This window comes from Opisthocomus hoazin, chromosome 9, assembly GCF_030867145.1.
Source record: "Opisthocomus hoazin isolate bOpiHoa1 chromosome 9, bOpiHoa1.hap1, whole genome shotgun sequence".
In the NCBI taxonomy this organism is placed as follows: Eukaryota; Metazoa; Chordata; class Aves; order Opisthocomiformes; family Opisthocomidae; genus Opisthocomus; species Opisthocomus hoazin.
The window spans coordinates 19,723,373-19,827,667 of record NC_134422.1 but is presented as its reverse complement, the minus strand read 5'-3'; the positions used below and the strand labels follow the sequence as shown (position 1 = coordinate 19,827,667).

Here is a 104,295-nt window from a genome sequence, read left to right as displayed (position 1 = left end):
TCCCCCCCCCAAAAAAAAAGTAGGATAAACAAGTGACAAAGTTAAATATTCAAAATAGAATTTCCTCCCCACTGTTTATTTAAGTTAGATATTTAGGACCGAGCTTATCAAGCCAACTGATAGGCATCCTGCACATGGCATAGCACCTAGCACCGGCTCTCTGCATGTGCTGAATCATGGCGACTGATTTTACGTGAACCAGAGGTATGTTCACATATTAAAATGCAGGAACAAACCTTTCATTATGACAGTCTCTTAAAGAGAAAGTTGTTAATACACAAAGATGAAAATGAATTGACCAATTACGGAATGACCTTAGAAGAAAATCTGCCGTTACCGTACTTGAGCTAGCACAGTACAAGTAAATATCTCTAAAAGAAAAAGCAAAGTCTTCTATGACAGAAACCAATTTGATATGGAAATGGGTCAACAGTTGCTTAAGATGTAGCACAGTTTTGATTTGATCTGCTATATTTGGACTCTGTATGAGGCGCTTCCAGTAGCATCGGTATTGCTTATACATGAGACTTTTGCATAATCACTGTATGAAGCATTAGATTTCTTCAAACCGAGAATGATCTTCAAAACGACTATACATATCTATGTTAATAATGTGGATACAACAGTATTTGCTGAAGAAAAAGAACAACTGTTGTCTAAAACAATTAGGATTCATGATGCATTGCTTGGCAGACTATTGTTCAAAAGCCCACGCAGTCCTTACCCAAGAGAAGCCCAAACGCATCCACAGGCACCAATTTGTGCACAGTACGGAGCTCAGAATACACGCTGGTCAAACAAGGAAAAATGTAAAAGTAATTGCACGCACATTTATTTTACAGATGAAATACTGTATTGGTAGCAAACTGGGTTTTATATTGCTGCTTTTCAGACATGATCGCAGTTCGAGTTATACTTGTCTTCAGAAAACAACCAGATTCCATTTTAAGACACTTCTTTCAAGGATATTGTATAACCTTGTACTTCCACACACCTCAGTTGTTAGCTTTCCAGTCTACCCTGTTATTCCTAGGCAGTCTCTAGTAATCCCTGTATCACCACAGGGATTAAGCTAATTGCACTCCTGGAAACTATGAAAGATCATTTCACAGTGCTTACCACCACTTTAGGGAACATTCACCAGCCAGCAGTGAATTCTCCCTCTTTTTACTTGCTTGGCCTCTGCTCACATATGCTGCTCATACAACTCCATTGGTTCTTCTTTGCCCTTGCTTTCTTGATGTCTGACCTTGGGAAGAACACAGGTATGTGATATTTTCCTTTAAGTAGGCAACAATTAATATAAGCATTCACATGCTAAAAGCCAAGTGCAGGCATCAAAGATCAGCTGTTGACTCCTGCAGAGGGATCATACAAATGACCTTGGTCACGGATGAGGTCCTGGTAGCCCTCACAGCCTAGAGCCATGATTAGCTGCTGGACACGGGCAACCTTAAAAAACAAAAGTTGTAAGGACCATTTTCAATCGATCTCTGTATGCTGTTTGGCACTGAAAGAGGATATGTTTAGATTATATTAGCATAGGTCATAACATCAACATATTATCTCTGCAGAGACATAAGCAAGTTATTGTAGCCACAGTAAGCCATAGGTCTGCTGAAATCTACGGAAGTGGGAACGCTATGTCTTCGCACAGAAAACAACATGCACCAGGCTATTTGTGATTAATAACAATGATTCTAAAGCCACCATGAATTATAAGTACAGGGGTTACTAACCTTTACAGAGTCCACATGAACATCCATTGCATTCCACTCTCCATTCTGTGTCTTAAAGGTGATATTCTGAGAATAAAAGTCTCTACAATACAGATCTCTACAAGGGTATAGACCATTCAGTCGAAGCATATTTTAACCTAATAATTCCTATAGCATACTGCAATTACTAAACTAACTGCTATTAGTGAAAGCCAAACTCCTAATTCCTGTGTCTGGCTCTGTAACAGATGCCATACATAATGTTTAACAAGTAGTTCATGTCTCTTGACACCATTTTACCACTTGTAAAATAAGAATGCTTTGAGATCGATGAATGGTAGGCGTTATAGAAGTAGAAAGCATTGACTATTATTTGTTGTATTATTATTATTTAGTGTAACATACGGATGCAAAATTCTGGCTTGTTTGACCAGGAAGACAGCCCTATATGTTTAAAATTAAATTAGCATAGAAAAAAAATTAAGCAAACAGACTATCTCAAATAGGAAATGAAATAAACAGTATGGAGCTCTTTAAATACATAACAAGTAATCAGCGAAAGGGCTGTGAACGGAACCTGAGTGGGAAGCTTGTGACCAGTGTGAGGCTGATATTGCTGGAAGCCTGAATGAAAGTTAAAAGGCTCCATGACTAGGCCAGACTATACAGGCAATTAGAAGCGCTGAATGTTGCCAAGGCATCAGGCCAACAAGAATTACAACTCAACAAACTGAATGAAGGAGAGTGGGGGAAGAAAAATAAAAAAAAGAAAAAGGGGGGAAAAAAAAGAAAAAGGCTTTAATTAAATATTTGAGATCTCACAAGGGATGGGGAAAGTGCCAGGTAACTGGAAGATGGTTAACTAAACAGAGGGGGTCTGTTCGCTCATTAATGCGTGGGGGAATTTACAAGTGTAACTTCTACTACCATTAATTGGAGCTACAGTAAATGAGTGATGGCAGTGTGTACTGGTGGGGAAAGGCTCGTGATACCTAGACTGGTCTTACCTACTAAGGGTTTATGGAAAATTTTATAGGGTGATTTTCGGATCTGAATGAAAAGGTCACTAAGATGGAACTTGTTGAAATAAAAGTTTGTACTACTTTAAATGCAGGATGATCCCAGAATAAAGCAATCTTTTCCTAAGAATTTTTCTTAGCAGCATTTTTTTTCATAATTGTGCAACATTTACTTTTCTCTACCCTGCACCTCAGAAATCCCAAAATAACCCAGTGGGACATGCATCGGATTCAAAGTGGATAAAGTAACTCCATTTCTGCAGTTAGTTGTCAGAAAGGTCACCAGTTGGGATGATCTGATTATGCCTGTGCTGAAATGAGACAGGGAAAGGAAGCCAGCAGGTCACTCACCCGCAGAGAAACAGTAGGAAAGAGGAGAACAGCAGTACTTGTGAAAGGACCTAACACTGGTGGGGGTAGGGGAAGAACTGCAAGTGTACTCTGTCATTGGACCCAGTTAGAAATCCTGTAGACATAATTACTTCAGAAGAGCATATATACATTTTTATGCAGCTCAAAATTTCATGGTTTTCACAACATCTATCACACATCAAATTTTAAATGCATTTTAGTTATAACATACCATTTTCCTATCCACCGTTCCTCCATTAAGTCTAAAGTTTGCTTCAAAACAAAATGTTAAGCTTCATTGTTTCCATACCACTACAGTGAAGCCAGAAATTATTTACAGACTAAAAAGAGAATTGTATTTTTTCAGCCACGTCAGAGAAATTTTGGAATAGGTAAAATATGCTGTATTTTCACAGCCCATGAATACAAACCAGAAATAAGAGCTTGAGTAACTCTTTCAGGTACACAAAACGGAGAAGCAAGGGACAGGAGGCTTTTGTCGGAGTCTCATGTTGGCAATTTTACCAATAGTTCTAAATGAAAAGGAGAAACCACTGGAGTTTCAGAGCATGGCATTAAAAAAAAAAAAAAACAAAATTCAGCATCTGTTCTCCACATGACTATATATCTTGGGATGGTTTAGAATAAGGAATCTAATTAAAAAAAAAAAAAAAGAAAACAAAGAAATAACACAAAAACAGCAAAAAAGGCTCATGAAGAAAAAGGCTCTAAGTATATAAGCCTTCACAGGCTTGAGGCCACCTAGGATCTTTTTAAAACTCAAACTGCCCTCAGATGTTCAAGAAATTGGTCTTTCAAGTGAACCATGTCTATACAAGCACATTTTGAAAGACTTTGTATTCTCAGCTTCTACTAATGCTTTACCAGAAAGGTAGCCAGGTAGGCACCTCAATAAGCCGAATGTTTTTGAAACTTGTAGACCGATTTTGATTTGGACTCTTCTTTCATGACAAGAATAATACAATATACATTAAAGAGTAAAGGAGAGCAGTAGCTCAATAAATAAAAATTATGACTACAACTAACAGTAAATGAGAGAGATATCCATTGAAGTATTTAATGTTCTTGAAGACAGATAAATTCATATCCTCATCACAAGATTACCTTATAAAAAGTAGCTGCTAAGAGTGACTTGCTTTCTTCCCTTGCCTACCCTCAATAAAATATGCACCTCTGTAAAGGACAAAACAGATTCGCATCTACAGTTGCTACAAAAGAGAGTTTATTTCACAAGTATATCCTTTATAGCCTTAACAGAATCAAATATTAGACAAGAATCAATTCAGCCATTATTTTTATATAGAACTTAAATGCTGACACGATAGCTAAAGTCAATATTACTAGCCAAATCTGTTAAATTTCTCAAGATTAAGAGGGGAAAAAATGGAGAATTTTCACATTAAGGTGGTGGGCTATATTGTAGCTTAATTTATAATTTCCAGGCGTATAAGGCAAGCATAGACGGACCATATGTCTTTTCTTGGCCTTTAAATGCTCCTATTTTCCACTAGACTTGCCTTTTTCTCCATCTATTGGCAGCCATACCATTTGCTATTCAGGTGATTGGCTGTAATGAGCCAACTCCTGTTTCCGTATGAATAACCACTTTTTTCCCCCAATTACTTAAGCTGCCAGCAAGTCACTGGTGTCATGTTCTTCGATGCAAATCTGACTGTCAATAGAGAACAGTACTACATAAAGAGAGAATTTTTGACGACACCCTTAGCTTCATATTTTTTGTAAATGCTATTCAGTTTAGCTTCCAGGGAACATGGGGAGGGCGGCAATGGTCCACAGTAAGAATTACGAATATCTTTAATTGGCTTTGTGCTCCACATGCCCTTGTAATCAGCCATCCCATATGGTAGTCTGAAATAAATTTATCAATCTCCATTTATGTATTTGTGACACTTTAAAGAGTCCATTTTAGTCAATATCAAAATCTATAAAAATGTCACATTTAGTTTTAAATTTTTATTTTAAAAGTTAGAACACTGAATACATAGTTTGATATTTACAATTTTTGGAAATAAGCAGACACACAGAAAAGCGCGGGGGGAAGCTTCTGAGGCCAATGAGCACAGTTATTAACAATATGAGAACTAAATATATCATTTTAACTCTCTTTTTTGAAAGGTCATTTTTTATTAATCTTTCTTAAATGGGCTTGGATATTCTTCACTTAAAGGGAAACAGCTTACATTTTGCAGGCCAAGAGACCTTCTTCTTGGAATCTACAAGGATAAGGTGTGATCATGGGGTGAGGGACAGATTCCTTCCAGGTGTTGGCACTCCTGATTGCAAGCACCATGTTTGACATTAAATAGCTACAGAATAAAACTATATTCCACCAAAAAATTGCTATATTAAAATTCTAATACAAAACAATAAAAGCAACACTACCCAGTATGCAAGGCGTAGTCTATTAACTACCTACCTTCCACCTGAATCATTTCAGGAAGCCTCCCCAGATCTCCACCAAATCAATTTTCTAAGTGTTCCCCTTTTTTTCCAGGTGATTCCAGGTAAACACCATTCTAAGCCTCCGAGTAACTTCTTGAACATGTGCTTCTGCAATGTAGATACCAGCAGCCAATCTAAAGAGAAAGACATCTTCAGTGTGTATGAAAAACTGCTACTGGTGCTGCAACACTAAGATTCAGTTCTGCGTGTTCCCAGGTGCTCTCCGTTGGGACTTTACCTCTGAACTAGCTAGCTTCTGTGAGAAGATCTTTTCTAACAGCAGATGTCCTAAACAACTACTGCTCTTTCGCTGAAAGAGTTTCTGGGTTGGGTTTTTTATCATTAAAAACAAAATAATAAATTACTGTTTACGTAAGGTTGACAGCACTTTCCACAGAGCAAAGAAAAAACAAGGAGCCAGCAAAGGGAAGACAGGTGAAAAGCAAAATCATTTCTTTCACAGTCTGCTAAGAGTTTTATCATCTTTGATTGTGCTGATTTACAAACAGGGAAGGTGCTGTCTAGTCTCTATAAGGGAAAAAGAGGAGAAAATATCTGCTAAACCTGAAATTCATTAGTGAAATGCATTTAATATCTAAATGAAACAAAACAGTAATGTTAAATGCAGTGTGCTTCTTTATATTGCAAAAAGTACCTTTTTTTTTTAAGTTTAAAGTTGCTATTTAATGACAACCTGTTTTTATTGTTATTACTGGGCTAAAATCTGTTTTTAGATGCACACATAAAATCAGAGCAGCTCGGATTACTCAAGATCAGTACTGGATTTGACTCTGTACTCAGCAAGGTTTTCTCCCCACATGCTGAAATAGCACATAAACAAAAATAAATGAATGATGCAATTCATTAGCTTTGATACAGGAGTTACCTAGAATTTGTACAAATAATTTTATACAGTTTTCTGCACCAATGCATTTTAAAAGGTGCTCTGAGAACATTGTACATTATAAAGGCTGTGCTCAAGCAAAATTGGCTGCCACAAACTGTAGAGGAGCATTGCTGAGCGGGTACCAGGTCAAAGGCATTTAGACCCTGGAAGGAGCACACAGATGCCTGACTGGATTTCCAAAAATCAAGGTAGCTGCCTGCTCACTAGCTGCCTAAATGCTCTCAAATCTCTTCAGAAATACTAATGGACGAATAGAAGGCACAGGCTAGCTGGAGCCCACATTTGAAATCTGCTCTCAAACCTCACTTGCAGATTGGCCAGATGGTAATTATTGTGGAGGTGTTCTCCAGGCAGACTCGCTTTCAGGGCAGGGTTTTTTAAATTTTATTGGGGTTGGGGGAGGAGGAAAGGAAGTCTTTTTTTTTTCCGCTAGTTAAGATTAGTAACAGCTAGGAAAGGGTGAATAAAAGCTGAGCTACAACAAAATATTCTGTAGTTTGTTATATTTAAGAAAGTGCTTGCAATTTAATCCAGAGAGACCAATAAACAGAAGACTAAAATAAAAAGGCAGAAGGCTGCAGTGTCAAAGTGCTGTTAAAGTACATGAGAAAAGCAACCCACTTGGGGTTCATTGTAACACTTCTAATAATGAGCTTCCCGTATTTAGACACAAGAGATAGCAAATTCAAACCCCCTGGAAAGGATACAATACAGTTATACAACAACATAGCAAACTGTATTTGTTTTGTTATTACTACCTATGCACCCTATGGTTTCTTTAGGGAAGATGATATGATATCTTTATACTGGGTGTGTAAAATAATCTGAAATCTCTCTTTGACACCACCAACGTACCCAAATCCTTCCAAAATAGTGAAAGACCTCCAACTTGATGCTGAGCTTGATCTTAAGCATCACTAAAAAAATAATATGTTTTGTTACTGCATTTCTCTCTGAGAGGTTTTCAAAATCCTTCCAGTCAATACATCAGATAGGATACATATTGTCGGGGATAAGTTGTTAAAGTGAATTTGAAATGTGCTTCTCAAAATATCGTTTACACATTTACCAGATGGTAAAATAAACATGTAAATTGTTATCGAGTATACACCAACTTTATACTACAATTTTACCCACTGTAGAAATGGTGTAAAAATGTTGAATACAGTGTTACTTGTTCATTTAATAGTTTATTAACATTTTAAATACATTTGGAGAATAGGTTTACTTTCAAAGAAAAAAAATTACTTACAAATGCATCATTTTAAGCCATTGATCAGACCAAATTAAGCTAGTTGCTTCTTCATTTATCATTTGCCTTATCAATAATACGATTAGCATAATTATAGTTGGTTTGTAAGTATTTGCATATGCATAGACGTTACGCATGTTTAATGGAATGCACTTTAAAAGATAAATTTAAGTTGAACAAAGTGCTAAAAAAGTAATTCTAAGAAGTATGGTTACCAACATCTTAGTTAAACTACCTGCTATTGGACCAACAAGTCACTTTGCCACTGGAATTTACGCTCTCATGAGCCACCATAAACATTCAGCAATCTGAAGACATGAATACTTTATGCATGACGAAATAGAGGGTGGGCACTAACAAATCCCCGTATCCAAAGAAGACCCTAATGAATGCTCTATTTAGCAATATGCAGGAATTAAAATCTTCCGGCTCAGAGAGTAACCCTTGCCCTACTCTAAAATGGAAGGACCCATACATGTAATCACTCGTTAATGATCCTGGTAGAAGACACGAGATGAAAGATTTTGATGGAAGACTGTTGCTTGTCCTACCTATGACTGGTCTCTGCTTTTGCCATCTTATTTCTAGCAGAGCAGCACATCAATTACACTGTGCCATAGGATTTTCTTTCCTGCCTTTCAGATTATTTCAGCTCCTTATTTAAAAAAGAATTTAATTATTTTGCTGTCTTAGATTTAGAAACTTTCCTCATGTGTGGAGACATATATTCACTCAGCATATTTTATTTTTAGTCTTATGCACCCAGCATACTCTGAACTAATTTCTCCTTAGAAACGAGCGTATCAACTAGCCTTCAAAATATGCACGGACTTTTTTGGTCAATTCACAGTAGGGTCTTGGATTCTCATCTAAGTTTTGTCGGAATTTTTTTTTTTTCAGAGGCTTTTCACAGCATCTAAATTCAACATCAGGCCAGCCATTAAGCTCCTGTTTACTATTACATTGTGGCTTTGCTATCATAACAAGTTGGCAGTAAGGTGTTACCACATAGATACAAATAACACATATTCCTCAGAGTCAACTTCAGAGGTAAGTTAACTTCATTAGTGAATTCTGGAGGAGCTTGCATATCCAAGAAATACCCTGCATTAGTCAGAGCCACAATACAAAAAAATCCTAACCAAAATTATCTTTAAAGAATGTCCGCCCCTACACAGGGAGCTAGCACAAAAGTAATAGATAATAAGCTTCAACAAACCCGTCTGGTTTCTCTGCCTCAGACTATGGAAGCTTGTGGTTTAAGATTTAGAAGTCCTGCTGAATAACAAAGTGTCAAAAGCTGCTCCACGCTGGGTGCTTGATCAGGGCTCCAGCGGGATCTTCTAGGAAAAGATGAAAAACAAACCAATTTGCATTTGAGTACTTCTAAAATACCACTTGGAATCTGCTGCTTTACCGACCTACCTTTTGGATTACTCTCTGCAGCTGAAGCATTTTGCAGAAAGACACAGAAATATTTGATGATATTGAAGAGACTGTAATAATAAGGTTTTTGTATGGGAATACATAATAAAACAACTTAATGATATACCCCCAAAATCTCTGGAAAGGGCTGGTTTAGAAATCATTAGGCAGAAACACAAGTTCAAACTTAAAGAAATAACCTAAGACAGGGGGAATATTGATTGCTGTATGTAGACAGGAGGTGTCCAATAGCACACCTATAATTACCAATACACCTCTAGAGATGAATCAAGAAAAACTTGGGGAAGCTTAGAAGTCTGACTACCAAAATCCCTAGTGCATTCAAGTCGTGTGTTGGCTTTGGTGTGCAAACACTTACTGTAGCCTGAAACGCTAAACACGAGGGGGAACTGATGAAGAAAGCATTGTCTTCTGCGCCTGAGCCACGGAGCACCAAGCACCTCTGCCAACTAACTTCGAAGCAGAGCCTGAGCCAAAGCTTCTATAAATGCAGGGTGAGCACTGGAAACTTGTAGCATATGCTGCTATTTACGTAACTAATTGTAGCATGCACAGTCAAAAAACAGCCTCTAGCTTTAGCATATACGTGAAAAATAATTGATTTTATTATGTACAGAAAATTAGAAACTGTCAGAAACAAAGTCACTAGTAACAGCCGTGAGGAAGAATTTAGAAAATGCATCTCCTAGGCTGCAGAGGCTAGTCTTCACACCGTTGTGTGGTTTACAGCTAGAATATAAATCTAGACAACATTCAATGACAGCTGATACCCTATCCAAGCTTTCGGTAAAACTGGCATACACACGCCATAGTCTGATGGTGGAGACGCTCAAGAAAAATCTTCCCAGCCCTGTCAGACGATCTGTGGTTTGTCACTGTAGACACTGTAATACAAGATGAAACTTTGCAAAGGATATTGTGAATATCATAATAATAATACACTATTACACACAAAAAAAAAATTAAGCAAAATGTAATGGTGTGGAATAAAACCACTAGCTGACTTGCTCCTTAATCTCTCACAAAAAACAGGACACCAAGATGTGGAAAAATACAGAAGATGGACTAAACTTGCATTATAATGGCTATATTACTGTGAAAAAAAAAAACTAAAATACATAAAAATCAAGATTTCTCAAGAAAACAGCATGTTTGTGTAACTGAGAAAAAAATGCTTATTGATTCTAGAATATTCTCCTATTATTCAGAAATAACATTATTTGAGACAACATTTAATCTTACAGATTAAATCTATATTGGCTAGATATGACATACTTATTCTTGCAATTACAGAATAGATTAGAATTTGTTAAAAGTTTATTTTTATAAAAGAATAAATTTTAAGCATGTTATTTTAAGCAGGTTATTTGAAGATATCCTCTGGCCAGGACTCTTTTGGAAAATGGTGTTAAAATTGGAAAAAAAAAAACAACAAACATTAAGAGCTATAAAGAATTAAGCCTAGATCAGCAGAGGCCCCATAAGTTGTAATGCAACACCCACAAAACTAGAAGTTCACCTGTTACATGCTACTTAAGAAAAATCTCAGGAACAGACACCCTGGTTATACAACTAGAAATGCTAAAAATATTTACGTAGTAGATTCTTATAAAATGTGTCATGTTACATGTTTTGTGTGAGTTAAACCCTTTACAATAACAAGAAACTGTATGTAAAGGTAAATTTTAAAGTTTGGGTCCAAAAGAGAGCAGCCTTCCATGAATCTCGTCCTCTTCACTAATCCTGAGCAGGACTCTGCATGTTTAAGCATCCTCCACAGAAGGAGTTAAAGGAGAAAGCGTTAGTCTCCGCGCTCAAGCTCTACACAGAACAAGCCACGGAGGAGCCAGTGAAGTGTCCCTCCAGCAGGAAAAAGGATGGAGGAGAGCAAGGCAGAGGCTGGAGCTCATGGGAATCTTTGGAGATCTACCAGGGGAAGGAGACCAGAGGCTACTTGCAGACTACTGGTGTATTTGAACCAGCTTGGAGCTCTGCTGCTTCATCACCCAGGAATACAGCAACACATGCATCATCCTAAACAGCTCCCTGAGGGCAGGTTTTGGGTTATAGACGAGCACATCTCACACCTACCTGCCTATGACAGGGCTCACCAGCTTCCTGCTGTCCTGCCCTTGCACCCACCAGCCTGGCAGCCTCTCCCGTGTGATAGCACCAGCACCATCCAAGGGACTTCAGAGAGCTGAACTGACAGAGAACCAACCCTCATCAAAAGGGCTGGGTTCACAGAACTACACTTAGAATCTCCTACATCCTTTATCCTGGTGCAGCTGTAGATATCAAAATAAATTCAAAATTACACATAATTACTGTTTAGCGCAGTGCGTATTTAGCACAGGCAGTGCCCTTGTCCCTCTGTAGACGGGAACTGTGACCACAGAACCACATTTCATTACCAAGGGGGAAAAAAGCACCCCAAACCCCGCAACAGGTAACACTGCTACAGCAAAACACTTAGACTCTGACCCTGCAAAGACTTACGTGCCCGTATATCCCAAACTTCATGCTGTCACAGGGCAATTATTTGCGTTGTTTCTCCGGTTATAATGTATTTGGAAAATAAGCATGTACTGCTAATACACTGCCATGGGGTCTGGCCTTTTAGGTTACCTCTGTCTAAATGGCATACAGGGAAATATATCCTGAAGCAATCTTACCTCCACATGTTGTTACAGTAAATTTTTATGTTAATTTTTAAAGGCCCATTTTCCATTTCTGTTGTTACACTTTATATTACTTTTGTTTATGTCTACTTTTACAAATAAATCAGTTTGAAATTAAAAAAAACGGTTTTAAAATCATTTTAAAAGCATTTATATCAATGATCAGAGAGAAGTTAAAAGTGAACGCTATATGGAAACACAACTGAAACACTGAAATGTTTAAAAATACGATACTGAATGCGAACATCAGACAGGCTCTATTGTATTTAACAAAAAGAAAAAAAGAGCTATGCTAGAGAAGACTGCAAGGAATGTCAAAAAGATTTGGCTGGTACAAAATTTCAGACACACATAAGAAGGACTGAAAATTTCTGATTAATTACCTTCCATTCAATTTCTGAATATTTCTTTTATATGAAAGAAATACAGTTGGCCTACACATTGGCCCTAAAACTGGACAAGTTCTTATATAACATCCACCAAGCAAAGTGGTTTTGATTCAACTTATGAAGACAATTAGGGCATCAAAATCAACCTTGACAATAAGCAGAAACAAAGCTTTGATAATTCTTATAAACAGAGAGAAATAAAAATCTAAGTACAGTAAGATATCAGTTGATGTTTTTATAATTATTTTAACACAGGAGAAACAAAGATGTATACCAAATTAATAGTTGACCCTATTAATTCCATCAAACAGCACCTGCTTTGGATAGTTATCTAAACCGCAAGAGGAAACAATCAGATGACACAAATCAGTATTGAACCCCCGAAGCCAATGAGACGACACAACTGTACATCGGTTGAGGTTTTAATCCACACTATTCTGACTCCAACTCTGCAACAAACACCAGTCCTCAACGAGTATCTGAAACAACTGCTCGATAATGCGCCCAGGAATAAAACTGTAATAAGTGTGGAAATCATTTAGAACCGCAAGCACTGGAGATTTTTCAGCGAGATTTTTGTCATTTCTCTACACGGTCTACTAACCCACTGGGAGACTTTCGCAGAACGCCCCTACCCCTCCGCACTTCTGCACAGTGGTTTCCACAGAAAATTCAGGAACTGTCAACAGAAAGCAAAATCTTCTACCTCTTATTCAGTACCTTGTATTCAACTCCAGTGAAATGCTCCCTTCACCTAACACAAGAGTAAACTGAGCAACGGGAAGGGAGCGTACATCAAGCTTAAAGTAACACCAATCTACAAAGCCGTCGTGCTTTAGCAGCACAGGGGTAAGGTGGTGGCGACGCGGGGAGGGTGGAATCACTTGAAGGATTTGCTGAACGGGGATGTAGCATGGGGAGCCGTTATTCCTCTGTCATTGCACCACAGAGCTGATTTACTAAAATCTGGGCACCGATCGCAGAGCAACAAGCAAGAGGGGAGGTGCTGCCGCCAGGCCCTCGGGTGGGATTCCCAGGGGGTACGGGGTGAGCCCTGACGTTCCCTGGGGCCCGAGAGCACCCACTACATTTCCTTGGTGTCTCCTGCAGGAGGTCTATGGAAGATGGAGATGTGATAGCCTAGTTGTAGCCGACACCCGATAAATAATTTGTCCCCTTCAGCAACCATCTCCACAAAGAAAAACAAGCGGTAACCGGGGTGTTGATCAATCACCAAAAGCATTTGTTAGCTTACATTTATGATTTCAGTTTTATTCTTGGTGAGTGCGTGTCTCCCTCTAAACTAGGGCACTTTTCAGCAACCTAAAATTTCTCTCAACTCAAAATACTGGTGCTGCTCTCTCAACCTTCAGTCCCAGACCAATATTATCTGCTTCTTGGATAAAAAAAAACAGCCAGCGTGTATCTAAATACAATTCAAGGAAGAAGCCTACCTAAAAAAAATGAATTCCATAGCACGGCCTGTTGAAATTCAGATGTGACTTTTAGAAAGTTTAAATTATGTGTCAGTGCTGTCACTAAAAAAAATAAAAAAAATTAAAAAAATTATCCAAACAAGCCAAAAAAAATATATATTTCAAATGATTGAAGTGGGAGCTTGTGTGATGTGCTTTGGTAACTCATCAATGCAGTGTTTCTACTATATTAAAAAATCAAATCATTCAGTGTATTCTAAATCAGTCAGTCACTTCAAGGTACGCAACTATCACAATTATTGAAAAAGGCCTTGATCCTGAAAACATGTATGTCTGTGAATTTTTAGACAAGTGAATAGTCTTTGTAGGACTGACTTCTTACTTTACGTTGTTCACACATATGAACTTGCATGCACGATCAGAGATGAAGGCAGGCATACACATTTACAAGCTATCAACATTTTACCTAAAATGTCGCTTAAAACAGATTCAAAGTCATTACCAGCTGTTTCTTATTTAAAGATTAAGAAATAGGTGGTTGTTGATATCATTGTAATAGTACGGTTTTACACCGAAGTAAGGTACCTGAAGTTTTCATTCATTCTGCCTTCAGTTTAAAAAAAAACCCAAACATTTAAATTGACCTAAAAAGTCGACTTCAGACAAACAAGATCATTCGCACTTCTATCAGCCCCTTCATGTTAGAAACACCACAACTATGAGAAACTGCAGTGATAGTACGAACAAAACATCACAGATTTTATTGTGTAATATATTTTAGAAGGCCGAAAGTTACATCTAATCAGCAACGGCAGTCTTGGATCTTTATGAATTAATTATGATTATACATCTATAAGAAGGAAAATATTACATATGCTCAAAAATTCTAGAGACTTACATATATATAGACACACATTTCAACCAATATACATTTTTTCAGATATACTTATTTGAACAAACGGACAGCTTTCAAGTGACCGTGCTCTGAAATAAGCGGTGCTTTTGTTTGTGCATTCCCAGATTAATATGCATTCTGCTTAATGTGGGAAATGTCATCACGAAGCTGTGTGGCTCTCTAGACCTACCACAAATACATTACATCTATTTAGCTGGGAAGAACAGGGTACGGAACACAAACAGTCTGCTGCCTTCCGTCTACTTATCACTCCGCTATTTCAATTTTTTTCTTTGCCTTTGCCCTTGTGTCTCAGCAACGACACATTCCCCACTGGAGACCAGATTCGTGACAAGTTTTGATACTTACAATGAAAACTTGTGTCCGTTCTGCACAGAAACAGTACCTGGAAAGCACGCTTTCATGCAAAATCCTTTTTCTGCTTTTCCCAACACACACAAAATCTTTTTTTGGCATCACAGTGATTTTAAAATTGTCCTGTGTAATTTAAATAAGATTTCCAAAAACAGTAACCTTTTACAGGGATAAATCAGAGCATTTCCAGTTGACAAAGTAATTTGCGAGGGACACACAAAGCACCTGAAAACACAGACTGCAAAGAAAACCATTTTAACTATAGCAACAGCACTCACTGCATAACATTAGAAGGAAAATTATGCAATTAGGTCTCTTATCAGACTTATGAAAATTCAGATTTATACCAGTTGGGGTGGGGTTGGGGGGGAAATCATTGTTCACCGCATGTCCCTCGAGCACTACCTAGGGGAGGGGAGTGATGACCAGACAGCGAAAATTAAGAAGAACGTGTCCCACCTTACGCCTATTCTGCCAATCTGTCGTGGTTGTTCTTCTAGCTCCGTAGTTTTACAAGATTTTTTTTTTTTTTTTTTTTTTTTGCTGACAAGTAATACAAGACAGATTCTTGCCTTCTTAGGATCTTGCAATCTAGTTTAGACACAGCACGTCAAGTGGTGATGAAAGAAGGTTAGGGTGGGTTTGAAAAGACGAGGATTCCAACAGTAAACGATGCGGAGACATCAGTTTGGTAACGTACACATGTTTTGCATGATTCATTGGACCAAAATGGCCAAAGGAACTTAAAAAGCTGTCAAAGGCATCTTTACCTCTGACCTACCTAGTCATCCATCTGCTTCCTCATGCTGCCAATCAAAACCCTACCATTCTTATCGCTATTCTATTACACACATTTTCCACAACCATTTCTCCCCCAGCTCTTAAAAAATATCTTAGCAAACATTTCAATCAGTCATTAAAAACCTTGTTAAAATATGCAATGTGTCATCAAATATGCACAGCGCGCTCGTGCAAAATCTGCAGAGCGCAAATCACTGCATTGCATTTGATGTAGTATTAATGTGAAACGTCGCGGAAAGTATTACCACTTCGAATTAGTTTCCACGGATCATCTCCGTGGGAGCTTGATTTTGTGTCGCATCAAACGGAGCAAAGAAAGGGCGATTGAATGGATTGTTTTACACACTAATTAAATTCCAAGCCCGTTCACTGGGCTGGGACGGCAGCACGGATCACACCTCAGATAGAATCCACGCCGTCAGCTGCAGGTCGAACAACCCCAGCCACAGGGCTTTGCTTCGACGCCGCCCAGCGCGCTGCTAGCCCCCGTTACCGTTCGCACCCACCGGGCCGGAGCCGGCGCGCCCGACCCCTGGGGAGCGCGGCCGTTTCCCCGCGCCGGCCAACACGTCGAGCGGACCGGCGGGCGCGCCTCCGCCGGCGGCAAACCGGGACGCCGTCACGGCGACAAAGAGACCTACCGACGGGGAACCAGCCTTCCCGACCGCTGCAGCCCTCGCCGCTCCCCGTCTCTCGCAGGAGTAGTCACGGAATCGCAACGCCCCGCCGAAAGAGTCGGGGAACCGCGCACGGCAGAGGATTCTGCTCACACCCGTCACGCGTCACGCCTTTACCCCAGACCCGCCGGGGAACCCCCACCGAATCAAACCCCGCAAAACCCGTTCCCCCCCTGCGCCCCGCCGGCACGGTCTGGGCCCTCCGCCCGCCCGGGGGGCAGCGCGGCGGGGCAGGAGCGGGGGGACGGGCGGTGTTTGCCGTCGGGAGGACCGGACACAGTTAGCGGTGCGGGGCCTCGCTCGCCCGGGCACGGGGAGGGCTGCGGGGCGGCTCCTCACCGCGCCGCTGAGGGGGCAGCTGCCCGCCGACGCGGCCCCCCCCCCCCCCGCAGCCGCCGGGCCCTGCTCGGGCCGAGCCCCCAGCACCTCAGGTGAGGGAGGAGGGGGGGGGGGGGGGGGGGGGACACGCAGCCGGACTGCGCAGGGCCCCTCCGGCCACACCGCGACGGGACAGAGGGGAGCCCCCGCGGCGGCCGAGGAATCCCGAACAAAACCGGCCTCAGCCCGATCACGCAGGTGCCGCGGCAGGGCCAGGCCGGGCGCCTTGCGGAGCGCCGAGATGGCGGAAGGCCGACGGGGCGGGCAGCGCTGCGCCCCTCACCACCGCTCCGCCACCACCGGCGGCCCCACCGGACCGGGATCATCACAAACCCCTCAAACCCGACGGGGTTCCCGCTCCCTGCCTCTCCGGCCGAGAAGCCCCGCGCCCCGGCGGGCCGTGTCCGCGCCCTCCCCTCCGCTCGACCCCCGCCCCGAGCACGGCGAGGGGCCCGGCCCGGGACGGGAGGGGGGGGCGAGCGGGCGGCAGCCGCTCCCCCGCCGCCTCCCCCCGCTTCGGGCTTGGAGAATGGCTAAAGGGCTCCCCGACACGACCGTTAACGTTTTGCCAGGTTTATTTTACTTGTTATACACAGACGATACAAACGGGCAAAAACCGGAACATTTCTCCATGGAGCATGTACTGGTATAAATTATTCAGTTCCACAGACGTAACAGAACAAATATAAAAATCACAACATTCGATTTACAGAAGAGTCAAAAATATACACACGTTTATGACCCTGAATTTCTATTAGGAAATTTCCCCGTCGAGTTTAATCTAGACTGAATATTTAGCCTGATGCATATTTCAGTTTGTAAATTTTTTTTTCTTCTTTTTTTTTCCCATATAAAAATGTGTTAATTGTATAGATTTGCTACTCAAAATTCGAAGACTTACTATTCTGCTTCGCCGGGGGGGAGACCTGGAGGGATATTAGTTCTCCTTCATTAACGTTCTCCGTCATTAACGCAACAAGAGGTTGGCGGGACAGCTCACTCTTACTCTCGCTGTGCATTTCATTCCCCAGGAAGCCAGATCTCGGTTAGCTACTTTATGAAAAAGTCAATTCCAAAACTAAATGCAGTAAAATATACAACTCACAATTCATCTTCACTGGACTACACTATGGTTACCAACAATTCAGTCGTCTATATCTTTTTTTTTTTGTTGTTAGATTATTCATTACAAAGATTTACAGCAATATAAAGTAAAAGGGGGGAAACTGCAAAGAAATTTGAAAAGAGTTTGTCAGCATATTTGGCACCTGCGGGGACCGGTAATGGATTTGGCACTTGGGGGCAGGGGGGAGGGGGAGAGGAATACCACAAAAATAATGTAATATTGCTGATGTCGAGCTACTCCTTTTAAAGAAAAATACAGAGGCAGTTAATTTTGCTTTCGGAAGGCGTCGTGCTACTTTAATCGACTTTCCTACGGGCCGTATTTTCTGTCCTTTTGCAGGGGAAGCTCAGCTGCTCCTCAGCTGCGTCAGCCCAGGGCACAGCGTGATGATTTCACGCGAGGAACCGCAGAGCGAGCGAGAACCCCACTGCTGGCTGCCGCGGTGCGGGAGGCTTTGCGTTACCAGCGGCGGGCAGAAAGAGTGCTCACCTGGGGAGGGGGAGAAGGGAGCAAGGGCGGGGGGGGGGGGGGGGGTAAAGAAATTTAAACAGGAACTAAGTTTTGTGACTTCACAATGAAAACAAAACCAAAAAAAAAATTGCCAACAACTGAGAGAGAAACGGAACCAAAGAGGAGTAATCGGTTTCGGTAAATGAAATAGTATGTACAGGCATTTCACAGGGTCTGCCCCCCCCCCCGCCCCGTTCCCGCTGTCCCCCCGCAACCGCCCGTGGCCGAGGCGGGAAACGCTGCGGGGTGTGCGGAGCTCCGAGCATCCGACGGGTCGGCGGGTGTCGGCGCGGCGGTGCCCCCCGCGCCCCCGGGCCGGGGAGCGGGGCGGGGGGCGGCTCTGCCCGGCTGGCTGCGGGCCGGGGGCGCGGAGGGGGGCAGCGGGGGGGCGGGGGTCGGTGCGCGAAGGCGGAGGAGTTATTGTGCAAAAGGGCGGCGGGGCCGGGCGGGCCGCGCCTAGCTGTGCGAGTAGAAGCCGTAGTAGCCGATGTCCTTGGCGCAGGTCTTTTCGCAGTCCCGCTGGGCGAGCACCTCGCTCTTGAGGGGCGAGGAGCTCTCGGACACCGGCGTGTCCGAGGGGGAGATCCGCCTCCGCTTGGCCTGCTCGTAAATCCCAGAGTCGGCGGAGTCGATGGACTTAATGGACGACGGCGTCTCGATCCAGCTGGAGTCGGACAAATCCTTGGGCTTGGAGTCCTCGGCGCCCGGCAAGGGGGACCGCTCGGGGGCCAGGCTCTCCGCCTCCTCCCCCAGGTAGGGGTTGCCGGCCGCCATCCTCGCCGCCGCCGCCGCCGCGCTGTTGGGCCAGCAGGAGAGCACGGAGCCCGACTTGCTGCAGTACTGCGGGGGGCTGCGGGCCCCCCAGCCCGACGGGTCGGCGTAGTAGCCCAGCGGCCGCCCGGCGCAGCCCGCCGCCTGCAGCGGCAGCGCCTTGACGCCGGCGGCCGCGTAGGAGAGCAGCGTGGCCGCGTTGCCGGCGAAGTCGGTGGCCGTGTCGTAGGCGGAGGCGGCGAAGTCGAGGCGGTTGTTGGCGGGGGCGACGAACCAGCGCTGCGGCGAGGGGGCCCCCGGGTCCTCGGCTTGCTGTGGGGAGAGCAGCCCGTTGGTGTGGGGCACGCTGCGGTCGGCGCCGGGCCCCGGGCCGGCTCCTGCCCCTGGGTGGAAGCGGGACTTGGCGTAGTTACTCACGAACTGGTCCTGGAGGAAGGAGCCGGCCATGGCGTAGCGGGCCCCGGGCACGATCTGCGAGCGGGGCGAGTCGTTGGGGGACGGCGTCAGCCGGTCCATGTCGCAGCCCGTGTAGATCCTGCCCGAGAGAAGGGGAGAGAGAGAGCTGGGTGCCCGGCGCCTTGCTCGGCGCCTGCCTGGCCTCAGCACTCAGGGACGGGACGGGGCGGCCGCCCCAGCGCCCTCCTGCCCGGGGCCCTGCGCTCCTCTCCGGCCTCGGCCTCCGGCGCCGAGGGCCTTAACGGGGGGAGGAGGAGGAGGAGGAGGACGGGGGGAGCGAGGCGCGGAGAGCAGAACTTTCGGGCCGAGACGGCTCTCTCCCGGCGGCCCGACGGCAAGGCAGGGACCGGTCCCGCCATACGCGCAGCCGGCAACCTGGCCGCTGGCCGCCAGCAGCGTGAGTGGCAGGCTACGGAACGGTATCGGCTGTTTAACACTTATTATTGGGAGTCGCAGGCGAACCATCAACATTTTACTGGGTTTAAATTAGCTAATCTTTAAACACCTACTGTAGGGAACGGGAAACCAGACACATCCAGTGTTCCCCGCGTGGCCTATATATAATTCTCCCATGCTGGGCTGCAATTTGCGATTATAAAAACTTTAATGGATTAATAACTACTATCTGTATTTAATTCAGGCTAAAACTGTGCTTTAATTAACCCTCCACGCCTCCTGGAATTTCTCCTCCAAAATAAACTTGGCCCTTAAACAAATTCAACGTGCTAGACAACATCGAAGCTTCCCCCTCCCCCCGTCTCCTTTCAAGTGACGCCCTAGAAAGTTGTGGGGTTTTTTCCTATTAAAAAGGGAAAAGCACTCGCGGCTGGGGGCGAAGGCCAGGCAGCCTTCCCGCAGGCCGCGCTCTTTGCCGGCAGAGCCCCCGGGAGCGGGCACCCCCGCACCACCCGCCGCTGCCGGGCCCGGGCCGCGCTCGCACTCCCCCGGGCCCCGGCGCCGCTCGCGCTCCCGGACGGATCCCCCGGACGGAGCCCCCAGTGCCGGAGGACGCTGAGCCGCTCTCCGAGCCGGACGGCGGTCGGAACTCCGGGGGCTTCGACTCCACCCGGGAGGGAGAGGGGAAAGAAAAGGAAAGAGGAAAAAAAAAAAAATGTATCCGACGCCAGAAAAGAGCGAAACGAGATGAAGACGTTTCCCTCCGGACAGCGGCTCCGCGGAGCCCGGGGCTGTTCGCACCCGGCGGGTTGGGGGGGGCCGAGCCCGGGTTGCCGGGGGGGCTTCGCTCGGCGTCCGTGCGCGCAGGCGGGAGCGAGCTCGGGACGGGGGGTCCCGGCACCGGTAGAGGGGAGACCGCGGCGGAGTGGGGCGGGCTGCGGGGCCCGGGTTGTGGGGACGGCCCCTCCGGGGCGGCTGGCGGTGCCCCCCCCGCAGGGCTCCAGAGCAGCCCGGTGTTGCGGAGTGGAGAGGAGCTGCCCCTCCCGCCCCCCCCCCCCCGACGGGTGCGTGCGGCCGGCAGCAGGGCGATGAAAGCCCGGGTCACTTACGTGTCGTAATTGTCTCGGAAGCCTTTTGCGAAAGGGTTGTGGTCTATCTTCAGCTGCGTGATCTGGGGAGAGAGAGAGGGGTGGGAGCGCACGCTGTCAAAGCCTGGAAAACGCACCCTGCCGCGGCCAGCGCGTTTTGAGGAGGATCGGGCTCTGCTCTGGGCCATCAAATTGCCTTCAAAACGTGAGAAATCAAGCTTCGGCATGCTTGTAGGTATCACAGTCTAATTTTAAGATTTACCCTATCGCAACAGGTACGACATAATTTAATATTTAACCCCCTGTTTTAAGGGTGTCAGTATTCCTACTGCATGGGCTTAATTACATTTAAATCATTTAAATCCAGAAACGAGGCAAAACGCACCGCAGAACGGTAGCTGAGAGTTTGCATTTGCATCGAGCAAAACAATTAAAGCAGGCACGCAGACCGCGCATACCCCGCTGGAAAAAGGGGGGCCCCGGTCTGCAGCGACGCCAGACCCCCCCGCACCGCAGCCAGGCGTTAGCGGGCTGTTAATCCGAGGAGTTTGCCCCGTCACCCCCCCAACCCCCCTCAGCGCAATCAATGCGGTCGTTAATTGATCTTTGCGGACTTCAAGCTTAAGCCAGCAGCTAACCGGGCTGTGGCCGAGCTGGGGGCGAACACGGCGGTGGCCGGCGGGGTCTCCGCAGGCGCGGGGCGGGGGGAGATGGAGAGCCGGGGGGGGGGGAGATGGAGAGCCGGGGGGGGGGGGGGGGGAAAGCACGCAACGGCCGGGCCGGCCCCGGCGGGTAGACCGCGAGCGGGAGGGAGCGGGGAGCTCTTTACATCGGTGTTTTGGTAGGCGGTGACGGCGATGAACTGGGTCTCGGGGAAGGTGAAAGTCTGCACTCTGCCCGGCTGGTTGGTGTCCTCCGTCCCGTCCTCGTTCACCTCCACCACATGCAAGCGGGGCTGGTACTTGTGGAGGGACTGCAAAACCACCATCTGTGAGGCAGAGGAAGAGGAGGGAGGGGGCCGCGGGAAGAGGAGGAAATTAGAGCGGGGAGGACGGGGAGAGCGATGCCCGCGGGCGGCGAGACGCGGTGACACCCCCCCCCCGCCGCCGCCTCCCCGGGACCCCCACCCCAGGACCCCCCGGTCACCCCGGGCAGCGGTGCCAGCCTGGGCAACGCGCTCGGGATCGGCGAGGCCGGCGGCAAAATAAACGAAAGGGCTTTTTCCCATCGCCGCCCTTTTATATTCACCTAACGACAAGGTCTCAAAAAAAAAAAAAAAAAAAAAAATATATATATATATATACACGCCCTTTCGGAAGCGGCAGGGTTCTGCCTAAAGCAATAAAAATCAGCCTGGCAGAGCGTCCGCGTTCCCCCCACTGACCTGCCCGTTGTTGTTTGATGCTCCTTTATTGTTTGTAAGTTTTAGTTTCCCAAAGGAGATCTCCTGGCGCATCCAGTGGGCCCCCGTGTTGGGGGAGTCGGGGTGCATGTACACCCGGTTTCCTAAGCAAAAACAACAAAAAACCACAACCACATCACGGTTCTCGCGTCTGCACCGGTTCTGCCGCTGCAGCGGCACACAAGGTGGAAGGACCCCGTTAAACTTGGCGGTATTTTACTGCTGAAACCACCTTCGTTTTAACGGAGAAGGATTAATCAAGCGTTTTCCGAACACCTTTTACTTTCTCCTCCACCCTTCCGTTTTTGTGGTTTCTTTTTTTTGTGCGTGTGTGTGTTTCCCCAAAAGCATCGTTGGCCCTTTCTCGTTTAAGAAGTCGCCAGAGCCCGTCCACAAAGGCTTTAATTAATCATTCTCACCTACATATGTGTCGGGAAAAGTGATAATTGGAGGAACTTGCCTTGTACATTGGTGTCCGCCTTGCCGCAAGGAACCCATTTGCCTCCCTGAAATCTCCAGTGGTTGGGATCCGCCAAAATGACATCCACAAAAATATTGTAGTGAGCCGTGGGGTCGAGACCAGAAATGTTAAAACTTAGGAAAGGGAACATGCGCCTATAAAAAAGGAAAGGAAGAAGAAAAAGGAAAAGGAAGGGAAGCAGGCGAGCGAGCCGGCGGCAGCGGCGGGCAGAGGCGGAGGAGCCGGCAGCCCCGCTGCGCTGCGTCCTCACGGCTCCCGGCAGCGGCCGGGAGAGAAAAATCCAACGCGGCTCCCTCCCCGCAACGCCGAGCTCCCCGCGGGGAAGGGCTGAGGGCGGCGGGGCGGCGGGCAGGGCTGCCCCGGCGGGGACCGGCACCGGCACCAGGAGCGGGCGGCTCCCCCGGGGCGGCGGCGGCGGATCCCGCGGCGGCTCAGCCCCGACACCCGGCTGTGGGGTCCGCGCCGTGCCTTACCTGCCCTGCTTGGTGATGATCATCTCCGTCTGGTGCCGGTGGAATTTGAGCCAGAGGGGCCTGTTGCAGAGGTAGACCTGAGCCTTGCCGGGAACGAGCCCCGGCTGGGTGGAGGAGAACTGGTAGAAAGGTGCCCCTTGGTAGGAATGGCCGTACTGCTGGGGGTAAGGGTAGCCCGCCGCCGGGTAGCCTTGCGGAGAGGAGTTGGACAGGAGGCTGTTGTAAGCTCCGTTGGTGATGACCGGGTGGTGAGCCATGTAGCGGCTGGGGCTGGCGATGGAGAAGGCTGGGTGAGCAGGTCCGTGCTGTCCGGGGTAAGGGAACATGGTACTGGGAGCAGAGGCAGCAGACTGGGGCTGGCTGGACTGAGAGAGCAGATAGCGATCTGCAGCAGATCCATCGAAACTGTGACGAAGCTCGGAGACCCCGTCCAAGACGGGAGAGAGTTTATTTCTCTGGACGTCCCCTGGTGTGTCCTTGGAGTCAGGAAAATTGTCTGTATCTGACTGATTCGTCATCCCCCTGGTAATTTTTTTCAAAGGTGAACTTCTCTCCAGGTTGTCAGTGGTCGAGATAATGGGATGATCATGCAAGGCAAGCTCAGATCCGCCTGCATGTGGGTAACTGCTGCTCACATTGAGAAATTTCTTGGAGAGCATGATAGAGGGAGAAAGACAATGCTCCAGCTGCATAGCTCTAGCACCACAGTAATAACCCTTCAGTCCCTGGATCTGGAAGGGCTCCTTGGTATCAGAAGCTAGACATCCTGGGACCCTCGCTAGGCAGAAAGCACTTCATCCACCAAATGCTTCCCAAACGTTTGATTTACTTTTTTTTTTTTTTTCCCCTTCCCCCCCCCCCCCCCCCCCTTCCCTGGGAGAAGAGATTGGCCAATTGACACTATGCAGCAATCAGGAAAGACTCACTTTTGATCTTGCTGCTTGTGGAGAGGATGAAACGGCTTCTGCCATTGGTTAACCGCTGACAGTAATTTAATTAGATAGACATTAATTAGGATAATCACCTGGCTCCTGGTCGCGACGATCATGGCAAATTGAAGGAGATGATTTTATTGTGAGATAGAAGGAAGGGGAAGGGGGAAGGGAAGAGTGTGTTTGCTGTAAGAGCTCATTATTATGTGACCTTTCCGGCATTTTTTTTTAATTTATTTTTTTAAATTTTTTTTACTACGGCTGGAAAAGCAATGGAACCCCCCGCGTCCCCCCAAACGCAGCGCGCGGGACCCCGCCTTCGGGCGGAGACCGGGGTTGGGGGCCGCGGGGACCGGCCGCTGCCCCTGGCTCCCGCCAGCGGCCCCCCCGCCCCTGCCCATCCGTGCCTGCTTGGGGGGGGGGGGGGGGGGACGGACAGCGGCCGCGCATCGCCTCTTCTAAGTTCTGAAATAATCATCAGCCGCGCAGCCCAAGCGCCCTGATGTATCCGCCGGGAGGGTCGCGGTTTGTTCTGTCAATAAATGTCTCATCCCGGGGCCCATCAGCAGCGCGGCGCGGAAGGGACCCCCCGGGTTCCTCCCTGCCGCCGCGACCCGGTCCCGGGCAGCGGAGCGGTCTCTCGGCGCGGGGGCGGTCGCCTCGCCCCGCCGCTCGGCCGGCACCGGGGGAGCCCGCACCTTCCGCCCGGGGCCGAGCGGCCCCCGGAGACCCCCCGTAGCGGGAGGGACCGGCCGGCGGGTCCGCGGGAGCCCCCGAGAGCGGGGGAGCGCCTGCCGCTGCCCCGCTCCGCTCTCCGCCTCCCTCCCTGGGCAAGCCGGGCGGTCTCTGGGAGCACCGGGACGTTCTGCCCGCCGAGCAGCTCCCCGCCTTCGCCTTCCTCCGCCGGTTTCCCCGCGGCGGCTGGGCCCTCGGGCGCTCCCCGGGTGCCGCCGGCCGCGCCCCGCGCTGCCCGCCACGGCGGCCCGGGGCACCGCCACCGGCCCAGCGCCCCGACACCCGCAGCCGGGCCCAAACTTCGCAAACTCGAACCCGGAGCAGACCAGAACCGAGGACGACTCTCAGAATGCGTTATTTCAACGCTCTCGACTCCCAGGGCCATTTATTTTCTGCTGCTTAACCGTGAGCAAGCTCCGTTCTCTGGCGTTTCACGGAAGCCCGCACGCACTCGCTCTCTGCAAGGAAAATTATTCCAATACAATAATTTACGAAGCAAAAAGCAAGCAGTTCAGCGTTCTACTTGCAGGCGGGTGGTACAGCGCATGCAACTTTCCATACCACACCTTCTCCTCAGTGCTAAGAAAACAGTTTTATTAATACCAGTTCTAAGTTTTGTTTCCGACACTGGTTTCACCAGTGCGCTCACCGTTCCCTTCCTTTCCCTGCTTGACGCCGACGGCAAGGTAAGGGACTTATAGAGGCAGGAGATAAACCCTGGGAAACGCTGCCCTGAATTACGGAGCTACACCCATATCGATGCCGAGCTGCAGTGAATTCAGCGGTATGCTGCCAATCACGCAGAAGTGCTAATATATGCCAAAAATCCTCAGCGCACAACTCCTAAACTGGTATAATAGGGGGACAGGCAATGGCAGGTGGTGTTACAGAATCGTCACACAGAGAAGGAGCGAGGTTCGCTAATACAAAATGCCCGTCCTTCGTGCTGACAGGTGACGAGGGGTCAAGCTGCTAATGAAGGTCTGCTCCATGGCGGCTGGAGGCTCAGAAGGTGGCTGCTTGGAAACCTCTTTCTTTCTCCAAGATGGTACACGGGCTGCTGCGTTTCAGGTTACCGTGTGCACCCGCTCTTCCAAATCCTCTGCGCAGCTCCTAAACCACTGACAAAAACGAGGAAAGATGCCCTGAAAACCAGCCTTTCGATTATTCATGAAACCTCTAAGTAAACGGGAAACTGTGCCTCCACGTCAAGCCGCAGTGCATAGAAAGCAGGGTGCCACAGCACAAGCTCATGCTACAGGAGATCTCCATCTCCAGCAGACTCCCTTCGGCTACCCTCTGCAAGACGTATGTTTGTCAAAATTAATTTGGAATACACAAGACGCACTGGTTTGTCTCCCTGCTTTACAGTGGCCCTTCACGCAGGTACACGCTGCAGCACGGCAATAGCTTCCCTCCCTCTCTGCAGTGCCATGTCACCCACGACCTGCCAAAGCGTGCCCGTCTCGTGGTGTGATGCCCGCGTGCGAGCAGGCAGCGGCCAGAGGCAGAGCCCCGCCGGCAGACCAGCCCCGGGCAGCTCCCGCCCCATTCCATCCCATCCCATCCCATCCCACCCCACCCCGGGGCGCAGTGCATCGGACAAGGGCAAGGCCCAAATACAGCCCTCCTTGGTGACATGCAGGTTTTTGGAGCAAAGCTCCAGAAAGCACTTCCATGTAGCTCTACGTGGTTTGGTAACGTCTCCGTTTTCCCAGCCTGATATTCTGCTGCCTACTGTGGGGGCAGAGGGAAGGCCATAAGGAGGGCAGCTGCAAAAATCTGCATGTTTCCCTCTGAAGTGAGTGGATGCTAAATATACTTGGAGAGAGAGTTACTCTAAAACAGCAAATTAAAAGGCCTAAATAAGAAATTCCAAACAAAAGAAAAACCTTTGAATGGTAATGAATAAGTAAATAGAAAATTACTGGGCACAAAGTGGAAAATAAGACAATTTTATGGGCTATTTCCTTACTATGCCAGTAAGAAGTCAAATAAATTAAAAAAAATAGTCTTCAACACAAAAAGATGTGTCTAGTTTTAAAATATTTGCCTGCCACAATTGTTGCCATTTATCAAAAAACAAACCAGTAAACAAAATACTGTGACACGGAAAGAGAACACTTCTGCCCAGACAAAAGAACCAACTTGGCCTAAGTACCATCCCATACTTAAAAAATAGACAAACGAAAACCCGAACCAGCCACCCACCCACAACCCAAAGTCACTCCCCCCAAACCGAGTTACTTGGCTCTGTCTACTTAAAAGCAAGCAGCCGACCCACCGGCCTTCCTGGGAGCGTTTCCCTCTCTAGTCAGTGGAAAGGGCTTTAAATGTAGTATTCCAGTTGGGACTCTTTCCATATATTTATATACATGGACATCTCGTGTATGTTCTCTTTCGCAGCAGGGAGGGTTCATATAACCTAGAACAGCCTCTGTCACTTTAATTTTTATTCTCAGAATAGTGCTATTTATGACACCGCTTGTAAGAGTTGTGTGATTCAGTTATCGGCACAACTGAATTAATTTCCTTAGGGTCAATTGTCTTCTGTGGATATTAGGGTTTAAAGAATATTGAAAGGGAGCTGGCAGGGGAATTTTCAGCATTTTGGTTTTCGTACATCCTCAGAATTCAGCGCTGCTACTTTTTTTTTTATATAAATCTCAATGAGAGTATCTGGTAATCAACAGGAGCCAAATTTCATGAGAGAATTTTTGCTGTCCTTGCAGTTTTACAGTGGGTAGAAATCAACCTTTACCAACACTTTTCTTACACTGTTAATTCCCGCAGTCCTTTCTCAAAAAAGGCCTTCCAGAACTGAAGACAGGTTTGTAAATGTATTTTTATTATGTTGCAACAATCAAAATATATATGTACTACTGATTTTCCCCAAAAAATATTAAATGAAAATGTAATACATTTTTTCCCACATTGTGTTCTTGAATGCTGTGGAATCTGTAAAGACCCTGACATAAAGAAACCGAAGCAACTGCACAATTAGAGACTGAAAGGTGTTAACAGTGCTGCACTTACATTACAAACGAAGTCAGATGTCTCTGTTTAACCAAATATAGCCTCAACAGTCTCTGTTTTGTGAGTATTAGAAACAATAAACAAATATACACAGAAAGCATCACAAACAGTAAATTGGTTATTTAAATACAACTGTATCCAACATAGCAGCTAAACACTGGACAATGTTTGAGGTCATCAGCACATCCACATGCTCTTCTAAATGACGTTTGGGGTCCTGAAATACAAAGCATGCCATGAGAGAAACGACTGAAACATATCTCTGAAGGATTTCATTTACTTCAGGTCTATTTCAGATGACTGTCAGTTAAGGAACACATGCCAGCAATGCTCCTAAATTTTCCATTCTAACAAGACCTAGCAAACGACCGAATTTCCATGAGTAAGATTTTATTAGTCCATACTATCAATCAGAGAAGTTGAGGATAGGTTTAGGAAGTTAATTTCTATCCAGCATCTGAAGAGTAACCATGACAGCTGTGAGTTCTAAGGCCAACACACAATATGTGGAATTTACTATGTGTCTCACTGAGGCCAATATTTTAATCTTGGTTCTGGTACACTGCAATTTGTTTTCAGATCTCTGTACAAATGTGTGTTCTAATCCTGTAAAGACTCAAACATGATCTAACACAGTCTTTGAATAGTTGTGTTGACTGCAAGAAAATTAGCATATTTATACCCATAAAAAAATAAAGAAAAAATGCACAACGCTATGTTCAAATGTTCTGAAAAACTGAATGTTAAGCCTGAGCAGTGTTCTGAAAATACACATCCCCACACACTATTACTCAATTGATGTGGGCATTTGTGGGCATCTGCATAGAACAATAAAATTATTTCTAGTTGAAAATCACACTCGTGCACTTCTTCAGTTTAAGAATTGAGATTAAGCAATTAATCTCCAAATACTGCAAAATTATCAGGCACATTTAAAGAACATCTCTAAGCTTTATTGTAGTATTATTGTAGCATTCCTGTGTGTAAAGACATTAGAATATGGAAGACAATAATGTGTGGGAATGTTAACTTTTTTAAAAAAGAATTATTGTCAAAATCTAATGAACCAATGTAAGTTTACATAAAAGTGTACTAGAAAACCTGTCTCAGCTGTCCTTCTTAAATAACTAATTTTCAAAGATCACACAGTTCTCCAATATTCTCTGCCCTCCTAGCAAATTATGCACCCTAATAACATAATAGCCCTCTTGTGAGCAGCTGTTTGCTTACAAAGCTTTTTATATAAGTTTCACGAAAAAACACACATGGAAATTACTTAACCATTTTGTAATCTAAAGTTAATAACTTTATCAGGAAAAAAATTATTTTTTAAGAACTGTATAGAATCATAGAATAGGTGAAAAAAGATCTTTTCATATATGTGTAACGATTTAAACAACTAGTGAAGCTCAAGTTCTGCTTGAGATGACATCATAACCCTTAAAATACAACCCTTCTTACATGTTTTGTTTTATATATTTATGTATGTGTAGGTGTGCATAAACTCTATTGTTCTGAATGCTACAGAAATACATGAGTGACTGAACAATAGTGCAGATGTGTTATGACATAGCTGCTAGAAGCTGACACACAAGAGCAATCCAGAATCCTTTAAATTCTTCTACTGCTACTAGCAATAAAATAAATACTGGTTCTTTAAAGACAGACTGGATATTTTCAAAGCTATGTCTTGTTTCCGTTGCCCTTCTTGAATTTGAACACAACTTCTTACAAAATTGTTTCGCTCTCGTCTTGCTCACCAAAGCATGTTTCCTCCACCTTTATGTCAAAATCAGATGTAGAAACAGTTTTCTGTTGAGTCTTTCTATAAAGACATTATATTCTGACATTGCAAAGGGGCTGCACGAATTGAGTGGGTGTTTTCAGTTTCAGCTACGGTCCTAAACTGTTTTCCTTCAACAGCAATACAAAGCAATGCAGCTTACTTGCATACGTGTGTACCGGAGCAAAGCACTGACAGCGCGTTCACGAGCTGAGGATAAGGGTGAGCTGGCTCTTTAGCCGTGATAATGTATAAACAACACCCCCATCTTTTTTCAATTATTACTATTTTTCAAAAGTCTCCACAGTTTTGGCCTCTCTGACACAGACCTGGATATCTCTGCGCCTCTTCTTAGAAAGAAGTTGAAAAACAAAAACAAAAGAGAAGAAGAAAAAGCTACCAGATCTCCACACTGCTCCTCAGCATGTAATACAAACGCATGTAGAACACGACTGGCAGATATTCTGCCGATTACCTATAGTCAAAAGCCTTGTTCCTTATGCAACAAACTTCAATAAAAATAAATTAATTATTTGGAGTGTTGAGAATATCTTGCATGTAGAACTAAAATCACCTACGCATATGTACAAAAATTAATATTTAGAATGAACGAAGCGTATCATTCCACATCACTAATTCATCACACCTCACCTGCTTGCCAACATTTTTTATTGCCAGCTGTTCAGGTGTCATCTTATCTTCTTCTTCAACAGCCTGTGAAAGAAACACAGAAAAAGGTCAGTGTTTCAGATTTCATTTACTTCTTCCCCAAGCCACAAGATACTCAATGTGTAATTGTCTCTCTCAGAGGAAAAAAAAAAGGGGTGGGGGGAAGGGGGGAAAAAAAAAAAAAATCAAACAGCAACACATTTCAGAAAGTCAAAAGGAAAGGTACTGAAAGGTACTTCAGCTTTTCAGCAGACGTCTTTTTAATTACTGAATGTTAGTGCAAAAGATCAAGGCAAATACTCATGAATGGTTTTATTGTCAGATACTCACAAACTGGTTTTAAGCAAAATATCTTAAATGAGCAGTTGCAATAGTTAAAGATAGTTAAATTAGTAAAGCAGAATCAAAAAGAACATTACCTACATTGTTGCAACTACTGGAAGTTTGATCTCAAATTTTTATACTGTTCAAGTCACTTATCTTCATACATTTTTTTTTAATGTTCTGTTGCCTTCAAACACAGTGTCTTTATAAAGTAAATCCACTAACTTAACTAGTGAATGTAATATTGAATTTGGTTTTTACGACCTTAAGAAGTTAAAAAAATAGCACTCGTCAAAAATGACTGACATGCTTACTACTCAGAGTGCTTGCTGAGATCTAGTATTTATAAAAAACATTTCTAAGCGTAAGTGCCAGTATTAAAACAGTACAAATAACTGTGATACCTCTTTCTTACAACACCAAAATAATATAGAAGTGATACATATTTGATTAATAAGCAACACAGTCTCCACAAGGCTGTTAAAGCCCCACTTGTGCCTAATTTAACCAAATCCCAAGAAACTCTTTGCTGAAAACAGATTATACAAATCAAATAACCACCAAGGTCCAAAAGAGTTCCTGCAACAACTGTTTTGTTCTTATAGTCTAGTCTTTTACAAGTCATTCTGAACAAAGCTCGTGATAGTCAGCTTCTTACTTCTGAAATGAAGTAATAAATTTCTTCCCTTCATAAACATAGCTAAAGTTCTACTGTCATTACAGGATACAAATACCTTGTTATAGTTCTTAGCTAATTCTAACATCTCCTTCACTACTGTTTCATTGAGTTTGCAATGTTCACTGTAGTCCTGAAGCGTCAAACCTTCCATCCAACTCTTCTTATGCAAATTTAGCAACATCTGCAAAAAAAACCCTCTTTAGAGCATTTATCATAAAATATATTCATAATACTGTGAAGCTCTCTGACAGAAAAACAATTTACAATAGTAAGAATGTAATAAAAAAATTATTGCTCTTACAACGTCTGAATACAGGCAATACGATCTAGAGCAGACAACAGATTTTTGCGTAAGTTTTTACATGATCAAACTGCTTGAACCCGAAATGTGACAACAAGGCATGGAAACCAGGGTCACATTTACTTTGCAGGAACGCTTAGGTTTTTGTTTTGTAATTTTTAATTTTTGCTGTAGGTTGAGAATGCACAATTGCACAGTGCAGGAGCTAACAGAAAGGTGAATATTTTAGCTGCAAATAAGGAATGGTTGAAGCTTCTGGCCTCTGACAAGCTGAAAAATATTTTAATGCTTGGATTAAATTTATGAAGTAGTTACTTAGGCTTCACTGATTTTCCTGAACTGTATGCAAGCAGCTGCCACAGTTGTGATGAAGTGAACTTCAAAAGCAATTAGAACATGACTTTTGTGTGTTTGTCCTCCTACAAAGTAAACAGCCCTAAAACCAACATGATAAAGTGATGCAGAGTTTCAATGGTGATAAACATGGGGACTATTAGAAACACCTGAAATGTTTTACTTGACACTCTGATGTTGTTCTTGAAAAAGTGAAGGAATAGCTACAAAGGCAAATTCCTGATTTTCATCAATAGAGAAACCATATTTTGTGGATGTTCTGCACACTCGAGGACTGTAGAGAGGACCCTTTCAGCAAACAGTTTCAGCCTGCCTTCTATTTGTGAACACTTACTAAAGACACCTTTGAGAAGCCGTAAGCCCTGTAATTACTGTCACCTGAATAAAAGCGCTTGTTTCATCCCATGTACAGCTTCCAAAGAAACCTGGCTTTGGTACATATGAACTGAGTTGAAAGTTTGTGTCATCGTTTGTATTATCAAGATCTTCATTACTGACAGAAGGAGTTGTAGGTAAACTGCATATGGACAGTGTAGCTAGGCTATGTGGATTTTAAAATTATGGTTTGGTGTGATGGGCTCCTCACGAAGCATGTACTCTTCTTATTACTGATGGAGATAACAGATCACCACCACCACGAGGAGGGGTGAGATATGTATGAACCTGCCTCATGAAAGATGTGTGGAGATAGCTGTTGCCTCGTAAGATTAAAGTTTCCCTAACTCGGTCAAGATTATTTTTCCTACTTGCAAAGGTAATAACTTACATATGTACAGCCATTAAAGAAAATACACACTTCAAATTTCAGAAAAGACTGGACTGGCCACACTGCTGTATCTGATCGGAAACAATAACCTTCGGAAGCTTCACAGACATTTCCTGAGAGCGCTCATTTTGTTGAATCAGTTATTCATTTTGGTAACAGTGAGGTCTTAAAAGTCTGATACCATCCTAAAAAGGCTTGTGCATTGCACAAATTCTTTTCAACTCCCTGATTTGCATGCATATTCTTCCATTATTCAAAACTGGATTTTTTTTTTTTTACTTCTAGCCCTCTAAAAGTCAAAATTACGTGAGAAAACTATTCTGACCATTTCATCACAAACTCCAACCCCGAGATCAACTTATAACCCTAACAAGGCCAGGAACATACTTAGGCATAACTGAAGACAGAACCTGGCTTTTCAATAATTAACTTCTGTAGACAAACAAACTTTTCTCTGTGTATTTTCCTGGTTGAGACTGTCAAGCTAGATTTTACTTGTAACTGAGGCAGTCTGACACAAAAGTAACTACTTGTCAGTAACTGAAGAATATTTTGTGTGTCAGTGCAGGACACTGCTACCTCCTGATATCCCGTCCAGTCTTGGGGAGCTCCAATCGCACCAACTGGAAGCACATCCTATCAAAGTGATTACAGCAAATAAAAACCTGAGATTCCTTGATTATACAATTCCATTTTGGAAAATATGGTCTTCTAGCTTCAGGAATTCCAGCCCGTGAAAACCTAAGGCAGCTAGTATGTCTTTCAGCTTCATCACTGAAAGTTTGAAACTTTGCGCAAACTTGTTAAGTGCAGAGAACAGCATGAAGACTTTCCATAAAGCATGTGGACAAAAAAGTTGTCAAATTATTTATATGAATATTAGAATAGTGTTTTGGAAGGTTTCATCATCACGACTACACATCTAAGTGCTTTCTGGAAGAGAAGCCACCTACTCCAGGAGAGTTAAAACAACTACTGAAACTATCAGCAGTTGAAATCAGAATATTGCCACAAATCTTAAATAGTTTGCATAGTGTTCTTTGTCCTCTGAATAAAAGCTAAAACAGTTACCTTCTGTTCTAGTTCATTCTTCCTGTAGTTGATGGTAATAGAATAGTAATGTCTGTTTAGTCCATGAATTAGTGCCTGTAAAATTCAGGGAAAAGTTTGCATTAAAGTTACCCACCACTGAAACAAAGAAATATTAGAAGGGAAGAGTTCATTTAAATTCAGCCATCTTCAAACATCACTTGAAAGAAAAGCCACAAAGAAACAAATACACAGAGACTATGAGTAGGTATCAAGTAAATATACCTGTGCCTATTTCTCTTTCAGTGTTCGTTAACTGACAGTTATACTTGCCATTTCTAAACCACGGATTTTTTCACACAGTAACAACTATCACAAGAAAAAGTGGTAACTATCTGTAAGCATTTGACCGATACATATGCACAAACATATTTCTCTCAAATCCTTCCTCTATCAATAAATTTGGTTATCACTTCTATTAAAATATAAGGCACTCTCTGTTACAATCAAAAATAATGTTGGCTATCTATTTATTTTTGACCACTGCCAACGTTCCCAAGTTCATTCTCTAAGATACAATACAAAGCTGAAGCAGTGATTAAACACATCAGGTATTAGTTAGACTATGTGCATCAAATCAACATTGGATATTAAAGCTAATTTTCTTATTCAACCCTAAATGAAAAAAAGCCTTTCTCATTATAATTATACCCTTTGCAAATTTGTCCTTGAACTTGTACATAACAATCTGATCAACTGAGATTAGGTTAAGTGACACCTATATGCACGTATCTTCTACTTTGCTCATGTGCACTACATGAGGGTTGGTTTTTTTTTTTTTACATTTATGACTTAAGGGTTAGTTGGATTAATATTTGGGCGGTTTAAGAAAATTCTGTAAGTCCTCATCACAACTAAAATTATCTATTTTTCAAGCAAAATTTTACATACAAAGTATACATTTACAAATGAGATAAAATCATACATAAAATATGCAGAATTAGTGGTAAATATTTCTTATATTTCAATCATTCCACCTATTTATGTTTAAATATATTCTTTAGAGCTATACAGAATGAATGTGTATTTGCATCTTACGCAACTTAATATTGCGACATTCCAAAATTATCAGTATGAAAGCTGAAAATGTTCTCATCCCTACATTTTAAACAGATTTCTTTTGCAAACACATCTACAAAGACACAAACCTACTTGAATGGTTACATTTATGCGAACCAGCAGTTACAGATAACCATTACGTGTGCCAGTTATTATAGTTAAAACTGTAAAATACGGGGTTTATTATCAATATAGTAATTTATGGCTGAAACTATCAGCAGCAAGCAGATTTCACTGCCATTATCTTATCCTACTCAAAATGACTGCATATGAGATTTTGGGGTTTGTGTTTAAACTCCATTGTAGACAATTAGGGAGCTTGCTAAAGCTCCTAAAAATTGACAAACATCTTTGCCTTCCCCCTCTATCCTCTCCCTTTCCTCTCCCCTTCCGAAATCACTTGTAAAGACTTGACAAACGTAAAAGGTAAACAAATGTTCCACTTCCAACCTGAACAGTAAGTAGTTGTAGTGTGTTCTTTGTGTATTTTGTTTCAAATGGAAACCATCATTCCAACAAGCCTTACAAATCAGATGCACAAAGAGTAAGTAAAAAAGCTGTTGATAACGGAACTCAAGAACCACCATGAAAAAAGGAATGAAGTCAAGCACATATTCTTATTCCCGAGATTTTAAAGAATGTCTTCAAATCACTGCTTCTAGCCCAGCTGAAAACAATATTAAGTTCGCTGCTGACCTCAACTGAGTCAGAATTTTATTCACAACCTTAGAATAAAAGCAAAACAACACTGCAAGAGCCTTTGCAGTTTTAAGAACAGAGTATCATTTTAAACTATGATTTTTAGCTTAGCAGTGACATTTGCAACAGCTCACTGTCAACTTGCAAAAACAACACCACAAACAAAAAATACCCACTCTAACAACAGAAACCCAAAACTCCCATGGCCAAAATACGCCATACTGTAGTGACAGCAATCTTAAAATAACGAAGTTGAACAATACTACAGGGTTTTACAAGGGAGGTAATTACACACGGTCCAGAAAAGCCCAGTTAGAAAAGCCCTGAAACACGCAAGCATGGGCTTGCCTATACCCAATCAAGCGCATTTGCTGCCTATTTCATGCTCATTATAGTTCGCAGTTTTCACCAATTCAAAAATCAGAAGTAAAACACAACAACCTCCTGAAGCATACACTCTTTAATTGTCTGTTTCTTTTGGCTAACGTTTTTATAATTAGTAAAGGGTTTCAATGCATTAGTAATAAAAAAACAACTGATCTTTTGAAAGAGGGGTATGGCAATCTAGCAGCTCCCGAAGGACGGTTCTCTTACAGCACAAGTTTAGCCCTTATTTCAGTTCTACTATGGACTAATGTGCAGTCTTTTTATTGGATGTTTACTTTCACTGTTCAAGCAACGGATCAAAAGAGCAGGAATTAGGCTTCAAGGTTGAAATACACGTGACTTTTAGAATGCATGCTAAGGGAAAAAAGTTTTCTGGAGAGAAAAAAGGAAAAAAACATCGAGGCAGAAGAGTAACACAGATAAAAGCATTAATCACTCCAGAGGATACTTGTTTCAGGACAGAAGTTATTTCTCAAAAAAAAGGTTTGCTTCGTTGAAGACAAACATTTTTGTCTTACTGGTGAAAGTCAACTTCAGAAATCAAACTTTCAATATTTAAGTTTTCCAAATGCTTGCAAAGAAATATAAGACAACATACTCAAAATAAACATTAAAAGCCGATCAAACATACTGTCTATCCATTGAATCTCCTACTCCACCATTTTTTCAGCAAATTACTGCATTATATACAAACCAGAAATTAAATTAAGACATAATACAAGGTTAAATCTAGATTACATATTAAGCAAGGACCTACGTAAGCATACAGTAGAAAGACAAGATTATTAATGAAGACGGAACTTTCTCCATAATTTGTTCAGAATAACGTATCTTTAGGAAAGCTGAGATGTTAATAAGCAGCAGTTTTTAAACTGCAGTATTGAAAACGGTACCTATCTTGCATCACACGGTACGACAGCAATTGTCACTTTAAAGTTTGCATTTCCACAAGTCTGTACTTTCACCTTTGCAGTACATACTTATACATGTAGTCACACTTCAGAAGCTAATCTAGGCCTCAATTTTAAACCCTTCACATATATAACTCCACTGATAAATCACATCAATTATAAATGCATGCAGAAAAATGCTATAGAGAGAACAATAAACAATGCGTAGCTTACTGTTTTTAGGTACCTTTCCCCAAAACTGCTGAATAAATCTTGCAATTTACAGGACTATCAACACTGGGTTTACCTGGATAGATGGCTTGTTTAAGTGACCCAGATTTGAAGTTGTTTGTCTTGGTTCATGTCCCAAGACCATCATATTAGCATTGATCAATCTGAAGGCATCAATAACAACCTGTAAAAACAAGAGTCAAGTCAATTCTTTTTAGAAAATGCAACTAATAGTGCCAAGCAACAGTGGACAAGGCACAATCAACTCTCATCAGTTTTTGGCCTTTATCCAGAAAATCATTTAATTATAATATTAATAAAAAAGAGCCTCCTGCTGGCTATGCTATCAGCACACTACACTACCTTGTATTGTAAGGTGACACCAATTACTACCTTTTCTATGGAGCTGTTTTATACACACGATACCACCATATAACATTGAATTTTTATGTACGCTTACTCTAAGCTTCAAAGGTACGCATATGTTTGTCACCTAAATCTTATCCAATCAAAGTGAATGACAGAGAGAGACTAAAACTGAAAGTGAGCACAAGCTAAGGGACCGAGCCTAAAGCCCAGTCCTGTCACATCAATTATACTACCACAATACTTGAAATGACAACAAAATTATAGCCAGCAAGGAACTTGCCCCATGTATTCCCTTCTAGTCAGATGCTTTTTGCTTCTTGTGACTACGAAAGGGTCTATAAACTGTCTGATGGATTAAAAAGTCCTTGTCAGTGTCATGCTCAGGAGTAAAAAACAGAGTAAAAGAAAACCAAGGTCATTTATATTTAAAGGTACACGGTAGGTAGTATTCAGTGCTGTTTCACTGCAAATAAAGTAAAACCGTCACTGATTTTTATTTTGACCTGTGCTGAATTTGTCTATGAAAATCTTTGGAAATCGGATTTCATGGCCCTATATAAGAAAACCCACATGCCTACCCAACATCTGCGTGAGGTGAAACAGAACTGAGAACATACCAGCTATACACCAAAACCCAGCCTTACTGGGTACTTGCCACTACGGATTCATAACTGCAAGATAAGGCCTCCCATTTAGGCCCCAGTCTTCTAACCGGACCAGCGCATGCACAGCCTCATACACTCACAGAAACAGCACCAGGCATACTTCGCAGGCATCTTGTCTGCGTATGTTTGAAGAGTTATTCTGGTTCATTAAACTAAATAATTTAAATCTCCTTTTAACAGCTTTTCTATAATTTTTATCCTCATCCTCTCCATCCTATGTGTTGGACAACAACAGATACATTTATATGGCTGGTTTGGTATTTTGAGCAATGATACCGGTACCAAATCTTTTGTGTCGAACAAACTCTGTCACTGAAAGCCTACAGGGAAAGCAACATCGAGTTTCCCACATTGTTCTAGCATTTTCCCCTCCATTTACACAAATATTAGTAACTAGATACACACAAAATTTACTAGGAGTACAATACAAATATTGAGGTCATTCATGTGGAAATAAAATTAATTGGCAAGTATTTATTAAAAAAAATCTCAAACTGTAAACTGAAAAAGCCTAATAACTTATCACCTGTTGTATTTACTTTTGAGACCCAACTATTTCAGTGACCCAGTGCCACTAAGGGCTATTGCCTAGACTCTCAGCTGACTGCCCAGAGCCATCTGCATACGTCTTGTCTTAAAACTGCATGCAGAAAATGTACCAAAAAAAAAAAATCTTCTTATTAAAAATACTAGGTTGTGGCCCAATTAAAGTGAGTTAACAGTGACAATCTTTTCTGAACAACAATAAAACCAAAACACAATTCAGATTCAATATACAGCAGAAGCATGCCATCTGATACTAATGCTACAAAAAAAGAATTCCATTTAAAATACTTAATTCTCAAAAAGATCTGAAACAGTTTCTAGATATCTATACAGTCTTTGTGGTAACATACAAAATAATTGTATTTTTCCCCTTTTTTATCACTATCAGATTTTTCTCTCTCTCAAAATACTTGTGACAAGCTTTTGTATATCTGTGTTCCTTTTTAACTAGATGCTCTAATTTACGAACACCTGGAAATGCCCAACCATAACAAACAGGCAGTATAAACTAAAAAGCCAAGCAACGCAAACAAATTCCACACCACAATGCAAACAAATTCCACACCACGGGTTCTCCAGAGACTAGCTAGCTAAAGGGAAAAAAATCCCCAAACAAGTAAAAAATTACCCTGAGGAGCAAGAAACATGAACTTCGCTGTACACTATAATCACATGGAGCTGCTTTATAACTTACTAACGGCCGTGCTTCTAGATCTGAGTTCAAGTGAGATTTTCCCACATCAACTTCACTAGACGACGTTGCGCTTACCCAAGAATGAATGGCACTGTCCAGCATGTATTTGTTTTGGGACTTGAGTCACGTAAAATAAAAACAAAACCCAAAATAAAAAACTGATTAAACTTGGCTTTGATAACAAATTCAACATTCCAGCTGGTGTTCTCAACGTTGTTTAGATAAATTTCACGCTAAAATATGAGAACTAGCTGCTATAATATTTCTGAGTGATACTGAGTGTTACTCTAGCATCTTAATTCTGACCAGAAATAATTTTCATCATGTTTCAGGTACTACCTACGTGGGAGAGGGCTGCCTGCTCTATCTGAAAGAAATGCAAGTATTTCCTAAGTAAAACAAATATAAATCTAACAGAAAGTGGTATGAAATATTAAAATCACAAATATTAAGCTTTAAAAAGGGCTAAAATTGCAATTTCTGCAGTCTCAGAGGGGTACAAAACATACACGTGTGAATGATCTTTCTCGTCTCAGTTGCACTGTGACAACCAATGGTAACTAAATACTTTAACTACACTAAGATTAAAGGAATTTGCTGCTATCACTATAGCAACCATCTTAAAGAAACTAACATGCTCAACAACCTGGAAGCTAAATTTAGACCTAATACGCAATAAAAACATAAACACAATAGTCTTACATATTCATTTCTATGAATTGTAATTGCTTTTTTCACAGTGAGCACAAATCAGTCCCTCCTTTAGAGGATTATATAAAAATAAATAGACTCATTAATGTCCAGTGTACTAACGAGCAATGGGTGAAGCAGGTGTTAATGATGCCACAGTAAGATTCAAGAAAAAAGCCCCAGCGAGCACTTGGAGGTGTGTACAAGCTGAAGTCTCCTCTCTACATTTGTGTATTTTGAAGTACAGCATGATGCAGTCAGAGAACAGCAACATGGTCACCCCGTATTCTACGATGGAAACTTCAGTCACAGTATTTTGAACAAAGAACCTCTGAGGATTAATTAAAAGCAGCACAAAAACCCACTCTGTTATTTCGATTTTGAAGAAGTCCGTATTTGTCATACAAAAATTTTAAGCTTTCATTGTACCTAAAATTACCTAACGCAGCATGCACTGTTTTAGTAAAAACTAGTTTCCAAGCTTCATGCTAAATTCCCTTCCTGTAAAGACATAAAAAAGTTAAACAAAAGTCTACGCCATTGGGCCGATTTCTAGAAATATGAAGGTAGAACTATTTTTTTTTTATGCACTTCCATAGTGCAACTCTTTCACCACTCTGACCATTTAATTTTTCCTAGTACAAGCGTCTTCAGACTTTTCAGAGGTCATTTCAACAGCAGACAGCTTATAACAAAACCATTAGCAGTTTGGCTAGCTTAAGGAAACCTCTTACTTTCCTTTTTTGTTTATTATCACTGCATGAATCTGCAGCATATGAGAGTTTATAATTTCTCAGGCTTGTTAAATTCATGTTAAAGGTCTGTTTTCTTGTTGAATAAATTTTGTTCATATAATGCTGCGTATTTCATATACTGAGTCTTTAATAGCACCTTTGGTCTATGCGCAACTCACAGATCAAAACAGAGGACTAAAATAGGGGTTGATGATGCTATTTACATGTGTGATTCCTGCTGTCTTCTTGTTAGTAGCTTTAATATAATAGAAGACCTTGTCTGTTTTGTAATTAACACATCTTTACTGGAGAGATATTTGGAAGTGATTGCTGTGAATATACTGGTTAGTAAAATAAACACAATCACACACCACTTTCTGTTATCAGACAAATTTGTGAATTGTACACATTATACTCCAGATCAACAAACTGTGATATAACAGCCAAGTAGAAGACACATTTATATAACCCTTTATTTTTCTGAAAATATGTATTCAATCTGACCTTGCAAATATAATTAGCTTGTGGGATGTGTGGATTGCAGTACCATGGATGCTTTACTAATTGCAGCTCTTGGAAATAGATACTAAATATTTGGAAGCTGCCAATACAAAATAAAAACTGCATCTTTTTGTACATCTGTCTTAGATTCAAAAAGCATAATAATCTAAAAAACAATAACTATACGGGATTTTTTAAGCAATTCCCCGGGGTCAACAACCCACAGTACAGCCCACATAATGTATTTTTACAAACAAAATTTACAATTATATTCAGTGTACTTAATAAATTTGAGGATAGCTATAATTAATATGATTTATAGTTATTCACAATCTAAGACAAGTGCTGGACTCTTCAGTTGCTAACTAGATAAAAATCTGGCCATTTATAGTCTGCATATAGTTATTAAAAATAATGGCTTGATAAAAATTTAGGGTGCTTAGTAGCCAGACTTATTTTAGCTTCTTCTGAGACTGCGAATGCCATATATATATTACCACTTTTTCTAAAATAGTCTCCCTAACAATAGTCTCCCTAACTTTGTGGGGCTTTTTTTTTTTTTTTAAATTAAGGTAATTTCAAGAGTACTTTACATATGTGATTCTATTAAATTCCCTCCAACATCAAATCTACAAACAATATTGAACGAAACAGTCCTGTTTGCAAGACTCAATATATTTTAATGGTAAAGTTTAGTTTGAAATAAGTAAGCCTTTTTTGTTTAAATTAAAAAAAATTCTGACATCAGTTTTCTTTTTCCAGTGAAGAATCTATCATATACGGTGACTATCTTTAAAAATGTATTGTGTCCTTGGAATTCAAGAAGTGATGTATTGTTTAGGCCATATGTTTATGAACAAACATACCCGTGCGTAAAGAGAGCCCTGCAAAGGATACAACGTGGTTATGCCAGGTGTGGAAAAAGAAGTAATGTCCCATCTAAAATCTCTTTTATCACCTGCAACTGACCTGTTATCAACTGCTTAGTTTGTTTCTAGATTCTTTAAAAATGAAATGGAACATGTGACCTGAGAAGTGCAGCTCGGGTTTATGACCATTTCGTTATTTATGCTGCCATGCACTGTTAGACAACTACAAGTGAAGAACATCTTCTGTCCCCTGTAAGCCCACAGCATAAAAAATTCAAAGAAATCTTACTTTTTATGCCATTTCCAATGAAAAGCACTAAGAACTGAAACTGACTCATGCCAAATGCATATCACTGAAATGCTGTGATTGTGAGTTTGAAGTTTGCAACATGGAAATTATTTATAAAATGTCAATTTTAGCTCTGGAAAATAGATTCCTAGGAGTATGTGCATTTTCCTTCTCTATCCTTAGAGAATTGCTTACTTGTGGTCAAATCTACAGCACAACTTGAACATTCATACTGGGAGGGGAGAGAACTACAGTATAATACATTTATCTTGACAAGTGAGGGCATGCATCCATAACTCCCAAGTAGCAAAGCCACAAGTTTTAAAGCTATATGCCTTAATGAAGAGAAATGGACTATTCTACATCCACCAAAGCAAAAGGAAATTAAACATTTAATACTTTTCAACAAAACATCTTCTTTGGAACTTTTTTTGTTTTAAAGAAGGGCATGAACTAAAGTAACCTATGTAAATAGTTTAGTAGGTAAACATACATCACTTAATTAAATCACAGCAAGTCCACAGGACGTTGCATAACAGCTTTTAGAACACCACTATTGGTATTAACAGTGTTGGCATCCCATTAAAAAAATTAGTAAGTAATATGTGCAAAATATGTTATTCTGAATATGTGCAAGTACGAGAAAAAAATTCTAGCTTTCAAACAAAATACTAATGAAATAGTGGTACACTGGCAGTAATAAAACAGTTCAATACTTTGGAGTTTATGCCTAGGTTCAGAAAAAACACATCCTGAACTAAAACACCGAGTGGCCTACACTATAGTGCAGATGCAATTCATCTCTTACAAATGTGATTCTTCAGGAAAAAGAGCACCAATCTTTATTGAGTCAACAGCAATCAAATCCAGCACAAATGTATCTGCTTCCTTATTCTCCAAATCAAGCTCTCCTGAAACTCAGTTCTTGCTGAAACAAAATTATGATGCTTCTGTCTCTGATACGCAGGTTACTGCACCAAATACTCTGTTCAGTCAATGGTAAGAAATACCACAGTACTGTAAGAGCATCTAAATGCACTAGACATTGCACAAAATGTACAGAAATGTACCCTTGAAATCTCAACCAAAATCACACATTGTAAAGTTATCTTCTCTATATTAGAATTCTTCCCTTTATCATAAAAAAGTGTTATCAAGTCCAGTTCTAATCATGAAAGGTGTTCCAGGTATAAAAGATTCTGGCATAAAATTGTAGGTATCACACATTTTAAAACACATTTTATTGTAAAATATTATCTGCATAATAATTCACAATAAACAGACATGCCCCCAAAGCAGTAGTGACAATATAGTGAACTTACTGGTTTGTTTAGTTGTTTTTAATTCATACTTTTGAGCTGTACCCTAATGACCGTTGAACTCACTTGTGTCTAGGGAAGATTTATTAAGGTAAAAGTTGTTAAGACTAACATACGAAGTGAGGAGGGGGACTTGGGTATGTAAAGAAAATCTTGTTAGGTGGCTCCATTCTACTTAAAGTTCTCACAGTCTCAATTCTTCATGGGCTATTTTAAATTTCAAATCTCAGGCATTACAACTAGTCTCTCCACACATATCATTTTAAGGATTGCTTTTGTGCTGCCTTCTTCAAACACAGTCACCATCTCCTCCAATCCTGTTGTTAATTCAAACAAACAAGGCAAAAGGACAAATTTAAAGGGAAAATAATAGTACTCTGGTAAGGAAGTCTGAAAACATATAATCTTTCAGAAAACTAGTGTAAGACTTACGCTCAGCTGAAGAAAATTCTTGAGGCTAGATGGTAATTCCAACATTCAGAAGAGTAATTGTTAAATCTCTGTTTGCTTTTGGTTTCACTCTTTTAGACTATCAAGTAATTACCAAGTTATAAAACCATTCACATACATACTTGTCTTGGTAAGTTGGGAGGATTTGCAACACAAAAACCACCTCAGAAAAGGAGTTCAGCTGCCTTTCCTCACGTATGTCACCAAGCTGAGACAGTGTAGTGTATATAAAACTTAATCTAAACTGGAACACAAAAGTAGCAGAAGAGATCAAAACTATTTGCAAATCGCTGCTCTTACGGTCAGCACTCAACAAAATGACCATCTCTTACTCTCAAGAGTAATCAGGTATTATCAAAACCATATTGCTTGTATTACACACAGGTTGTCACCTAGATTTAGAAGTACCAATGGACAAAAAAAGAGGAAGAGAAGCATTCTGTGGAAGAGTTTGCCAGAACAGGTCCTTCAGCAAAAGCTCTGTTCAACCACACGATCTACTGGTTTCATGGTGGCATTTTATCCTACGCCTACACAAATTGTCAAAATGGACAAAAAAGGACAAAATCCCATTAGCACAGTAAGAATTAAAACTATGCTAGAATACTACAAAATTTCAAAGTATAGTATTTGAGCCACCATGCTTTTACGATAGGCACAGAATGCTTTATTATTCTAAACAGAAATCTGAATATTTAAATATACTCTTTTTGTCTGTTAATAGCTCAAAAGGACTTTGAGACCTTCATCTTACTCAAGATGACCTTGGCTTTGGACAGACACAACTTTTCTATGGACCTCCAGCAGTAACTCAGCTAAGCTCTCTTCTCCTCAGCTCTTCATTTGTACAAGGAGGATAAAACCAGCATCCTTCTCCAGATAATAGCTATATTAGGACAAACAATACTCTTTTTTAAAAAAAAGGAGAAGAAACCGTGCAGTAGAACTGTCCCTCTTTGGGACTTCTAGAAGCATGGTAAGAATAATTTTTTTTTCACACTATAAAAATGTGTAAAAGAACAAATGATAAAGTTCATCACATTTGTTATTCCTTTTAGAACAAAATTCTAAAGATCACATAAATTGAACAAAAGACAGCAATTTACGACTTCCACTGAAAAGAAACTGCTTAAACAAAATGGTTTTAGACTACAGCTCACATTCTGGCTACTCTTTGAAGAATCAAACCTTCAAATTCCAGAAGAGGTTACTCAGACCACAGAACAATGATTTTCATTGATGTATGTGGCAGGAGACAGTAGTAATAAACTGAAATGGGGAGCTGCTGACTGTACACAAGGGGAAAAAAATCTGCAAGAATAATAAACTATTGGAACAGGTAATCCCATTAGGCTGTTGCATATCAAGATTCCAGTGGACAAAACTCTAAGCGAGCTGTTCTGGACTCAATGTTGACACTGTACTCTGCACAAAGTTGGACTAGATGATCTCCTGAGGTCATTTACAACTGGAATTATTTTGATTTACCTGGATACCCAAACGTTCATATTTTTTTCTCCTTGCACCCTCTGACTAAGATTAAGATAAGGATAAAATACCATAGCAAAAACCTCTTTTATGAAAGTGTTGGGATATGGTTTAAGCACAAGAGGTTTAAGCATAGCATATTTGTTTTTATCTGTCAGGAGGAGATCAACATGCAAAGTAGAATTTATAAAAAGTTATCGCAAACACAAGTCTTTTCCTCAGTTAAAAAAAAAAAAAAAAAAAAGATTTTTGCCATAAACCAACAGATCTTCCCACAAATACTTCTGACAGTGCCTTGCTAGGAAAAATTATGGTATAACGGACATTAAATTTTGTTGTATGAATAAGAGATTTTGCTGCATATCCTACTAAACACCACAAGTGCCAAACTTCTCAGATGTACAAAATGGACTTCTGACAATTTTGGATATTTTAGTGATCCTTATGCCAGCAATTACTAATCAAGGGAAACCAATGAACTGCCTCAGAAAAACAAAACATTTAAAATGATAAATTTTTAATAAAAAAGATCTAAAGTTTAAGTTTAAAACAGTTCAATAAAGAAACCACCACTTTTTTATGTATTTAACATACGAGTGCAATACAGTAAGTCAATGCTTGTGGAGTTAAAGATACTATGTCACAGTGGGTTTCGTGTAGTTATATTTTCCTTAAGAGGTGAGGAACAGCTGCTACGTTAAGGTCCAAAAAAAATTTATTTTTAACATTTGGCAAAGGTATATAGTTCTCTATACAGACATCTCAAAATGTATGTTGGAAATAAATATGAAATGTCAATATTTAGCTTTATTCCAGATCTTTAATGAAATTACTGCTTCTGTGGAATATTCTAAATATGTACTACAACTTGCATTGCACAGACTGGAAAACTGGAGGGGGTAAAAGAAAGGCTTATTAGTAAGTACAAGATGAAGCAACAGCTAGCCAGGTTGCCCCAATGGCCATATTGCAGCATGCTTACTTTGACTTCATTCATAGAATTTTGTTATTTCTAAAAAAAAAACAAACCACAAAAGAAAAGCCCAGTCACAAAGCTTTTTCTCTACGGGTTCTGATAACACTGACCTTCAGTTAAAACTCACTGATCTGTTGTGAGTTTATTTTACAGACAGTTTGAATATTATTAGCCTAAAAACTGCAATATATGGTACACAGTCATGAAAAAGTATACCACGTTTGCAAGAACATGTATGTAAATTAATTAAGATCAGTATTTAGAATTACTTGTCCTTCACGTGTTCTACTACATTTATGTAGTAACATCCCAGTCCTAAAATGATCATTAAAGCAGTTGGCACTTAATCCGCAGATCTATATGAGGGGTTTAGTTTTACATAAGGATTTTATATGACTTTTTATTTTTGCTTGGACATAAAATGACTTTTCTTTTTTAAAAAACCTGATGAGAATTATATGTATTCTTACCTTTAAATTGCAGTCATACGCCCCTGTCCTACTAGGTGTTTGGAACACGTGTATCCAGATGAGGACAGCTTAACAAGTTTTTGCTTTCTACCAGTGACAGGGCAAACTGCTTTTTAATGCTTTAGCTAGTCAAGGTGAACCTGAAGCTCCTCATCAGAATTCATTTCAACTTCCTGACACATGAAAATAACCTCTGCCCTGGTTATTCTTCACTAGCACAACCATGAGTGCTTCACTGACTAGAAGCCACAGCAATTTATATGGGCATGGACCTGCCCTGAGGCAGGTTTAAAATTAGCTAATGTGTTATTTTGGACTTTGTTTTTAAATACATCTAATCTCAGTCAAAACACACCATATTAAAATCTTCTATGCCACATGTTCACTACATTTTTTTGCCAGACAGTTATGCTAGTAAAAGGTATAATGAGTAATGATCTTGGACTCACATAGCTACAGACGCGAGCAAAAGCCCACCAGTACAGTGGCTACTGCACCAGCAAAATTACCTCTGCAAGCAGTTCTTTTGCTGGCGCTGAGAAAAAGCAGGTACTTCCCTGTGAAACGGGCTTAGCTTGAGCTGTTTAAGAGACGAAGCGGCACTGGACGCCACACTAAGGCAGCTATGCACATGAAACAGTCAAACCTGCCCTGAGAAATCCCCTTGAGCTCTAATGTATCTGTTCCTCTCTCAGCCCATCTAAAATCAAAATACATCTTAATATAAGTGAACTTGCCAAGCGGGATCATAAAAGCCATACACATTTCATAGCCCAAGCTTACCCCCAGAATCAAGAAATTAATTAGAAGCGGTATTCATAATTTGGGGGATTCTTTCTATTTCTCAGCTTTTAAGGATGCACTTACCAGAAACATGACAGATGTAAACTTTTTTTTAATGTGAAACCTGAGAATGTAATTTAATCTGACTGTAGCAGCTAGACATGTATGAAAAACAAACATTATAAGACTTCCAGTGATCTCCAGTACTGGCAGCAATGCCATTAAGAGCAGCTGTAATTGAGAAATGTTTAGATGGACAAAAATTCCAGCAATGTTTAGAAGGACAAAAATCTGTTCACATTCAAAATAAATATGCTAAAGAATATTCTTCTGAAGAGAACAGACACCCTCAAATGTGACATCTGTGTCAAGCAACAGTGGCAAAAAAATATTAAAAAAAATAAAAAACATTTAGTGAGCAAGGGTGGTATAACAGTAGTGTGACTTGCTGGGAGGCTTTTTGCCTTAATGGATTTAATAGCTAGGTCTAAATGACTTATAAATATAGTCCCAAAAATTATATTTTGACAAAATAAAATGAATCCTATTTCGACATTTCTATTGGAGTGGAAAAACAAGCAAAAGCAGAAGGAAAAAGTTCTAGAAAAAGTAAGTCAGGAGTAATTAAATATTCTACTGCATTTTCTTTTTCTCCACAAAAACTACCTAAATATTCTTCTACTTTTCATGCAGTTTAAAAGGAAGCAAAATTGATTCAGATGCTTCAGATAGCTTCCAAACAAGCCCAAACTATTAATTTTTCAATTGCCTGTTACATAAACAAATTTGCTATAAAAATTGGAATGAAAAAACCCAACTGAAAATACAACTGTAGCTTTAGAATATTGTATTATGAAATTAAGGGAACTCTTAGAGGAATTGTTTGGTAGCGTTAATATGATCTGTCTCATAGGAAATACGATACTACAGCTCTACAGAAGACAAACACTTACTTTTTAAATATTTATAAATTTACATTAATATCATCCATGTATACCATGACGCATTTCAATAATTATTCTACAATACAATGGGAGTGCATGCTCAAACAAAACACCTCAGCAGTATTTTAAAGCAGTAAACCACCTAGCCAATTTCTGTACGTTCTGTAGTTTTTCTAATCCACTCTCCCTGTGGTTGAGCAAAATCGAATTGCCTCTCACATTTGCAGACAGCTCTGTGAAGGTGATAATAGAGCTGCTCCCTGCTGTCATGAGGCAGGAAATAGGAAAATGGCATATGGGGCTAGAAAGAAATAAAAAGAGAACTAAACAAGAACAAAAGAGATTTCAACAAAGGACAACTATAACCCAGTATGCTTTGCAAGTTAATCTCTTTTCATAATCATTTAACATATTTAATCATTTATCTGCACACTTATGAAAAACTCAAATGCTTGACACCAAGTCTTCTGTAAAGTTTTATTGCCCAAACCATTTGGAATAGAAATGATACTAAAAGCAATCATATGCAACGCCTAGAAATCAATGCCTTCTTAGTTAGTACCCATGTTAAGGGGCTGAACCAGTTCCAATCTGTTAGTAATTGATCTTAGATTTTGTGGCTAAAATGTAATATCTGAAACAATGTATACTTGGATTATTAGTTGCAAACATGTTGAGTGACACCTGAATAACAAAATGTTAAACGAGGATTATGAGTGGTTACGTGTGCTGACAACATCAAAGACTTCCAGCCTGTTTAAGGACTACTGATGTAAGATGCTGAATAAACTAAAAATTATCTTTTCCTTTACAATAAGAATTTTTTTATTTTTTATTTTTTAATGCAGAACTGGCCTCCAAAAATCAAGAACTTACACGTATTTGCATTGCTTCTATATTAAATCTTACCAAAGTACCTTATTTAAAAAAAAAAAAAAAAAAAAAAAGCAAGCCTACTATACCTTTCCTTTTACACTCTGAATGGGATCCACCACCACAGCAACAGCTCTTTCTGATAAGGCTTCAAAGCTCTGCTGAGTATTGATATCTACACCAGACAACCAACAGCCAAAGCCAGGGTGACTATGATACCAACCAACTACCATCTCAGGTCTGAAACAAAGAGGACATCGAGAGTCTTAAAAATAAAAACATGTAACACAAGAAGAAATAGTAATATATCAGTGCATAAACTAGGATGAGCTGTGAAAAAAAGCCACCATTAGAAATACTTAAATGACTACCACAGTATGGTGAAAACACGGACACGAATAAATGCGACAAAAGAGGGCTATCATTAAGGGATGCACATTAGCAGTGGTAGATCATGCTTTCAGTCTTTCACCCTGTTACCACACCTTCCCTGAACCAGTTTTTACCCTTTCAGCACTTGAGTAAATACCTACTCTTTAACTCCTTGGTGTCGATGGTTGAATTTTCACTGCAGAAAGTCCATTTCAGACATGGACAACGGGAACCAACGGTGGGAAAGGATTAAATATCAATTAAACCAGCAGTAGAACTAGGAACTCAGTCAAAAAGCAATTTGCACTATTCTGTTCAGCTGCTGAGCCTTTTGCTAACATTAATTTTGAAGTTTTTCCCACAGTAAAAGAATTTGAGCAAGCAGACGACAACTGTTGAGAGGTAGGAGTGAAAGAAAAATTTGTTTAAATACTAGGATCTGTCACAAAATTATTTTGCCTTGCTTTTCATTAAAACTGCTCATAAATAAGCTACAACTTTGTAATTTTTTAATATTCATTAAAAGAAATTAAAAAACCCAGAATCTTTTAAGCAGGTACAGTCTAGTAACTGCCTATACTAAACTGCGCAGCATTCTAATCTTTCTGTGCAATACTCAAAGCTGTAGGTCTGACACGAGTGACAATCTCCTGACAACTGCAACGCACGAGGTGGAGTGAATTACAAGCTATGCTACTCACCGGATTTCTGGGCCAATTATTTCCTTTTAAATGTTATTAATAGCCCCTAGATCACTAGCTTTGCAGAAGACGAGTTGTTTCTTCCAAAAAGCATGCAGGGAGCACTTGTTACTGGCAGCCTCCCTCAGGGTGACTTACCTTCCCGTCTGTTTCAGCATATCCAACATTTTTGCTTGAAATACAGGATCAACTGCCTCCACACTGACACCCTGATGTAGTAGACAGACAAAAATCATAGTAGTTCTACATAAACCAATATTATCTTTTAACTTGTTACTTTCCACAAACAAAAATTTAAACACCATTCATAAGCATCTGTGTAAAAGGACAACCTGACTACTTTAGAACTACTTGATAGAACACCCTTAAATGTAAAATATAATTTTTGTAAATGTATTTCCATGTGATTTTTAAAATGCTGAAAGAAGACTTTTAATTGCTATTTAAGTCATCTCTACTACAAGTAAACACGATTAAATAGGCATAGGAATTCATCTTTTCCTCCTCTTTTTGTTCTGCAAACTCTGGCCTGTTGTTTCTCACAAGTTCAGCTCTTCAGGTTTTATTCAGTATCACACACTGGCTTTTTGCAGATTCTACTTATACTATATGCATGCATAGAATAAACTCACAACAAAAGAATTTTAAAATTTCACTGATGTGCAGCTCGGAGCTACAAAGGGATCTGTTTCTTTTAAGAACAATATTTCATTCAAATTACACAAAAAAAGCATCATAAATTCCAATTATGCCCATTGGCTCATCATCTCCTTAAAATATCTCCTCATAACATAAATGTTCTTACTCAAAACTAAAATACATCTTTTTTTTCACATCACAAAAATATAATTTAAGAGACATGTCACTAAGGTTTGTCAAAGAGAGCAAGTTTGAAGTATATCTATAGCACAATCACAATTAAGGGTATGATACGCTTCTAATCAAACCTTTTATATTTTGAATCCTTCCCCTGGCTCAGAGTGTATGAGTTCTTAAAGTTACAAGATTTATAAATCTTATAAGTGGTATTATACCAATGTAATTATAGATATGTGAAGATATAACATTTCCATATACTGATATACACACTTGTGTACTAGCCTTCGCTAAAAAATAACAAAAATAAATCTGTTTTAACTTTTTTTTTTTTATTGAAACCCTTACATCCATTAGAACTATTCAAATTATACCTAGCAGGTTATACCTTGAGATTGCAAAAATGAGATAAAGCAGGAATGGCTTTTAAATAATATTTACCATAAGGAAAAAACAAGCACGCAAACAAAACTATCAGGGTCTAGCTGCGAAGAACTCACCGTTCCGGACTGTGGCATTGCAAAAACATCAATCACTCTCACAGTGTAATCATCAACAAATTCCCCGAGCATCAGACCCATAACTTCCATAGGGACACCAGCACGACCATGCTTCAGCATCTGGAATGTAGACCAAATGACACTGTATGTTTAACAGGAGATTCAAGTTTGACTTGGGATAGTTCTTTCAGCCTTTGTTGATCTACAGATAATTTGCAACTTGTAGCACTTTTGGAAACTGTAAGGAACTACAAAACAGTAAAAGTGAAGCCAACAGAAAATAATTAATTAAAATAAGTTTCTTACTCAGTGTTCCAAACAGTATCAATTTACTGTAAAAACTAGTCTGACCAGCACCTAAAGAGCACAAGTCCATAAACTTTGGACAGGTGCCAGGTGCTCTATCTCCAGCACCACACACAGACACAGTGCACACAGAACACTTACTTTCAGCAGTGCAAGGGAAGAGATATAAACCTGTTCCGCTGTATCGACGGCAGGAGCATCTGTTGGCGGCCCCTGTGAAAAGAATAAAGAATTATTTTCTCCATCATTGTTATTCTACAGTTTCTACACATTTCATGTTGTTTTCCGTATTACAAAACTTACAGGAAAAATGCATATGTAACTCTGTGTATTAGACACAGTCCTTACAAACAAAACAAAAAAAAGCAACCTCAAACCCCAAACACTTCTTTACAGCACCTTCCTTCACTAACCTGTTTTGTAATACAAGTCACCTTGCCATCATCGCTTGCCTCCCCCCACCCCAAAACAATACCAATCTAAAGAGCAACCTTACCACAATCAGTCAAATAAAAAAATGCCAAGTATTGCACTGGGTACAAACCTGTTACAAGACATACAGGCTAAGAGTCAGACAAGTTTCCATTAGTCAGCCTTGCCGCAACGCTAACCTTCGTCAGCTGTAAAATACGGCCAGTTCTCCAATTAACTATGTGTTTCTTACAGTGGTGTGAATGTAAATGCTGCTGGGCTAGCATGATTAACTGGCACCAACACAAACAGCAATTTCCCTTTGCTTCATCAGCTTTCAGCTAAAGAGGACTTGCAGATAAAGGCTATGGGAGTACTTTGCAGATACACTGGTACAGTGAGAGAAAAAACGGACCTCCGATCCCTAGGTGGAAAAGCTGTGAACAAAATACTTTGCTCTTTGTGTTATGAGTAGTTATTCAAAAATTAGCACAACTGTCCCAGGTGTGAATGATTGGTTGAAACAGGTTCTGTGTACTGTTGAAAATGGAAAACACAGGAGGCGGCAGTTTAAACGTCCCTTTCTTGAGGAGCTCCATATCAGCATACCTCATTACAGCCAATTAACAGTACCTTCATTACTTTATTACCAAATTGCATACAACAAATTTCCACTGAAAAGACAAAAGGTTACTTCTGCACTCAGTGATGTAAACTCAGAAGGGCAAAGCAACTATGGATTACAGTAAAAAGAAAATACTCCGCATTAACTTAAAGGAGTAAAAAAATGGCGCCTTTACACAAACATTTTGTAGATTTAGAACTCTGATTCCAGTTACAAGCAAAATTGGGCAAAAAAGAAAAAATATTAATAGATTCTTGATAGAAAAATTCAGTACAACATACATCCACATGACATTCAACAGAAGACACAGCGACTGACACAAGCCATCACCTCCTGAAGATAAAACCAGGAACTTAAGTAATCAGCGTATTCATTCTGTATAGTGATTGTCCTTTCTGCATACGTTTACACACAGACAAAAACATCACCTAGTCTTCAGAACGCGTTGAAGACAGTAAGAAAATTCAGTTTGGTTTTTTTTTCCCCAGTGTCAATGAATTCCTTCTCTACTAGCTCCAGATTCAATCCTTATATTTTGAATCCCATCTTTGTATTTTGAAACTCACATACATGCATTGATTTGTGGTCAACACAACTGCTTCCAACACCTTCAAACCTTTATTTTCAACTTTGATACTGCTGACCATCACCTCTTGATATTTGCTCTCCCTCATTTCTTACTACTCATTGCTAATTCTTCTGTCACTTTGGCCTCTCCACCAGCAATGTTTCAGCAGATTTCTTTTCACCTTCTATAATATTCTCATCAAATGTCCATTTTTAATCATTTCCACCTCTTCACCAAGTAGTTCCCTGACTAGTCATAGCCCAACAGTGAGATGCTCCAATGGACAAGTGTTCCTCTAGCACCTACAATGAAAAACTCTATGAGCAGGTCTTCAGAACATATCACAGAACCAGATGCACCAGGCACCGGAATCACTCATTTTAAATTTACTACAACTGAATTGTTTGATTGACAAAGCTTCAAATGCCCAATCGTTTTCTGATCCTGTTACTATAGTTTGTTCACCACAAACATGAAGTTTACTGTCTTAACTGTATATCTCCTGCTTTAAGTCTATTCTAAATGATTTTCTTTTCACTTAGAAGTCTTAATACTTTGGAAAATACAAAGACTCATATTTCCACTTAATCACTACTAAGAATAAAACACAGATGAGTTGGATTTTTTTAAGAAAAACTTATTAGTTTGATAACAACTCCTTTCTTCATACATAAAGCACTCTTCCAATTTTCTACAGTTCTAGACCTGAGAGGTCTGAAGCGAGGATAAAGGTACAAACACAGTAACCTTCTGCTTTAGGAAGAACCCTAACATCCATGCTGTGATTGCCGTACATCTTCTACCTTTGTTTCAGATTCTGTTTAATGTTTCACTGTAAGCAAGCATCCCATTACACCACTAAATACTCTTTATTTTAAAGAGCAGCATTAAAAAAAATCTCCCCCAAACCAGCATAAGTAGTTCTGTGATTTCTGGAAGGCTAATGTTGATGTTTGATTGAGATCAGCTTCTCAAAAATCAGGAGCTTGAACTGAAGTTTATTCCACAGACTACGGCTCTTGAATAGGCTCTCCTATACGGAATCTCTGACGTCTGTTAAGATGGCAGATCACGCCAACACCCTTCCTGGTGCCGAGGCATTAATCACATCTCTGTCCCCTGTGTAGACACCTGTGTTCACAACTTGTGAGGAGTTTAATTATTCTTCATAACTTTTCCCATTTTAAAATCTATGTAAAATCAGTCAGTAGATTCAACCCATCAGGAGGGGATAAACATTATTACATTTTGTTTCTGTAACAAGGTAACTAAGTTACCTTTGGTTTAAGCAAAGGAAGGAACTCAAGCAGGGTGTTACCCTACCGTACTCACTGCTAATATTTCCTTCTTTTATTATTCCTATACTCCTTGGAGCTTTCAAAAGCTTGTTTACCTTGGTGATGGTCCAAAGAGGGAATATTTAATATTACACTTTATCAATCCTTTAGGCATTCTATGAGATAAACCAGTTTCTGTTACAGTTCTCCTGCTAGCATCCATAGCCAACAATTCATTTTCAGCATAGGAAACGTTGCTAATTCATAAAGGAGTGCTTCATCAGTGTAAATCAACTTGCTTGGCAACTTTTTATCTTTTTTTTTTTTTTAAGCCATAGTATCCCCGTGAATGATTTTGGACACTCACTGTGAGTTAAAATATATAAATGTAAATGACTATACTAAGCATTAGGAGACATTAAACGCAAACTTCACTGTTTCACTTTAAGCACATGACTGAGATAGAAAAAAATATTAAAGCTTAGCTTCCACTCCCACCATGCAGGTCGACCAATTTACCTGAACTCTTAAAAATTAACTAATGGTAGTTAATACAATGCAAATATAACGTGTTTATTAATTCTCGGGCTCATTATAAAATACAGCACATACTAAGTATTTCCTTGCTCACAGACGCTTCTTTGGTGAAGACGTCACTATCTCCTTTAGATCTGCTCTGTTCTCCTTATAGCTTATAATTACTAGCTAAATTACAAGAAAATGAAACAACTCATCGCACTGTACCAATTATGTGTATTAATTTTTCATGTTAATACTCCTACCTTTGTTTTGAATATACATTAGAATGAACTGCTCAAAAGAGTTCTGAAGTGATTCTGATGTACCAATTCAGGAATTTTGAGGAGGAAAGGATCCATATGTCAAAACCTGCCCAGAATCTACCTTTATAACAGACTTCACATTATTTTTCTACTGAAGATAAACTGGCATATAAAATACTACAGGCCCACACTTATCTTCCTACAGAAAACCATAAACTCAAAGTTCATCAAATTCTTCACCTAAAACTTTAAGAATTTAGCAAATAAAATCAACAGAGTAGATCTTGGGTGCTCCAAGTAGCTTACTTGGGTTTAGACAATGCCATTTGAAAAAACAGACATTTGGAAACTGGAACCAATTTATTTCCATCTCTGACAACCACTTTCTTTTCCACAAATGGCTAATAATCTAACATAGCCTTGGAGTGACAGCCACAGCTTCTGCGTGCTAGTTACACAGTATGTGGGAACTAGCTACGGGTTACATGTTCTGAGGTTTCTTTGGCCTGTTTCTGCTAGTCCTCCACAGAAGTTTATGCATTTCTTTCATGAAGCAAAGAGGAAGACTTTATTAGCTCATCTCTACATGGAGGCAAAGTATTTTATGCTGACCCTCCACAGCATGTGCTATTATCACTGTTCATAAACTCCACTGCCTGCCAACTTTAACAAAGGAGCACCATTCTTATGAAGCAGAGTACCAAATTAAATAAACTGGTGTTAGAAACCCAAACAAGAAAGCATTTGTATCTGCCATGCAAAAGATCTGCTGGTATTTTTGGTTACATTATGGTATTCAAAGAAGGTCAGACAGCTCTCCCACTGCATAAAGTTTTGCAAGACTGGTGCAAAACAGCAAATACTGCCTTCATTCTGCCTGCCACAGCTTTATTGAATAATTTCTTGGGGAACTGGAGAATGAAATGGGATCCAGAAACTGCAAGGAATATTGAACCTTCTTTTTCCGAAGCATTCCTGCATAAGCTGGGTACAGTAATTACTACAACCCAAAAACTGTTCTAAAAAATACTGTTATTGGACTACTTCCTGAAAAAGGATGTTTCTTCTGAATCATCTATACATGCTGCCAGTCAGTGAAATGAACTGCCTGATGACCAGCCATCTCATAACACCCAACCAAATTCTGGTTTTGTTTTTGTTTAGAATGGCAGAATCCCAATTTCAATAATAATGGATAAAATTAAGTTACCACTAATAAAACGCATTTTATTTTTTCTTATTTTTTTTCCAGTCAGACTTGTAATAGAAAAAAAATCACATCCAAGTTATGAACAGAAGATTATATTGTCATATTAAATTATGCACAATATTTTTGTTTCAAACAGTTAAAGAGATGATCCAATACAAAAAGCAGCCCTTTACTTGGGCAGTCCTTGTTGACGAAGTGTTAAAGGCATTTGCCATTCTAACAGGATAAAAACTAATGCCTTGAAGTGTTATCTACTCAGGCCTTTTAGCAAATTTGTTAACACTTTTAGGTATATTACTCCACCTTTCTCTTAGTGTGAACTGGTATCAATTATTTAGCCAATTTTATTATGTTATTAAAATACCTGCTGATTAAATGTGAACTGAAGTGTCATCTTAGAGCACTGCTCTTTATTTGTACTATTTTACATTTATTCAAATAAGTATAGAAAGTGGATTCTGTTAATTACACGAGAAACAGAAATATTCCACACATGGAGACACTTTCTATTGTTTAAACGGATCTTAGGCACTGCTCTGGTGTCATGCTAATAGCACAAAAGATGTTTTTGAAATACATCATAGCTGTTTCAACAGAGAAACTCAGTTTTGCAGGGGCAATTGTAATAAAAAAAGGCAATGAACTAAAGTGCCGCAGAGCAAATATTAGCTTTATTGCATCTAACAACATATTTCAATGTAAAATACAAAAACTGCTACAATCATTACTACTTTGTTTTATTTTGCAATTGGAACAATTTAAACTTGAGCGTAGGACACACAAGCGAACACTGACTGCTATAGTGTTTATTTCTTTCCCAGTAAGGTAAGAAAGAACCTTTTAATAGTTTAATTTTGCGAGTATTAAACAACTAGTGTGAAAAACAAGCTGCATGTAAACTATTTCTACTGCCTCTGCTTCAATGACTAGCTGAGGCAACCTGTTATAGGAGGTGTTAATTGGCAATAGGAGTACAAGTCAGAAGCATGTTCCCCATCGTCCTAACCCAGCAAGGCTAGGTCATTAAAGTGGAAATGAATTCTTTCATGCCGACTTAACCCTTTCAGTACATATTTTCAGCTGTTACATCTAAAGACAATTGAGAAAGATCAACTAAAAAAAACAAGAGAAAAAAACCTCACATTACTTTTGTATTATGAAAAGTATTCAACCCCCCACCTTTTCTTCACTCCCCTTCTCTACCTCCTCCAAAACAAGCGTTTCAGTTAATCATGACATTTATTACGTAGGTAAGGGGAGAGAACAGCAACTGGGGTATAAAAGCAATGACAACCAACGTCAAATAATAATTCATCATATGAAAGGATGTATGGAAAGATCAGGCACTTAAAACTACCATTTTGCGGAAGCAAATCCAATGGTGGGCGTATAGCTTGGTATGAGGGCAAAAAAAACATTACAGAATACTACCTGCAGAGAGGACACAAATTCAAGCAAGCATGCAGACAAGGCAGAGATATTGATGATAATAAAAAGACCATAAAAGTTCACCAGAGCACCACTGCTCTTCTCTACTTACCCTCTGTCAGTGAGCGGTATAACCTGATGATATATTGACATAAAGAATAAAAGATTTCTTAGATCAGCATAGTGCTTTTTACACATTGCTAAGCCTGAAAATCTAAACAAAACTGTGACGGTAGAGCAATTTTTCCCGTACTAAGACAATATGCTTGCAGAAAATACCAACTGGTATTCCATCCGTGGAAGTGGCGCAGGAAGTAAGCCATGTTCCCGATCCCAATGGTTCTAGCAACACTATCATGCCAAGTACCAGAGGCCACATACTGCATTTTCCGCAGTACAGGAACTTAACATGATCAATCATGACAGAAAACGATCCAGTTCATAAACAAATTGAAAAAAATCACAGAGTTTGTAAAAATGGAAAAATATATTACTTTGCATTGTGAATCACACCAATTAGTAGCAATCAGAAGTTTTATTGCAGTTTTCAAGCTAGTACACACACAATTTTACAGTTAGTTTCACATCAACAGGATTATATTTTGAAGTTAGCATTATGTCTAAACAGTTTGTATGTTTAGGCCCATTTTTATACCAATTATAATCAAGCATACATAACAGACCACAAAATACCATAAGTCTTAACAAACAGTCTAGATTTCTGAAAGGATCACATTGTCTTGTTACACCATATGTCAGATGAAATAAAAATTGTAGTAATCTGTTTAGTCTCATCGACTCCAAAATGGAGTAGGGATACTAGGAAATATTATGGCATCAATTGCTACTTTAAATTAAAAATATCTGCAAAAAAAAACCCTTAACAGGCTAGATTAAAAACAACCTGCCTCAGTATGTTTTACAAAATCCTGCCTCCTAAAAAAAATTTATCCAGGTTCACATTTACAACAGTACTCCACAAACAGCAATATAGATGGACTTGAAATATATGTTTCCCATCTCCCCTCCTCTTCAAAAAACAAAATTACACAACATAGAACTTGGTATAGCTTTAAGCAGTTGGTTAAACGGGTTGGGACCACCACTTTGCAAACATCTCTTCAGTGCAGAGCCAAAACTTCACTACTTACCTTTTCTATTTGTTTTTTTTGTTTCTGTTGTTTTGTTGGGGGATTTTTTTTGTGGGTGTTTTTTTTTTTTCTTTTCAATTAAGCAGAACATCAAATAAAAACAATCTCTAGTTCACTGGGACACTCCAAAGATAAGCTGGCCAGAATTTTAGTCAAAAGAAAAAAAAAAAAAAGGAAGCCGAAGTTTAGCTCCTGTTTCTATCCCATACAATCCATCTTTTGGTATTCTCTCTTGTACTACTTACAGTTTCATGGAAGAGCTATAGTAATCCAGCAACATGGGCACACGCAGGATTTCCCATATGCCTGTAGAATGCAGTGTGTTTTGCTCATGTAATTGCCCCAAATTGTCAAAATTCTAGAAGGTCTTTTACAAAAAACAGCACCCCTGTTTTCTAATACTACCACTGAAAAGATTCTCAAAGACTGAGGCTTAAAGCTTACTAAGTAAAAATATTTACCAGTATTTGGCATCAAATGATGCTGGCTGAAGTTATTTTGAGGTCAAATAAGCTGAATTTTACTACAATGTACTTTACAGAAAGTCATTCTACTTAGTCTATTTTTTATTAGAAATAAATATTTATTACCCAATATTAACACGTATTCATGATATAAAGTTATTTACATATATCTCCTTGATGCAGTTTGCAATAGTCAGACTTTCTGTAATGTTCCCAACACAACCACTGCATGCAATGGCTGCTCAAGTGTAATTTTTCCTGGTTCTAGAGTTTCCTCTCTTTACCCTATACAATCTACAAATTAATTGAGACATGCAAAAAAAGCACAGGAAGGTATGCTGCACCACTGCAGTTAATATTCCTTATTACCAAGCATAAGGACAATTTGGACTAGGTGGCCTTTAAAGGTCCCTTCCAACCCAAACCATTCTATGATTCTATAGCAACGTTCAGGTTAGCACAAAGCCATAAGGTCAGGGACGCAAAACAAATCCTCAGTAACACTGTGCACGTTTTTGGAAAGAACTACTATTTTTCACAACCTCAAGCTATTGGGAAAAAGAAAATCCATGGAAGACAAAGGTCAGTTTCACTCCAGAATAAACCAGGACTGTTATCTATTCCTGTTACCATTATAGAAGGTATTGGGATCTAGAAATGAGAGCCTCAAGGCAGATAACGAGCCAGCATTTGTAGGTTTTGTCTGCCTCCAGAAGTCTTGTTCCAATGCGATTTTTAATTACCTTATTCTAGACACAGTTCTGCCAAGAAGGCAAGACAGCCCTCAGCGGGTGCTGTCTGAGGTCACCCTAAAGTACACTTTGTGCAGCTGTTAAGAGGGATTTAGTCAATACATAAAAGAATGCACTGGGTTCTATAGGCCTACAGGCTCTCTCTTGTGGGGAGGTGGTCTTCTGGACACAAGCAGGTGAACTGGGAGACTCTGTGGCAATATGGAGGAACGTTAGCTGTTTCTAACACTTTAAAAACAAAAATAAAAAATAAAACACATACCACTCAATACAAGAACAACACTTCGAACTTCCACGAAAAACTGAAGAGGACTCTTCCACCCCATTGGAAGGAAACAGAAGCCCTTCTTCAAAGGTGCTGCATAGCACTCTTGCAACCTAATATTCAACAGCACGGGATTTCAGAAAGAAGAAACAATTTCTAAGACAAACAAATTAAATCTACCACTGCAAGGGGGTTGTTTCCTGCTTACAGAAAGGAACATTACAAGTGAACAGGTGTAATGCAAAAGGCACAAAGACGTCTGCTCTTGTTTAGTCTTTTTCCCCGTTCTTTCTCATTATGGCTACATTCATGTCCAAGCTCCTTTGTCTCTTCTGGGGAAAGCTGGCTGGACTACACTGGCAATTAAACTGAGGAGAGACAAGCTAATTGCCTTATTATTAGAAATAAGGAAGTTTAAGATCTGAGGCCAAGAAGAGGCAGCTAAAAAAGGTCTCCAGAGTTTACAAGAAAACAGTAGATCAGAGGATACTGATAATGCTCAGGCACAACCCACTAGCTTTGTTAGTTCTAGTTTTATGTTTGTTTATGATTAATATGTAAGGTATGACTGTAGTGCAGCCCATCATGCTTTAAGACAGCTTTTATAACACAAAGTATGCACTGTGTTGCAAATACAATCATATGACTGTTCCTAAACAAATTCTAATATGTTTCTCTCTCCCTCTCCCATTAGCACTTTTGGACATAAATCATGTTACAATCACTCAACTGTGTTTCAAATGTAGGACAAACTACACCCAACCTTTAGCAATCCCCAACAACTTTCAAATAAGTCTGTGCTACCCATGGAGCTATCATCACCTCCAGTGTAAGCAGACACAGGCCACATCAGTATCCTAAATTTGACATGAAACTTTTGGTTGAGCAGCCCTGTATTAAAACACTCACCAATGCAGTAAAATACTCATCCCAGCCAACAAAAGTAAAACAGCATAGTTTACTATATTTAAGGAGTAAAAAACCCACCTTACAACAAAATCATATATTTTTGATATATAAACTGACACTGAGACTTTCTACTAGAGATAACATAGGCAACTGATTAAGTCTCTTGAACTTTTCACAGGAGTTGATGTTGGATATTTTTAATGGATGAAAAATGTTTGTCACTGAGAAAAGTTTTCTACTCTTTAAATGGGTTAATAGCTTCTGGGGAAAGAAGTAAACCAGAATAACCCAATCAAATTGTACACCATCTCATCTACTAGGAGCTATACTGGAATTCTAGAAATACTAACATTCTCAGTACTTGAGAGCTTCCCTGGAAAACGTCTCAGAAGCAATGGCACAGAAATAATGCACAGTTTTAAGAGCTATAGCTCAGATTTATTCCCCTGGCAGAGCATTCTCAAAAGGAGTATCTGAAGCTTCAAACACGTGTGAGAAGCAGACGATGGTGTTTCACCGCAATTCAAACCACATAAAGCACATACGTCCAGGAGACACAGGAAGGAGAGAGTCATGCAGGTGCAACAGATACCAAAACACTCAACAGCTTTCCAAAGGATAAAGCACTTCATTACATTAAAGACAACACATATGCACGTTCAAATCAAAACCTAACCTGTTTCAAGAACCAAAATAACCAAACCAATTTTCAGTAAGGTGTTAAGGTGTTGAGTTTTTCTTTCTGGTTGGGGTTTAGGGGTTTTTTTTGGGGGGAAGGGATAGGGGTGGTGGTGTTTGGGTTTGCTTTGGTTATGAGTTTTGGTGTTGTTGGGGGGGACGACACTGATTTGGTTTGGTTTTTTTTACATGATGTAGATTAGCCACGTCTTTTACTTTGAGACACATCAGCTTCATGAAATAACTCAAGGAAACTTGCATTTAGTTGTTAATTGGGAATTATCTACACTGAGACCAACCCCTTCTTTGCCTGCCAGATCACCAACTCTTCTTCTGCAGCCCCATAGAATACTGAGCCAGTAGTGCTCTAACAACCATCCTGGCAAGATCAGCAGATGAAACAGAACTTTAGATCAGTGGCAGGTCTCCCAAGTTCCCACAGTGCCACAGATTTACTAAATGGGATCAGCATGTTCTAAAAAACCATGATAATGTGAGGGAAAAAGGTTCCACAGCATCAAGCAGTGCAATGCTTGAAACCTCATAATCAAAGTGACAGTTTTCAAGTGCCATTTACAATGCCCTAATCTGGAAACATCCCAGCTAACCCATCTGATCAACTATTTCACAGATGGAAGCACTTGATGGCTAATTGGCAAGTCCATTATTCAAACAAAATAGCTATCTGCACTTCTATTTTCTATATTCCAAGTCAAGGTGTAAACACTCCTTATAAGACAGGTCACTTCTCTGTCTCTCCCTCCCTTCCCATTTGGATTTTTTCCGCTCCCCTCTGCCACCAAATATGTTAATTCAGAAATACACAATCAGTTTGATTTTCCATTTATTGCACTAGAACAGCTGTTTGCACCAACAGAGCAATGTAAATGAGTATTTTCAAAATTCCACCAAATAATGAAAAATTATCTCCACAGCATTTAAAAAAAGTATCATTAATTATTTCACTGCTTCCTATCACATATGGATTCAGAAAAATAGACAAGATGTGTTAGCATGGACAAGAACTTGTATAGCTTGGATTATTGTTCTGAAAGTGTTTGGGAGAGAGAGCTCTGCTAAAAATGCACTTAATTTGCTCACACTCTTAAAACAGTAGGATTGCCTAATAGAGGCATATGTGGAACTGATTTCACTAGCAAACAATAGTTCAGCGTAAAAAATGAAGAGGAGTGTTGCTCCAAATCCCTGCCTACTATGTAAGTAGAATGCTTTTACGTACCCCACAAAGCCTGTTAATTTGTCTGCAGCAAATGTGCAACATAAAGTGAAGTATTAGATCACTTGTGAAATTCTGTGGTAGGCAGTATTCTAGCAGGATGAACAGGGATAGTCGGTAAAGAATAAACCAGGAAAGGGAATATAACAACTAAAAAAAAGCCAACACCACTAGGGGCAGGAGGAAGAAGAGAGAACACTATACAAGAGAAGTAAAATAAGCATATTGCCAAAATCCGAACTCCCATGAACTACAGAAGGGAAATTAAAGTAATAAGCATTTTGTTTGGGACATCACAACACCTTCAAACTTTAACCGTTTCCCTACATCTTTAAAAAGCTTCAATCACTCCTTCTTATATCATGAGAGCAGAAAGTGAAATGCCTACAATATCAGCCATGTGAGACAAACAATTCCTGCATGACGCAGTGTTGCAAAGGTACCATTATTTATGGTATCAAGTTCAAAACTAAACACAGGTACCTTCCCATACAAAGAACACAAAGTTAAGGACCAAGTTCACCACCAGAAAATACCGCGGATGGCTCACGTGATGCCAAAAACTATCAGATTCTCTTCCATCCTCTCTTGTCCACCTGCTGCGCCATGAAGACAGTCCTTCATCTATCTAAAAGAGAGGAAACGGCTCAAAATTTCTAAGCCACAAGTCACTGGAGGGAAAGTTTAAATATCGCTTTAAGATCACTTCCTTTAAGATTTGTTTATCAGCCATATGAAGACAGGCTTAGGGTCGATGGAACTTCGCACCAACCACCTCTGGACATTTCAGCATGGAAGGCCAATCAGCCACTCAATAGCATGCTGAAGGATCATGTAGTAGGAAAAGAGAAGAATCACAAATTCACTGAAGGAAGTTTTCAAGTAGAATACAAGATGCCAAAGACTTGGAAAGAAGGCTATAAAAACATGAATCCAAAGAGCACTTGGGATAACACATTTGAGTTTGGAAATTAAGAAAAACAAACAAACCCACATAAGATAATTATCAGAAGACGTGGTTTTACCAAGGGGAAAGAGACAAGCAACTGCTGTCAAAGAAGCTAAGGCAAGTCAATGAGAAGGAATTCCTTGGCAGAGATTAAATAGGAACTGTGCTGATCAAACATTTGCTGTTACTTGAACATTAGTTACAAAGCAAATCAAACGGACTGTTAGCAGACCTTATGTGATGCAGTCCTCTTGCTAAGCAAACCCCTAGCTACAAGAAAAAAAAAATCCCCAAGTTGTGTTATAAAATTACTTTGAAAATGCTTCTTTTTCTATAAGACTATGCACACAGATGATTCTTATGTTAGCAAGAATGACTCACTCAAATGTTTTTACTATGTTCAACCTTACAAGCAAAACCTCCAAAGACAGAACTGTACAAAGCTTTTTGTTTTTAAAACACTCTAGTGCAAAAAAATGGTAATAACTTTGTTTACTTTCTAGCAGAACAAAGTATGTCCAAGAAATACCCAACTTCTCTGTTCCACCTCAAAGCCATCTGATTCACCCTGCATCATGTCCCAGTCTCAGTTATCAATATTCAGCACCGAAGTGATCTTTGAAAGCCCACCAAAACACCGTATTTTAAGGACATAAAATTATTCTTTTTGAAAAGCCTTCCTGCTGATTCAATAAACCAAAAGACTACAAAAGTAGTCAAGATATCCAATGCAAGCAGCAACTTGCATAAAGAGCAATTTAGTTATCCACTTTTTTAATCCAACACATACTCATCAATTCATTTAAGAGACAATTCCATATTTAAACAAACACAGAGCAGCTTTGCAGGCCAAAGCTGCCAGAGGAGTTCAGCGAGCTTCTTCTGAATGTTATGTTCTATTGTCTGCCACAATTTTCTAGCAAGCTTTAAGTTAAAACTGAGAAATTCAGAAAACAGCAGAGAGTTAACTGTAAATATGAAAAACAGCTTTGCTATGTGTCAAGTTCAGAGAGGACTAAGAAGTGAAAGCTTGAGTGATTAGACTGCGCAGATGTTAAAAAAATGAAGAGTCATGAAGCAGGCTGGCAGCTCAGAGGAACAAGAGAAATAACTGTTCAAGAAAGTGAAACTAAAAATAACTGAGGGCTGCTTGAAGATTCACTAAGAGCGTGAATAGAATTTTAGACGTAAAACCGGGAAAAAAATATGCACCAAAAGTTACAGCTTATTTGGCAAAACACCTAGAGGCTGTAAATCAACTTAGAATATTTCACCCAGTGCTTCAGTACCAAACCACTCCTCTCCTAGTTATATCGGACACAAACACACCACACACAACCAAAACCAGCTGTGGGTTCAGCTATTTCAGTCATCCCAGAAGCAAACTCGCACAGACATCACGAAGCCCAAGATAAACGGAATCTATTCCTCCAGAAGAACAAGAGTCTGGATTCTCAATTTAGAACAGAGCCCCAGGGGCAGATGAGGAAAGCAGCGAAAGGCCAGCTGCTGCGGCCAGCCAAGACTACGAAGGGGATTACACTAGATCCCTTTCCTTAAGGAAGTAATTTTTCCTACCCTCAGACTAAGAAGTTACTAATTATTTTTTTTTCTTTTATCCACAGTAGTCAGCACAATGTAATAAGATCGGCTTGGTTATAGTTTTGAAGACTGATGGCCACACTAGTTGGCCAAGTTAAAAAGCACTAGGACTTGCTCTAGCAGTAGGAAAAGCCATACAATGTGTGTAGGTCTCCCACTGGAACAGGACAGCTGCCAGGGAGGCCTTTTTGCTGTGGAGTTAGAGAAGTGAGGACAACAGCGAACAAGTGAAGATACAATAAAACACACACATAGGTGGCTACAACTACCTGCAAGTGATAAATTCAACTCAAACTAGCTCCTGAAACTTACATATACTTTAGTGTCTTATAACGCCCATCACAATGTGATCCAAGGAGTGAAAGATATCATTTATGAAGGAGCACGTGGGTGTACTCAGCCATTTAGAACTATCTCCACGTTCTGAAAATCTGTATCACTGGAAATTTATTTAATTTTATTCTGTGTTTCCAATGCTTTTCAATCCAAACTTTAAAATGTTCAGACACCAAATTAAAGGTTTATAAACATTCTGCAAAACTCAGTGCCAACACAAGAGTTCACATTGACAAACCCCCCCCGTCAGACGTTAACAATGATTTGCATACACTTCTATAGCATCTCTAGATTCACAGACTACTACTATGATCTCTGTTTTTTTGATGCTGTTTTAAAAGATAATAAAAGCAATAGTCCAGAATTGATTAATATTAAAGAGAAAATACCGACAAGCTATATACTAACCTGTCCCAGCCCAGGCATACCTCCTCCAAGTCGCAGAAGTCTATCCATATTTCTAGAAAAACGGAAACAAAGGAAAAATGTTCCCAAGCTCTTAAGTGTTTACTGAATTGTTATCTATATAATTCACCTTCAGTCACTCAGTATGTCAAAAATATTGGTGGTAATTACAACACAACATCAGACTTCCTGTTAATTAACACCACATATTAATTCAAGAAGCTGTCTTCCATGCTAATTAACAGACCTTGTTTTATTGCTTTGGTTTTGGGTTATCCCCATTTTTGAAGATGAGCACTCTTATGAAACTTTTCAAAACTTTCCTATCATTCAATTAACTGGAGGATTTTTGTTTCTTAAGAACAGCACCTACCACCAGGAAGCACCTAAAACTTCTTAGCTATACAATCAAGTTTACTCCAATTTGTTCAGAAAGCATCAATAAAAATGTGAAAGTAAGGATTTTAGCATCCTCATTAGTAAGTTCTGCACTAATTAACTTACAGCTTGTCAGTTATCATCAAAACTACATGTGAAAGACACTGAGCAGATTATGGATCTCTGAATTAGCATCAAAAGCTTTTTTTTTTAAATGAACTCATTATACTAAAAGAAATACTGTAAAGTAAACATTTAATGTGTAGTTAGAACACTAGTGACAGTACAGTCATTTAATACGTTTCCAGTGCTGCATGTGCCATTGCTCTAGCACAAGATTATTCCAATCAATACAACTAACTCATTACTTCTAAAAAAAGAAAAAAAAAAAAAAAAAGCGCTTTTCTATCTTGCAACTTTCAAAGGAGTGATCTCCAGGAATAAGAATTGTTAAACTGTTGTTAAGCTGCCCAACTAAAAAAATTACACCGAAGATGTTTATTTCTCTGAAGTTTATTCACTTTCTATTGTTGAAAAGCAATCTATTTTTCAATTGTGGATATCTAAGTAAGGGTTCTGTCCCAGCTGTAACAGACCTTTATCTTGCTTACTTGGCTTTTTCAACTTCTTAGCTTTATACAACAAAAACTCAGTGATAAAATAAACAAAAACTACTGAACATTAAACAGCTGCTTTCAGCAAATCAAGCCATTTACAAGGCTTACAGAAATTGGTAAATTTTACTGGCTTATTTTATTTGTGAAACAGAAGATACAAAGCAAAGCATCAGAAACTCTGATCTTAATTGCACAAGTTTTAATACAACAAAGCCTGTTCAGGTGATATAGGAGCAATTGAGAACAGCAAGTAATGATATTCCCAAAATACATTAATCATCTAAATGGATGTTACATTACACATACGAGAATTACAAACCTAATGTCAACACACTGTATTAAAAATACTGATTCAAGAACCTTCTCTTAAAATGAATTACGCAAAAGAACTTTGAACTTATGAAAAATAAAAATGCTTTGTGTATTAAAAATAAAAAAGTCTTTATGTTGAAGATGAGTATCATCTTGTTACTCCTGAAATTTGCTAAGACAGATACATAAACTGGCTAGATACTAACAGGCTTTACTTCAGTTTAAGTTTAAAACAAATATTTCAAGCTTCTTATTAACACACAAAAAGGCAGCATTTGAACTGACTACTCACAGGATTATCTAACTACTACTTTAATTATGTATGGAATTTCACCCATTCCAAAAAACATTATCTAAGACACATTGATCAGTAACACTTCCTCTATTTGCTAATTTCACTTTACCAGTTTAACACACTCGCAAATTATTAGCTTCATTTGATTCACTCCTTTGATTTTGTAGAACATGCAAAACCCAACAACCGCAGCCTCAGCTAACAAGAAGTATGCTCTTAAAAGCTACCTTGGCATTATATAAATCAAAAAGGAGTTTATGAAAGAGTCAACGGTTATGCTTTTCAGACAGCCATTGAAACCAAGCTGTTTATCACAGGCAAAAGCTGCACATAAAGCGCATATACTTTTTCTATCCTGAACTACAATAAATTCCAAATCAAGTTGGAGGATTTCCACGGAAAGGTTAAGTTGCTGTTTAAAGCTATTATGTAAGCACATGGTAAATGGCTTCAATAAAGCAGTTAAAATGTACAAATTAACGCCAACTACACTCCATTTTACCCCTCTGTGGTCGATACTCCTCCATTGAAATCTGCAATGATTCATCTTTCATGACACTAATGAGGGCTGAAGAGTAGCTGAGAAGTAGATTTAAAACTAAAATTACAATTTTAATCATGGTTGTATGTTTATTTTAAGAAACTCTTAGTCTTTACCACCGGTAACCACAGAACCGGTCTTTCCTACAACTACAGCAACTTCCATAAGCTGATGAGGTGTATTACCCTCATACGTTTAAGAAATAATATTGAATAACAATAGGTGGTATAACATAACAAAATAACAATAGGGATATAACACTTCCCACCTAACTATCACAGACTAGCCACTGACCTGAAGATGTTCAGATTCTCAAGACAGTACCACAGAGAGCAAATCTCCACAAACCAGTTCTAGATGCACTGCGAATTATTTCACTAGCTTCATGGCTTGACTCTGGTTAGTTTGGGCAACTAATACTTTACTTTCCTATTTGTAATGGAAGGCGTTTTAGTAGGTTTTAGTACATCTAGACCTGAACATATTTGTTTACTCTGTACAAACATCTGAAGAAATTAGGTTAGTGATCCATATTAAAACCAATTTAAATTTTTGTTAATCTACTGTACCCAAATATTATTTCAACCGTAAATTCCATTTATGAAATAATGCTTTTGTAAACCTTAAGACAGCTTGAGCAAAACTTTTAGACCTTAATTAAGATAACTTTAACACTTACAAATAAACCAAATATGCATTTCTAACCTGGTGCTCAGTAAGAGGTGATTGCAGAACTAACTCAGCAGCAGCTCCCGCTTTTTGACTATAAAGATGATGCCAGTACGTCTCTTTCCTATGCAAGGAAATAGAAAGGAGGGGAAGGGGCAAAAAGACAGTAAAATTTAGAAACAGTACCACATGTAAAAAGAAATGTTACACTGATGACCTACAGAAGGACAATGCACCATTGAAGAATAACCCAAAGAATGCTTTTTTTTGGCTTATACCATATAAGCCCTGGAATTCGTACACGCCACGTCTTGTCCAAGTCTCCGTAACACTGAAAGATGTTTCCAGGTTTCTCAAAATTACAAGGAAGAGTAAAGCATTTTAATAACCCATTTAAAGCTAATCAATAATTTAAAATGCTGTTAGAAACTGAAACTACGCTCCTTTATTACTATTTTAGAAGATATTCCTGTAGCTAAAATGACCTAAGTACAAAGGTAAAAAGCAGTCTGCAGGTACAGATGGTTTTCTTGTCTATTTCGGCAAGAGTAGTTGGTGTGAGTGGGAAAGTCACAGAGGTCGTTGGGTTTGCCCGAATTCAGACTGAGAAAGGCTGCTTCACATCTGCTTTAAAAGTCATGTCATCCTCCTCTCAGATACCACTGCCCACTAACTGCATCCACTCATTTGTTGTGCAGTTTTTTAAAACAGATCTGTGAAATTATCTGTGGCCATGATTTGACAGACTTTTTTTCCCCCCAATGTCAATGTTAACATAAGGAACAGTGGCAAAGCTGCTGCTGCTTACCAACTTGATGCTTTCTCAGTACTGCCAGGACAGCCATTTGTGCAGCCTTGCTGTAGACCGACAGGCTAATAAATATTGGTTTTAACCCTGTTCACTTCTCTGAGAGGATTCACATTGCATCCCAGAAACGGTTGTCTTGGCATAACAGATAAAGAGACCCTGGAAGAGGTGACTGCCTCCAACGCTAAGCCAGACTCCAGAAGACATTTATGTCAAATCATTCTTTAAGCTGAAGCTGCCCAAAGAATGTCTTTAGTTTTGGGGTTTGGGTTGGTTTTGCTTTTAGCACCCGAGGTAATTTAGCAGAGACCGTTCTGAACCTTATCTCAAAGGAGTACAAGAGCAAAGCAAGATGTGTTAATCTTCCTGGAAAGTTAAAGGAGAAAGAACAGTCAGTGCTGACAGGCTGGTGTGGAATTCCACTAACAAGTCAAAAGAAAAGTTGCTGCATTTCTGCCACCTTTGCACAAGGAAATGATCCACAAGAGATCAGATGAGACAGGATCACAACATCCAGCAGTTATATGGGCACAGGCTGCAACAGAACTGCAACCAGTTCGCAAGCGGGCTTCAGCGTTACAACCCAATTCACTTTTAGCCAGCTGGCCCCCCAGGGGTCTTGCACTCCCTTCCCCACTTCCTACAAGGACATTAAAGAAAGATCTCTGTGAGTTTGGTCAGTTTCCTGGGGGAGGCACACAACACGCTAACCTACAGTTGAGAATTTTTCTCCTCTCTGCTGCAAAGTGCAGAAGGCTAGTGTTGATTACACACTTACCTGTTGTTTTTTCCCCTGTATATACACATATACACTTACAAATATGTATAAAAAAACCCAACAGAAAAGCAAACAAATGCTTCACAGTAAACTTTGCTTCCTTTCCTTCCAAAGCCAGCAAAAGGTACTTTGATTAACATTTGCTTCCGTCTGCAAGGAAGAGTTTACAGTCTTTGTTTAAAGCAAAGCTCTGCGGAAGCGAGTACCCGTACCAAACGGTTCCACATCAGAAAATTGCAGAAGGCCAGTTATAAACGTAATAAGCTTGCATTCTGGTGCACTACAAGGTTTGGATGGCATGTACCCATCATTGAGAACAACGTGGTCACTGATAGCTTAAAAAAACAAAGTAGCTTCTCTGCTTGTGTATGTTCATGACTCAAACACCTCAGCTAAAAAAAACTTTGGTCACAGTATGGTATTTAAAAAATGCAGACCTTCATTACTGCAATTTTCTTTCCCTTATTGAGGCCAGGACAGTTAAAGTCTGCAGTTGTTAATAATGCAATAGAAGCATACACAGAGCATCTCAAAACTGATCTGAAAACAGATTTTTTTTAAAAGCCCATGTCTAATGTTTATTCTTAACACTACTGTTAGGTTACTGCAATAACCGGCAAGAGCTGGAGAACTCTGGTTCACCATTCAGTTGTTGGTTACTACTTTTAAGTCACTTAAATGTTGACTTTTAATAATGAAAACATTTTTCCTTGGGTAACACAGGGATGAAATTATATCAATGCATTATGCACAAACGTATGTATACATATAGGTATAAACCAATAGCTACTGTGCTTATACTTGGCATGTTTCAGCAGGTATTTTGAAATTGACTTGAAACAGTCTTAAATTACTGTATCTCTTTGCATGAGACACATGAGTTTCACACTACAGTGCACTATTTTTATCCAGCATTAACACTCCATGATGCAATCTCTCAACAAAAGAGGGTTCTCCTGGGCTGACAACTTTTGAGTTACTTAAAAAAAACAACCTTCAACATACATGGAAGAGAAAACACTGGCTACTAAATTGCCTTATTAGTGGAGAGAGTATCAGGTGACAACAATTTACTCCACACTGTGCAATTTGTACAGAGCGACTTCATGCAAACCTTTTCACCTTTGGTAACTCAGTTCCTCCACCTGAGACTACGTACTAAGCTTTGCATAAGCACTTCCAGATCTCCTGTTGAGAAGGTCCACATAGCAGATGGATTAACAATTTTATTAACAGCAACTAAATAAAGTGGTTTCAGGTTTTTGCTGCAACTATAACAATTTCAGCTTCACTAGGGATGATAAATGGCTACAAAGGTAAATTAGTTGAAGAATTGCATCTTGCAGAGAAACACCATTTCACTGAGAAAAGAACAAAACTCACTGCAGGTAAAGTTACCAAACACTGCATGAGAGGAACTTGAACCAGAACTGAGACTTCACACATGACAATGGGGGAAGGGGGGTGTGTGCGTGGTGTCTGTGTGTCCACTGTCCTAGACATTTTGTACGAAAAAGATAGAAACCAACTGCATTCATTTCTCAATTATCTGTTCATTAAAGCTAAAGATTAACTGTGCCATGAATGAATTCAGTCTCACTAGTGCAAGTCCACAGCTACATTACTATTCTGCTTCCATAACGTGCTCCGCCCTATAAACCCGATGTTTCTGGACTGTATAGACCGGAATCTCAATAGCCCTGAGCTGGACTAGAAGGTATGGCAGGTTAGCCTCTCCAGCTCTGCTTTCTGATTTCCAGAAGCACAGCAAACCTAATTCTACTACATTCACTGCTCAGATGGAGTTACTGAAGTAATCCAGACTACTCTAACGCTACTTAAGTGCATCCACACCAAAATGATAGATAAGAGAAGACTCGTTAACAAATCACATCACCACAGAAACCCACAAAATTAATTTTAATTTTATGCTGTATATAAAGTAATGAGCTTCTCTGAAATCTGCCGGGGGTGGGGGGGTGTGCGTGTGTGTGTGAGCGCGCGTGTGTGTGTTTATAAGCACAAGTTGTGGAACAGTCCCTCCCCATCAACTCCAGCAAGTACTCCTCACACAGGTTTTCCATTATTTAAGATATCCTAACTACCTGTCCTTTCCCATCATCCCAGATATTAGGAGATAACTGTACCTACTATTAGAAAACACTCCCATTAAGCTACGGGCAAAACTTAGTTGGCTTAAAGTCACAGGAAGTGACTCAGAAGCAATTAACTTGCAACCCTGTTTCTGGATTTCTTCACAAATACAGCTCTTTTCCTTGTTTCTGTAACACAAGCTGACATTGTTCTTCTAAGCAGAATCTTCTTCCAGGTGCACTCTCTATACCCGAGGCATACAGCACACCTCGGACAAGGGGTGAAAGCTTTAAGATTAATATAAACCTGTCAGAGTTTTCAGCTTGCCTCGTACTTTTTCATTATATACAGTTTCCAAACACATTCACATAAAACTTTTTTTTTTAAAAAGCCAACCTCTAGCCTTGTTGTTGTTCTGGTTTTCTACAGCATGCCGGAAACCAGCACAGCTTTAAGAGATGACATCAGCACGCACCGAGATTTGTCAACTGTTCACAAGTATCCAACCACGTCACATAAATGTGTTCCGCAAACGGCACTCGAGCCTGACGCGTGCTAGACACGGCGCTACGGGCTTTGCGCATCGCTCCTCCGCTGCTTAGTTCTACTCCGTCCTTCCCGACACGGATCACAGACTGCTCCTCCGCCGCGCTCCCCGCCCAGCGCCTGGCCCCCGCAGCTCCGCGCCTGCACGACCGGGGATCGCCGCTTCGACCCGCGGATTCCCTCCCGCGGCAAAGCGGTCGCTGCCGCCCGGAGAACTGCCGCGGCCAAACGCGGCGGCTGCTCTCGGCCGGGGAGGAAGCAGGGCCGCCCCGGGGCCGTGAGGCGGCTGGGCCGCACCCCACACCCCCCCTCCCCAGAGCCCGGCCGCCCCGCTCCGGCACTGCCGCAACCAGCACAAACGCGGGCAGGCAGCGCCGACCCCGCGGGGCCCAGCGCGCTGCCGGCTCCCGGCTCAGGAGCCCCCTTCCTGCCCAGCGCTCGGGCCCACGACCGCGGGCCCCGCTCCCGCCGCCGCCAGGCAGAGGCCGCCCCACGCCGCAGCCAGGCCGCCGCGGGCCGCGCCGGGCCCCCGGGGATCCCCGTGGCGAGGGCGCCCTCCCCGCCGGGCCCTCACCTCCACGCGGAGCCCTCCCCGGCCGCGCCGCCTCGGCCCGGCCCGCCGTGAATCAGCCGGATTTCATTCAAACCGAGTCCGCCCAGGCCTCCGCGAGGACTTCCCGGTTCAAAGGGCACGCGGCGGGGGCTTCCGGTCCCGCAGCCCCGGGTAGGGTGGGGGCTGGGGGCCATGGCAACGCCGCCCGTCTGGCAACGGCGCGTGCCGCCGGCGGGCCTGCGCTCGGCGCTCGCGCCCGGGAGCTGCTGCGGCCGTTAAACCGCCCGCCGGCCCCGGCCGTTAAACCGCCCTCCCGGCCGCCGCAGCCATCGGCCTTCCTCTGGGAGGCGGAGCTAGGGAGGAGGCCGCTCCCGCTGTCCCGGGGGCGCGTAGGCGGCAGCTGGCCGCGGCGGTCCCCGGCGGTCCCCGGCAACCGCGTGCGGGCCAGCCCGGGCCCGAGGCCGCTGAGGTCCTGGCGGCAGCGGGGAGCAGGGCCGTGAGGAGCCCCGGAGGCGGCGGGGTGCCGCGGTGGGCCCCGCGCTGCCGGCCGTGCCGCCGAGTCGAGCGGTGCCGACTTGAGGGCCGACACAAAGTTACTGGGAGCTGTTGGGAGCCATGCGCTCCCTGCGTGACCCGGAGTGGGAAGCGGCACACGAGGAACTGGAGGGCTTGCCCTGCTGCGCTGCGGAGTGCTGTGCATCAGCTTTGTCCGTAACTCTGTGTCAGGCTGCGGCCGAATGGCACCTGTGCTCCGGTAACTGGACAGAGGGGTGGCAGAAGAACTAAAGAATGTATCAGGAAATCAATAAAAGAATAATCACTGTAATAGGAACAGTGGCACATGTACTCTTCTCAAAAACTACTACAGAAAATAAGGATTTAGAGAAATCGTAAGAATGGTCGTATGCGTAAAAACATCATAAGCAGAAATGGAAGAGAGAATTCTTGTCATGCAAGGAAGACTAATAGGAGATAATCAGATAAAAGCATGCATGCTGATGAATGATCCAGAGAAGCAAACTAGAATTTCTATTATTCTTACATTAACACAGGAGCAAAAACTCTTTTGTCCATTAAAAGAGGAAGTTAGAAGGCCTAGGAAATACTTTTTCATATAATACGTCAACATATTGTGGAACTCAGTGCTTCGGGAACCTATTATGGTTAAAACAATACAATTTTTTAGAAGTTCATTTATGTCTAGTTACTGAAACATTACAAGTATTTTAGAAAATATGGGAGAACTTAAGAAACTATAAAAGCAATTTATTAGGACTCTGTGTAAAGTTTCTGTCATGAATGACCAAGAGCATTATGGTTCGTTTCTGAAAGCTCCTTTAAGGACAGAGAATGTAATATTAGAAGACAGTCAGCACTGTTCACAGACACTACATGGAAGCATGTGTAAAGGTACTGTGTTCTAAATTACACTGAAATAACCTCAGACAGATATAGTCACCCCTTCCATGACACTTTAGCAAACTCAGAAGTCTTTTAAGTTTTATACTGTGATGTGTAAAATGAGGAAGTGAATTACCACGATACTTGGTATTTGGGTTTTTAAGAGGAACAATCTTTTTGAAAAAACAATGTTCCTATAAATTGTCTCTTCCATCCCTTGTTAGATCTTTACTAGGCTGAGGGACTCACTAGAGTTAAAAATTTCCATAAGATTCTTAGAAAGCTACAGGCTTAAAATGTAGTTTATATTGTTGCTCAGTCCTTTCTTTTTCATGTTATTAATGCAAAACCTGTTAGTGCAGATTATCGCTGCAGCCACAGACAAATTATTCAGAAAAAAAGAGTAAACGTGTGTGTGTGTCTGTGTGTGTATCTTTGTCTCGTCTCATAGAGAATAGAATTTGCAACCTGCTCCAAACAGGCTATTAGGCGCTATCCTATTTAACCTGGAAATACTCATCTCCTACAGTCTTGAGACTGTATTTTGAGACTTTTGCATATTTTAGTGGTCTCAAAAGTCATTCAAATAATTATGTGGTCAAAGGTTCTTTTTTTTCTGAGATTACATTAATGAGGTAAAGTATTAATTTAGTGAACTAAAATGCATTGTGTATTTGCACTGTGTTTTTGAGCACAATCCTTTTATTCCTCCATATTCACTGGAATTCTGACACCTTAATGAGAAATACGGATTATATTTCGATTGTCACGCTGCAGTCATGTGTCTTCAAGGAACTCCGTCCTTCTGAAAAAAGAAAGAAGCAAAAATATTTATGAAAAGTGAGCATTCCTGTGGGTTAATGTGTATGATAAGGAAGAGCAACATAGTTAGATATTTGTAGTTTACTTATACCCACTGACTTAAATGAGCTATGTCATTTCAAAGCATGTGAAGATTTGGCCCTTTTGCTTTGAAAAAGAAAGTGAAACAGACTTTCATTGTTATTCCTAATTACATTTCAAGTCATAGTATTGACTTTTTAAATATATACATTTATTGAAATTTTATAAATAAATATAGTTACAGAAGAAGAAAAAAGGAGAAAATAGGAGAAATATTTACATTAGAAAGTATAGTGAATTAATTGGATATAGAGAGGCAGTATCATAGTTGGTACTTATGACAGATGGTATTTTATATTTTGATATAAAAAAGATATATTCTTAATCATATATGTCAAAGAAAAGAGACCATATGTTGTTAAACACTTCCAAATTGTCATTTAATCTGAAGGGCACTCTGTTGCGTGCTACTGAATCCCTCACTGTTTGGGTCTAACCAGTGCTAATGCACAAAAGATTTTTATTTATTGTTTTGCTGTAATGCAGTGCTGAATGAAAATGTTCAAGATTTTTTACCTTTTTTATTACTTGGATGGCTGTCATAAGTGATAAAAACTTCTTTTGATTGGACTTTTACATTCTTCCAGTCTTCCCGATACTAACCTCCCCTTGCTTAGAAGGGTAAAGTGATCAGCAGGGATCAGACTTGCTGAGATCGCACTGTTTTTCCTAACTCGTATATGGTATATGATTTTCCCCCAAGTCTGTTTGTGATTTAGTTAAAGCACCAAGATTCCTGCAGCTCTGTGATTAATGAGCTTAATTTTACAGAGATGACTGACAAAGTTGCAGCGTTGTATGTAGAACGTGAGGAATGCACTGAGAGATTGGCCACAATTTTCCTGCAAATCATATATGTAGGCAAACAGAATGCTGTTTGTGCTAGGACAGGAGGTCTCCAGGACTTTGTTATACAATTAAAAACCCAAACAAACAACAGAAGATACATTTTTAGAAAGCCTGGGATTAGAATACACTATGCACTGTGGATTGGACAAAACATGAGAGTTGTGGACATAAATATATTAGCTATATTTAAGCATGTAGAACAGAGCATAAGGGACAAATATACATTGGGGAAGACGAGCTGACTTCATCCTTGTGAGGGGACAATAGAAGCAGCATAGTATTGTTTTTTTGTTTTTTTGTTTTTGCTTAGAACTATGTTCAGTAGTCAAACACTGAAAAAGTAATAGAGGAATAGTAGTTTCTTAAACTGCAGCCTTTTACTCTGGGAATGGACTGGAGCTCTGTCGTGGCAAACCTGTATATGGGAAAATGGTTTCTTCTGTCATACCTGGCAAGCACTCAAAACAGTTAGAAGTGCTTACGATGACCTCTGTGACATCCCCAACAGCTTGTAAAATGCCTGATCAACTCTTTTATGCATAAAGTCTAATAACAGGTCTTGTCACAGACAATGAATAAAATCTTACGAGATTAGTTAAGATCGTATATAAGAATTAGATTACTTTTTTTAGTCTGCTCAACAATTCTGCAGTCAGCTGCCAAAGGCTGTTAGAGATTTGAAAGAGGCTTCATTAATCATGAAGCATATGATTATTGAAAACCTGCAAACAAAACTATTTTCATCCCTTTCAGAACATAGACCTGCCCATTAAAGTATGACAAGTATAAACCCATCTTAATTTGGGTGAGAAGAATGGTAACAACGTGTTTGGATATTATCCATCCCAGTTTAGAAGGAAGAGAATACTAAGAAAGCAAGCATTCTCTACACTGAGCTATAATACACTTCCCTCCCCCCACCCCAATTGGAGCCAAAAGGTCTTGTTTACATTGAAAGTTTCAGCATTCGCCAGCCAATACAAGTTTCTTATACAGTCCTACAGGAAACTGGACTTTTCTCTTTTTATGTCTATTTAAAGTGATGGCTGAGTTGTGAGAACTATCTACAAACCATATGGAGAAGAGAAGGCCAAGAAAAAATCAGTCTTGCTGGAAATGCTTGTGTTGGGGGTGTCTATGGAAAATTTTTATGAGGAAACAGAGAAGTGGGTTTGTGTCCCTGGCAATTGCAAAGGTGCTACTCTGTGAGAGACAGATGATTTAAATAACTCTGTAGAAGACTGTAAATTGAAGACTGTAAATTAAGAGAAAGGTGGTGTGTAAAGTGGACATACTGTGTTATTTTTCTGGATTACTGTGGGATGGAACAATGTTCTACCTAATTCTTATTTTTTTTCTTTATTCAGTGGGAGTTTTTCCTCTTATTTGTGACACAATAAAAATGAATTTTACACTTCCTTTAGTACTTAAAATATTTCTGGTTTTGGACTAAAACATTCCTTTATAAAAGTGCTGTGTGACTGGTATGATGGTTTTCACCAATGTCAGGTAGTGAAAGCCAAGAAATAAACACAATTTCAATCACTTCTGCGGCTATGTCTGTGTTAGGAAGTAGTACAGACTAGTAGGGCTAAGCAGGCAGCCACACAGTATTTCTTTCAGCATTTCTTACTTTAGATAGCTCTAACTGAGTCCCGTGGAGTGAATGCCCATTTGCAACCAAAATGTGTTAAGCATGTTCCTGGTCTGCAGTTTTTCATATGAAAGAATCCACTTCCAGCACTCCCAGACATCTTCCCAGGGCAAATCAAAGCACCAAAGTGCACCAGAACAGAGTTTTGCCTTAATGGCACACTGTGGATCCAAACTTAAACATTCATGTAGATGCATGATATGTGTCTTTTTTTTTTTTTTTTTTGTGGCAAGAATTAACCCACAGTAGGGAAAGAAAACATGGCAGAAAGTTGAAGAGTAAAATAAAACTGAAGAAGGTGACGTCCTCCACATTGCTACACATGGCATGCTCAAAGCACTGGGTATATACAATATGTTCTATGGAGAGCCTGAGGGACCTGTAAACTGCTAGATAAAACCCGTTCAGTGAATATTTTGATCCTCACAAGAATGTCACTTGGGAAAGACACATTTTTTACAAGAAACCAGCTGCCAGATGAGACCATTGACCATTGTTAAGATCTTTAAAATAAAGCCAAGTAATGTGAATTGGAGCAGTTAACAGATGGATGAATTACTTGTGATATAAGTGATAACCAAGTCAAAGCTAGGTGAGAAAAGGACTTGACATTGCAAAGAACAGTGGATATTTGCAGGGCTAGTAAAGACTGCTTCCCAAATAAAAGTGTAAGCTAGTGGTGAAAGAACTGGAGTGTATCTAATTAAAAATGCATACCAAAGCATAAAGAGAGAATACAAGGGTAAACAAATGGCAGAGACCAGACTTGTTTTCAATTGATGTAAAATCAATCACAACATGGTGAAAAGGTCCAACACAAGAGGTTCAGTGTCCTGTGTACAATGAAAGCAGCCATTTTGCAGAAAATAGATTGCTTTCAACTCAACTTGTAAAGATACGCTAAAGAAAAGCTATCCACAACTATAATGCTGGAGGCCATAATGATCGTGACAACAGTGAAAGTAATTATAATGCCTTATTAAAGGGATGGTAGGGATGATACTATTCTATGAAAACAGATTTTCTGCTCAGCCAGAACTTTTACCTTTGAAATTGCCTCAGAACAGGGATGCAATTTGTAGATTTTGGAAATTCTCTGATGACACAAAAGTAATGAAGAATTGCTACGTATCTTCATTGCACAGTGCTCTCCGTAAATGAATTAAATCCGTAGAGATTACATTAATAATCACAGTGACAGAGCAGAGAATAAGGTATTTGCAGATTTGGTGCCTCTACAGAACAAGGTTCTGTTCATTATTTGTGATTTATGCTGTTACTTAGGAAGTGAAAGAGCTTATACTTTCTATTTAAGTAGAAATAGGAGCTAAATGCAAAAAAATGTATCTAACTTATGCGTGAAATTTGTGACTTCCACATAGTCTTCCTCTTCAGAGTTATGCAAGCTATTGGTCAGATCCTGTTGACTCTTCTCTTTAGGATGATTTCAGTTCTTGCAGTCCACCAAGATACACCCCAGAGCATTTTCCCGCTGCATCGCCCTGACTCTTTCTTTCATGTCCTTCTTAGTAGAACTCTCTGCTATGCTTATAAACATTAAGACATGATGGATCCTTATTCTGTTTGGAAATGTTCCGAGATAATACAAATTATAAACAACTAGCTAAATAAACTTAGATATTTCTCCTTCTCGGTTGGTTTAGAAAATAGCTATTTTATTGATTAAACTTATACCTCATACTTCAGTCAGTTCAGCTTTTTGTAATACGAAGCACTGGTAAAACGAAAATGAAAATAAAGCGTAATTTTTTCTTGACTATGCACAATTTGTACAGTTGTGATCATGTCTTGTTCTCTGTGTTGGTCACAGTAAAAATGCTAGAAGTACCTAGAAAAGGTTTGTTTCATTCTTGTAGTACCTGAATTGACAGAAATATGATTTTTCAGGGTTTTATTCTCCTGAATAGGCAAGCACCTTACAAACACTGATAGAAATGTAATTTGGATAGGCAGAATACTTGCAATTGCCAATGAACTATTCAGGTAAGGTAAGATCCTTTATTTAGTTATATTGGCAATGTGCCGTAAATAAATACAGCAGCAATGTATCTTATCTCACTATCTTGATTCAGTTGTTTAAAGGGTATAAACTGACTTTAATTATATATTGTAACAGTTGGTGCTTGGAGACCTAAATATTTGGGACCATGTGGTGGCAGTTTGAATCTCCATTGTAGAAATGATCTGAAGAAACTCTTAATACTGCCTAGATTTCTAATTTCATCTACTTTGTTTTTTCATTCATATACCTCTAGATTTTTTCTTCATTTAGGGAGTCCTAATTCTTTTAGCTTGAACAACTAAACACTTTTTTTTTTTTACCTGTCTTATTCCAGGTCCAGAGTTCAGTCCAAGCACCAATTGAAAGCCTATTCTCTGCAAAGGTAGGATGTGTAAAATGTGATCCATTTCAGATATTTTTTGCTCAGATAATCAAACAGTAAGACATTTTTATCACTTGCAGAGAAGGTAGATGCAAATATTACACTTGGACTTGCTATTTTTTTTTAAAAGATTTGCATACTTGTCTTTTGAGTTCCTGAGAACTGATGAGGCAATGCTCAGTATTGGGTACTTAAGGCATCATTGATCTGTTCTGTGAATAGTTTGTGTTAATTTTAAATTAAGTTAAATTAATTTTACTTAAATTTAAACTTTATTATTTTATAGCAGATTTAGTTACTCTGCTAAAAAGAGTAAATAAACTCCCTTGTTTATTCTTGCTGTTAAAGTGTTAGTCCTCAGAGCACTGTCTAAATCATTATATTTTGTTTCACTGATAAAAAGAAGTCTAAATCCAGATAAGCAGAATATCACACAGATAAGCAGAATGTTTGAGGCAAAAGTAAATACAAAAACTTGTAATTAAATAAAAATATCTAAATCAGATAATGAAAAATGGATATTCATTAAGCTTTAAAAATTATTGTGTTGCTGGTGTCTAAGCTGCTGGGTTGTTAAAATGTGATACAATACACAATCTGTAATTGGAGCCTTTTTTAAGATAATGTATTTGAATTAATATAGTAGAGAAACATCTTGATTTGTGCTGAGACCACAGATTTTTCGATCTACCTGATTAAACCAATGTAACTGGTTTAATAGCCCGGAGAACTTCACACACAGGTGTAAATGGCCAGTTATTGAAGTCCAAGAAGAGACTTCAGTATCTGCTACCTGGTTTTGTTAATATTCAAACTTTGTTGATACTAGCCCAAACCTTAAAGTTTGCTTTGGCTCTTGTTTTGTTTCAACAAACTATTCATATCAGTATATGGCTGTAGTTTTCAATCCCTTTTGACCTGCGAAATCATAGAAAGTTTCAGTGGATTCCTTTAGCTACATGTTGGTAATAGTGACAGATAGAAACTTATTGTTCTTAATTGCCTTTCACAGATTGCTTTAGAAGCAGGGTTTGAGGAGTAAGAATTAGTCCACACAAACTTTTTTTCCGTAGTCCACAGATCACAAAATTAAGATCAGTGCTTTAAAAATGCTCTGGAGTCTTTGAGTAGTTTTCATATATAGGTCATAAAATTACAATGTTTAAAATATCTGAAAGATAGTATGATGATTCATAGGGCATGTGTGCAATAGGGAATTTTGGGTGGAATAAATGCAATCCTTAGTCTCAAGAATCTTTTTCTTACGGCAATTATACTCCCTAGAAACTACCTCATAGCATCAGAGCCTCATAATTGTATTTTTGTGTATTTTTGGAGCTGGGGGTTTTCACCATTGATCGTGTACTTAAGATTCCCATTGCATTGACCTTTCTGTAGTACCCTTCTCAGCATTTGTCCAACAAGCTAATGTAGTTATTTGCTCCTTTCAGCTTAGTTTTATGCTCAGTATTGGGAAGAAGTTTCCGTTCTCCACAAAACTTGGATATAGAAATTAATTAAATGACATATTTCCAAGGTACCTGAAAAATAAGTTTAAGCAAGAGTGATAATCTCATCTAGCTATTACCTTTTGTACTCAACATCCTTCACTTGCTGTTTTCAGCAACTGTAGATAGCCTCTAAAAAATCATCAGTCCTTTGTTGCGTATTTCTTTATGAGAACAGATGCTTACAGCTGCTATTGAGTGACTGTAAATAACATCATTTTTAATTAGAAATGCGCTGATTTAAAATTGCCTGCTCATCTTAGCTCCATCTTTCAGGTAACTGGAGCTGCTAATTACTTTCAAAAACCCAGGTCAAAGAGTCACTATCTGAATTCATTAACCACTCAGCAAAATATCTCTCTCTCTAAAAAACAGGAAAACTTTACAAATATTTTTAAAGGTCAGTTTTGGTTCTCTGCTTTACCCATTGACTTTCTTGGTAATTCATCTAGGATCTTGTAATAGTAATAATACACAGATAGTTAGTATTATTTAAGTGAGTGGTTGGTAAACAAGCTTTGTTGTTTTGTAATGGAAGACAACAAAATGTACTCTTAATGATATACATAAGCAGCAACCTTAAGGATCTCCATACCACTGAAAAACTTTCAACACCCATTTATTCAGAATTTCTCCATTCAATCTTTTATGGTTTTGTTTCTCAAGTAAGAAAGAGAAAAATAATCCCCAGTACCTATCATCACATGTAGACTAGCAAATATTCTCTTCAAATAATCATCAGAATTGTGTATAGAGCCCGGGTCTTTTAAACCATGTCTTCTGACCCTCTGCACAGGACGCAATTTTTAAAGAAACGTTTTCTAGTTTTAATTTTTGAGAAAACAATTTGAAGCTATTGTAACTTTTTATCTTGCTGGTAGTATGTATATTGTCCGATATAGAACTGTACTTTTGTGTGACTGGTATTTTATGCAGACAAATACTAAGTAACAAAGAATTTTCTAAACGCAAACTAGCCTTACTGTCTTGAAGCTTAAAAATAGGCTGTCAGCTGTGTGAAAAGTGATCATGCTCCTAATTATTTGAAAATATCTTTGATATTGCAGTTATTTTTCAAACAACTATTAGACTTAAAGTTGGTGAGCCATTTACAACATTAACGTGGTGTAGGCCTTTTAATTTTAAGGTACTTCTTTTAGCTCTTCTTAATTTCCTGAATATTTGTTAAATTTTCTTCACTGCTTACCAGTACAATTCCAGCTAGTTTTGATACTTCCCTTGTAATTTAAAATTGACTTCAGATATACTTGACTGATGTGGATTATATTCATGTCATGGATGGAGTAAGGTTTTTCGTACTCTGCTTATGTGTTGGTATAATTATGTGTTGTTATAATGTAGGTAAGTTTTGTTCCTTGTTGCTTCTAGCATTATCTTTTACTATAAAAATAGAAAAAAACCCTTTAAATAATATCAGGTCTTTCTTATGACAGAGAAAGCAGCTGTCCCTTACATATTTTGAATGACATGGTATTTTTAAGGAGGAAGAATCCACTCTGCCTAAATTTGGGCATCCAGATCTATTGCCTCTTGAGGTCTTTGTCATGTTGCCAGTTGAATAAGCAGGGTGCTTTTTTTGTAGAAGCAGCTAAGAGTGCTAAATATGCTGTTTCATAAAGCTTACTAAAGAACGATGGTTTTATTTTATTTTGCATTGACTGATGCCAGTGGGAGGGGAAGGCATGTATTATTATGTAGTATTGCACAAAAATGTATTTCATGTTTGCATGAGGTATGTATTTATATTTCTTTAGAAAAAATGGTGAAGATAGACCTTCAAACACAAGGAAATACTGTGAACAATACGATTTTTTCCTTATAAGAGTTACAAATGTTCTATCTGACACAAGCCATCCTGGCATAAACCATTCTACAATGCCCGAGGAATAAGACCAATATTTGGTCTTGTTGGTCTGTATTTGGTCAATATTAGTCTTTAAAGCTCGGAAATTCCAAAGTGGCATTATTAGCTCAGTTGGCAGTCCTCTTATTTTAGACCAGAACTGGCACTACCTTTAAGACCAGCATATAGTAAAGGTCCCGACTACAAAAGGTCATCAGAATTCTATGGAATTTTGTGTAATAGCTGAATGCTAAATTCTCCTTTAGTTAATTCTTCATCTAATTCATGATATTGTAGTCAATGGGAATGCCATTACTAGTATCAACTAACAGCAAGAAGATCTATTTGAATACATTTTCCTTTTCGTACATTAACTATTGCAAATAATGGCTATTGAACAAGTATGCCTCAGTACAGACAAAACCATTGCTCTATAGTGCAGTATATAAAAAAATGAAGTGATGAACTTTATCTTCAATTTGGATGAAAATGTTAGATCGCAATATCATTGTTATTTATTACCATTGATATTAAATATCTGTACTAGCTGCATGCATTTGTTCTGCAAATGTTGGTGGAAAATAAGGCCATGTATATTCCTACAACAAAGCTGTTCATTGTATAATTTAGTTTTCAGCTGAGTCTGAACTTACTGCAGGTGAAAATAAGATGATCCAGATCTGTCAGCACTGATATACATGTAGGTGGTTCCATTATTATAATTTGTGAAATGCTCACAAGCTGTCTTTGTGAGGGTGCTTATATACAGTAATGTATTAAAAAGAAGCAAGATGTTCTACCTTATGATGGCATTGCAGTTGTGCAGTTTGTGTAAAGTGATCAAATGTTTCTAAAATACACATGAAAATTTTTTGAAGATGAAAGTTGAGCATTTTTATTGTATGATTTTCTGTATAAGGTAATATTACATATTTTAAGAAAGACTTTCCTGCTTTTTATGTGACAGATACATTTTAATCTAACAGAACTGATAAGTATTTATAAGCCAGATGCTCTTTTCATGAGCTGTGAGTTACTGTAAGAATAACACTGCTGTTTTTGTACGGAACAGTGGTATTAGTTGCAGAACTGTCCTGCTTTCTTGAATAGTTGTTGTGTTGATACCAATAGAATTTCTGGACTTTTTTCACAGTTTTGAGAAGATCACTCTGCTTTTTTCAGTCTTTTCTTAAATCGTACTTTCAGCTGTTTTTTAAATTTCAGCGATGAGCATGTATATTATGTGTAATAGGCATTAGAACCAGTCTGCAACTCTGATTAAAAGAAATGATGGAAAAAAAAAATTCCTTACTTCAAATATCTACTTTTGATAAGCTTATTTTAAAAAACAGTTTTGAAGTATAATTTGATAACACAACTAGATATAATACAGTACTTTATAACCTGAATTTCAGTCCTCTCCTCCCCTCCCATGTTCAGAACAGTAGCAAAATGATGCTTATATTAAGAGGTTTTATTAAAACTGGCTGATATACTTAGAAAAGAAACAGACAAAGTTTTGGACTCATGGTCTTTTCACAGAGTCATTCTGCTTCATTTACTTCCAGTGAAGCAAAAAGAAAGAAATTCTTTCTGAAATGACACCAGTTCAGGCTTGCACTCTTGTAACTGTATGGATATGCCATTTCAAAGGTCTGCTTGGGATGTTTGGTCCACATATGAATCCATGTTTGAGCCTGAATAAGGAAAATGGCCAGCTCCATGATCCAGTAAATTCTTTATGAAAAGAGAATGAGCTGTAGTCACCGAAAGTAAGCTAATCCTGTGAATGCCTAACCATATTGCCTACTTTAGTTACATGATTACAGACATCTTTGGATGAATAGAGCATTCCTAATCTGTAAAAAATTGCTCAATGGGCACCTAAACAAGCAGGGTATTCCTTATTATGTGAAATTAAGGGCAAAATATATTGTATCAACCCCTGAAAACAGAATTCCTGCACTGAAGTGTAATCAACTATGTAAAAAATAATGTACTGAAAAATAGCTTCCAATTGTGTAGCCCTTTTTATGTACCTGAAATGTGAATATTGGAACCACCAAATTTTTCCATGAAGCTCTGCTTTTCTCCTTTTTAGTTCTGGCCAGTGTACCATTTTTGAAATATTCAAACAAAGAAACCACAAACCGCTAGTCACACCACAATACCAGCTTGTGTTTACATTTTCAGCTCTCCAGATCATGATCCTATTGAGTGCACATAGAGCGAGTGCGTGTACACGCGCCCATCCACCATCAGGAGAAACGAAACTGTAAACACAAGCTGGTATTTTGGTGGGGGCACACTAATATGGCGGTTGGTGGGGTCGGAAGGTGGAGGGTGAATTATGGATCCAGAATTTCCTTGTTTTTTTCTCTTTAAGTCAGGCTGATTGCACAGTATCTGCTTTTCAAACTGAAATGTTTAGTTGTTTTAAAAGTGTAGGGCCTAGCTTCATTAATTTTAAACTACATATTCAGACTTGGAAGAAGATAGATGAAAGCACTAATACTTGACATACTTAAACTAGACAATGAATTATGAACTATATTACAGGGAGTTCTACTTGCATGAGTGGAGGGTGGGCAAGAATGATCTCACCGTTTTTACCATTTATGGTAACTGTTGCTAAACTATCTAGCGAATCATCTTGCTTAATATTGAGCTAAATGCTAAAGAAATTGTTAAAACTAATATGGTGAGAGAAAGATTACTATCTTTAAATTGAGAGAATCTAAGATTTGTACTTGAATATAAAGTCTTAAGGTATAGAGCACTTGATGGGTAGACTGAAGAGATAAAATGCATTTAATTAGATATTTCTAAGAACTTCTTTATGTTGTATATTGCTTAATTTAAATATGTCTGCAAGTCTCTATTTTTTTTTTTATCAATTAAATAGTTAACTAAAGCTAGAGTGCCTGAACAAAACTTTTATATGGAGAAGACTTGGTTTTGCTGCTTACAGATCAGCTGTTGCCATTAATCTTTATGGAAATCTCGTCCTGAAGAGTAAGATTTTTATGTGGCTATCTGAAGTTGATAAGTCTTCCTTACTGGCCATTTGTAGCCATTTTATCCTTCCTTCTTCAAGAAGAAGGAGGAGGATTGCTGAAAGAAAAGGTATATTGCTATTTTGAGAGAACAGAAAACTGGAATGTGTGATCGAGCCACAGCTTTAAGGAACAGAACAGAGACATGAGCAAAAAGAAGGCTGTTGTGCTCAGAAGGGAAATACAGTCTCCTTCTAAAATCTAAGTAGTCTAAAAGTCTGAGAACTTCTCCTAGCAGCATGTCCTAATTTTCAGTCCTGCTATCATAGTAGCATATTGTGTTAACAACAGCATTTCTGAGCTCACTTCTTTAAACGCTATATGTTGTTCTTAGTTCCACAGCAGATATGTTAAAGCACTGCAAAATAAATCAGACTATAGATTCTAAAATAGCTGCTTTATAAATGAATTTAAAAATTAATAACCTGAAGAATATAAAATGCAGACACTTTTTTTCTCAAAAAACTGTAAATGCATTTTATTAGTTGCAAGTTTGATTACTTCGTACACAATACCCATATTTATCTGATCCTTTTTTATTAAGTTTTGTATGTTAGAGGGAGCACAGGAGTCAAAAAAAAAAGAAAAAATACCCCCAAAAACACAGGCTTTGTTGTGAACTGTCTACACTTTATGGAAATTACATAACATCTTAGTTCTTAGTACATGTCTGATTAAACAGAGTGAAGAAGTCTGTTTGCCTGCACTTAAAGGACTTGTGAAATTTGATATATATGTATTTCGAGCATTTGGAATTATTAACTGGAAGAGACTAAATATAATAATTGCTTATCCTTATAATTATTGTGATTCTTTGGGAAAAATAATATTCAGAAGACTGTAATTCAGCCACAAGACCTGAAAATATACCACAAAGCTTAAAAAAAAAAAATATCAAGAACAGGCTGTTTAATGTTATTAAGTAGGTCTGAAACCAAGATATTTTCATCTGCACCTTTAGACAGTTCATAGAATATTAGAGAGAGATTAGAGAAAGCGCCAAAAAAGGATACATTTTCCTTCTTACTGCTGTCACATTTGTGCTATTAAATCACTGATATTTTTTACAGGTAAGCTTTAAGTTATTTGTGTGAAAAGCCATGTTTTGATTTGATTTAATGGAAGCTGAGATTTTTAGTGTAATCCATCACACAATATTGGGAAATTTCCAGTAAAATTGTGAGAGTTAGCAAGTTGTTGAAAGCTTAGTGAACTAAAGCTGCAGTAGAATGAGTTGGTAGTTGGATGGTGGTCCTATCTCACACTCTCATCTAAATAAAGGGTTGATTATCTTTTATTTTAGCAAGTTTCTTGTCTGTTTTTTTTTCAATTTAGATCCCCTTTTTTTCATACTGGTAGGCAACAAGATGTGCCCTGTTTTAGGGGTGACTTCCATCCATCTAGACATGTTACTTGTTTATGTGGACCTTACATCTCTCATCTCTCTATCCATGGCCAAGGAACCCATCCAGCAGCAAGAGAGAACTAACCTTTCAAAGACTTACCTAGCCTTAAGACAAAGAGGTTCTTCTCTGGCAGGGCAGAGCAATAGAGATCCACCAGGCAACCCATCAGTACTGCAAAGAGATGTAGTTGTAAGAGATCGGCTCACTGTATTTTCCCAGACCTTAAGAGAAAACTAGTAAGCAAAAAGTGATGAATGCGAATCTTGCTAATGTTTCTCCCATATGCATGTTTTCTACTAGTAGCTTTTTTACTACATTTTACTCTAAAATGCTGTGTTTCTATGAAATATTGTCCATCCAATCCATAATCTTCTGATTTACATCTTCATAAATTTTTCTTACAGAATTCTTACAGAATTCTTATGGTGTCATATGAATGAACATTAGACTAACCAGTAAAAATAGTATAGCTGCAGTAGTAACTATAGCTGTATAGCTGTTAGTAATATAAAGCTACAGCCCTGTTTTTTAATATGAATTGCTTCATTAATACAGAGCAGAAGAAAATAAAATTGGGAAGATTGTATTTCTGAATGCAACAGCTGAGGGAATTGGTAGAGATCAGTCACTCTTTAATTCCAGTTTAAAATGCACCGAAGATAAAAAGCCTGATATCAAACTAATAAGAAGAAAATTCCTAGAGCTAGTATGCGATTGAATGATTGGTGTGAATAGGAACCATGTAACCAAATCCTACCTGTACACACTTTTGCCTTCTGCCAATGTGCTGCTATGACAATTTCACTTTAATTATTAATAGAAATAAATATTAACTGTCAAACTGTGGATTGTCTTTCATATTTACTACATATATATTGCATATGTTTTAATGGAGTACATAAAACTGTTTTGAAGTTGTATCTTTTTATATAATTTCAGATTTTATATTCAAATTTAAAACTAGTACTGAAAATATTCCTGAAGTATATAAACAGTATATAGTAAATAGTTTCATAATCTATAAACTGATTTTAACACCATAGCACCCAATAGAGGATTACTTTCAGAATTATTTAACTGGAAAATGTCTTCCACAAGAGCTATTTTTTTAAAAGACTTTTACTGACATTTCAAAGTAGTGTGGTATGTATTTGCATATAGTGAACTGTAAAACACTTTTTAAAATGCATTGCATTATATTTACAATTAAATACTAAAATATACTTTTAAGGGTCAGATTAAGTCTTGCATAGGTGAAACTCAGTTCAGCATCAAGTCTAATCAACGGGTAGACTCACACGTGGTATGCCAAGTGGCTGAAAATACATTAGATGAAGCTAGTTACTATTACTGTTACAATTACCGTCACTGTAATTGATGTTCTTGATGGTTTTTTTCCTTGGGGAAGGAGTATGGAATGACTTGCCTTATGTTTGTTTTGAGGAAGTTCCTTCAGAATTAGATCTTATTTACAGTAAATCCAAGGCTGTGGTTCCACTGAAGCTGAAGCCAATCTAAATGTTGATTGCTGCAAACCCTACTTTTGGCCATATGTTACCACTGCTTTCCCTTGAGCTCTCTTTGCTATGCTCTTCTCCAGCATTTTCACTGGCACCTTCATTCATCTGAGTTTAAACTGAATCTCTTGTAGCTCAATGGCCTGCTACTAACCCAATGTATATTTTATAAGGCTGGTTTTCTGCCTGCTTTGGCTTCCCTGTGGGGTCAGATCAATACCTGTGCCAGGGAGGCGTGCAACCAGGTTCAGGAAGAAAAGAAACAGGCTAATCTCTTTTGGTAGGGGCTTTTTTTTAGATCAGCCTAGTTGTATTGTCAGGCTGCACCCTGACTAGCATTCTGCTGTGAAACAGCTCACCTCCGTGGGAAGGGGGACGAGGGGGACAGCATCATCCAAACACTACTGCTGATGCAAGGGAGTAGGCAGAAACACTTGGCAGAAAGCACACGAACAGCTCTGATGTAGAGCGGTTCAAAGTGTCATGAAACTGCAGCTTTAACTAGCGAAACTGGATAGTTAGCTATGCTTTTCTTAGGAATGGTCGGAATACGTTCGCTTTTAATTTAAAAGAATGTCATGTTTATATTTAAACAGAAATAGTGTAGTAATGGATTAAATGTGTTGTTTCAGGATAACACATTGGAACAGTTTGAAATTAGTCTTGTAACATTACTCAGTTATTAAATTATTGTACAATAGTTTTTGCATAATTATTATTATTAATATTTTGTAAATAATTAAGAGTGGGAATATGAACCTGATTTCTTTCCCATCCATGGAAGCTCTGTTTCTCAGTGCAGGATTAGACTAACTCTCGAATTCATGAGTGACAGCATCTTACTACAACATTGGTCACTCAGCTATGTGTTATAGCAGTAGACCCAAGCAGATTTTAAACATTTAGATCTGTCTGCTGTCAAGGCTTGCTTCTTCTGTAAGAATGTTCTGTTATTGCATTAACTGTTCCAAGACTAACAGTACTTCTAAAGTGATACACAGACTTTTAAAAATATAATAAAGACCTCCAAAGTATTTACAAAAAGAAACTCAGTAGCTTAAATTGTGCCATTAGATGTGCAGTGTTGCATCATTTTAATTATCTTGAGGCGTTGTATCTAAATAGTATTAATGAGGTTAATATCCATAAGAAGACAGATTTAGAATCTCATTGCTAAAACTGGTCAAATAATTCATAATGAATTATTCACCTTGTTTTTTTCATGAACTCTTGGTGAACAGATTGTGATTTTCTCAGAAGGATTAATTATTCAAAGTTATTCACCAAAAAACTTAGTAATTCTCAGCCTCAGTTTCTTGGTGAGCAATATATTGTGAACATCTGACCAGCCCCAGCATTGCAGATCATAGAAAAATGTTTTTTTTCAACTATTGTGACCTTTCCCAATCAGTTCAGGTCTCCCTGAGTTTAAATGTTTATAAGCCTTTTCTTCTCATACCGTCTAGGGAACTGTCCCTTTTAAGTCTGACAGAGATGTATAGTAGCAGTTCCAAAACTAATACAATCTTTTCTCTGCCTTTCAGTTACTAAATACTGTAAGCTGTATTTCATCTTTACCTAGTGTGGATGATGTGGGTTGATATATATATTGAATTACACATGCAAAATTTTCTTAGAATTATTGCTGAGGATGTTCTGCATAAATGAACAATATTTTAAATTGCTTATCTAAATGAAGTGAATGAATTTTAATATGTTTTAATATTATCTAATCTGTGTATTACTCAGAACAAGACTTCTTTTCCTGTAGTAGTTTGTATCCGTAGGCACATTGCATTCTCCAGCTCTCAGATGTGGAAGTTATCAATGTCCACTGTGATCTCTTCACTTTCTGAAAAAACTTCTCCAGTGGAACAGCTACTGTTGCTGGAATAGCCATGGATTAGCCAGTGTTATTACAGTTTTGCAAATATTATCCAGAAATCACAGAATCATAGAATCATTAAGCTTGGAAAAGACCTCTAAGGTTCAGTCCCAGCTTATACTGCTGTGCTGTATAGTTCTTCCTTTCTTTCTCAAGAAAAATCCAGTTCTGAAGTTGACTCTCCCTCACTGAGGAGCAAATCTGTCTTCCGAGGAGGAAACATTCTAGAGAATCTTCCTGTGACTCTTCTTTTCCAGAATTCTCTCTTCTTTTTAACTTTCATAGGCAATTTTGTCTACAATGTTCAAATCATGTCCTTCAAATGCAAAAATGTGGCATCACCTTTTAACTTTGGAAGACTCCATATCACGAAAATGCTTAAGTACTGTAAGAAAAACAAAAGGAGGAAAACAAAGCCTTTTGTATTGTTCTCATGAATCAAATGGAAACAACCAACATAGGTAACCTGCTGGCACTGTGGCTCTTCTATTACTATCACATTTAACTGACTTGTTTTCTTCTTCAACCTTTGCTGTTCACAGCTTCTCTTTAGTAGTGTCAGGAGAATGTAGTTGTAAAAGTACATCCAATTATCTTCTGCCCCAATGCACTGCTGTAAAAGTTGAAGGATTGCTTCCTACAACACAAAAGTTGATACTGGATTGGTGGACAAAGTTCTGAAATTCACTGTGAGCGATTTGCCATTCTTACCTGTCGTCTTAGGACCATGAGAAGAGGCCAATAATGAAATATTATAATACTCAAAGTGTAAAGCTGTTCAATTAACAGTAATTTTTTTTTTATGGTTCTGCTTCCTATATCCTTTACTTGTCTCTACTCCCATCCCCTCAGTATACCACATAATCCTTAGATTAGCTCTGTGTCTTAAAATCTCCAAGACATCCTCTGTTCCTTTAATGGGACATCCCCAGAATATTTCTGGCTTTTGCCATGACCTCTGGTTTTGACTTCTGGCCTGCCAGCTAGGTAAGAAATATTACATGGTGAGACTGGTCCAGGAGCTCGTGTAGTTTTCTGGTCAAGCAACTGCTGCCAAACATAGCAAATAATGGATGGCTTTTTTGTGCCTTTCCCCTGCTATTAACAGGCTTATTCTTATTTATAGCAATTTAAAAAAAAATCAGTGTCTTAATATATATTTCACAGTCAAAATCGGTTGAACTTTGCCAACAGATTTAAAAATTATTAGGAGATAGGCCATAAACCCCTGGTTTTCCTTATTTTCTCTGGAGACTAGAATTTAAAAAACCACCACCACATTATCTCCTGAAGCGGGATAAAAGAACATGTTAAAATGTCTAAGTAGCATAGTAGTCAGCAAAAAAAAAGAATAATATTTATATTGTTTGCACAATTATATGTATACCTGTATCTGATGCAAAGGTTCCTAGAAAACAATATATGGAAACCATACCCAAAGTTGGGAGAAAGAGATTACATTCTACAACTCCGGATGTTACAGAACTCCCCAAGCAATGCGTGCGGTTATGTAGCACCACATGTGTTCCAATTCGCAGTTTTAATAAAGTGAACTGAGCATGAAGGCCCAAACCCTGTTCTCCTTAATCGTGAAAATGATCCCATTGTTTTTGTTCTGAATTTTCTGGATACAGTTGATTTACATGAAACTGTAAACACCAGGATTATTTTCATTGGACTGTGCCTTACATTGTTTGAGATTCTATGTTCAGTATTATCTAGGCCCATTCTTTAAACTTAGCTGATTGAGGAGATTTGTGTCATCGTTAGCACAGAAGAAGCAAAGGGATTGTGTGAGTGCAAAATATCTTACTGATGTATGTACACATATATGTATTCACAGGAAGGCTTGAAGGCCATTCTTTGTCCAAACTAAAACTTGCAAGGCAAATTCTTTAATGGGGGAAATTGTCAGATCCTATGATATTTTACTTAAACATTGGGATACTGATGTGGGTAATTAAAACATACTTTAAGCTACAGCACTTTTAAAGAACGCTTGTGTTCTATGCGATTATGAGGCACCGGAAAAAATGAAAGAGGTGTTCAACAAAGGTGTGGAAGAAGTGTTTGCAGTCCGGAGAAAGGCATCACAGCTAACCATGCAGACCAGCACGGAGATGGGAGAGGCGTCGGAGTGCGAGCACTGCGTGTTGGGCACCCTCCCAGCAGGCTTCCCTCTGGTGTCCGGCCGAATTAGTGCTCTAGCCACGCTAGTCTTCCTGTGGCCGGAGTCGACTTCAGGTGAGGGTTTCTGTCGGTCTCCCGTTGGGACCCCAGTATTTCAAGAAGAATTGTCCCTTGCGAAGGTGAGGCGTTTTAAGGATCTGTGAAGACAAACGTGTATGTGTTCCAGCCCCAGCTGAGAGCCCGGACGTAGGCGTCTGCTTGTGTCCCCGCGCTTCCCGGCTCGGGTGCGGCCTGGGTTTGGCGATGGAGCAGAAGGGTGCAGAATTACGTTCTAAATCTAAACCCATTTTCTTTGTCCGACCGGATTGTCGGGGGCCGCCTCGGGCGTGGGGCGGGGAAGCCCACTTGGAGACAGCGGGAGCGGGCGAGCGAGCGATCTGGGGCCGTGGCGCGGCCGAGTCCCCGGGCCGGGGCCACTGGGGAGCGCGGGGCCGCTTCTTCCGCCGCGCCCGCCCGCCGATGCGGCGCCAGGCGGCTCCGCGCGTCCGGCCGGCTCGAGCGGCGCCGGCGCGCGGCACCTCGCCGCTCCTCCGCGCCGCGTTCCGAGGCAGCCGCCGTTCGCCGCCGAGCTGTGGGGAAAGGCTGGGGACGCGAAGGCGTTCCTGCTCCGGGTGCGGGTACCGGGCAGCGAAACGGAAAGGGATCCGTCCGGGAGCGCCGGGCACCGCGGGAAAAGACGGCAGAAGCGGCGGCAGTCGGAGGCGGGCTCCCGCTGCCCGGCCGGCTGCGGCACCGGCCGTCCCTGCCTGAGGCACCTGCCCCCGGAGCGCGGCGAACTTCCTGGCCGGCCTTCGTGGGGAACCCGCTTTTCCCTCCCGATCCAGGCACGCCGAGATCTTTATTCGTGAAAATAAGACTATTAAGAATTCACAGATTACCGAAAACATTGGCAAATCACCCCACGCCTGTCCTCGAAGAGACAGACAGACAGAGGGGAAAGCGATGGGGACGGGCTGGTGTGAAATGCAGCAGCCTCGCAAAGCCCTTTCAGCTCCAGCCTGCTATTACCAGAAAAGGATCATGTGAGGATCCGTTGAAAGGCAATGTTCTGACTAAAGCAAGCAACTGCATTAATTGGGAGTCTTGTATTCATACATGCTGGGCTAAATAAGGCAAGCTGGTTTGCTGCAGCAGGCTAGGGAAAATAGCTAAAACAAATCCTTTCAATTACTTTGTCGTTGATTAGGATATCCATAACAAATGCACAGTCCTGAGAGTTCCATGTAGCACGGAACGTCTTTTCAGGCGACAGGATAAGCGTCCTAAATTAAACCAAAATGACCAAACGTGGGGTTTTTTTGGTCGGGGAGGGCGAAGGAAAGCGCGGATTGCCGAGCTTCCCGGCTTTCGAGAGCTGAAGCTACAAGGTAACCCCTTTTTTTAATCGCCTGAAGTTAACTTTCATGATGGAGACAAACTCGGCAGGACAACAAAGCTTTGATCTTTGTGTGAAGGAAGAAAGTAATAGAGTGAAAGTCTCTCCAGAGGGTAATTATTCTTTGGCCGCCCAGGCAAGAAGTTCCCTGTCATTGTTAAGGTTAATATTAAGGTAGCTCCGCTATACTCTCCCATATTAAAAAAAAAAAAAAAAAATCCTCCCCAGAATGTTATACTATTAATTGCCAATTTGCATATGTGTGCAGCTGCTGTTTTGGCTCCGATCTTCCATCCGATAAGCTTGCTGGAGGTATCACAGAGCACTTGGCAGCTTTCCTATTTGAAAAGAAAGCCTTCCTAACTACAGAACAGCTGATAGTCTATCAGTGATAGACCCTGATGGCGTGAATTACAATTACACTACTTTTCACACTAAATCTGGGTGATAGCTACTTGGAAAGAAGTTTCATCATTTTTTACCACAAACTGGAAAAAGAATTACATGGTCATGCTGTGCTTTTAAAGGCAGTTTGGTTCACTTTTGTCTATTTAACACCTAATTCCGAGGAGTCCATAGGCATCTGGAGATCTGAACGTCGCGTAATGAATTCACTGTTTAGATGGGAGATTTTTAAAATCTACCTCAAATTACATTTATTAACAAGGCGAGCAGGAAGTGTTAGAGTTGTTAGACGCTTCATTTATTAAATAATTTGTGGGTATTTTCAGTTGTCATATCCAGAGTCATGGGGGTTTACTTATTTTTTTAATTAGCAATTCCAAAACAATGCTACTGCAATTTAACAATTCATCACGTAATCTGGGGCTGTTCAGTTCAGCTACTAACGCTAGATAATTCAGGTTGTTATTTTGATCTGTTTATAACTCATTTTGTTGTGATAAGAGAACTGCTGCCTTGAAATTAAATGGCACTATTTCCTATGGACCTTGTTGCGACCTGGAAGCTGACTATATCGTCTTTGTCTGCCTGTTTCTTAACATCATACCTGGTCTAGCAAAGCAACAGTAATTTAAAAATTCACTTATTTGTTCTCTCACTTCATGATTGGTCCCTATTTCGCCTTACTGTGTTGTCATATAGCGGTGGGGAGGAGGAGGTGGGGAGAAATGCAAGTGTCAAAGTAAATTTAATTGTAAGAGTAAGTCACCCACATTGCTGCCGAGGTCACGACGTCTAAACTTTTTCCTTGATATGCCAGCGAGTTAATTTAGCGAGGTGCTGCCCTGGTAGTTAAATGTAGCTGTTTAAACATCCTGTAAAGGCAGAGTGGAAAGCCTGACTCCTGACGTAGCTAACCTAACAGAAAATAGACTTTGTTTTCCTTTTTTAGTTGCTTGCTTTATTAGATTTCTCACTCTCGCAGATTATCCAAAAACTACCCATTGATTGATCGCCCGTAGAGCTGCATTTGGTGTAACGAAAAACTTCACAGCTTTATTGGCTCCCAGGAGACAAAACAAACATAACAAGATATTCGTATTAATACAAACAATGCAACAAATGAGAAAATCACCACATTTAAAGGCGACGGTGAAGCCGGTCCAGCGCACGTCCCAGCCCCGGGACAGCGGCCATGGCGGCTCTGCCCAGCCCCGGCGGGGGCTGCGTCGCCGCTCCCAGCGCCTCGGCGTCGCGAACGCCGTCAGCCCAGGAAAACGCCACCGAGTAAAGCTCCAGGGACCCAACCGACCGGTGCTTATCTGCGGCTTTGCGACCCTAAATAGCAAAGTTGAGACTAGTCTACTTCTTCAGAAAGATTTTGAATGGGGTTTTCTTGTGCGTGCTTGGACCTGGAAGCTGTTGCTCATTTTTTAGGGCACCACACGTCTAATCGTAACAAGGCATTTATTTTGGGAAGAGAAAGTGAAAAGAGTCGAACATTCTGCCATTTCTCCTGCAGACAAAGAAGGGGACGTGTTTTATTTTTAAATAAAGAAACTTCCCCTCCGAACACAAACACACCCACACACGCCACCAACTTTTTTGTCTAAAAGAAAGCTAATGTCCTCTTAGCTTCGTCTCGGAAACGCCGCAAAAGGAAAGGGACAGTTTTTGAGGACAGCACTCTGATTGTTCATACAAACTCTTTCTCAAAAGATGCAAAGAGCCTGTTATATAGTAACATTTTCCTATGATAGGCATTTTCGTCACCCTTTAATGGAGAAGTCACTTAGGCCCAGTGGGAAACACGGACCCGCTGAAATGCTATGGGAGTCTTCTCATCCCTATCATCTTGCTACCCTCGCGCAAAGGGCCAGCTAATTGCTGTTCTGCCGTTCTGGGAATCTCTTCCCTTTGATCGGCTGACTAAAATCAAAGTGGAGCTGGACTGGCTGGCCGCACGGTTCCCGTGAAGCCCACGAGAGGTTTGACAGTTCTGAGAACCGCATCACGTTGCGGGTCCAATGTCCGCTCCCGCCGGAGGGTGGGGTCGGGACAGGCGGAGGGACTGCCTGTTCCCGTCCTTCCCTGTGTCGAGAGCGTCCTCGGCCCGGGCGGGCACTGCTCGGCATTCCCGATACTCTACTACATGAAGTAACGAGCCGGGCTAGCTTGTAAACGCTTACTGCAGTTGCACCCATTATATTTTAGTAGGCTGTGAGTTGGACTGGATGACTGCAGGCTCTCTGCTAACAACATCTCTTGGTCTTTTTCCACGCGTGACCGCCGCGATGGAGCCTTGCGGAAAGCGTCGGGCGCAGGAGGTGCGCGGCATCGGGTTCCCTCTTCCCCGCCGAGGTCAGCGAGACTGAGGAGAAGGAGCAACACGCACGGCTTTACACCATTCAAAACAAAAAAAACCCTACTAAAATAACTTTAAAAGAGTTTGTAAAACATACAGCATTTGGTTCTCTTAGAAGGGGGATTCACAGATTACTGCACGTGTCTCCAAATAGTTGCAGCTGCAATCATGTTATGTAATACCAAGTTATCATTACACAAAGTACATTGAAAAATGACGACTCTTAAAACCTTGCTAGGGTGTAGGAAGCCAATGACCAACTGATACAATATTTCCTACTACTTTCCAGCTACGTGTTATTCTCAGATTTATCATGCCTGAAATGCGTGTATGTGTACATACACAAAATTATAGGAAATAAAAACTTGGGAGGAATGCAGGGAGTTGTATGCTGAAGGAGATTTCAGAAATTCTACAGAAGAATAAATGGGAGTTTTACTGGTAGAAGAAAACCTGCTGTTCCTGTTCCCTGGGCACAAGGAGGGCTAACTCTGTCGGCTTCATTCTGGAAGACTTTTATCGTTCTTTGAGATACTTTGAGACACTGAACTCCTTGATAAGGAAAATCGGATTAATCCGTTCTAATTAGGGATATTTCTGTTGCTACTGTCTTGTGTTACTTGAGGCAAGTGGGAATCTATAAGTAAGAAGCTTATTTGATCTGTATCAACTGCAGTTAAATGGACACATGGATGATAACTCTATTAAAAAAATCAGTGTATGCGATTTTGGCTGCTGAGTCTCCGTGGGCTTTCACATCTCAGATGGCATGGAGCCCGAGGTTCTTCTCCCGTGATCCTATTGAGCTTGGACGTGACTTTTTTACGCCCCCACCCTTATGTCCAGAGTTATGTACATGTTTCCACGTATTAAAAATGTAGTCTACACTGCTCAGATTGACAACACTAGCAGAGCCTCTCCAGATGTATCCATCACCAGGTCTATGGGAGCTTTGAACGGTGTCACTCCAGCCAGCTAGTTCCGTTGGTCTGGTTCTGTACTGGAAGAGAGCTTGCATAAGACTACAATGATATTTTTCTCCTGCTCACTTCACATTCTGCACCCCCTCCTACATCTACTGCAATCCCTTTAACCCAACGGAAGCCTCCAACGCTCGACTGTTGATCAATGGGTCGGATGGCCTTTCACCTGGTTGTCACCCCTGGAAAAAGTGCTAATGGACATTTGTAGATAGGATTCTCGCCCGACCGGAGGCTCAGTTTCTGCTGTGCAGGCACGGTCTTGTCACACAAAGGCTCGGCTCCACACCCCGCCTGTCCGTGTATTCTTCTGCACGCAGGCTGACCCCGGGAGTAGTTTGTGTGGTTTTTCAGGGCACCTGTTGTAGGCAGGTGTTCTGACGGTCTCACAGTCCGCGATCTCAGCGCCTGGTTTCATTCCGTTACCCCGTCTACGTGAGTAACCCGCGTGCAGGAGCCTTGAGATGGCGAGAAGGGCAGTTAATCAATAAAAAAAAAAATAAATAGAACATTATCTGTCACTCCTTTGCTGGCGGTCAATTATGAAGCGGAACCTTTGAATGGCAGCGTATCAGTAATGTCAGGAGGGGTGGCGGTGCAGCCGTGCGGGCTGCCGCGGTGCTCCCATCATTACCTGGCAAACGAGCCCACCAGCTTGTGGGCAGGTACAGAAGCCCTGGCAGGCAAGCAAGAGAAGAGAGTGTTTTTGCATATCTTCTGTGAATCTCCAGGGAATTCGGTGGCGTTCCTGATCTCAAATACTTGTAATTAAGAGGATGGCATCTTTGGGATGGAGAATTCCGGAGAAAATCATTTTCACAGCACCTAGAGGGCTTGATGTCGCGCTTGATGACAGATGGGAAACCTTTATGAAGGCTCCGTAACCTTTTGCCCTGAGAGACTATACTTTTTGACACTGCAGGATCGGGAGGATATAGATGTTTTTACTCGGGTGATAGTGTGGTGATTTTTTAAAACAACGAGTCATTTATTAAAGTATTTTAATGAACTATGCAAACAGCGAAAACCTGACAAAGCTTGTGTCACTGCTGAGAGCGAAAACGTAACTATTAACCATGGAGCGTTCTGCTTATGGACACTTTTATATTCTACGGAAATAAGATATAGGAAAAGACTGGCAGATAAGATTTCGTGTTTCATCTTTTCAGATCACGACCTCAGGAGTGCCATGCCACTTCCGTTAATCCTTTTCTCGACTTAAAGATGCCTGTGAATTCGAATAAAGTTGTGTTTTAAAAACGGTAGAAAGAAAGAGAGAAAGAGAAAACAAGCCTCATTCACATTCCGAGTCTGCTTTCTGTCTCACACGTATTACATTTCACAAAACAGATAGAAACAATAGAGCTTATTAAGAAAAACTTGTTTTGAATGGCAAATTAAGCATAATGAAAATACACACGTTTTTACAAGTAGTTATTTTTTCACCGATTGAATATTTTAAACCTTTTTGAAGTATACACTTGTCTCTGCAAAATGTTTTTCTTTTAGCTCATTTTCACCATATCACCCTGTTATATATATCTATTTAAAATTTTTAATTCGGTCAGCTCAGGGACCTTGATAAGAACAGCACCTTCTCTGCGGCCAGACATTAACCAATAGGGGTGCTCTACCCCAGCTATTTATGAGCAATATCGATGTTGGTTTCCAGACTGAACAGGCTGATGCACGGAGAAGTCCACACTACAGCTTCTTAGGCAGGAAAAAAAAAATATTATTATATTCGAGAAGATATCTCAGCATTCGTCTTCGAGGCAAATACCTTTTCAGTGCAGCACAGATCATCAAAATAGATATAAAAATTTGTTACTAGTTTGGAAAAATATGTGAAATCAAGAAACAATCCAGGAATGTTCTGATGAAAAGTAAGCTTGACCTAGTGAAAAGTCAGTTCCTCCTTTCATCCTTATGTACAGTTTAAAAAAAAACTATTACAGATAAAAGCAAAGAAAGACAATTTTTTTATCTCCATCCTCCATATCTCTAAATTCAGAAACACAGAACAAATATCTCCTTGGAAAAGGGCACAGAGGTTAGCTAGAATTTTTCTCTATATTGTAAATCCATTTAATCAGTACTCCCGATTTGCACAAACTTGTGTAAATAGTGTTATAAAATGTCTGAAAACCCAGAGGAATCCAATGCTGAGCATTAAGGTGGGCTGGATTTTTCTACTTCTTAGGTATTGCAGCGATCTGGGAATTTATTTTTACAGCCTGAGATGTCAGTATGCCACAGAAGCATGAAAATCTCACCATCTGTATGCTCATGGACAATCTCATCAAGTACACTCAACGACAGACTTAGAATAACAAAATTTAAATGCTATTACTACCGCCCAGCCATACATACACTCAAATCTATTTTAAATAGCATTCGACCTGAGTTATCACGCTGCTTACCTCAGGCCTAAACCAGTTCAATCCCTTGCAGTGTTTGCTTACACGCAGAATCCTGTCATAAAACAGGCACATGCTATTTGAAACAACGCTTGTTAAACTAAACGGGAGGTTACACAGAAACGCATATCATTTAATTTTGCTGAGTGCTGATCCATATCCCAGGGAAGGTTCGGGAGCTGAGCAATGGCTTCCCCTGGCAGCTTACCTAGAGTGCCGGGCAGTGTCCTTCTGGATACATGTCACTTGCCGGCGCCTGGAAACAGGGGTGTGTTTTAGTTGGAACTCTGTTATAGCAGACACTACGTAGCTTGGATTAACTCCTTTCAGTAGTGCAGCATCAATGTGTTATTCCCTTAACATAAAACATACAGATTATGTAAATCTGTAATAAATACTATTTTGAAGTGTATAGTAATCAGAAATCTTTCAGGGCAGGATGGAATGGAAACTGAGAAATATTGGAGAGTAAACATTCCAACGCTCATTCCGCTGCTGCTCCCGGCAGAGCGGAGCGGAGTGCTCGCCGGAGCCGGGCCGTGCCCTGCGAGTCCCGCGGAGCGGGGCCTGGCGGGAGAAGCCGGGTTCTGCCCTCTCTGCAGCCCCGGCTGCGCCGTCCGTAGGCGGGAGCGGTGGTTCCCAGCCCGAGGGAAGGCCCGCCCATCCGTACCCCC

At 40.2% G+C, this 104,295-nt stretch overlaps 2 protein-coding genes across 3 annotated transcripts; both read right to left on the bottom strand.

Annotated features, from left to right (window-relative positions):
• Positions 1-17,366: 17,366 nt before the first annotated feature.
• TBR1 (T-box brain transcription factor 1) lies at positions 17,367-24,336 on the bottom strand. Of its 2 annotated transcripts, XM_075430971.1 has the most exons (7): positions 23,513-24,336; positions 23,019-23,173; positions 22,541-22,662; positions 21,986-22,144; positions 21,178-21,239; positions 19,634-19,751; positions 17,367-19,528 (listed from the first exon to the last, which is right to left on the bottom strand). In XM_075430971.1, the coding sequence occupies exons 1-7, from the start codon at positions 24,202-24,204 to the stop codon at positions 18,902-18,904; spliced, it is 1,935 nt and encodes a 644-aa protein (XP_075287086.1). In that variant the 5' UTR covers positions 24,205-24,336; the 3' UTR covers positions 17,367-18,901. The 2 variants fall into 2 exon arrangements, with proteins under 2 accessions (XP_075287086.1, XP_075287085.1); XM_075430970.1 differs by having other exon boundaries at positions 17,367-19,751.
• A 3,669-nt stretch (positions 24,337-28,005) lies between these two features.
• Positions 28,006-75,681, bottom strand: PSMD14 (proteasome 26S subunit, non-ATPase 14). The gene is made up of 12 exons (XM_075430752.1): positions 75,463-75,681; positions 70,699-70,786; positions 67,854-67,905; positions 52,943-53,014; positions 52,496-52,615; positions 51,318-51,388; positions 50,196-50,346; positions 37,523-37,630; positions 34,163-34,237; positions 31,726-31,851; positions 30,650-30,712; positions 28,006-28,432 (listed from the first exon to the last, which is right to left on the bottom strand). The coding sequence occupies exons 3-12, from the start codon at positions 67,899-67,901 to the stop codon at positions 28,334-28,336; spliced, it is 933 nt and encodes a 310-aa protein (XP_075286867.1). The 5' UTR covers positions 67,902-67,905; positions 70,699-70,786; positions 75,463-75,681; the 3' UTR covers positions 28,006-28,333.
• Between the last annotated feature and the right edge of the window lie 28,614 nt (positions 75,682-104,295).

Excerpts from the sequence above, each read along its gene's own strand:
- PSMD14 (XM_075430752.1), bottom strand. The coding sequence starts at position 67,901 with ATGGATAGACTTCTGCGACTTGGAGGAGGTATGCCTGGGCTGGGACAG. Across the intron at positions 37,631-50,195 it reads TTCAGAGTGTAAAAGGAAAG|GTTGTTATTGATGCCTTCAG; the intron begins GTATAGTAGGCT and ends TTGTTTTTACAG. Across the intron at positions 28,433-30,649 it reads TAAAAAATGTTGGCAAGCAG|GACCCCAAACGTCATTTAGA; the intron begins GTGAGGTGTGAT and ends TTTGTATTTCAG.
- TBR1 (XM_075430970.1), bottom strand. The coding sequence starts at position 24,204 with ATGCAGCTGGAGCATTGTCTTTCTCCCTCTATCATGCTCTCCAAGAAA. Across the intron at positions 22,663-23,018 it reads GGCGGACACCAATGTACAAG|GAAACCGGGTGTACATGCAC; the intron begins GCAAGTTCCTCC and ends GTTTTTGCTTAG. Across the intron at positions 21,240-21,985 it reads CCGCCTACCAAAACACCGAT|ATCACGCAGCTGAAGATAGA; the intron begins GTAAAGAGCTCC and ends CTCTCTCCCCAG.